Source organism: Xyrauchen texanus, chromosome 30 (assembly GCF_025860055.1).
Source record: "Xyrauchen texanus isolate HMW12.3.18 chromosome 30, RBS_HiC_50CHRs, whole genome shotgun sequence".
In the NCBI taxonomy this organism is placed as follows: Eukaryota; Metazoa; Chordata; class Actinopteri; order Cypriniformes; family Catostomidae; genus Xyrauchen; species Xyrauchen texanus.
In genome coordinates this window covers 11,501,326-11,645,504 of record NC_068305.1, presented here as the reverse complement: position 1 = coordinate 11,645,504, position 144,179 = coordinate 11,501,326, and the positions used below count along the sequence as shown (strand labels likewise).

The window sequence follows — 144,179 nt, the reverse complement described above, 5'->3', positions numbered from 1 at the left end:
AAAGTGGAAATTTATATTAAAAAGAATTTACATATTTATCTGTTTCTCATCCACACCTATAATGTCGCCTCTTAACCACTGGAGTTATGGATTAATTTTACGCTGCCTTTATGTGATTTTTGGAGATTATTATTAGCTACCATTCACTTGCATTGTATGGTGCTACTTCTAAAAATCATAATTTGTGTTTTGCAGATGAAAGAAAGTCATACACTTGTGGGATGGCATGAGGGCAGTATCGGATCTAGAATTTTTGTATGGGATGGCAAGGGGGTGACTTGTAGACAATGATGGGTGGCATGCATGGTTCTTATGGATTAAGGTACCAAACTTCAATGCAGCAAGTACTAGTCCATTAACTGGAGACACTATCACATTACAAAGACACATTAATTTGCAATAAAACTACATTTCCACAGGATTCTCATAGTAAACATTTAGCTACTGATTTGCCAACATAATTTTTTGCATAACAATAAAAAATAAGTAACAAAATGTCTATCTCCAGAGCACCAAGACATTGTCTATGACATTGTCTATTAAACAAGTCAACAAATTCTAAATATTCATTAGCTTGACATTTAGAGCTGGCAATCTGGACTGAACATCACCTTATGCAGGCCAATTTTTTTATTTTGTTAAGTGTTCCCATGGATGGAGAGTGCATGCATATCCCATGTTATTCTGCTTATAAAGTCCTGTAGACCTATCACTTTTGTAACAGCTGGAATAAGCCATTTGAAAGCAAACATTAACACAAATTTAGGCCTAATAAAATAAAAAACTATATGACAATTATACTGTGGGGGCAGTGCTGCGAATCTCATGAATATTAATTATGCTATGCACAGTTAAAGATTCTTTTAAATGACCTGTTTTGATCAAAAGTCATACTTAACGTCTAGGTTACTGTTGTAACCTCCATTCCCTGATGGAGGGAACAAGACTTCACGCATCTCTGAAATTGAGAAAAGGCCAATGAGAAATTGGCAGACAGAATTTGCATGTCCCTCCCCCGGACATACGGGTATAAATGGAGGGAATCATGCATCTGTCCATTCAGGTTTTGCACTGAGGAGCCAAGAATGAGGTTCGGCCATAACAGTGGCTCGGTTCAGCATCGTGGCCGGGAGGACACAAAGTCTCATTCCCTCCACCAGGGAACAGAGGTTACAACAGTAACCTAGACGTTCCCCGTCTGTTGCTCATTTCAACGTTAGGTCGAAGAAGCAGCACTGGGGTCCCTATTCAATCATGGCAAGCGCTGAACCGTGTATGTGTGCTGCTGATGCAGGTGTAGACAGGAAGTTGCCTGCCAAAACGTCAGGCTGCGTCAGACTGCACGTACCCTTCCTCAACGCCCCATAAAATTGTCATAAACGTTTCAGTTTCCCGCCACCCTGAAGGGGGGAACAAATCGGAGTGCCAAGCAAGGGAGCAGGCCGCGCCAGCCACGCCTTTTCTCTCTCTATGTTTCTGGCATTGAGTCAAAGCAGCTGGGGCCATCTTAACGCTATCACACGTATCAGGGAAGGCGTTCTTTTCCAACTCCTATTCTTTCAGGGGCAAAAGACCCTGTGGAGACCACCACCTGCCCAGGCTGGGGGGAGGTAAAGAGTGGCAGAATACATCACATGGGTTTTCAGGCCACATGCAGGAATGGCGTGGTGGTAGATCCTACCTACTGCAAGAGAGTTGCTACAAACACGGCGACCAGGGGGCAGCAGGGACTGCCCAAGGGAGACACGGATCCGCCCGTAGGGGGATCGTTCTGCAGAAAATACACACAGGGGGATTAATCCACAAAAGGGTCCGTCCTGTGTTGCACCTATTCCAGTACAGAGTAGTTTTAGTACCCATAGTGGGTCTAGTCGGGAAGTCCTCAGCTGAATAAGCGGACCAGAGGGCTAGGGAGGAGTCATCCAGGGAGCCTAGTTAGTGGGATCTCCTGGGATAAGAGTGAACATGATCACCTCAGTGGATGGTACAGGCGCTAGGTGCAAGCGGTACACCCGGTCATTTGTTCCGCGTTACCAAGCTCTACCGTCTCGGACCTGAGAAAACACGAGACAAGACCGACTCAACCCTGAGATTGTAAAATCTCATGAATGTATTGGGTGTTGCCCAGCCGGCTGCTCTGCATATGTCTGTTAGGTAGGTGCTGTTGGCCAGTGCCCACGAGGATGCCCCACTTCTTGTCGAGTGTGCTCAAACCCGCAAGGGGGCCTGGGTGTGATAGGCCAATGCGATGGCATCAATAACCCAGTGGGAGACAGCGTTCCCTTTCCGCTGTCCACCAAAGCAGACAAAGAGCTGCTCAGAACATCTAAAGCTCTGCGTGTGGTCCACATAGGTATGCAAAGCACGCACCGGACACAGGAACAAAAAGGCTGGGTCTCCCTCCTCCCGGGGCAGTGCTTGTAGGTTCACTACTTGGTCCCTGAAGGGGGTCATAGGGACCTGTGGCTCATATCCCTGTGTTAGGATGACATGAGTGTCTGCCGGACCGAACAGAAAGGTGTCGCTGACAGAGAATGCTAGCAGTGCCGATCGCAAGTTGGAATGTGTCTTTTGCGTGAGCATTTTGAATGGGAGTTTATGCAAGACCCAGTTGAAAACTTCGCAAGTCCAAGATCGGTCGTAAGTCGCCGCCTTTCTTGGGTACGATGAAGAAAGGGCTGTAGAAACCCTTCTTCATCTCGGCTGGAGGGACAGGCTCTATCGTGTCTTTAAGTAAAAGGGTGTTGGTGTCTTCGCAGGGTGTTGGTGTCTTCGGCGTGCACCGAGGTAAAGCGGATGCCGGCGAAAGGGGCTTCCTGTGGGCCGCTCGATGGTTGGGCAGGTTGGGGCGGAGCTGCCTGTTGTCTGGAAGCCGCAGGAGGATGTCCTCGGTGAGCAGATGGATCACGGCCCGTGCTGGTGCAGCTGCGGGGCATGATATGGGAAATGGCCTCCGTCTGTTTCATCACCGCTGAGAGCTGCTGGGTGAAGTCCTCCACGGTGTCGACGAATAGACCGAACTGGGAGACTGGGGCATTGAGGATACATGCTTTTTCCACGTCCCCCATTTCCAAGTGCCTTGGCCTTCGAGTGCCATGTATTTCTCCATGTTGTCACTGGTTGTTGAGAAAATATTTTTTTTAAATAAATAAAAAACTTTACAATGTACATTGGTTGCAATAGCAAGTACGTGATTGGTATGATGCTGTGATTGGCTGCTGCTGTAATCACAATGCCAACATCAACTATAATATACTTACATTTATATTTAATACATTTGGATACTTATGCTGTGGTGACAGATGGGGTGGTAATGCTTTTTCATGGGGTGGCATTTGCCACCTTATCCCACCCCGGTAGATCCGCCCCTGCATGAGAGTGAGTAAATGATGAGATAATTGTAATTTTTGGGGGAACTATCCCTTTAATGCCCATAAACTGGATGGTCTTTGTTTACAGAGTGGGAAAGCAATTTACCAAATGTAACATTTTGAGTTGAGGAACAGGATTTTTGAATGTCCAGAGGGATTCAGAACAAATGTTAATGATAGCATTAGACAAGACATCAATTATATTATATCATTAGCGTTCGCATCACATCATAATGACAATCAGGAACTTTAAACATTTTTTTTTATTTAGCTTCTTTCTGAGCAGAAACAGTATTTTTTTGTTCTGGTTCGAGTGTTCTACAGTCTCCTTTCCAATTGGTAACCGTTTAGAATTAAATTAAAGAATGGTTAATAATGTTCTTTTTAATATGACAGTACTCGGTGTTAAAGGTGGGTGAAATACCAGTTGCGGTGTTGCTAGATCTTGCAAAAATAAACAAGGTCTAAATAAGGGACCTGACTTTTCAAAAGTAAGAAAAAAAATAAGCTTTTTTAATAAGTAAAAAGTAAATATTAATACCATTAACCACAATTTAGTCACTAATTTATAGTGTATAACATAAAGGAGGTTTTGACACATTTTTGTGATTTCATCTTAACTTTTAGAACATTTTACTGTTGAATACAATATCTGTACAGATTTAGATGAATAAAATACTAAGACCACTATGAGTAGATTATCTTTCCTGTTTGCCAAAGTTTTTTGTAATTGTTTTGGTACAATCTGCAAATAACATAATTGTAGTTGCATTATAATTAATATTTTCTGATCAATGTTATTGTATTCTCAAATGTAATTTACTGCGATTGTACTTGGTATAGTAATGGCCATAGTATGACATATTTAGAGCTTTGTTTAAGACACTTAAAACTAAAAACATGTCTAAAAATGTGACAATACTACGCCAGACGCAAAAAAATAAAAAAACGCAAGACATGGCTCAACGACCCATGCTCATATGCCAACACCAATAGATTTTCTACTAACCCTAAATTAACCATCTTCCTAAAAACATAAACATTAATCTACTGTAGTCCCTAAATTGCTTCTTTACTAACTCTAACCCTACTAACACTCTTGTACTAACTCTTGTCAACTCTTGTACTGGCCCTAACACTGACCAACTCCTTCACAAACAAATTGCCGTTCTCATTTTAATGGCACTCTTAATACCATACTGTAAAATTGTATTCATTTCTATTGTACACAATTTAAAACTAATGACAAAAATTAAAAGTACAACCCCAATTCCCAAAATTTTTGGGACAGTATGAAAAATGCTAAGAAAAACAAAAAGGAGTGATTTGTAAAGCACTACAACTACACATTATACGAGGCTTTACCTTGTGAATTATTTATTTAATTAATATGTTTTTTCAAAAGTACTGTAATTTCAAATCACTTGATTGCAACATGCTACAAAAAAGTTTAGACAGCGGCAATTTAAGACTAATAACAATTTGACAAGTTGAAATAACAAGGTGATGTGAAACAGGAGATATTAAACAGGTGAGACAATTGTGTCATAGTACTGTATGATGTATAAGGAGCCTCCAAAAACAGCCTAGTCCTTCAAGAGTAAGTATCACTCGAGACTTGTCAATATGCTTCAGCAAATAATCAAGCACTTGGACGGACAAATTGGACGGATTTTGTGCATTTCACCCTCTAAAGTGCACAATATAGTTAAAAGATTCAAGGAATCTGGTCAAATCTCATTGCGTAAAGGGCAAGATGGAAACCAGTTCTGAATGCACTTGATCTCTGATCCATCAGACGCCAATGTCTTTGTGGCAGAGCCTAATACGGGACTGGGTGTGTAGGATCACGACCCGGCCCCGCCCTCCGCCCTGCCACAGTCTTAAAAAATATCATTCATCTGTATCATGAACATAGGCTTGGGATGACTTAAGTAAATATTTGTAAGTCAACACCACTCGCCGCTGCATCCAGAGATGTAAGTTAAGACATTACTATGCAAAGCAGAAGCCATACATCAACACTGTCCAGAAGCGTTGCCAATTTCTCTGGTCTCGGTCTCATCTTAGATAGAAAGTAGAACAGTGGAACTTTTATGAATGTAGACAGATATGTACAAATTTTGGAGCAACATATAGGCTACTGCCATCCAGCACCATCTTTACCAGGGACGTCACTGTATTTTCCAGCAGGACAACTTCAAACCACATACTGCCCAGATTACAAGTGCATGGCTGTGAAGCAGAGAGTGTGGTTGCTAGATTGGCCTGCATGCAGTCCTGACCTGTCTCCAATGAGAATGTGTGCTGCATTATGAAGCACACCTTACGGCAACGAAGACCCTGTACAATTGTGCAGCTAAAGATCTATATAAATGGATGAATGAGGGAAATTTACACTTTCTAAATTTTAAAAACGTAGTGCCTAAATGCTTAATAAGTGTTAATTTCACAGTGGAAAACATTCTACTGTCCGAACCTTTTTAAAGCGTGTTGCAATCATCTAATTTGAAATTAGTGTATATTTAAAAATAAATAAATAAATAACATTCACTGGTAAAAACATAATTTAATGTTTAGTTGTAGTGCTTTCAATATAGCAAAGTGTGAATATAATTTACAAATCACTTTTTTTAGCATTTTTCATACTGTCCCAACTTTTTTGGTATTGGGGTTGTATTTTAAAAGTAATAATATCATGGCTTTGTTATCTGTTCCTTATCAAAAGACTTTTGTCAAAAATGTATCAATATTTGAGCTGGTTAAACTTTGATGAATCCAAAGGATTTTTATTACACTTGGTAGTAGGGTAACATCCAGTCCAGACCAAATACAGAGCAAGAAAAACAATATGAAGAACAATGAGGACTTGTCATATTTTCAGTTAACACAAAGGCACTAAACAAAATTTGGTGCCTGTTTTTCACAGACACATTGTGGAGCTTGTTTTCAGTATCACAATAATGTCCCCCATTGTTAAGGCTTAGCAAAAAATAGTGTTATTGTCAGTTTCACTTTGGGAGGTTCATAATGAGTACTGAAGAGACTTGGCAATTATAAAACAAAACAAAATTCATGCTGCAATTTTCTTGAAATTACCATCATATTCCTCTGGAATATTGAAGAGGGGCTGAAACACAACAACATGATTCATCTCAGTATGACTAGTTTATGGATCAACATCCTTTGTTGGTCCTGGAACAAATTTGCTAATAGCAATTCCAATTTTAGGGTTAGTTTTTATCAGTTTTCATCAGTTATTAAAATACATTTGATGCAATGTAGGTGTAGGTTAGGTTAGTGTTATGATTTTTTAATAGGAATGTTTTTTTTTGCGGTTCTTTAATGGTTCCCAAACTTTTATATACTGTATATATAATTTATTCTATGTATTAAACATTTACATATATACACACATATATAGTGCATTTACATATACAGTATGTCGGTATATAGATGTACATATCTTTCTGGTATTGCACAATTTATGTAAAGCATTTATGACATTCTGCGCCCTGCTTTTGAACTCTTGGCCCATTAATGAATCATGCTTTCTACAGTACAGCATAAGACATAAGCCATAAACCACACAACAGTAAACCATTCAAAAATTATTAATGTATTACTCAAAGTCAGATCTCTTTCTATCTGATAAATGGTGTGTTGTAGACCAGAGTAAGGGCACTAAACAACATATTTCTTCCTTTTACCCTAATGAATAAGATCACATAGACATGAGGGTAACTATATAAGATCTTGGATACATTTGTTGAATCTGATGAGTAAAAGTCTGATCACAGAGAGAAATTTTGTGATTTGTCTTAATGGCCTTCATGCCCTATTTAGGAGCTCCCAAACAAGACTGATGGCATCAGAAATTACAGTTTCAATGGCACTGCAGTAAAATGTACTTACAGAGACTCTTAATAAAGAACTTTATTCATTTGTACATTTTAAGTGTTGTCATTTTTATTAAATTTATTTATGAAAAAGAAAAAATGTTAAACTAGAAATGTGCCTCAAGTCAAAAACATGATATAACATCAATGAATCAACCTGTAGATTTGGTTACACCAACAAAACTAAATTTTGTGGGTTAGAATTACCTTCTTAAAGGGATAGTTCACACGAAAATGAAAATGCTCTCATATTTTACTCACCCTCATGCCATCCCTGATGTGTATGACTTTTTATCTTTAGCTGAATACAAACAAAGAATTTATAGAAGAATATCTCAGCTCTGTAGGTCCATACAATGCAAGTGAATGGTTGCCAGAACTTTGAATGTTCTCCAAAAACTCCAAAAAGCATATAAAGCATAAAAGTAATCCATAAGACTCCAGTGGATTAAGCCACATCTTCAGAAATGATAGGATAGGTGTGGGTGAGAAACAGATTAATATTGTACTATTAATAAAGTACTTTTTATACTATAAATTCTCCTCCCTGCAAGTAGGTGGCGATATACACAAAGAATGCAAATCGACAAAAATGAAAAATAATGGTGAAGTGAAAGCGGAGATTTATGGTAAAAAAGGACTTAAATATTTATCTGTTTTTCACCCACACATATCATACCACTTTTCCAGATGTGTATTTAATCACTGGAGTTGTATAGATTACTTTTATGCTACCTTTATGCACTTTTTGGCGCTTCAAAGTTTTGTCACCATTAACTTGCATTGTATAGACCTACAGAGCTGAAATATTCTTCTAAAACTCTTAATTTGTGTTCATCAGAAGAAAGAAAGTCATCCATATCTGGGATGGCATGAGGGTAAATGGTGAGATAATTTTTATTTTTGGGTGAACTATCCCTATAATGTAACAATTGCAGGTTACACCTTTTTACATGTACATTCCCAAGTCATGTTGCCACTCAACGTATGTAAAATATATACAGGATGGAATATACATTGAAATCTCTAAAGATTTAAAGATGGTAGAAAAATAATTAGAGGAGGATGCTTTACTTTGCATACACAGAGCACCTCAAGTCTGTTGTAACTTAAATACAAATTTAAGTTCCTAGCAAAAGAAAGCAATTTAGAAACAAATGAGTCTATATTGAGACTCAAGGACAAGACAGAGTAATTCTAAAGGTATAATAACAAAGACCAAGCTCATATTATGAAATGGATTTAGCTAATATTTACAGGAGGAAATGTGAGAAGTAGAACAGCAAAATATTATATAAACCTTTCACTATTCTCTATCATTCTTAAACATCTGGATTTGACTTTAATATGATAAGCTAGTTGGTTATCAGTAAAATTCCCCATACACACTGCCAGCAACACAAGGAGATAAGCATCAGGATCACATTCATATTCAATGACAGCAAATCGACTTCCAACAACACGAGCAACAGTGTCTGCTGATGAAAAGATATGGACGTGGCCAGTGATATGACAAAGTTGTGAAAAGTTTTACTTTATGCAATTGACATTTGATAGTGACTACCAATGGGAGAGAAGGCAGTGGAGCTCATGACAATCTCCTTTGTCTTTACTGGAGTCAAGACAGAGAAGTTATGTGAAGGATTTCACGGTTCAGTATCATTTGTCTGTAACCACATGCATGAATATATTAATACAATGTTTAATCCATATAATAATACATTATGATGCAATGAACACTGCTGCAAGTTATATAAAAACACTCACCTGCAGCCTGTTCATTTTAAGAGGCAAGAGAGCTGATTCCTTGTCAAATTAGAATGAAATCTTCATCCCCCAGATCTAGAGAACATGTGCAGATGGGGTGGAGGAGGGATGTCAGGAAAATTGTCACGGGAAACAGGCAAGCAGCGGCTTATATACTCTTAGTCCCGGGCTGTGAATTTTCAGATTACAATTAACATGCTCCTCCCGAACCTCTGTTAATAATTCCATTTATACCTGGAGAGGGCGGTCTAGTAGCATTCCCCTTTGTCTTAATGGCAGTTGTGCAGCTGGTGCATGACAAATCACTCTGGAGCTGCAGTAAAATAATTTCCTGACATACTGACAATGCTGATTGACTTATGGCACCACTAGAGTCAGGAGCAGTCTGGAGCTGTGACGTCAATGGCAGCAGATAGGGAGTCCATTTCACGGTTTAAAGAGCCCTCCTCAACCAGGGTTTCTGGCAAAACTTCTACTATAACACAATGACATTTTAGCGATTTGTCTCTTGATTTAGCTATTCTCACTCTCAAGGCGACAAATACTGTCGTTGTGCATGGGCCCCCCGTGTCAATATGCTGACGCCAAAAGCAGCCTTCTGCATTTGTTTCCTGACATGGCCGGCAAACTCTTTGCTTTCAATATAAAACCTTTGGCGTGAAAAGACTAGCATTTTATCAACCTGAAATGATATGTCGGGGTACAAGTTTGTCATCTTTACATGGCATGTTTGGGTATGATTTTCATTTAATTTGAACTCTGCAATATGTATTTACAGTGGTTGATGTTTAATCAGCAACAGTCTGTTTAATCAGTTCATAGTGGTTAGTGTTAAATCTGTTGTTTTCTGTACCCATTTTGAAGTGACCTTTTCATTTTGGTACCCAAATTGGAGTCTTTATTCAATGATCATTCAAAGGTCCCCTGGTGTCCGTACACCTGAAAAAAAATCCCACACTTGTTTTAACATTTAAAAATTGTTGCTTCATGAAGTGTTATGACACAAGTCTGATGTCAGAAATGTGAAATCCCATTGGCTCTCGCGTGAATGATTGCAACAAGCACAAGTTCCCCTTCTGTCGCTCTCTCCACGTTGTGTCAGAGAAGCGACACTAGGGGTCTCTCTTGAGCGCCGATATTCACCTCTGATCTATGAAAAAGGCCAATGAGAAGTTGGCAGCCGGTATTTGCATGTCCCGCCCCCGGACATACGGGTATTTAGGCGGCGCAAATACAGGAGTTCATTCAGAAAATGAACTGGATTCATTTTCCTACTGGATTGAGGCAGGTGCCGCGGGCGATGAAAGACGATCTGGGGAGAATAACGGGACGCTTTCGCTGGGTAAATCCCCTCGAAACCTCCCGCCTCCCCGGCACGCTTGCCTGCTTCCCCCGAGCTCGGGATTAGTGCGGTCCGCTTAACGGCCTACTGTCCGGTCCCTCGAGCTCCCCGGCATTGGATGATGACATTACCGCTGCATCAGAGAGCGTAACAGCGGCGTCGGATGCGGACGACTCCCCCCAGCAGTCCTCAGTGGTGAAGAAAAAGACGGAGGCTATTTCACACATCTTGCCCTGCCGAAACCTGCCGCCAGGGGCCATGCCCTGTCTGCTCGCCGAGGGCGTCCTCCTGCGGCTTTCAAGAAAGAAAGAAAGTGGTGCTCCGCCTCAACTAACGAAGAGAGTGGGCTCAGCCCCAGCGTCGAGCTCCCCGCAGAAGTTGGATGCCCCTCGTCTCACGGACCCCCTCGAGGACCCGGAAGGCTCCCAAGCACTCCTGAGATGACCGACCCAGAGACCGAGACGATAGCTCCGGAGCTGGAAAGACTGCTCCGTTCCCCGGTGGAGGGCCGGAAGGAGAATTTTTTTGTTAAATACTGTACACTATAGAGCTATTTCCTTTTTCACCTGGCCCGCAAATGCCGTTCTCACGGCACTCTGCTTTCAGGCCTCAACAGTCCCAGTTCCTGGACGCGGTGACCCCGCCTTCAGCCCACGACTGTTCCCCCGGCCGGCCGGTTCAGACGAGTCCAGAGGACGCCAACATCAGACTTCCTCCTCAGTCACGAACCCGCCCCCTGCCGGGTGCGCGGAGCAAGGTAAGTGCTTAGAGGCTATCCTCAGCACCGGAGCCTCGGGCCGCTTCAATGCCTCCCGACGCTGCATTACCTGTTCCGCACCGCTGCGAAGCCCCGCCGGGTACGTCCAAAATACTCGTCCCCTTGGTGCCCCTAGCACGGAGCTTAGTGGCGTGGCTTTCACTGCCCAGCCCGTCACACTGGCTGCATCAGACCATTCGACTCGGTTAGCAATTCAGTTTTCCAGGCCTCCGCCCCCCTTCGTGGGCGTTCATTTTCCCGCAGTACACGGCGAACATGCCCATTCCCTGCGCGAAGAAATCGCCTCCCTTATAATCAAGGACGCGATAGAGCCTGTCCCTCCAACCGAAACGAAGAAGGGTTTCTACAGCCCTTACTTCGTTGTACCCAAGAAAGGCGGCGGCTTACGACCGATCTTGGACCTACGAGTTTTCAATCGGACCCTGTCCAAACTCCCATTCAAAATGCTCACCCACAATCAAATTCTATCTGGCGTCTGGCATCTAGATTGGTTTGCAGCAGTAGACCTGAAGGACGCGTACTTTCACGTCTCGATTCGCCCTCGACACCGACCCTTCCTATGGTTCGCGTTCGACGGCCAGGCGTATCAGTACAAAGTCCTCCCCTTCGGCCTGTCTCTGTCACCTCGCGTCTTCACGAAAGTCGCAGAGGCAGCTTTTGCCCCGCTCCGAGAATCCGGCATACGCATACTCAATTACCTCGACGACTGGCTCATCCTGGCCCCCTCGCGAGAGTTACTATGCGCGCACAGAGACCAGGTGCTCAGGCACCTCAGCCGTTTGGGGCTTCAGGTCAACTGGGAAAAGAGCAAGCTCACCCTAGTCCGGAGCATCTCTTTTCTCGGTTTGGAGTTAGACTCAGTCTCAATGACAGCACGTCTCTCCAACGCGCGTGCTCAGTCGGTGCTGAAATGCCTCGCTTCCCTCAAGCCAGGTACTGCGGTCCCTCTAAAACAATTCCAACAGCTCCTGGAGCATATGGCATCCTCCGGCACGCACAATGTGAAAGTTACCACCGCCTGCCGCCAAACCCTCAAACCCTGAACAGACCTCTGCTTTCTACGGGCAGGGGTACCCTTGCAGCAGGTGTCCCGATGCGTTCTGGTCACAACCGACGCCTCCAAATTGGGTGTGCAACGGGCACGCAGCCGCAGGCCGTTGGAACCGGGCCCCGCTGCGTTGGCATATCAACTGCCAAGAGCTGCTGGCTGTTTTCTTTGCCCTGAGGAAGTTTCTCCTGTTAATTCGAGACAAACACGTCCTAGTCAGGGCAGACTGCACAACAGTGGTAGCCTACATAAATCGCCAAGGCGGAGTATGCTCCCTCCACATGTCACAGCTCGCCCGTCGTCTCCTCCTTTGGAGTCAGCAGTGACTCAAGTCACTGCGCGCCACTCACATCCCCGGCAACCTCATTGTGATAGCGGACACACTGTCAAGACAAAGCTTGCCCGGCGGAGAGTGGAGGCTCCACCCCCAGTCGGTCCAGCTGATCTGGGACCGGTTCGGCAAGGCCCAGGTAGACCTGTTTGCCTCCCAAGAAACCTCCCACTGCCCGCTCTGCTATGCCCGGACAGATGCTCCCCTCGGGGCAGATGCGTTGGCACTCAGCTGGCCCGCGGGGCTGCGCAAGTACGCATTTCCCCCAGTGAGCCTTCTTGCACAGGTGCTATGCAAGGTCAGGGAGGACGAAGAGCAAGTTATTCTGGTGGCCCCCTACTGGCCCCCTACTTGGTTCTCGGACCTCACGCTCCTCGCGACAGCCCCTCCCTGGCTGAATTCCCCTGAGGAAGGACCTTCTTTCTCAGGGACGGGGCACGCTCTGGCACCTGCACCCAGACCTCTGGAACCTCCACGTCTTGCCCCTGGACGGGATGCGGAAGATCTAGCCGGCCTACCACCAACCGTCATAGATACTATCAACCAAGCCAGAGCCCCCTCGACCAGGCATCTTTTCGCCCTAAAGTGGCGTCTGTTCGCGAACTGGTGTTCTTCCCGAGCTGAAGACCCGCAGATTGCGCGGTTAGGTCAGTGCTCGTGTTTCTTCAGGAGAGGCTGGAGAGGAGGCTGTCCCCCTCCACCCTCAAGGTGTATGTCGCCGCCGTCGCGGCTCACCATGACACGATAGACGGCAAGTCTCTTGGTAAGCACGACTTAATTGTCAGGTTCCCCAAAGGTGCCCGGAGGCTAACTCCCTCCCGGCCTAACCTATTCCCCTCCTGGGATCTCTCGATCGTCCTCACGGGCCTCCAGAGACCCCCCTTCGAGCCGCTAGATTCAGCTGGACTCAGGGCCCTCTCTCTCAAGACCGCCCTGCTGATCGCGCTGCGCCTCCATCAGGGTCGGGGACCTGCAAGCGTTCTCTGTTAGCGACACTTGCCTGGAGTTCGGTCCGGCAGACACATACGTGATCCTAAGACCGCGACCGGGCTATGTGCCCAAGGTTCCTACCACACCCTTCAGAGATCAGGTAGTGAACCGGGAGGAGGCAGACCCAACCCTTGCGTTGCTGTGTCCAGTACATGCTTTGCGTATCTATCTGGACCGCACGCATAGCACTAGACGCTCTGAGCAGCTCTTTGTCTGCTTCGGGGGACAGCGGAAAGGGAACGCTGTCTCCAAACAGAGGCTTGCCCACTGGGTTGTCGACGCCATTTCATTGGCTTATCACACCCAGGCCATGGCCCCCCTTGCGGGTCCGAGCTTACTCCACCAGGGGTGTTGCGTCCTCATGGGCACTGGCCAGGGGCACCTCCCTAGCAGACATCTGCAGAGCAGCAGGGTGGGCAACACCTAACACTTTCTCTAGGTTTTACAACCTCTGTGTTGAGTCAGTATTGTCCCGTGTTTTCTCAGGTCCGAGCCCGTAGAACTCGGTAACACGCTGACGTTCTGACCGGGTGAATCGCCCTTTCCCTCAGCCGAGGTAAAATAGTGTGCCTCCGTTCCCAGGAGACCCCATCTTCGGGTCGCTGGTTGACTCCTCCCTAGCCCTGTTGGGTCCGCAGTTCAGCAGAGGACCCAACAGGGCTAGGTTCTTGATGGAGGCGAGCGCGAACATCAACTTTTCCACATGGGTCCTAACAGGCCATGTGATGCATTTGCCACTCTTTGCCTCCCCTGCCGGGTAGGTGTGGCCTCCGCAGGGTCTTCTCCCCCTGAAAGAAGGGCTAAGACCCCCTTCCCTCAATGCGTGTAAGGGCCCCGGCCGTAGTTGCTCAATGCGAGAAACATAGAGAGAAAAGAGGCCCAGCCAGGCTGGCCCGTTCCCAGGTTGGCGGCCATCACCTTGTTCCCCCTTCCAGGGTAACGAAAAGGATTCTGATGGCTTGAATGGGGCATTGGGGAAGGGTACGTGCAGCCTGGTACAGTTGGTTGTCCTGCACGTAAGAATACCTGCTCGCTCCTGTATCAGCAGTTCACGTACACGGCTCAGCGCATGGCACTTTTATAAGTGGACCCCTAGTGTCGCTTCTCTGACACAACGTGGAGAGAGCGACAGAAGGGGAACGTCTAGGTTACGTACGAAGCCCGCCTTCCCTTTCCAATGACATCGTCACTTCATCTCAACTTCTGCCAACATCAAATCCCATGGGGAGTAAACATCCAGCAAACATATCTCATTCACTCAGGAGATCTCTCTCAATCCGATTGCACGACCCGTCGCGGAAGGAGCACGCACCCCGCGAATCCTGCAAAATCATTGGCTCAGGCAGCATCCGGCTTCCATCAGAAATAAGCTAAGTCATTTTTCATATCCATCAAATGCATTCAGATCTAGTCATGGGTCTAAACCTTCCGTTGTCATTCAACCTGCTCATCACAAAGTTGCAACACTGCCTGTTCAACATAACGCATTCGCATCAATATCAAAAGCCAGTATTTCACGTCACATTTTCACGTTCATTCATAGTACGGCAGGCAATCGCGTAATCTCATGAGGGCAACTCGGTTAAAGTTCATTCACTTGTCATTCACAGTCTGCATGCCCGAGCGTTCCCCATCGGGGAATTGAGAATTATTCATGCATATCATCATGTACAGTCAACGCTTATCATACGGGCTCTCATTACTTCATTCAGTAAGATTCTCCCAAATCACGTAGCGTGTTCCCAGGGCTGGCCCAAGCCTTTATGGGGCCCTAAGCAGAATTTGATTTGGGGGCCCCTCGGTGCCACCAATATGATTGAATATTGTCAAGGCTTGATTATTCGCACACTATAAAATCTAACACACCCCTCAGAACGGTAAGACTCAATTTTATTAGTTGTAGCTGTGTTGCTTACAACATACCAATGTCTGCCTGGCATGATTTTACCCTTCTACGGTTTAAATGTAACAGTAGCACACCTATATTTACCCAATCCTGTTGATCCTCTGTTACCAGTTTTGTGTACTTCCTAGAGAACAATTTGCAGCAGAAGCTGTAGATGGTATCATTTCTTTTCGAATAAGTGAGCAGCTCCACTTACATTTTTTCCCCATTAATTAACTTTCTGTAGGTGTAGTGGAACCTTCGGCCATCAGGTTTTTCAGGGAATGTGAAGTTTTCCTTTATAGGCAGTGGCCCTCTGCTTACCAGATCAGTCCTTTCTGAGTCGGACAGGATAGATGACAACATCAGTGGATGCACGTGCTGGGAAGTGCTCCTCGCATGCAGAGGATGGACCTGATGAAAGATGAAAATAATAATAAAAGCTAGCCATGTTAGATGTCATATTAGAAGGTAATGCAACTGTCTGTCAAAAACAAAGGCATGGTTTATCCATATAAATATATTGATCTGGGATTGTTGAAAAATCATCATTAGCTGTAGCACTGGAACTTGGGGCAGGTGGCGTTGGTTGTGCCCTACGTCCAAAATATTTCAACAGTGCTCCTAGGGAAGTTTCATAAGAGTACATATTTGACAGAATATTTGACAAAATATGTTATTTTCTCAACACAAATTATTATACACAGCAGCAAGCCATCTGTACTCCTAAAACAACAACTCTTAATCTATAACTAGCTAATTGTGGCATAATGATATTGGAATATAATAGCAAAGACCCCAAAATGGTAGACTAATGTAAATAATGTTAAGTTGTCAGTTATCAGTACAAAGTTTATGGAACAGAAGCTTATTTTTATTACAAAAATATACACCCATGAAAGTTATTTTTACACAGAAGACAAAACTTTTTTTCAAACTTTCCTAAAAAGAAGATATGCTACATAGGCTATGTTAACTAACTAGCCAGCTAATGTTAGCTCATAACTTAGCCTAGCTACTTAACATACCTTTATAGTGCTGTTTTTTCTCTTCCTCTGTTTTCTTCTTTTTCCTTTTCTTTGCACCAGAGGATATGTCCTTTTTTGTGACATTGCTGTTTTGCTGTCTGAATGTGCTTGCATCCTGCAGCCCGTTAACATAATATTGCATTTAATATTGCGTTTTTGTATAATTACCATTGTCCATTGACAGTATAATCACAAAAAAAAAAGCAGCCGCTTAGTTCGCTTATGTCTTGGGCCGGCTCTGCATACAGGTGTGAAAGGAGAAGTATGCCCACTCTCTTTAAGATTTTTTCTTCGGAGCTGAGTGGTTGTACTATCAGCGAGCTGAATGCTACTGCTGTTCCATTCACCTCTTAAGAAGCATATGCTGTTGGATATAAGGCGCATTACCAGCAGCTTTCTCTCCTTCTGCACGAAGAGTGCAGATTTCGCCCCTGGGCGCTTCGACAGCGAGTGTATATTCCTGCTAAAGAGTATATTTTCTCTATTAGAGCACACATTGATGTTGAAAGTCTTTTTAAAGACGTGTCTTTATAAAGATTCCTTTCCGTCTTTGTGTGATTCTCCTGGATGCTGTCCTTATCTCTCCACCTCCAATGGTCACGGGCGCTGCCGCACGTGTCTGGGCAGCGATCACACTGAGGCATTGTTTGTGGATGGTTCATGTTCTTATTGTGAAAATATGACCATGGCAACATTGCAGTCGCGGCTTTCCTTCTTCCGAAGCAGGAAGCCCCTCTAGTCACCTCCTGTGCTGTGCCTTCTACACAAGGGTATGAGGCCAGCACGGCTGGCGCTGGAGGCGATTTGGGGAGTTCAATGTGTGCGGTCTCGCCGGGTAAATCCCGTCGACCTCCCATTCCCCCGCACACTTGTTTACTCCCATCCGGTTCTGAAATGAGACCAGCCCGCCTCATGGCCAGCTTGATGTCTCTTTCAGGGCTTGAGAGCAGGATGAGTCTTCGATCGCATCGGAGAGCGCACTGGTGATGTCGGACACAGAGGACTCAACTGGGATGCCAACTTTGTGTCTGCCCACCCAGTCTGAGGCTGACGCAGAGCTGACCGCCATGCTTGCCCAGGCCGCTCATTGCCACATATTACTCATAGACCTTAAAATGATGATGCATGCTGTGGCAGGGCGGAGGGCAGGGCCGGGTCGTGATTCTACACACCCGGTCCCTTATCAGGCTAATCAAGCCTCCGAGAGGGATAAAGGCCGACTGCGGAGGATTGTGCAGGAGAGAGAGATTGTTTTACGGACATGTCCGTCAGGTGTGTGTTTGTGTCTTTTTAAGTTTATCATTAAAATATTATTTATAGTGCCAAGCCGGTTCTCGCCTCCTCCTTTCCATTGAACAATGTTACACTGGTGCCGAATCCGGGAAGGAGGAGGGATACGCCGTAGTAGAGTTCTTGCCACTACCGTCCACCCCAACGGAGAAGCCACGGCTATCTGCCGGGGGACGAGGAGCCCGGCCGCCTGGAAGCGGAGGAATGGCCGCCGACCGCGAGGGGAGAAGGGGCTCCTAACCGACCGCCTGGAGCGGTCAGGGCCACTGCCAGGGGCGGAGTAGTCCCCTACCGGCCGCTGAAACGTGGCGGGTCTGAGACCGCTAACCGCGAGCAGGGAGGGGCTCACTGCCGACCGTCTGGAGCAGGAGAACCACTGCCAGGAGCGGGGGAGACCCCTTCAGTTCCCCAAGAACGCGGCGGGGCGCTTCGTCCGCCAGGGGCTGGAGGACTTCCACCAATCCGCCCGGAGAGGCGCGGCTGTCGTCCGTTAGAGGGTGGAGGTGTGGCCAAGGAACAAGCTACGGCGTATCGGAGAACTGGCGAGTAAGTGTTTTTTTTCTCCTCCTCGTTTAAATTTTACAGTGTTTTTTGGGGGGTACTACACTGTTACAGGAAGTACCCCCCATTTTTATTATTTCTGTTTCCCTCCCCTTGTCCCCTCCCTCATCCAGGTGGACGGGGATGACCTGCCGGCAGACGGGGCTTCGGGCGCGCCCTCCCCCAGGGAAAGATAATTTTACTTTGACTCATCATTGTATCTGTACATTTACTCAACTCGTGTTCGGGCAGCATCGGATTAGTGTAGTTTGTCCACCACTGGATAGCAATCAGATGGGATTGAAAATTAAATACCCTCAAATTATTATATACTCACATCGAAATTAAATGAGTGTAAAAATGTATCACTTGTAAAGTCCAAGACCAGTGGGCAGTCTTAATTTGAATTTAGGTCTAAATCCCAAAATGTACTTTGGTCAGATGCAAATTTTGTCATCGGCAGAGTGCTCAAGCACTGAACATGTGCAGCCCAGTTTTTCTAACTGTGCATACTCTAAACATGCATTTCATTATTTGCACTAATTTGATGGTTCACAAGGTGAAAACACTCACAGTTGAGCTGTTGCTGTCACGACCAAGTGCTAGAAGATGTAATCGCCGCTAAACAGACAAAGGCAGAAAAAACATCCGTGCATCTGCACCTCAAGAGCATGTGTGTGAGGAAGTCTTTGTATAATTCGAGTCTGAAGGAATATAAAGACATCTTATGCATCTAAACTCCTGAAGAGAATTAGTCCTGAATCTCATAGCAGTTGTATTCGCACAGTCAAATCAAGAACACTTTGATAGGCTAGCGTTCGACACTACGCAGACGCTAAGCAAAATATCCTTTGGGCTTCATGTAAAGTGGTTTCTCTGACACTAATGATTCAAATCCTCTACAAAGGATGAGCATGCTCAATTTTCTGCCTTACAAAGTTTTTATCTCTTATCTTCATCTTTTTTCAATTAGGACAAGCATCCCCAGTGCCTACGGAGGCCCTGTGTCTGAATAGTGTCCATTATCTTCCATTGCTTCCACTCAGACGATCATTTTCAAGTGAGGAATGCACAGTTCATTTTTTATGATGCAGAATAAATTAACATCTAAAGTGGAATGCCTCCCAAAATTTGCATTCAAATTAGATCACGCCCCCTCATGCACCATGTGAGCAATGGCTCTGCTCTCTCCCTGTCCTGTCCTACTTCTCTGGTACTGTCATCATTATAGACTCCATCTGTTCATCTACAAGGGAGAGAGATTTGGCATTATGATTCATCTGTAGCCCAAGTTATGAATCACATCTTGACTGGATGAAAGCAGGCAGTTAGCAGAAAGCAATGAGTATACAGTTTGTGCATGTCTGTGCACAGTAATGAAAGTAAAATAAAATAGGGTATGAAAGGCTGGTTTCTCTTGTACAGTGGCTTAAACACCCAAGATTTTGATTCAGCAAAGTCCTATGACTATGAATGTAATGTGCTATGAATCTGCAGTTAATTTTTAATTGTTATATTTTAATTATTATGATCATGTTCATGTTATAATTTTCAGAGATCCAAATGCTTAAGGTTGTAACCTTAAAATCATATAATAATTTTTTTAATGTGTGAAGGGAGATTTTTTATTTAATCCAGAGAAAATCTTGTCTTTGGGAGAGAAAAAAACAACAATCAATACATAAGAGTTATTTAATTATTAATTCAAGTATTTGCATACCTGGAAAATATAATATGATCTGTGGTGACTAATTATGGTGACTAAAAAATCACATGAGACATATTTCACATGACTAAGTAAACTAGGAAAGTTCATTTGCATTAGGAAAAAACTAAAAACTACATCTGAAAAGGTTCAAAATTTTCTGGCCAACAGGTCTGGAAGTCGTATTCAATATTTATTAGTAATTTTTTGTTTCAATCACCATTTTAATCCTACACAATATTTATTGTCATCAGACTGTCTTTTCACTTTGAATGTGGAATGCACATGATTTGTTTCAGGGCCTTAAGCACCGCGTTGAACTTCACATGAAACGCGCGTCTTGTCCTGTTTGAGTGCTGGCACTACCGATGGAAATACAATTATTCTGAATTGTCTGATAATCATGATGCTTCAGTAGCTCGGCTAGGCAACGTATACAAAGTTGAAATTATTTTAAATTTGAGCTGAGCGTCAACAAACTGCGCAGCAGACTTATAAGAATTGACATGCTTATGTGGTAAAATGCTGACTTACAGAACACAAAAAGAACTTAACTTTTGTCACAAGTACCATCAGCATTTGTTTTATAAGAGGTCCTTTCTCTGGCACGGACTCACTGTTGTGTGCTTGTTTGTAGTGTGTTTACGAGTGTAATGTCCACGCTGGACACATCGCAAGGGTTCCGCCATCTAACCAGAGTTCAGAACTCACACAGAGCTGAATAAAATGTCAGAATCTAATGTCAAACTGGTACATGCCTTAATACTATAATAACCCTAGTGAGCAAGCCGAAGTTCACTGTGGCAAGTAACACAAAACTCCTTAAAATGTAGGTTAATAGAGAAAAATAACCTTGGGAGAAACCAGGCTCAGCGTGGGGGCCAGTCCCCTCTGGCTAACATCATGAATATAATAGCAATATTAGTTTTGTATAGTGTAAGTCATGGTTTAAAATTATTAAGTAATTGTTAAGGGTCAGTGTTTTAACAAAGATTTTGTATGACCTTATGGTGGAGTAGTGACTCGCCTCAATCCAGGTGGCAGAGGACGAATCTCAGCTGCCTCCGTGTCTGATACTGTAAATCCACGCATTTTATCACGCACAACTCACCACGTGCCCCACCGAGAGTGTTACTCTACCCTCCCTAGCAACCGGGCCAATTTGGTTGCTTAGGAGACCTGGCTGGAGTCACTCAGCATGCCCTGGGATTCAAACTCACGAATTCCAGGGGTGGTAGCCAGCGTCTTTAAACACATAGTTATCCAGGGCCCCCAGTGGTATGTTTAATTAAGCCTTGGGTATACAATTTTTATTTGCATGTCAACATATCATATTTTAATATAGGTAAAATGTTTCTCTCCACATGGAATGTTAATGGGCTGAGACACCCTATAAAAAGACCCCTTCCTTTCACAATATTCCTGCGCCCCAGAAAAGGGGAATTACCCCTCCAAAGCTGGCAGCCCTGCTCTGGGGGTCTGCCCAACTATGGCTCATTATAATCTGATGGCAGGACACTTGGGACAGAGAAAAACACAGAATCATATAATGGCCTGTTTCTGTTGGCAGGGCATTTGTGGGGATGTGTGCAGGTGGTGTGCTGTATGCCGTGAATGTCAGCTGGTGAATCCACCAGCGACCCCAAAAGCGCCATTGCGCCCTCTACCGCTAATCGAAGACCCTTTTGAAAGAATTGGCATGGACTTTGTTGAGCCATTACAATGGACAGCACATGGGCATCACTTTGTATTAGTTCTGGTGGACTATGCAACGTGATTTCCGGAAGCAGTGCCTCTCAACATCTCAGCACATAGTGTTGCGGAGGCACTCTTTAGAATATTCTCCCGAGTGGGGATTACGAAAGAAATCCTCACTGGTCAAGCACTACATTTATGTCACGTACACTACGCAAACTGTTTCAAAATTATTGGGTATTAAATTGATTCACACCAGTGTTTATCACCCACAAACAGTATATATATATATATATATATATATATATATATATATATATATATATATCACAGTTAGTTCCTCGAATCTGACGAGAGATGTTCCATGAGCACTGATGGTGTGACACCATCAGCATTCGGACGCTTCACTGTGTGTGTATCACTCCACCTTCATGCTGTTCTAAACTAAAGTGTATCTGTTAGGAGTTTACATTTACATTTACATTTATGCATTTGGCAGATGCTTTTTCCAAATCGGCTTACAATGCACTTATTATGGGGGCAATCCCCCTGGAACATCCTGGAGTTAAGTGCCTTGCTGGCTGTGGGGCACAAACCAGTGACCTTCTGATTAACAGTTATGTGCTTTAGCCCACTACGCTACCACCATTCCTATTTAGTTAGTTTTGTGCGTAATATGAGCCAGTTGGTGACATAAAGTGAATCCATTAGTCATTATTTACATAGAACTGCGCTCCATGATCGCTGTATTACTAATACATTACCTAAGCTAGGAAATAGCTTTAAATGGCTTTAAACGGACAACTTCAGGATTAAGGCTCTTGCTGAGAGGCACAACAGACTAATTTATTACAGAACTCAAGTGCTTACCTTTTATCTGAGTTTCCACATTGGATACTGTAAAGGGATATAGACGGGCAAGGAGGAGGCGAGAACCGGCTTGTCAATTCAAATAATAGTTTAATGATAAACTTAAACAAACGACACAAACACACACATGATGGTCAGCTGACCGTAAATGATCTCTCTCTCATCGCACAACCTTCCACAGTCTGCCTTTATCCCTCTCTGAGGCTTAATTAGCCTGATAAGGGACCGGTTGTGTATAATCCTGACCCGGACCAGCCCTCCGCACTGTCAAAGATACATACTGATTAAAATGGCGGAGGACATCGCTGTTTCTATAGTGAAGACACTTGCGCACCAGCGCACTCTCTCTCACACACACACACACACACACACACACACACACACACACACACACACACACACAGACACATCCAGCCTTCTCTCCTTGTTTATCCAATAACTTGTTAGAAACAGCACATGCTGTGATACTATTTCTAAAGTGACATTTTTAATTACTAATGGAGGCTTGGACGCATCATTTGTTTTGAACCAGCAACGGCAGATTCTGATCCGTCACGTAAGAAAGTAGCACCATGAACAAATGTGTTTTTATGACCGTATTCGTTTTTTCCAACTTTTTTTAAATCGACCTGTTCATTGAACTGTTGTATATAAGCAATATCACACTCGCAATCATGCGATATGGCCCTACATCAGCACTGCTGTAATTACCTACGGCACTCAGCCTGAGGCCGAATCACAGCAGTGCTGATGTAGGGCCATATCACACTCTTGCTCTTGCTTATATATATATATATATATATATATATATATATATATATATATATATATATATATATACTGTATATATAAAATTGTACAATATCTAAAAGTTTAAATGGTCATTAAAGATATGTAATACTGTCTTTTTTTGTGTTTCCATAAATCATATTTTTATGATTATTTCATATATATCAAGTTTACAATCACATGATGTATAATGTATTTCTTATTTCTTTCTTTATTTCAAGACAAATGAGTTCTACATTCATAAATATGACTTCTACATGTTGTTGTTGTGTGACAATGGTGTATTATCAGTATTCCATATGCATGTACAGATACATATTACACAAGGTATTTCTTCCTCATGGTGGCGTTAATGTGTCATTGTTTGACATTATTTAAATTTGACATTGCAATTTGATGAAGAAGCAACATGGAAATAAACTATAGCAAGAGTAACACATGAACAGTATGAAATGGTTGTTGTCATTCGGGTGTACTGAAATTATGTAATTTGTGCATCTATTTAGGCTCAAAAAGTGCCTGAGAAAGCTTATGTGTTATAATAATAATAATAATAATAATAATAAATTTTATTTAACAGCGCCTTTCTAAACACTCAAGGTCGCTTTACAGATAATAAAACAGGAACAAGGAACATGAAAGTATAAACAAACAATGATTAAATTATTAAAAAAGGACAAGAACAGTGCATTTACAAATAAGCAAGCTGGAACAGGTGGGTTTTGAGTCTGGTTTTAAACAGGGGAGAGAGTCGATACTGCGGAGTTCAGGTGGGAGTGAGTTCCAGAGCTGGGGAGCAGAGCGGCTAAAGGCTCTGCTCCCCATAGTGACAAGTCGAGCAGGGGGTACAGAGAGGTGAATAGAGGAGGAGGATCTGAGGGAGCGGGAGGAGGTGGCGATGTGAAGGAGAGCAGATAGATATGGAGGAGCAAGGTTATGGATAGCTTTGAAAGTATGCAGAAGGATTTTAAATTGTATTCTGAATTGAACCGGGAGCCAATGGAGCTGCTGAAGGACAGGGGTTATATGATGAAAAGAGGGGTTCTGGTGATGACACGAGCTGCTGAGTTCTGGAGAAGTTGAAGTTTATGAAGAGATTTCTGGGGAGACCAAAAAGAAGGGAGTTGCAGTAATCAAGGCGGGAGGTGATGAGGCTGTGGATAAGGATGGAGGCAGTGTGAGTGGTAAGTGAGGGTCGGAGGCGGTTAATGTTGCGTAGGTGGAAGTATGCAGACCGGCTAACATTATTTATGTGTGACTGAAATGATAGGGATGAATCGAGGATTACGCCCAGACTCTTGACCTGAGGGGAGGGGTAGACCAAGGAATTATCAATGGGTAGTGTGAAACTATTGATTTTGGAAATGGTGGATTTGGTGGCTACGAGGAGGAGTTCAGATTTATCACTGTTAAGTTTAAGGAAGTTTGAAGTGAACCAGTCTTTAATTTCCAATAAGCAGTTGGTAAGGGACAGGGGGGGGAGCGAGGAAGTGGGTTTGCTGGATACATAGAGCTGTGTGTCATCAGCGTAACAATGAAAATGAATGTTGAATTTTCGGAAAATGTTGCCAAGGGGCAGTAGGTAGGTGATGAAAAGGAGGGGGCCAAGAACTGAACCTTGAGGGACACCAGTAGTGACAGGGGAAGGGTGAGATGTGAAAGATTTTAGTTGAATAAACTGAGTGCGGTCGGAGAGATATGAGCAGAACCAATCAAGAGGGGTGTGCGAGATGCCAAGAGAGGATAGTCTATTCAGGAGAATAGAGTGAGAAATGGTATCAAAGGCCGCACTAAGATCAAGTAGGATCAGGATGGAGATGAGTCCGGAATCAGCAGCTATGAGTAGATCATTGGTGATTTTTATTAGGGCAGTTTCGGTACTATGGGAGGGCGAAAACCAGACTGGAAAGGTTCAGTAAAGACTGTTGAGGGTAAGGAAGGCGTGGAGTTGTGCAGACACTATTTTTTCAAGTATTTTAGAAATAAATGGAAGATTTGAGATGGGACGAAGATTATTGTAGTTAGTGGGATCTAATCCAGGTTTTTTAGAATCGGTGAGACAGATGCAGTTTTGAAAAGTGAGGGGACAATACCAGAGGAAAGAGATGAATGAATAATGGAAGTTATGAAGGGGAGGAGAGAAGTGAGGCAGGTTTTGACCAGGGCTGTGGGGAGGGGTCAAGAGAACAGGTTGTAGACTTTGATTTACTGGATAAGATCAGAAATTTCAGAGGAGGAGGGCAGTAGAAAGCAGCAAAATGAGTCAGCTATTGGGGAGGGGCAAAGGGGAGGGGTAGGCAAGGGGTTGAATGTAATTGCTGGTGAATAGAGGCGATTTTTTATTAAAAAGATAATTAATGAATTACAAGTCTCACTTGAGTACATGTGAGAAGGTAAGGAATCAGGGGGTTAAAAATGTTATGCATGATTGAGAAGAGAGACCTGGAGTTACCTTCATTGGAGCAGATGAGATCAGAGTAGCAGTTTGACTTAGTTACAGCTATTGAGTTTGAGTATTGAAGAAGATGAGTTTTGTGCATTTCTTTATGAATGGAAAGACCGGTTTTTTTATGTAGGCGTTCAAGTTGGCGACCTTTGGCTTTCATGAGGCGAAGCTCTGATGAGAACCATGGGGCAGAACGTGAAAAAGAAACAGATCGAGTTTTGAGAGGGGCAAGGGAGTTGAGAATATTGCAAAGTCCAGAGTTATAATAAGTGGCAAGGTGGTCCGTAGAAGAAAAGTCAGGGATGGGCAAATTGTCAATATAGGAAGATAAGATGTCTGTATTTATGTTGTTAATATTACGAAAGAAAATCTGGTGGACTGGCTTGATTACAGCCAGACACAGGGAGATATTAAAGGACAAAAGAAAATGATCAGAAATGTGAACATCATCAGCAGAACAGTTGAAGGGGATTAAGCCAGAGCAGCAAATCAAATCAAGTGAGTGACCTTTTATGTGATTGGGAAATTCAACATACTGATAGAATCCAAAACTGTTTAAGCAGGAGGTAAAGTCTCTGGTGAGTGGGAGGTTTATATTGTCCATATGAATATTAAAATCACCAAGGAGAATGACATTAGGAGAGAGAGTAGAGAGATGGGTGAGTAGTGTAGAGAATTCGTTTAAAAAGTCACTGTGTGGTTTGGGAGGACGGTAGACTGTGGCAATAACTGTTGGAATGCGACCAGGCAATTGAAATACAAAGCATTCCAAAGTGCGGAAAACTGGAGTGGAAACTGGCAACATCTTCCACCTCTTGCCAGAGCCACGAGGAAGAGAGTGGTAAACAAACCCAGATGGAGTGGAGGCGTTGAGCTGGGAGAAGTCACTAGGTTGTTGCCAGGTCTCCGTGAGACAGAGAAAGTCCATCTTATGGTCAATGAGGAGATCCTGGATGAGCTGACCCTTGTTAGTGAGAGAGCGGACATTCAGGAGACCAAAGTTGACAGTAGAGTTGTTGTAGCCAGGAGCGGAGCTTGCTGCCCTAGCCAGGTTAGCAAGCGAACCGCAATCAGCAACCCGACTTGAGTATCGGCGGGAACGGCGAGAAGTGGACCAAAATGAAGTTATTGGATTGGATTCATCGAGGTGGAAATTCGGCGAGATCCGCGGTGGATGTATCTCCGGCGATGAAGGAGCGCAATCTCGGGTGAAGCTGTAAAACTGGCGGGGTAGACACAGACAGAAGCCCGCGGAGCAGGAGGAGATCAGCAGCTGTATACTGGGTCAGACCAGCCCCAGGACGATGCAGAATTGAAAGGACAGTCCAGAGGAGGATAAACCACATGTAGAGCTTGCAAGCCCACATTATGAACGGCAGCGGGCAGCTAGCCAGCAGCAGCAGCCGCGTGGAGTCGAGAAGACAAGCGGAGAATGAGGTGGAGAATGAGGTTAGTTTACCACACTCAGACACCAAAACATCAGAATAACTCAAATAAAAACGTTCCGGCGAGGCAAGCTTTGCTCACGCTTGAGTGTAAATACACGGCCCAGTAATCCGTAAGAACGTTAAAATAACTTAAAATAGTTATCAGAGAGCAGCGGCTGCAAAACGCGCCAGCATCCACTCTCTCCACTCTCTAATACGCGGAGAACCTTTGAACAAACACTACAAAGTACAAACACTATGTGTAACTCAATGTGTTTGACAGCCAGTTTTCAGCCAGTCTCGTGAAATTTCAGTGTGGAAGTAATGAAACCTGTTCTATATTTGTTGCATCATCTCTTTGAAATATGAAAAATAAAACATAAAATATATCAGAATATATTCTATTCTATTCTATGTTTAATTGTTTTGAAAATGTCTTGAAAATTTGACACATTTAGGGCATTTTGTAGATCCATTTATGGTAGATATACATGCTGGGTAACTAATGACTTGAGGTATGTAATAAAGTTTGGTGAAACACCCATTCATTTAAGGGTTAATATCACATTTAATTATATTAATTTTGTTACAGATAATATCCAATATTTTCAGCAATGACTTTTTATTCACTTCTAACATGCAGTAAATGTGACAGTCACACATGGCTGGAGTTCAGCTGTCTCTAATGAGAGGAAACATTAAAGGTCAAGTCACTGAATAATGAGCCATTACACCCCCATAAACTTTACACATTGAGGGGGGATTTACCTACTAAAGCTGCCTGTTATTATGGTGCACTGAACCTGAGACAAAATTTAAAATGTAGATTTTGTTAAATGGGTATTTTTTTTCTTTACTCAAACTGATTATAACAGGTGTTGACTTGGAATGATATATAATTCAGATCTTGAGCTTTTCTTAGAACTCTCTATTGGCCTCTTACGAAGATGAGAGCAGTTCTTGGCTCCAATACATTTGGTCACCTCTGGCAACATCGAGGTTTACGGTAATTTGGTGCTGTCTTGAGATAGTGGTTTTGTAGGTAAAGGGCAGCAGCTGTGGAGTGGAAATTCCTGGATATTATTTCATTATGGCTGCCAGTGCTAAAGGTAACCTGGCAGAATAATCGGCAAATACCCATTATTTCTTCTTCACAGTAAGACATGAGACACATCTTTAACTTCTTCAAAGTTGTATTAGTTATTTTTGTAACAGAGAGCTTGTTTAATGCAATCATTTTGTCAAAGAAGGGTTGTTATTTTTGGACAAAATCTAAATTATGCATAAAATGATTAAAACTTTAAAAGCTTAAAGTGCTTCGCCAAGTACAAAAAAATGTTACTTGATGTGGTTGTCGACATAAAGTAACGTCAGTAAAAGACAAAGTAATAAAGAATGCAATAAAAAATTTAAAAATGACATAAATGCATATACATTTGCATACGTACATGCATACATGTACACTTCAGTATCCACCTACAGTAAAATGACAAGAGCAAAGTGACAAATACAGAACAGAAACAAAGTTGAAGTTGGGAAGTTTGTTCTGCGGATGTTAAAGGTAAGTTGGCAACACTTTAATGTTCCCCTATTTAAGGGTTTATAAAAGTATTCATTAGTGACTAATAAGTTATTTGAAAATGCATTATAAATCATTAATATGTGATTAAACAACATGAATAAAAAGGGCAACTTTCATGCAGTACTTGCCAAATAGTGAGCAAATTTATTTTAATGTTATAAATGCTTAATAAATATACTTATTCATACATACACTGCCTGGCCAAAACAAAGTCACTGTTTGGATTTAAGGCAGTGTTATGATCTTCTTCAATTGGTCAGGTCTAGGCTTAGCAATGTTATGCAGTAATACAATTAAGTCAGCTGACTACTTGAATGTACTGAATAACCAGGTTATCCAATGAATTGATTTTTTTCTTCCCTGACACTACAGACATATTCCAGGACATCAATGCCAATATTCATCAGGCTAAAATTGTGAAAGAGTGGTTCAGGGAGCATGAGGAATAATTTTCACACATGAATTGACCACCACAAGAGGTGCTGGGGAAGATTTTACTGAGTGTTTCAACTCAGTACCATCAATACTGCCTATAGCTTTTATTACGGTGCACATTTGTCGTGGCATTGTTTTTGGCCGAGATCTTATACTTACGACGGGAGAGTCAGAGCACTTTGTAAAGTATTCTCCAGACATCCCAAAGACTTTCAATGGGGTTAAGGTCAGGACTCTGTGGTGGCCAATTCATGTGTGAATAATATTCCTCATGCTCCCTGAACCACTCTTTCACAATTTGAGCTCAAATAATCTTGGCATTGTCATCCTGGAAAATGCCCATGATGTCAGGGAATAAAAAAATCCATTGATGGGATAACCTGGTCATTCAGTACATTCAGGTACTCTGCTAAATTCATTTTATTGCTGCATAACATTGTTGAGCCTAGATCTGACCAATTGAAGCAACCCCAGATCACAACCATTATTTAAATCCAAACGGTGACTCTTTTTTTTGTCCAGGCAGTTTATATTAATAAAAACATACAATGCCTTGTCCTATTACCTAAAGTCCTTTGCAAAACACTCCCAGTCTTTATAGTCTTTCACAGCATATACCATACAAATAGGGCCTGATGACCAATAACCATATAGACCTTCATGTACATTAATTACAAATGTTGAATACGTCTTATTAAACATTTATAAAAATTATTTAAAATAAATTGTATAGCACCTCCTGTTTTAGACTGTGGGGTTTCCTCTGCAGTATTTCCATATCATTAGACAGTGATCAAACAAACAGCACTTCTATTGGCAGCATGTGTCCAAAGTGCTTCGTTGGAGTTTTTCTGGAAGACAAATGGTTTGGTTAAATGTTTCTGAAGACAAAGGAAGTCAGTTGCTGATACACAGGCTTTGCACTACATCTGTAACTATATAGATACTGTGTGCCAACCAAACATAATGGAGAATCAAAGTGGCAGGACTTGCAGACAACCCTTTTAATAGCCTGCTTCAAAACTAGACAAGAGGAGAACAAAACCAAGATGGTGTATGTGTGCTTCTATTTTGGAAACAATATGAAAAAAAAATAGAAGGAAAAAAACCTTTTGCTGAGCGCCCTCAGAATTGGTTTTCCAGATGTTGACTGCACCATTTTCAGCTAAGCAGCTCAGATTACATTGAATAAATAATTCTGACCTTTACCGCCCACAAAATTAATTTTGACTCAGACTGTCAAACTGTTCTGTTTAGCTCCTGCCATTTGTTTATTATTGTCAGCCTCTTGAGTGTGTTATGTAAAGGGAGAGTCTACATACAATGAAGTACTGACCTTCATTACATTAAAAGGGTGAAGAGATGCCCATAAAAATGATTAAAACTCTAAGGAAATGTGGTCTTCATTCAACTTGGTGATGAGGTTGACCAAAAGTAAATAACATTTCCTGAATGTCCTTGAGAAACCAGATTTAATTTCACCGTTCCTATAATAAATACTCATTAATGTTTAAAGGTGAAAACTTGAGAAAAAATGGCACCAGGTGAAATGTGTGTTTTTAAAGTTTTTCAAACAGGTTTCTCAAATGCCTGTCAGCTATTAGTGGAACAGAAACTCCTATCCCAAACAGCCTGATCTAATAAACAAATATTTGCAAAATGAAATTACGTGCTTCATTACATTACCATTTCCCAGTAAAATGTCCAGCAGGGGGTGCTAAAAGCAGGTGAAATGGTGAGGTATTTAAGGTGAATATTAGATGGAGATTTTAATGGGTAAAACTTACCTACCTAACCTAAAACTTGAACCTAAACCTAACCAATTGTGTCATAAAAGTAAATGCGACATGAAAAGCAAATTTTTGGAAGCAAGTATTTTGTGTCGCTTGAATGACACTTATGTTTTATGTGTCAGCTTAGGTGCTTATATGGGCTCGGACCATGTAGTGATGTTTCATTCTTTTGATGAGAATGAGCTCTATTTTGAAGCATGAGAGTGTTTTGGTGGCTTTTCATGCCTGTAAAGATTGACTATAGCATGAGCCAACAGTATTCATCTGCAGGCTGTGAAAGAGCAAGTCTTTGGTTGCACCTGCTGCACCTGCTGAATACGCCCCTTCACTGAACTAGTCGAGTCGGTCATTTGAGTCTAAATGGAACCACTTGTTCATGAATGAACTGAATGTACGGGTATACTCGTTTGCTAATTAAATAAATTAATCATCTCATTCATGAACAAAGATCTGCTGACCAGTTTGGCGAGTCAATCCCGTTCAACAAGTGGTGAAATGCCCAAAGACAAGTTCATAGGTATGCACAAAACATAATCCCTAATTTATGAATGTGTAAAAATGACTGCACAAATCATAATCCCTAATTTATGAATGTGTAAAAATTACTGAAGACCAAATGGTAGAAATTACATGAATTACGAATGGAAATTTTGTGATGTGGTGCACATTGTAAGAAATTAAGCTATTCTTTTCTTTTCTATGTCTTGGTAAAAATCATGCCCAGAATTTGACAAAATATATGAAAAATAAGACCTGCCACTTGTCATGAAAATGGCTAGGGTTTTGTAACTCTGCTTACTGTCTCTGTACATTTGTAGACTTGCAAATTCCATTTGTCTTCCTTTGTCCAGATTTTGAAAACTGACTGTACCACCAGTCAATACTATTTGAGTGCAGGCTTTTAAGAAGTATATCATTGGTTTGACCCACTGAATGGATATACCTCTTCACTGATCTAGCTGGACATCTCATTCATATATGAATGAATGTTGCATTTTATATAGCATTTTTCTGATAATACACTCATAGCACTTTACACAGTGAACAAGGGATTCTCCTTAACCACCACCAGTGTGCAGCATCCACCTGGATGATGCGACGGCAGCCATGATGTGCCAGTACACTCACTATACACCAGCTGTTGGTGGAGAGGAGAAAGTGGACTGATACAGACAATTAATGAATGTGGATTATTAGGTGGCCATGATGGATAAAGGCCAATGGGCCCATGATCGAATTTGGCCAGGACACCAGGGTTACACCCCTACTCTTTACGAAAAGTGCCCTGGGATTTATAATCACCACTGAGAGTCAGGACCTCTGTTTAACATCTCATCTGAAATGAACTGAAAGTACTAATACTCATTTACGAATTAATTGAATAAATCAGTCATCTCGTTGAATGAACGAAGATCTGCAGACTGGCTGAACGAGGGGAGACAAATCAGTTCCCCAATCTCATTCAACAAGAAAAGGTACTGGATGAATTATGAATAAAAGTGACTGAGGTGTATAGCTTGATAAAAAGTTGTCCTTAGCAGTTGCACAAGAGCACAAGATGTTATACAATATATGCATTGTTTTCATTTGTGGGGAAAGGCTTATGATGCTTTAACACTCTGAAATGCTGAAGTCTCTCATTGAAATTGTAGACACGCACATTTTAATAAAGGATAGTGACTTCTGGTTGTGAATTACAATTGTGTTTTTGATTTTATGCAATTAACTTAAATTTAAATTTAAAAGACGGTCACTGCCTCTACTGCCGCAAAAGCGTAATTTGCAGATATGGTCAATGAACAAATCAATGAACGAATCTGAACAAATCCATTTGGTGAACAGATTCAAAGGACTTGAGTCACTGACTTGAAACAAAATCACCACCACTAAACGCCAGTGAACGTCCTACACCATGATGCCTCTCACTCTCAGCACCCCATCCTCATACTGTTCTCCTGATGAGTGTTTGACCTCAGAACAGTCACCTCTCTCCGACCCACTGAGATCTGCTCCTCTATTTCACTTCAAAATGGGCCATTTGTCAAGCTGAAACAACAGGTCTAGTTAATTTTTTGTTTTTGCGTCATTGCTAAAACATGTTGTTGATATTTGAAAGACCTGAGAGGACAGGGACTGCAAATCATAGGATAAGAGGAAAATGAACATTCCAAACCCCTTCTGGAGAGGGATTCAAAGTCTAATTCTTCTAAAACATAAATGCATCCATTTCTGTACATAAAATGTGAGTAGCGATAGCCTGTGCAAAGCCTGTGCAAAATTGGGTTTAATGGGTGCAGTTTCACCGGATAAATCCCTGTGGACCACCTCTACCCCCGTCCGGTTCCGGGATGAGACCGGCTCACCTTACGGCCAGTCTGATGTCTCTTTTGGGGCCCCTGAGCTGGATGAGAGTTTCACCATTGCATCGGAGAGGCCGTTGCGGATTACCTGTGCCCACAAAACACCAGGATCAACCATCACTCCCCTCAGGCCTGTAGGTTGACGTCGTCTCAGGCGACCAAGGCCTACAGCGCCACTGTACAGGCCACCTCCCCCCTGCACGCCATGGCCCCCCTGCAAGTCCACCAGGCCAAGGTGTTAAAAGATCTGCAACTGGGTATTCCTGATTCTGATGTGCAGCAGGAATTGCACTCGGCGATCGACATTGACCTCCGGGCCACGAAGGTCACAGCGTGCGCACTCGGACAGGTGATGGCCACCGTCGTGGTCCAGGAATGGCACCTCTGGCTGAATCTGGTCAAGATGTGGGACTTCGACAAGGCTCCCTTTCTCAACGCACCCATCTCCCAGATCGGCCTATTTGGCGACACCATTGAGGTGTGCATTGAGGTCTCAGCAGTGAAGAAACAGACAGAGGCCATCCAACACATCTGCCCCGCCGCAGATCAAGATCCCGCACAAAAAAAAAGCAGTTTCCTCACTCCCTGTTTCACATATTTGGGGCCCACAACCGCCGTTAACATGAATGTGGACCTTCCACCTTCACGTGCTCAACTGCTCCACACTTGTACCTCAGGCCGGCAGGTGATGATGAATCTAGAGGTAGTCTCTACAGAACCTCCTCCTCAGTCGCCTACCCGCCTCAGGCCAGGTACGTGGAGCAAGGTAAGTGCTTCGTGCTCCTCAGCACAACCACCTCAGGACGAACCAATGCTCCCTGATGTGATGTCGCCTGCTCCCGCCCGCTGCGAGGCCTCACCTGCAGGTACGTCACACGTGATCATGCTTAAGCTTTCCACCCTATCACGGTGGCTGGCCAGGACCATCCACTCGGCTATGCGATTCAGTTCGCCAGATGCCCGCCCCGCTTCAGTGACATCCGCATCACCTCGGTGCAAGGCAAAATGCATCCACCCTGTGAGCAGAAATCGCAACCCTTCTGCGCAAGGGCATGATAGAGCCTGTCCCTCCAGCTGAGATGGAGAAGGGGTTCTACAGCCCCTACTTCATCGTACCCAAGAAAGGTGGTGGGTTGCGGCCAATCTTGGACCTGCGAGTTCTGAACCGGGCCTTACACAGACTCACGTTCAAGATGCTGAGTCGGAAACGTATTATGCCATGTGTCCGGCATCAAGATTGGTTCGCGGCAATAGACCTGTAGGACGCATTTTTGCATGTTTCATATTTACCCCATCACAGACCCTTTCTATGATTCTCTTTCGACGGCCAGACTTATCAGTACAAGCTCCTCCCATTCGGTCTGTCCCTGCCGCCTCGCATCTTCACGAAAATCGCAGAGGCAGCTCTTGCCCCGTTAATGGATGAGGGCATTTACATACTCAACTACCTCGATGACTGGCTTAGTCCTAGCACACTCTCGACAGTTGCTCTGTACACACAGGGACCTTCTGCTCAGGCACCTCAGCCGTTTAGGGCTTCGGGTCAACTGGGAAAAGAGCAAGCTCTCAACGACAGCGTGCCTCACAAGCGAGCACGCACAGTAAATGCTGAACTGCCTGAGTACATTCAGACTGGACAGAGTGGTTCCACTGAAAAAGTTTCAGAGGCTCCTGGGGCATATGGCATCCTCAGTGGCAGTTGTGCCGCTCGGTTGATGCATATGAGACCGCTTCAGCACTGGCTTCAGACTCGAGTACCGAGATGGGCATAGCGCCGCGGTACATACCGTGTGACCCTCACCCCTTCCTGCCATCACTTATTCTTGGTGATTTAAATTCGCTGCTGTCGCAACTCGCTACCATCTACTCCTTTGGAGTCAGCAGCGGCTGAGGTCGCTGCGTGCCACTCATGTCCCAGGCAAACTCAACGCCACAGCAGACATGCTGTCACAGCAGATAACGCTCAGCAGAGAGTGGAGACTCGACTTGGGGTCGATTTGGCAGAGCACAGGTAGATCTGTTTGCCTCCCAAGAATCCACCCACTGCCCGCTCTGGTACTTTCTGACGGAAGCCCCACTAGGCACAGATGCGCTGGCACACAGCTGGCCCCAGGGGCTGCACAAGTATGGTAATGCTGTCTCCAAACAGAGGCTTGCCCACTGGATCGTGCACTCCATTGCGTTGGCCTACCAGACCCAGGCTGTGCCTGCCCCCTCGCGGGTTCGAGCACACTCTACGAGGAGTGTGGCATCCTCGTGGGCACTGGCCAATGGCACCTCTCTAGCAGACAACTGTTACTCCGGTAAATATTTCACTTTAAAAAAAGAAGGCAAAGTGCCCTTAAGGCTGTGAAGGGCTCAAGGGAATCAGTGAATCGTTTATATAAACTAATTAATTTACATGAACGGTCCGAAAGAACCGACTCACTAAAATGATTCAGAGTTCCCAACTCTAGTACCATGGTCATTCGAGTCCAATACCAAGCTCTGCGGAAGCTAATCCTATTGGAATAAGTGTGTAAATGTAGGTTGGTCTGTAATACAGGCATTTTAATGTGTAGTTTCTCAAATGTTACATCAGAGTAAAAGTGTTTTGATATGACAACATATCAGTGTGTGAGTAATAGAGCCAAAAATAAATGTGTATAAAGTCATAATCAGCTGTTATAGTCATGATTTGTTTAAAAGTAAATAAAACAAAGTTGTTGTAGCACCTCTTGTTTAAATTTAATTAGGAAAATAATGAAATTGTTTTTGAAAATCTGGCCTATTAATAGTTCCTAGAATATCAAAATCCACTAAAGGAGGAAGATCCTTTTCATATTTGGCTCCTAAACTATGGAATAGTCTCCCAAACACTGTTCGAGATGCAGACACACTCTATCAGTTTAAGTCTAGACTAAAGACTCATCTATTTAGCCAGGCATACACCTAATTTATCCTCCAACCCACAATTAGGCTGCTTTAGTTGGGTCTGCCGGAACCAGAAACCAGAAACATTGAGCATGATCGCTTACTCTGCAATAAATTAAATGGCATCTACACTTACATCTTTTTATTTGTTTCCCTGTCTCAACCTCGGGACTCCTATCCTGAGGTCACCAGAACCGGCTTGATCCAGCACCATTCCTGCTTCATGTTGGACTCCACTGCTACATGTCGCAGAATGATGATGACTAAATGCAGCCGGTGTCAGCCAAACATCACTTCAGTCTATTATGATGGACTTCAGAGGATGAAATGATGCCAACTCCAACCTGCATCACCTCGGTCTATAGATGGACTACGATCTTGAAATTGAATTCATAGACTAACTATTGCCAACAAAAGCCTTCATCAGCCAATTAACAAGGACAATTGCATCTATGTGAACTTCTGCAATTAATAAAGATGGACTTCAAAGACTTTGGTCATTAATCTTACAGTTCAAACACAATCGATGTTTAATCACTGACCCTTAACACTTAGTTTAATAATTTTAAACCATGATTTTAACTATACATAATTAATATTTACATTACATTCAAAATGTTAGCCAGAGGGAACTGGCCCCCACAGTGAGTCTGGTTTCTCCCAAGGTTATTTTTCTCCATTAATCAACATCTTATGGAGTTTTGTGTTCCTTGCCACAGTCGCCTACAGCTTGCTCACTGGGGTTATTAATACAATTATCATTTAATTATTTTTAAACACTATTAAAAATCGTATTTTATCGAAATTACACAATGATGATTAATCGACTTTATAGACATTATAGTTTTATCGTCTGTTAATGCTGATATTCTGTAAAGCTGCTTTGAAACGATGTGTGTTGTGAAAGGCGCTATACAAATAAAATTGACTTGACTTGACTTGAAACGTAAAACGCGGCACATAAAAGGCAGTCAGCAAAAAAAATTGTTATAGTGACATTCATTCTATGAGACTAGGTTGATCCCAAACTCACACCACTAGTTTAGCCGATGTTGCTATGTTTGCTGGTCCAGTCGGGAAGCTCAAACAAGCAGAACAATATTTTATAGGGCCATAGAGCCACAGTGTTAACACTTTTTGGGGAAGTCAGCCATAGGCCTACTTATAGTTAATAGAGATAATACAGTAAAAAATTTAAGCATCACCACAACACACAACAAACAAAATATTTCTTCTTATTTTTTTTTCCTCTTCAGGGACTCTTCCTGTTCTAAGAGGTAAGTTTCTTCCACTCTGTTCCCATCTAGAATGGAAGTAAATCATTGAAGCAGACGAAGGGGGGAGGGATTTCTCTTGACCCTTTTATATATATTGCTTCATGTAAAATGTTTTAGGTAATACATTTTGAAAAGGCAACAGCTAAGCTTGCCTCAGATAATCACACATACCAATCAACATTCTCTTCTCTACTTCCATTATGAATGGATTCCCCCAGCATGCATTGGTACAGACACACTTCTGAATTAGGTCGACTGAGTAGCATTAAGATACTTTTCTGGCAGCAGCTGTTATCAGACTGTTGAGAGAAAAATAATTCTGTTATTTTTCGAGGAGCCAACCGGAGCAGAAAATCAGCTCCATGGAGGACTAACAGATTTGTGACATTAGACAGTTAACTGCAGTCTACGTTTGTTTGTTTTTGTTTTTGGTAGGTTCAATGGAAGAGTCTGTCTCTCTCATAGAGCCCCAGACACAATATGCAGTGTACTGTAATATTTAATAAAATAGGGGCTGCATTTTCCTATGCAAATACCAAAACTGCAATCTTACTGCATATTAAATCAAATCAATTTCACATGACAAATACACATGCCACTTGTTTCACCAAACAGAGCTGCAAAACAATTACTGTCTTCCATTGGTCACAACAAATGGCTTACTTATAGTTGTCTCTGCATAATAAGCTGGGAAAGGCGAAGTATTTTAACATTCAAAAAATTATACACTTCACCTTTTGTTTATGAGTGTACCATTTTAGAGCTTTCTTAGCATTAAAGGCACTGTGTACAATTCAACCATATTTACACAGGAGAATGTCTTAATCTTTATGAACTGAAAGGTTTTTCATTGTTTGCTGAGCAAAATCTTTTTTTTTTACTTTAAAAGCATACCTCATCCTAAGCTCCCAGGACCTGAGCATGACTTATGTGTGCATTTTCCATTTTCCTTTGTGATTTAAACTAGTAGCATCTAATAAACAATCAATACATAAATAAATACAATTCTAGAGCAAATAGTTTTCCTAAAAATGTATGTCCACATGAGATCAGAACTGCCCTTCACTTGATGTTTTTTTTTTTATTTTGGCACCATTCTGAGTAAATTCTAGAGACTGTTGTGTGTGAAAATCCCAGAAGATCAGCAGTTACAGAAATACTCAAACCAGCCCATCTGGCTCCTACAATCATCCATACGTTTATCTAATCAGCTAATAGTGTGGCAGCAGTACAGTGCATACAATCATGCAGATATGGTTCAGGAGCTTCAGTTAATGTTCACATCAACCATCATAATGGGGAAAATGTGTTCTCAGTGATTAGGACTGTGGCATTATTGTTGGTCCCAGATGGGCTGGTTTGAGTATTTCTGTAACTGCTGAACTCCTGGAATTTTCATGCACAACAGTCTCTTTTTTTTTTTTTTTTTTTGAACGTCTGCATGTCTTATTGTTGTTGGGGACTGTTGGTGTACTTTTGATGTCTGTCTTTAGGTCATATTTGTCTGAGAGTTGTACCAAGACAAATTCCTATCAACTTGTTGACATGGCAATAAATTATTATTATTATTATTATTATTATTATTTACTCCGAGTGATGCCAAAAACAAAAAACATCAAGTGAGCAGCAGTTTTGTGGATGGAAATGCCTTGTTGATGAGAGAGGTCAACAGAGAATGGCCAGACTGGTTAAAATAGACAAAGTCTATGGTAACTCAGATAACCGCTCTGTACAATTATGGCAAGAAGGATAGGATGCGGGTTGGCGCTGTTTTGGTGGCACGATGGGGACCTACACAATATTAGGTTTAAGTGGAAATTTAATCGCTTAAATTAAAAAAATGGCATATCGGATGAAACTAGAAACTCTAATGTTTCGACTCAAACAGGTTTCAATGTAAAAACTGAATTAGGTTTCTTACCAAACAATGTTTTGTTGACATTTCTCCCATAAACAAACTCGCATGTTTTGTCACATGACTCTGTGCTTCAAAAGTTTAACTCTTAACAGACAGCTCAGTCTTCTGAACTGAGATCAGTAAGTTTAAATTGTATTTAAATTATGCGTTGCGTATAGCGAGGCCATAATACAACATCCAAGTCAAGTCAAGTCAAGTGGTTTTTACTGTCGTTTCAACCATATACAGTTAGTACAGTACACAGCAAAACGAGACAACGTTCCTCCAGGACCATGGTGCTACATAAAAACAACAAAGGACCAACATAGGACCACATGAGACTACACAACGAAATAAAATACCTATATAAACTACCTATATATACCTATATAAAGTGCACGTGCAAACATGTGCAAAAAGTACAGGACAGTACAACAAATTACTGACAATGAACAGGACAATAGACAGTGCAGCGCCGACCAGTACTCAGTAGTGCAAAAAGATGACAGTTTCTAAAATGTAAACATAACATACTATGAGATAATGTTCTATGCACATAGCAGTTATTGAGGTAGCAGACAGTTATAAAGTGACAGTTATTAAAGTGCAACTCAGGACACGTGTGTGTCAAACCAGTCTCTGAGTATTGAGAAGTCTGATGGCTTGGGGAAGAAGCTGTTACACAGTCTGGCCGTGAGGGCCCGAATGCTTCGGTACCTCTTGCCAGACGGGAGGAGGGTAAAGAGTTTGTGTGAGGGGTGTGTGGGGTCGTCCACAATGCTGGTTGCTTTGCGGATACAGTGTTTTTTGTAAATGTCTTTGATGGAGGGAAGAGAGACCCCAATGATCTTCTCAGCTGTCCTCACTATCCTCTGCAGGGCTTTGCGGTCCGAAACGGTGCAAGTCCCAAACCAGGCAGTGATGCAGCTGCTCAGGATGCTCTCAATAGTCCCTCTATAGAATGTAGTGAGGATGGGGGTTGGGAGATGTGCTTTCCTCAGCCTTCGAAGAAAGTAGAGACGCTGCTGGGCTTTCTTGGTGATAGAGCTGGTGTTGAGGGACCAGGTGAGGTTCTCCGCCAGGTGAACACCAAGGAATTTGGTGCTCTTGACGATCTCCACAGAGGAGCCGTCGATGTTCAGCGGAGTGTGTTCACCTTGTGCTCTCCTAAAGTCAACAACCATCTCTTTTGTTTTGTCGACATTCAGGGACAGGTTGTTGGCTCTACACCAGTTCGTCAGCCGCTGCACCTCCTCTCTGTATGCTGACTCGTTGTTCTTGCTGATGAGACCCACCACGGTCGTGTCATCGGCGAACTTGATGATGTGATTCGAGCTGTGCATTGCTGCACAGTCGTGAGTCAGCAGAGTGAACAGCAGTGGGCTGAGCACACAGCCCTGGGGGGCCCCAGTGCTCAGTGTGGTGGTGGTGGAGATGCTGTTCCCGATCCGGAGTGACTGAGGTCTCCCAGTCAGGAAGTCCAGGATCCAGTTGCAGAGGGAGGTGTCCAGGCCCAGCAGGTTCAGCTTTCCAATCAGGTGCTGGGGAATGATTGTGTTGAATGCTGAGCTGAAATCTATGAACAGCATTCGAACGTATGAGTCCTTATTGTCTAGGTGGGTGAGGGCCAGATGGAGGGTTGTGGTGATGGCATCGTCCGTTGAACGGTTTGAACGATACGCAAACTGCAGTGGGTCTAGTGAGGGGGCAGCTGGGTCTTAATCTGCCTCATGACGAGCCTCTCGAAGCACTTCATGATGATGGGTGTAAGTGCGACGGGACGGTAGTCGTTGAGGCAGGACACTGAAGACTTCTTTGGCATGGGGATGATGGTGGTGGCCTTGAAGCACGTTGGAACGACGGCGCTGCTCAGAGAGATGTTGAAGATGTCGGTAAGAACATCTGCTAGCTGGTCTGCACATCCTCTGAGCACTCTGCCAGGAATGTTGTCTGGTCCAGCAGCCTTCCGTGGGTTGACTCTACGTAGAGTTTTCCTCACATCTGCCGTGGTAAGACAGAGCACCTGGTCGTTGGGAGGAGGGTGGACTTCCTCGCCATCACGTCGTTCTGCACTTCAAACCGAGCGTAGAAGTCGTTCAGCGCATCTGGAAGGGAGGCATCTTTGTCACAGGCAACTGATGTTGTCCTGTAGTTGGTGATGGCCTGGATGCCCTGCCACATGCGCCGCGTGTCACCGCTGTCCTGGAAGTGACTGTGGATTCTCTGGGCGTGTGCGCGCTTTGCCTCTCTGATTGCCCGTGACAGTTTGGCCCTAGCTGTTCTTAGGGCTGCCTTATCGCCTGCTCTGAAGGCGGAGTCTCGGGACCTCAGCAGCGTGTGCACCTCCGCAGTCATCCACGGCTTCTGGTTGGAGCGTGTGGTGATGGTCTTGGAGAAAGTGACATCATCAATGCACTTGCTGATGTAGCTGGTCACTGATGCTGTGTATTCCTCCAAGTTGGTAGAATCGCCATATGTTGCAGCCTCCCTGAACATGTGCCAGTCAGTACACTCAAAACAGTCCTGAAGAGCAGAGATGGCTCCTGCTGGCCAGGTTTTCACCTGCTTCTGAAGCGGTTTTGTGCGTCTGACGAGCGGTCTGTATGCTGGAATTAACATAACAGAGATGTGGTCTGAGTAGCCGAGGTGGGGCGGGGCTCCACCCGGTACACGCCTGGGATGTTTGTGTAAACAAGATCAAGCGCGTTCGCCCTCTCGTTGCAAAGTCCACATACTGATGGAATTTAGGGAGCACTGTCTTGAGATTTGCATGGTTGAAATCTCCGGCGACAATAAACAGTCCGTCGGGGTGAGCGTTCTGCAGTTCAGCTCATAGCCCCATACAGTTCACAGAGCGTTAGCGCTGGGGAATGTAAACTCGGTTATGCAAACAGTGGTGAATTCCCGTGGTAGATAAAAAGGTCTGCATCTAACAGTCACAAGCTCCAACAGCGATGAACAGTAACTAGAGACTAGCATAGAGTTCTTGCACCATTCCGTGTTGATGTAAACACACAAGCCACCACCGCGAGTCTTACCGCAGAGAGCTGTATTTCTGTCGGCACGAAACGAGGTGAGCCCGTCTAGCTGAATGGCGGCATCCGGAACTCTGTCGCTGAGCCACGTCTCCGTGAAAACAAAGACGCAGCAGTCTCTAAACTCACGCTGCGTAGCCTGCTGGAGTCGGATATAGTCCAGTTTATTGTCCAGGGAGCAAACATTTGAGAGCAGGATAGACGGGAGAGCCGGCCGGCTAGGGTTTGTTTTTAGCCTAGCATGGACCCCCGCCCTCTTTCGCGCTTCGCTTTCTCGCACACCGCTTACGACGTCCTCTCCCCGGCCACCGGCATCAGGCGACGCCGAGGGCTGGAGGCCTGGTCTCCGCAGCAAGCCGAGTACGCGTAGCGCCTCCTGCAGGTCATCATGCAGCTTGGTTTTTGCATGAGTCTTATATTTGAGTAGTGTCTGGCGATGGTAGACACGAACACTGGTTGCTCCGATGTCCATGTGTTGCAAAAGTCGGGCTTTTTTAACAAAAATAGCACCATTGTGGATCCGGAGTGGCCGCTGCGTGCTACCGCGCCGCCATCTTGGATGAGATGTACAGATAATGCATACAGTAATTAGAGCAGTGCAGATGAGCTCTTGCCCTCTCTAAACTGCTGAATATATATCATCCAACAGCTGCTTCTAAATGCTGTCTCCTTGACCCAATTTGAATCTACCTGCACCTTGTTTATCAGGCATTACTTTACACATGCATACACATGCATTATCCATGCATGTGTATGCAGGATCGCACAAGGCTAATGCACACACGATCCAATGTCCCAACATGTAATGCATGAAAATGCACAGAAGATTATAACAAATGAGCCATCATACATCAAAATGGAACCATCTTAATTGATTAGTGTATCTGCAGTGGTCTTGTGGCAATCACTAAGAGCTCTTAAAAAACCCCACTGGATTTAGAACATAGAAAACACCCTAAAATTATATTATGCATTGGTATTTTCAGTCCTAAGACAACTGAGGGCATATAACCTGTTGGGTGCCAGGGCTTTTTAAGACATTAATTTCTTTAAAAGTTCCATAGTTTTATTTAAGATCATATTAACATTCAGCTCTTTTACCTATAAAGTAATGCCTGATAAACAAGGTGCAGGTAGATTCAAAATGGGTCAAGGAGACAGCATTTAGAAGCAGTTGTTGGATGATATATATTCAGCAGTTTAGAGAGGGCAAGAGCTCATCTGCACTGCTCTAATTACTGTATGCATTATCTGTACAGCATGGTGATGTCTCTTGGTGTTTACTGTGTTAAATATTCTGTGAATTGGTTTTATCAGAAGTATCACCTATAACTGGGCAAGAGATTACAGTCTACAGTATGGTGACCAGACATCCACGTTTTCCAGGGACAGTCACGTTTTTGACTGTCTGTCCCTGACTGGAGCTGTCCCAGGAAATGTCCCAGTTTTTACTGCGCATGCAAAATGGTCTGCAAAGTGAAAATACATGACAAGGAAGCTGCTATTGAAGCCAACTGGCAACAGGGTTTACCGTGCTGTTTATTTTGACCAACAGAGGGTGCTGCTCGCTGTAGCAGCTTTAAGTAATTCATCTTCCTTTACTGATTACTTGTTATATAAAGTTATATTGTTATGTATTATATCATTAATGGATTTAAAATAAGAATATGTCATTAATAGCATGGAAAAACAAATGAAATTTATAATAAAGTATCTGCAAAGAACAACAATAAATGTAAGTCAGCACATTACAGCATAGATTACGTTGCCCTTTGCTGGAAAAGAAGTGACTGAAAAGAAGCATTATAATGCATAAAAGATCAAAATAAAATATATAATTAAGAAAAACAGGTCCATAGGATATACCATTTGAGATAACTGACAGTTAGGTGAAATAGTGTAATAATAATAATTATTGTTATTATTATTATTATTATTATTATTATTATACAATACTGAATATCTTTTTGTCATGACTACAAAGTGGAAATATCCCTTACAATATGAGGCATCTAAGGGGGGCAATCAGCCCTTCAGAAATGAATTTCAGGCCCTGATATAATACATAGCGTGTTTCATATGATTTCAGTTGTAATACTGAGGGAAATGGCAGTCAAGTGAGATAATTTCTTTTGAAATTCCTATGCAAGTTTTCCAGCAAGCAAGTTAGTAGTCTACCATCTACCTTTTAGGAAAGATCCAGGTATAGGTGAGGGAAAAATGAGAAGAGACGGAATTTTAGAAGAGAGTACGAAGAGTAATGCAAAGAGTGTGACCAAGGTGCTGTGGAGTCAGCTGCAATAGTTCCTAGATTCAAACATTGCTAATATATGTTTAGTTAAATTTTATGCCACAATGTCATCTACTGTATACAGTGTAGAAAATAATAAAGTAATATGCAACAGAAGACAATTAAAAATGATAAACTTTACCACTGTATCAGAATTTAATTGAGACATATTCAGTAAAGTATGATACACTATAGTTCATGACATTAATACCACGGTCAAAATACACAAAATTGAATTGTCCCACTTTTTTAAATAATAGATAAGTAACTTGTGCAATTTAAATTGCATATTTACCATTTCAGATACATGGTCACCTTAGTATACAGATAGAGCTGTGAGTAATTTCAGAGTAAAGCTTAAAGATACGCTCAGTAATTCTTTTGTTTGTGTTGTCTTAGACTTATACTGACACCTAGTGATGTGGATGCAGCAAAAATAGTATTCAGTAACCAATACCATTGTAGAAATTCACTATTCACAGTTAGCCAGGTTTAGTTTAATCCATGCGTGAAAGGGTCCAATAACAGGGAGTTTACTTAGATTAAACAAGTAGTATTTGGCTGGTCATGTGATCCTAACATGGCAGTCCCCAGATTGGACCCTCTCTATTTAGAATAAAACAACTTTTATGAGTTTACTGATGTGACTGGAGTTTTCTGACTCTATTTTAAGAGTGCTAGTGCTAAGTGCAGCACTATGCTTTAAGTCATGGGGTATGGCCACAATGTTTTGGTATTTTCGTGTAAGCAAGTGTATTTGGTGAAAATGCACTTGCATTGTGCTAATGGGCTGGGCAGCTATATAAACAAAGACAGCACAATCATAAACAAATGGTAGTGTAAATGCACTGTATGCAAACAATTATAAAAATTTAAATTTTGACTTACATTCTTAATATGTACTCCTTTTGTACAGAAATTTGGATTTAGGCTCCGTTAAATTGAATGGAAGTATTACTAATCATATTGACAAGTGACACACTGTGACGTGGCGGAGGGCTGGTCTGGGTCGTGATTATACACACCCGGTCCCTTATTAGGCTAAGTAAGCCTCCGAGAGGGATAAATGGCGACTGCGGAAGGTGGTGCGAAGAGATTGAGATCGTTTACGGTCAGCTGACCGTCATGTGTGTGTTTGTGTCGTTTGTTTAAAATTTTCATTAAATTATTATTTATATTGTCAAGCCGGTTCTCGCCTCCTACTTGCCCGTTTATATCCCTTTACACACACAAATCATGGCTAGTATTAGCAGTGAATGTATTGGCCTTCCTATTCTTTTACACGCACTTCACTTCTACTGGTCGATTTGCTTTAAAAAATGTATTTATTTATTTAAACACAAAACATTTTATCAAAAAAATATAAAAATAAACAATTTACCCTCTCCAACTTCTTTCACCTGCCCCTTTTGAGTTAAAATCACTCTACGGCAACAAGTGGAGCATTAATACAAATCAGATCATAAATACAATTGTAAATATTAACGTAATAAAATTAGTAATAATAATAATAATAATGTAACACTTTCCAATAATGTTACATTCGTCAACATTAATTATTGCATTAGCTATTGTGAACTGAAAATTAACAATTTATTTTTTACAGTATTTATTCATATTTGTTAATGTTAGTTAATAAAAATACAATTGTTCATTGATAGTTCACGTTAGTTAATAGTGCTTGAATATTCACAAATAAAACTTTTATTTTTAAGTCAAGTCAAGTCAAGTGGTTTTTATTGTCGTTTCAACCATATATAGTTAATACAGTACACAGCGAAACAAGACAACGTTCCTCCAGGACAATGGTGCTACATAAAACAACATATGACAAACACAGAACCACATGAGACTACACAGACTAAATAACATACCTATATAAAGTGCACGTGCAAACGTGTGCAAAAAGTACTGGACAGTACAATAAATTACTAACAATGAACGGGACAATAGACACAGTAAGAGACAGTGCAGCACCGACCAGTACACAGTAGTGCAAAAGATGACAGTTTCTAAAAATGCCAAATGTAAACATAACATACTATGAGATAGTGTTCTATGCACATAGCAGTTACTGAGGTAGCAGCCAGTTATAAATTGACAATAATAAAAGTGCAACTCAGGACACGTGTGTGTGTGTGTGTGTGTGTGTGTGTGTGTGTGTGTGTGTGTGTGTGTGTGTGAGCGTGTATTTATCACTTTGTGGGGACCAAATGTCCCCATAAGGATAGTAAAACCCGAAATGTTTGACCTTGTGGGGACATTTTGTCGGTCCCCATGAGGAAAACAGCTTATAAATCATACTAAATGATGTTTTTTGAAAAGGTAAAAATGCAGAATGTTTTCTGTGAGGGTTAGGTTTAGGGGTTGGGTTAGGTTTAGGGGATATAATATAACGTTAGTACAGTATAAAAACCATTATGTCTATGGAAAGTCCCCATAAAACATGGAAACACAACGTGTGTGTGTGTGTGTGTGTGTGTGTGTGTGTGTGTGTGTGTGTGTGTGTGTGTGTGTGTGTGTGTGTGTCAAACCAGTCTCTGAGTATTGAGGAGTCTGATGGCTTGGGGGAAGAAGCTGTTACACAGTCTGGCCGTGAGGGCCCGAATGCTTCGCTACCTCTTGCCAGACGGGAGGAGGGTAAAGAGTTTGTGTGAGGGGTGAGTGGTGTCTTCCACAATGCTGGTTGCTTTGCGGATACAGTGTTTTTTGTAAATGTCTTTGATGGAGGGAAGAGAGACCCCGATGATTTTCTCAGCTGTCTTCACTATCCTCTGCAGGGCTTTACGGTCCGAAACGGTGCAAGTCCCAAACCAGGCAGTGATGCAGCTGCTCAGGATGCTCTCGATAGTCCCTCTATAGAATGTAGTGAGGATGGGGGTTGGGAGATGTGCTTTCCTCAGCCTTCGAAGAAAGTAGAGACGCTGCTGGGCTTTCTTGGTGATAGAGCTGGTGTTGAGGGACCAGGTGAGGTTCTCCGCCAGGTGAACACCAAGGAATTTGGTGCTCTTGACGATCTCCACAGAGGAGCCGTCGATGTTCAGAGGAGAGTGTTCACCTTGTGCTCTCCTAAAGTCAACAACCATCTCTTTTGTTTTGTTGAAACATGTATTAGTATATGTTGAAATAATAATAATAATAATAATAATAATAATTGAAAAAGAAATCATGACCTCTAGAAAGTTCATGAAACGGCTACAACTGTGTTTGTCATGGACATAGTTTGATGTTCCACTATATTTTTAACTTTATTACCACCTGCTGATGAAATCCCCAAATTGAAAATGCAGGAACAGAGTTTAAACTTTGTGCTGAAAACAGATGTGCTTCTGAAAGGTCAGTGCAATTACCTATTTCTCAGGAAAATAGCAAATTGCGCTTTGCGCCACTTCATCAGCACACAATACACTTGTGCTTTGTGCTGGCATGAAAATTGCTCTAAGAATTAGCTCTCTCATAAAAAGGCAGCACACGGTCTTAACACTGCGCTTAGAACGGCCACAAAAATAAAGCCCTTCATCTCATGTGAGTGCTCATGATTTTAAATATATGTTTCAAAAATACAATTATTTTCTTTAAGAGTAAAACTTGGTTTATAATGTTGAAAAGTACTGAGTGCACTTTTAAAGTGGATACAATGAGAAATTTGAATGAATCAAGCATCCAGTCAGTGCTTGAAGAAATGTAATTATTTTGATATATCTGTGTACAAAGCACAAGACTTTGTTGGAAAAACAGGTGGCATAGTAGCTGGTACTATGGCCTCAGGCATATAGCATACTTGCAGGACATATATGTAACCATGAAGCAATAAATAATAATGTAAAGAATTTACACAGTAAAAAATAAATATAAATGTTAACCCAACAAATGTGCTTCACATGGTAACATATAAATGATCTTGATTCATTCAAGTCAAAAAATCATTTAACACTTCTGCATCAACCAGACTACATTAGGTTACACCAAGAAAATTGATTTTAAGGGACATGATGATGTAGAAATATCTCTTTAACTTAATAATTTCAGCTTACCACTTTTGACAGTGTACACACCAACATATTCTTCAAGGGTGAATGGACCAGATATTTACAGTGCAGCACTGTATAACATAACTCAGCATTAAGGATGCAATCAAAATCACATTCTTCCATCAGATTAATTACCAAAAAGATTTGTTCCATTTCTTACTTGTTTCCAACAATTTGTCTCTATTTAAATTATGTTAATAAGTAGAGTGTCGGTTCACTCTCAAGGCCTGTAATGGCCTTTTGATCCACCCACCCACTCAACTAACACTAATGAGCAGAAATCTCTAGTCCCCAAAGGATTCAGTCATGGAGGCCTGTTGCTATGAGACAAACATTTAACCAGAAAGTGTGCCCTAACCGTTATCGATGGCTGAAGGAATGTTCTGTTTATATACATAAAAAATGGATGCATCTGTAACAGCAGCCAGCTGGCACATGCTGTGCAGTGTGTATAAAACCTCACTCCCCTGGCCTCTAGAGGCTCACTAGCGACGCTGATGTTGGGGGCTGTAGACTTTAGCCTCCTCATTAATGCACCCACCACCCATGCCGGAGACGCCGGTTCGAATCCCCCTCAGAGCGGGTCAAGCAGGACTGTTACATATATGTGCTGTGGCCATAACAGAAACAGAATTCCTCTGAGAAGATAAGTTTGCCTATTCTCTCCTGTAGCTGCACTGGCACATTATGTTGCAACTCTCTCACAACTGGATCCGTCATTGTCATTTTTTTGGCCATTCTTCTCATCTTTTGCAAGAGTTTGAGTGTTTGTCTGGCAACAACTCTTTGCGTTTAACTCTTTGTTTATCATACATTATGCAATGTTGAAAGGTTTTGTCTCCTCAGCTGTCTTTAGAATTATTTAGTGAAATACAGGAGTGTTTACCACCAGTACAGCGATTCTGTCTTTCAAGCCCCATTAAGCTGCTAAGAGGGTGGCATAGTTTTGGTCACAGGCTAAGAATGACAATTAGCATTAACATTTGCAATTCAGATAGTTGTAATGCATGAAAGAGAGAGCGTGGCGGTTCAATACACTTCCATTAACAGTTGCTGGATTCATGTGTCCAGTAGCCTAATGACTATTTCATTCCGACACCTAACTGACTAAACTTGAAGCAGCAAGAGAGAAAATAGATTTTTGGATTTTTCAACCTCACATAATATGTAAAGATTAAGATTATTAAATTTGAATCCAAATCAATGTTATTTAAAATTAGTAGCGATGTAACATTTAAAACAAAAGCTGAATATGAAGACAAATGATCTCTTTACAGATATTAGCAACATGTTTTACAATTGCATTGCCCCCCTTGATTTTCCTTGTATCATCCCTGCAACTTCTGACACCCAAAGACCAATGCTGAAACATGAACAAGGGGAACATCAGTGTTGGGTAAGTTACTTTCAAAAAGTAACCCAATACTGATTACTAATTATTTTAGATCAATTGTAATTAGATTACATTGCCAATTACTTTATCTGGAATAGATTACTGGATTAGATTACTAATTACTTTACTTTTGAATTTACTTTCTAAAACCAATCAAATCTGCAGGAAAAAAACAAAACAAATGAGACAATAATAGCTCTTTTAGTACTTTAATATTGACTGAAATATTAGCCAAATTACAGCAATATGACAAAAACAGCAACTTGGCAAAAGAGATCCAGTGCATTTCTAAAATGCAACTTAACTTACTTATCTCAAATATGCTGTAGTAGTATCTTCAGGTATGTATGTGTGTGTGTGTGTGTGTGTGTGTGTGTGTGTGTGTGTGTGTGTCCTTGCTATCTACAACATCCGTAGCTGTGTTTACCTGTGTTTGTATTGGTGTGAAAGAAAGAAAAAGAATCATAATGAACTAAACATTTCTGAAAACCCATTTGGATACAGCTTTGATAGTAAAATCATTGTGTATTTGAATGCTTGTATATGCACACTGACAAGAAACAACAGGTTTGCTTGTGTGTTGCATCATGCATTTATGTCTGTTGTGTGTACATGTGCAGCAAGATATTTGATGAAACAATGGGGGTGGTGCACAAAATGAAAATTAGACTGAATGTTTATGGACGAGCACCTCTGTGAGGGCTAAAATGAATTACCATCATTTCAGGTCTGCATATTGTGATGAAAGTTGATAGAGGAAAAAAAATAATTTTGTACTTATTTTTTTCAGCCATAGTGGAATGAAATAAGACTTTTGGAGGGAAATAGAGAAAAAATATATAAATAAATAACAATAATATTATTAATTATAATAATAAATTACAATTACATTATATATATATATATATATGTAAATTAAGAGACCACTACAAAATTATCAGTTTCTCTGGATTTACTATTTATAGGTATGTGTTTGAGTGATTTTTAGTTTTATTCTATATATTACTGACAACATTGCTTCCAAATTCCAAACAACAATATTGTCATTTAGAGCATTTATTTGCAGAAAATTACAACTGGTCAAAATAACAAAAAATGCTGTGTTTTCAGACCTCGAGTAATGCAAAGAAAACAAGTTCATATTCATTTTTAAACAACACAATACTAATGTTTTAACTTGGAGGTGGAATACATTTGTGTGAAAAACTACAACCTAAAAATGCCACAGAGTTGAAGGTTAATGCCACACTGTAAAAAAAACAATCTTGCAGCTGTGGTTAACAGAATAATTATGTAGAAAATACAGTTAAATATAAACCACTTTACAGTTTAATATGGTTGTAAATTACATGCTGGCACTGTAAAAAAATAATAATAATAATAAAAAAAAATAAACTTATGTTAAATTTACAGTAAAAGAAATTCATAAACATGCCTTCTGACACTGTATAAATCTGTTGTTTACTTTATAAAGTATTTGTTAATCATGATGACATGAAGTTTACCAATAGTGGCTCTTCCAAGAACAATGACCAATAAGAATATGGAGACAGTGCTCAGTGTGACTCACACAAACACTAAACATCATCAGGTTAACACATGTGAGATTTAAATAATGCAGTAAACATGAACTAAATTACATCTAATATAACACGGAACACCCCAGTGTACATAACTGATATTAAAAATATGATGAAACAACTATTCCCATAAAATATACTGAAATATAATGGGTCACGCCGGGAATTGTGGGAATGCCCGATTACTGTTTTTTACTGTAATTGTAACAATAATTTACTGTAAAAAAAGTACATGTACTCTCTTGTTCTTTTTACCATTAATTTTATAGGAAAATCTTACTTTTTACATTTAAATAATGTAATTTTACATCATTATATTGTAAAAACTCTATTGTCTTTCAAAATATATATAAAAAAATTACAGTATATTTTACAGTTAATATTTGTTAATCAATTAACATTTTATTTCTGTAGCATTTTTACAGTATTTTACTCTTAAAATGACTGACATTTTTTACAGTGCACAAATTGGTAACTCATAACAGCCACACAGTAGCTCGCCCTTGCTGATTATTTAAGACCCTTCTGCATGCATTGAGAAGAAAGAAAATGTTTTATTCTTTTTGTAGTGTAGTGTAAATATTTGACACGTTCCACCATCCTCATTAATCATAAAGTATTTAGTTGCATTTGGCTTCATATTGCATTCTCTTTTTTTATACACTGCATATCAGGACCACTAACCTCATATTCTCACGTGCAGCCTTGACAAAGCTTTTTCGAAAAGTACATCTCTCTTAGACGGTTCTGTCATGATTATTCAAAAAAAAAAAAAAAAAAAATTATATAAGAAATGTCTCACTTGCCCACCCCTCTCTCTCTCTCCCGCCCCCTTTCTTCTTGTTTCCTCTCCTCCGGTCTGTCTCATACTCCCGTCTCGCTGTTGATCCGTCTGTAAAATGACCGCGCGCGCACATCCGATCGTCAGGATGCATGTGGAGGATGGAGCTGAACTCGACGATGTCATTCGGATGTAAATAGGTTAACCTCGTGGACAGATCAGACACAGAAATTTTGCCTCCTGACCTTTCTGACGCTTTACTTATTGTTATTCTAAAAAGCAAACCATCATGGATCTGTCATTTATGGCTGCGCAGGTAGGATATTTCACTCTTTTGTCTTACAAAAAAAAAAATAAAATAATTATAATATATATATATATATATATATATATATATATATATATATATATATATATATATATATATATATATATAGTCGTAGGCAACATTAAACTTGGAACTTCAAGTGGAACTCATAGTTGAACTCAAACTTGATGTTACATTATCAGGATCTTGTATGGTTGCAGCAAACATAATTTCTTGGCAAAAATAATGTACTGTAGCCTATGCATATTAAATGTATAGACTGAGAGCAGATTGCAAATATGAGATTTAAATTGACATTATTACCTAGAAATCATTTAAAAACAAGACAAGTTATGATGTAAAATGAAGAAGAAGCATGCAAGACTCTGTTCTACTCTATCTACTAATTAAACTCTATTTCTAGGTCACTGTGTGGTAACTCTACAAAAAGTCAGATTCTTTATTTATTATTGTTTTTTTTTTTTGTTGCTTCCATTAAAACACTTATGATGCATTTTATGTCATTAACAAATCGTGCTGGATAATATGATCATCAGGTTTCTTGTGGAGTCCATGCCAGCCTTAGTGCATACGCATGTCATTAATGCAATATAGAGACATACGCAGTACTAAGATATTCATCGTTTCATTTTTCAACTCAACTTTTCAATCACACACTATGCTGATAATAACATATGAAAAGGATTTGCTAAAAAAAAAAATAAAAAAAAAATTACTGTAGATTAGAAACAATAGCGAATACAATACATTTTCACTAGTGGCCTTATGTAGGCAAACAGACCATACATAAAAAGTAAAGCATTAAACCTCTTGCTCATTTGGTAATTTTTCTGATGCCATTAAATAAAAAACTGTTACTTTAATAGTCATATGCCAACTTCTACAATATTTTAGCCTACTACTTTAAGAACCACAGTGTCAGGCTATTGTCAATGTAGTTGTCAATCAGCAAGCAAACTTTTTGTGTTCCCATTATTGTTAGGATTTTTATTCCAAAAAATGTTATTTTTCTAATAAAGTACTATTGGGATTAGAAGGCAACAGGTTGGACTACAAGGCCAAGCAATACACTAAACTTGACCTGCAGTCATTGTTGTCTTACTGTTCCACAGAGACCTGCCAGAAGAAAAAAGTTAAATAGAGAGAAAAGACAAACAGACAGATAAGACAGACGGATGGACAGACCGACTGACCGACCGACCGACAGATAGATTTCCTCATGTTTCATTAACTTCTCAAGTCAATAGAATGAAGGGTTTTCACACTACAGTAGTATAATTAATAGTATAATAAAACATAATTTTCCTTCTTCAAGATGCCATCTATTTTGTGAAGTGCATCAGTCCCTCCTTCAGCAAAGCACCCAAAAAACATGATGCTGCCACCCACATGCTTCATGGTTGGGATGTTCTTCGGCTAGTTTCCAAGCTGCTTAAAGGCACAGTTAACTTAGTGTATGTAAACTTCTGACCCACTGGAATTGTGATATAGTAAATTAAACAATCTGTGAACAATTGTTGGAAAAATTACTTTTGTCATGCACAATGTAGATGTCCTAGATGACTTGCAGAGCAGTTTTGCTTAAAATTACATCTGAAAATTGCACTGACACCATCATTTAAATGTAGGCAGCTAAGTGAAGTGAACAGCATCATTGAAACATCAGTAAATGATAGGTTTCCCCCTCAGTTGTAAAGCTGAATGAGCTATTGAAATTATTTATAGGCGTGTATCACAGACTAGACCATGCTGCATCTTTGGGTTTTATCCGGGGCCAGACAGAAAGAGGTTAAAAGGCATCAGGGAGAGATCTCACCATTTCTTTGTGTCTTCTCTTATTGTCATTTCCCTTGACAGCCAAGAGGCAGTCACTGTATTATTAATGCCCGAGATCAACTTCAAGCCCTGCCAGTGCCCAAATTAGCCTGGCAGTGTTATTCCCTAAGAATAGACACTACCCTCATAAAGTCACTTCTGATAGGTAAGATGTTGGTTTGAATGATTTCTGATGCCAAATATGATCTGTTTCAGCAAGGACCTCTCTGGTAACTGCACGTGGATGAGTGGATTTAGGTCTCAGTTTCAATGGACTTGTGGCTCTAAATTGAGAGTTTTTAGATTGGGAAAATCATAATATGCATCAATCTAAGGCTAAATAATTTTACAGTTAATTTTCATCCCTCATTTGTGCCTTTGAAGCAAATTAATCTTTGGCTTTATGTGTTTTGTCAGGTGTTGAAAATTGCCACTGTTTGTGTGGTCTTTCACAATGGCCCTGATTGCTGGCTAAATTTCCATTATTGCTCCAACTTCCCTTATGTATCTCATGGCTCAGATAGTGTTGTGTCCTTTCGCTACCTTTAATTGAATTGCTCCAGTTTGTTAAAATGGTGCAGAAAGGTGAACTTAATTTTTTTGTCAACAAGCTAACTTATGTTAATAGGAAGGCGGGAATTATTTTTTTTCTCTGCATTATTTGTATAGTATTGGAATTAAATAGGTGCACATTTATAATAATGAGTTATGCACCTTTTTAATTCCAATTCTGTACAAATAATGAAGAGAAAAAAACATTCTTGGCTTCCTATAATGTAAACCTTCATTAAGATTCTCACAAATGATTTACATTCATCTTTTGGGTCATTCTGTGTCAACGCAAGTAGAGGTTTGTTTTTATGTGAATAAATAAAGGTATATTTCTAGTTTCAATGGTATCATTTTACAATAAGGTTCCATTTGTGAACTAACAAAGAACAATACTTTACAGCATTTACTAATCTTAGTTATTGTTAATTTCAACATGTAATCATTTTTTAAATCAAAAGTATTTTTTTTAACATTAGTTAATATACTATGAACTAACAATGAAAAAAATGTTTTGTCTAGCATCAACAAAGACTAATAAATGCTGTAATATATACATATATATATATATATATATATATATATATATATATATATAGGTAATTGTTTGTTCATGATATCTAATGCATTAACTAATGTTAACAAATGGAACCTTATTGTAAAGAGTTATGGTTTTAACATTATTTGCACTTCAGACCTTTTTTGTTGGACAAGAAAAGTTAGCTTCATACCATCTGACCCTTATTTGGTTTTTGACCACTGAAAATGGCTTAAATGAAACAATTTATAGATGCAGCTACATTGAGATCCCAGTATCATTAGGATGTTCCCATGTAGAGCCTTATAATCCTTATAATGGAGACTAAAATTACATTAATATTCCTTCAATTCCTCTGGAGTTAAAAGGTTAGTTCACCCCAAAATCTAAATTCTCTCATGGTTTACTTACATTTAAGCCATCCCAGATGTGTATGACTTTCCTTCTTCAGCAGAAACAAATCAAATATTTTAATAAGCCCATTTCAGCTCTGTAGGTCCTTATAATGCAAGTAAACAGGTGCCATCTAGGGCTGGGCGATATGTCTTAAAAATAATATTTATACATTTTTCAGCCCATTGACAATATTCAATATGTATCTCGATAATGATGTATTTGCTCTTATATAAGAGGAACCATTATTTCATCCAAACAGCCATTGTAGCCAAGTAGATTAAATATTTTAAAGGCATTAAATAAAAATCTAATTATTAGTTTTTCATTAAATAAACACAAGGGAGAATGAAATTCAATCATTTTCATTGATGTGCACTTTATATTTATATTTCATACACAATGATACATAGCAGCTTAATAAAAAGCATTTTGTACCTTCAAATGTTTTTCCTAATACAATTTTGGTGAATGAACAAGGTGTGCAAAGCTACTGACTTTTTTGAAACCCCAGTTAAACATTGCATAATACTAAATTATTACTGGACACATCAGGTTGATTATTATAATAAAATGCTGAATTATCATTATTATTCTGATTATTAGATTTGCGTTATACAAAAGTACAATATTTCTTTCCTGTTTACTTCACCTGGGGCTTTAATTTTTACACTGAATTTGCTGTCTTATTTACTTCAACTTCACAAGGAGCTTTAATTATGACACAGAAATGGCAACGTGTATTTGACCGTTTACAATGTTCCGCAAATCCTGAAATGCTGTAACCTCCTCCTTTTCTGTTTTTATGTTATTATTTGCATAAAAAAACTTGGGCTGGGAATCAATATTTTTTTTAACTAATTGTAAACTGGTTGGTTTGAGCAATGGAGGAGTCAGGAGACAGCGAAGCAGGTTTTGAGGTCAGTACCTTTAATTTAAGGGTGTCTATACATATGATGGTAACCGCCGTCAACATAAAACATGCATAACAAAAATAGCACACTCGGGCTGTCATGCTTTCTGGACACTCCTCTCTCTCCCTCTCGACACTTGGCGTTCCTTAAATGTCTCTTTCCGTATCACTATAACAAGACACAGGTGTTAGAGATAATTACAAACCAGGTAACAAGCCTTACCGCTCTCTCTCTCCCGCAGACCGACACACGACCACGCCCCCATGCCACACTAATTATGTATTTTCTGTAATTAATTGTGATTAAACACAATTAAATTATGGTACATGATACATTACAACAAACATAAAAAATCTACATAAATAGATTTAATTTATACTTTAGAATTTGGCTAGTCATCATTTATTTTAAATACAAATTTGTATGTTCAAATATTCAGGTTTTTTTCTTTTCTGTGGTTAGTGTTAGAGGGAATGATACATTGTTTCATGGAGTTGACAATAGCCCAGACATCTCTGATCTTTGAGAAAAGTCCAATGAGAATTGGCATGTGGGATTTGGATGCCACTCCCCCAGACATACGGGTATAAAGGAGTGTCGCCTGCAAACACACTTTCAGGTTTCGCACTGAGGAGCCGAACCAAAGAACTGGCCATTTCAGCGGTTGGTTCAGTGTTGTGGTAAGAGAGACACAACGTCTCGTTCCTTCCATCAGGGAACAGAGGTTACATTAGTAACCGAGATGTTCCCTATCTGTCACTCACTTGACATTGTGTCGATGATTTGACACTAGGGGTCCCAATGGAAAACTACACAAGAGCTGAACCGGGTTATGCAGACTGGCGATGCGAGACAGGTGAATTAACACAAAGGCAGAAACCTGTGTGCCTCATAGCCAGCTCAGCAAGCCGGCGTGTAACTAGCCCCAACACACTGGCAGGCATGAAGTGGTCCCCTACACCTTGGGGAGTGGCTAACTGCTCAGAAGTATAAGGACTGGCTGGCCCAGCCATAACCTTCTCTCTATTGTTCTCCCCAAAAAAGGAACAAATCGTTCAGCTGGGGGCCATATAAGGTCCACATTGGGGGGTGTCCCTCCAAAGAGGAGGACACCGCGGAAACCACACCCGGCCATTTTGTGGAATATACATAACATGGGGTTACCTAAGGAGACAAGCAGTACATGTAGAGCAATTACCTCAGTACGGGGGCCTAAGTGATGCACATACTGGGGTGGCGGCGAGCCTCTCTGAAGAATCGTTGGCCTCTGGGCTTAGGAGGAAGAACGTCTAGGGTTCACTTTTCTGCGAACGCAGCTGGGAAATGAGTGCACACCTCAAGGGAGGGGAAATGCACTATGTGCAAGCGGTACTCCTGGCCAGCTGGCCCGAACATACCTTTTTGTGTTACCTGATAACACATGGCATCACTTGCAAGTTCACCACCTGATCTCACACGCTACACACATTGAAGGTGGAGGGGGACAGCCGTCCCTCCAACCTCTCCTGCAGAAAGGAAAGCATTGATATGACTGCGCATCTCTGGGAGTCTTTGCATCGGGAAGAACACCACTTAGTGAACAGACGCCACTTCAGGTTAACAGGCACCTCATTAGGGGGCCCTGGACTGAGTGACCATGTCTATCACCGTGGGTGGTAGGCCACTTAAGTCTTCCACGTCCCATCCAAGGGCCAGACATGGAGATTCCAGAGGTCAAGTCGCGGGTGACGGATGGTAGGAGGACCAAGTCGGAGAGCCGCTGGAGTGGCTTTCCCTCTTACGAGAGAAAGCTACGACCTCAACGTTGCTAAAATCATGCCCTCGCTGTGGGAGCATGACCCATCCACAAGCGCTGTCCCCGCGTGACTCCCCACGCCCAACACATGAGGCAGTGATAGTGGTCATGGGAAGCGGAGATGTAATGATTGCAACCAGGAAAACTTGGGACTTGGGCAGGTCCCCTACTCTCTTGGTGGAGGTGAGCATCGTCAGGAGGGCGGTCTTTAAGGAGAGCGCCTTTAACTCAACTGACTCAAGGGGCTCAAAGGGAGATCCCTGAAGGACCACGGAGAGGTCCCACGAGGGAATGACCTGCAAGTCTTGAAAAAGATGCTTTCATTTGCACCACTCTTTTACAGGAAAATCTACTCTTCTATTTGTGTATATATATATATATATATATATATATATATATATATATATATATATAAGAAGCTCTGCTCAGCTGTGGAAGCGCCCAGGGGTGTTTTCTCAGCACAACCGTTGTGTGTGAGGGGGAGAACCGCTGTAATGCGCTGTAGATCCAACAGCCTTTCAGAGAGAAAGATGAATGGAACAGCAGGAGTAATTCAGCTCTGTGAATACGTCCGCTCGACTCCGAAAAATAAATCTTAATGTGTGTTCTTTATACCCGTATGTCTGGGGGAATGGCATGCAAATCCCACACACCAATTCTCATTGTCCTTTCCTCAAATATCAGAGATGTCTGGGCTCCCAAGGGTGACCCCTAGTGTCAACTCATCGACACAACTTCGAGTGAGTGACAGATAGGGAACAAGGTAACAAGACTAATAACCTTAAACCAATGACAAACTAGAACTGATAAGACAATAAACCAATGAAAACAAGACACATGAATATGTGAAAATCATGAAACATGGGAAACATGAAATCACATGACAAAGGAACCACATGACATGAAACAGGAACTAGAATTCCAAAATAAATGACATGAAAACAAAACACGAACAAAAACACATCTAGACATGACAGATATAAAACATATTGAATGCTAAAGTTTAATTTTCTGAAGTTTAAAATCTCAAATTATTATTTTCTCTGGCTGCTGTTCAGTCTCTACAAGTATGCAGTCCCTGTTTGCAGCTCATTGAACGAACAGATCCTTCAGTCTCTGTCACGCGCACATGCAGGGTCTCTCTTTCGCGGTTCAGTTTTTTGAAAATCAGAAGACAGTATTTGCACATTTCTTGCCCGTATCTCTTGCGCGCCTGCTTCATGTGAAGTCTTCATTCTCTTGGATAAAGAGCTGAAATGGGCTTTTACAATTATTAATTTCGGTTCTGCTGAAAAAGGAAAGTCATACACATCTGGGATGGCTTAAAGGTAAGTAAATCATGAGAGAATTTTCATTTTTGTGTAAAATAACCATTTATTTGTAAAAACTATAACTTTGGAAAAACAACACACACACACAAAAAAGTGCCCCCCCTCTCATTTTTATACTCACTCAATTGGCATATAATGCAACAAGTGGTGCTGAAGTCAATTGAATTTAGTAATAGACCTACCTATTAATTCCACCTTTCTAAGGTTATTTTTTAACTGTAGATTTGCTCCAAAATCATATGCACAAATAGTAATTTTGTATGTAACAACATACAGGAGCTGCATTGGCAACAACACTAAGACCATGACTTAGTGGTACACATTCTAATACCATATTCATGATGGGAAATATATTCTGTATTCTGTATCATTGGAACAAAACGACATTCCTTTATCCAAGTTGTGCTCAACACTCTTTTTGTGTACAATCAGGAAACTATACACATTTTCAGATTTATTTTCAGATTTCCAGGTATAGCCAGCTCTGGTTTAAATGTGTTACTGTGGTCCACTTTATGTTTGAGGGATGACTGATATATGTCTCCTGATGCTGCAATTTGGCACTTTTATGTTGTAGGATTAGCATAAGACAATACTTTTCCAAACCTTCTGTCTAGTCTCAAGTCAAGAACATTGGTTGTCCCACATGGTCAGTTTGTCTTTGAGATGTCAAAGTCATGGGGGTTTGAGGGTGGATGGACAGGAAGAAATGGGGTGGTGGTGGTGTGGGGGGGATGGGGGGGGGGTATAAGAGGAGATTGGTTATCAGGCAGGCTTGAGCCTTGAAGATTGATGGTTGATTGAACTTGAAGGTTCATGAAGGTTTTTTTTTTCTGGCTCAGCGATTAATCAAAATATAATTGAAACTGTGATATGAACTAGTGCGATATCCAACTGCAAGGGCTGCAATTTAATCACACAAATAAACAACCTGCACAATCTGCTTACTGCGCTTACTGTATGTGCACAGCTCAGTTCTCTGTAATGTATTAAACACACTCAACGCATGTGTGAGGCTCAACACAAAATGTTTTCAGTGGTTTCAGATGCCAAAATATAACAGTTTTTCTCTTCAGTGGTTTCAGAATGGTCTGAGCAGCTCTTGATACTGTTTTCAGAGAAGTTCTGTGCGTGATAAAAAAAGTCCCTTTTGTGTGCTGAATTTTGTTTGGTGTACTGTTGTGCATTTATTAACTTATTATTGGGTTCCAAATATTTAATGATTAAAAGTGGGTGAATCACAAAGTGGACAAAAAAAACGTACACTTTGGATAGGTGCACTAAAAGGCTGGGCAATATATCAAATATTCAAGATATAATAGTAATGATTTTGCTGACTGATAATAAATTAAGCAATATTATGAATATCACAATGACTTTAACGTGCTTTTTATTAAGTTTGATTAAGAGTGCATCAGTAGACTAATTTCATGATCCTTCAGGGCTGCTCAATTAATAAAAATAACAAAAATGGCAATGTGGTCATATTCTATGATAAAACTGCAAAAGGCAGCGACAAGATAAAAACTTGGTCTGTGGGCATCTGAATAAACCGTTGACGCGCTGTTCTATGCACATTCGGTGCTCGTGGGCTCGTATTTTTAGTGGGTTTAGGAAGGTACAGCATGTTCTATCTGCACAATTCCAAAAATTAGTAACCACTTCAAGTTATTATAGAAACTTACAAAGCGGCACATATAACAGAAAAGGAGAAGATGACAGTGCTTCACCAGATACGGAACAACGTAAATAACACGCTGCACTTTCAGTGTCAAAATAAAAACTCCAGGTGAAGGTGAAGTAAACATGTCAGAAATATATTACTTTTAGATCACATACATGCCTTTATAATTTTTAAATAGATTTTTAATCAGTGCCTTTAAAATATTGATTCTAATTGTCCACAATGGACAATTTGGACAGTTTGTATGAAATGATTGTTGCTTCGATAATTTTTTTTACCATGCCCAAGAATCACTTGACATTCACCAACTATATCGTTAAGTAATGCCATGCATTATTTATAAATATTTATTGCTTGTGGCAGGGTGGAGGGCGGGGCCAGGTCGTGATCCTACACACCATAAAAGCAAGTTCCTGCAAAGTGTGCACTTCTGTGGTATTGTCTATCCTCAGCATTGAGCGAGTGTGCTTGTTGCTTTGCCCACCATCAGCATTCTATGTTTCCAGCATTGTGAGTTGGGAAAATACATTGTTCACCCTTCATATGCTTTTGAACCTCACCACATCCATACTGGCCTATTTTGTTTCCCCGCTGGCTTGTCTTAACATAGATGGTTGCTTTTTTATTCTTCTGCACTCTTTTTTTGTGTGTGATGGCTTTGCCGAGAGTTAGTGTTGGGTCTAACTGTGGTCTCTCTGACAGTAGTGATGCCTAATGCATGCTTATAGTTGTGGGTAGTTTTTCTTTGGGACAACCTCAAGCAATACTCCATTAGTGGCAGTAATAAATGTGTTGGCTTTCTCACCTGGCTCCCAACACCTTTTGTTCAATTTAGCCATCTCATGAATCATATAATTATACACCATTTGCATATTAAGTGTTTCTTAAAAGCTTTGTCTCAGATTATTTGTATTATTACTTTTCTTTTTTTTTTGTCTTAGTGAGTAAGGGCTAATTTGTTCAATATATAATTAGCCAAATCACCCATTGAAGTAAATGGGTTCTCTTGATATCCCACTGAGACTCGTGGCTATGTGAGATCTCTCAAAACTGCAAATCCAGTTGGGCTAAGAACCATATTGTGAATTTGGTACTAAATAAGAAAGAAATTATATATATATATATATATATATATATATATATATATATATATATATATATATATATAAAACTTATAAAGCCATTGTAACAAGATAAAATACATTTACATTTAAGAAACTTTCTCTGAAAGCAAGTCCTAATATCTTTTGTCTTAAGTCTTCAAATATTTAACCTGAAATCAAGAAAAAGATATGTATTATAATATACAGTACAAGTATGCAATATTGTATACTGTCTTTAAGATATATACAAGATATTAGTATAAATAGGAAAATCTTTCATTGAAGTGAATCACTAAAATTAACAAACATTTTCTAGTTAAAATACCAAATATTTTAACTAGAATATATGACTGGGCGATATGTCTTCAAAAATAATATCTTGATATTTTTCAACCTATTGTCGATGTTCAGTATATATCCTGATAATTATGTATTTGATTTGAAATGGCTAAAAAAGTGTTTTTTAAATCATAGGAACCATAATTTCAACCAAACAGCCAAGTAGATTCAATTTATTTAAGTTGCATAACTGCATAACAATAATGAAGGCATGTTTCCCATAGTTTCTTATTAAATAAATTATAATAACTAGCATTATTATTGATTTTAATAATTTCCAATGCTCTGAACTTTTATCTTTATATTTCATATACAACATAGTAGCTTAATAAAAAACATTTACCTTCATATATTTGTACTAAAACATTATTAATTTTTATTTGTATTTCTTTTGTGTGTGAATGAACAAGGTGTCCAAAAGCTATTTCACTCACTTATTTTTTTGGAACCCAGTTAAATATTGCATAATAATATATTATTACTGTGGGACACAGTAAAGCTTATAATTATAATACTGAAGTACATCTTGGGTTACTTAACTGTAACCCCTGTTCCCTGATACAACCGTAATGAGATGCTGCGCTGATTTAGCGCTTTGGGAATATTTTTAGGTGTGACCAGCTGTGAATATGTGTGAAACACTTCAATGAAATTGACAAAATGTATAGCCTCCGCCGGTGACATCATCAGGATGTGCCGGTAAAGGGGCTATAAATAGATGCGCCACAGGTGCATCATCAGGTATTTTGTCTGAAGAGTAGTCCTGGGGCATCTTCTTTGTGGCAATGAAGCGCAGCATCTCGTTCTGCTTTTATCAGGGAATAAAAACTGATTTAGTGCTTTGGGAACGAGAATACCCACACCGCCGCACTGTGGATGTCCGGACCCCTTATGGTTGTGTAGTTGTGCTCACAAGAATGCGAGGGGTCTCAGACATGAGCTTGTGATGTAGACTCAAGGACATAAGAGCCTGGAGTAGCATGAACATCCAAACTATAGAATCTTATGAATGTATGCGGAGAGGACCAGCTCGCCGCATTACAAACATGTTGCAGAGGGACACCTCTGACCAAAGCTTTAGAGGAGTAAACTCAACCTCTGGTAGAGTGAGCCATGATACCTACTGGTGAAGCTTGACCACGCCTCGTAGGCCAGGGCAATAACATCCCTCACCCAATGTGACATGGTTTTCTTGGTGGCCACCAAAGGGCCGCCCCTTTATTATGACCCCCATGACAAACTAATAGTTGCCCTGACTTACTCCAGTGGCTAGTGCGGAGGACATAAGTCTGAAGGGCGCGGACTGGACACAGTCCATGAAGTTTTTCCTGCGTTATAAACGGCGGGGAGCAGAATGCTTTGAGAGTGACCGGATGTACTGTCGAGAAAGGAACCTTAGGCAGGTAGTCAGGGTGAGGGTGCAATATTGCTTTAGCCATTCCTGGGGCAAAATCTAAGTAGGATGGCAAGACAGACAGAGCCTGTAGATCCCCAATTCTTTTTAGAGAAGTAATTGCCAAAAGATAAAACATCTTGAGAGTCAGAAATTTATCAGACACTGACTCTAGAGGTTCAAAGGGTGTCTGAACCAGACCCTCAAGGACTATTTCTAAGTCCCATGAATGGATCCTAGTCCTAGCAGGAGGTTTCAAATGCATGGCCCCGTGAATGAAGAGAGCGAGCAGGGGATGTCTTCCCAAAGGCATCCTGTCAATCAAGGCGTGGCAAGCCGATAGAGCGGCCACATAAACCCTGAGAGTGGCGGGGCATGTGCCTGCTGACAATTTTTCCTGAAAGTCCAGAACTGAAGCAATCTAGCAGTTAACTGGATCTTTCAAAGACACTTCTTCTTGTAGAGGGAGCCCTTGCACATATAATGGTCTTGATAACTTCAGGTGAAAACCCAGTGTCCCTCAGTTGGTACCTTTCAGGGGCAAAACATGAAGGTTCCACAGTTCGGGCTGGGGATGAAATATTGTCCCCTGCACTTGGGACAGAAGGTTCCTCCTGTCCGGAATCGCCCAAGGCAAGCCTTCGAGGAGAGACATTATCTCAGAGAACCATACCCTGTTCGGCCAACGCAGCGCTATCAGTAAGAGGCAAGACCCTTGCTGGCGAACTCTGGTCAAGACTCCCGGGAGCAGAGAATCCGGAGGAAACGCATACAGGCGCATTCTGGGCCATGTATGTGCCATCGCTTCCAGACCCAGGGGGGCTGGTTTGACTCAGAGAGAAGTAGATGGGACATTGCGCCGTCTGTTGGGAGGCGAAGAGGTCCACTCTGTAAAATCTCAACCAGATTTGTTCCACTACCTCGGGGTGGAGATTCCACTCCCCCATCGGTATTCTCTGTCTGAACAGTAAATCTGCTCACACATTCAGGCATCCAGGGATATAAACTACTCTGATTGACAGGAGCTTGTCCTGGGCCCAAAGGAGAATCTGCCTTGCCAGTCTGTTGAGCTGGCATGAACGTTGATGGTTTATGTAAGAGACTACTGCTGTGTTGTCCACCTGCACCAGGACATGGCAGCCTCTCAAATACTGGAAGAAATATTTCAGAGCCAGAAATACAGCCATCAACTTGAGGCAGTTGATGTGCCAATCGAGCTGATGACCCTCCCATTCCCCTTGAGCTGGACAATCACTTAAGACCGCACCCCAGCCCGTCAGGGAGGCATCTGTCATTAGCCGTTTGCGACGGCAAGACGCACCTAGAGTGGGACCCAAAGTGAGGAACCAGGGTCTGAACCACAAAGAAAGGGTACGAAACGTAACCCTTATATATCTTAGGGGACTGGCTCTTGGATGAAATCCCCTGGCTTTGAGCCACAACTGAAGAGGAGAGAGAACACTCTTTTTGACGTTGAGTCTCAGACCCAGAGAAACCAGATGAGCTAAGACGATATCTCTGTGCTGAAATGCCAGTTCTTGTGACTGTGCTAGTATCAGCCAGTCGTCCCCTGTGTGGGATCGAGACACTGTGTGATGATGCAATGGGGAGCATGTAAGTGGTCACATGGTCTGAAACCTTATACAATCAAAGCAATTCATTGGCTGATGGATCTTAAGCGACGTCCCTAAGGAGCTACATCATGGACTCCTTATAAGCATCAGCCCATAGCACCATCCCTCAAACTTTCTGCAAGAGGTTTGAGCCTGTGCAGCTAATAGAGAGTATGGCCAGCTATGCAGCATCTCATTCCCTCATAACCACTCAAAATTGCATCAATCTGAGACTGAAACACCTCTGCATCCAAAGAGCTGGTCTGACTTACGCCACTGGCTAGAGCGGAAGACCTGCAGAGACCTAACAGGGCACAGCATATGTAACCTTCCACTCTCATCAAACTTAAATGGAGGAGAAAGGTAAGACTGCAAATCAATAGTCTTCGAGCAAAAACATGTTGAATTAACTTTAGTCAAATACCCCAAACGAGGTGTCAACACAACCTTTGAAAACCCTGGTGCAAAATCCATATAAAAATGGTTGATAAACAGGGGATGGAAATCACCAACCCTATTAAATAAAGCCATAGCCAAAATCTGGGCAGATTTAAGAGTCAAAACCATATCAGAGACTGATGCTAAGGATACAAACGGTACACCTGAGAGCACGTCTAACACCACAGATAATCCCATAAGAGAACACAGGCAGGGCAAAAGGGTCTAAGCCTTTGCATTTCATGCATAAAATGAGAGACAATAGAATGTCTACCAATAGAAACACTATTCACAAGTGTGTGTTCAGCTGCTATAGAGGCATTACAGACTTTAAGCATTGCCGGGGCAACTCCTTTAAAAACTCCAGCACTGATTCAATAGGGCAGTGAACTGGATCCTCATTTCTCGTTGAACACCAGAAGGCAAAAAAACAACACTTAAACATATATAGCCTTCTCATTAATGGGGATCTAGCATTCCGAATGATATCAACCACAGTGGGGGATAAACAATCATTCATCAGAATGCCACATTGAGAGGCCAAACCCATAACTTACATAAGCCTGGATGTGGTGTCAATGCTGTTTCACGTCTGGGTCAACAATTCCATTCTGACTGGTATCATCCAAGGCATCCCTTCCAGGAGAAAGACCAGAGTCAAAAACCATACGTAAGATGGCCAATATGGCACCACTAATAGGATCCAAACTTAATGCTCCAGAACCATCTGCAGAACAGTGTGCAGCAGGTTGATCGGCCAAAACGCATAGACATGCGCTGTCAGCCACTGAGGCGCTAGCGCAACAATGCCCAGCAGTGCTGGGGTTGAGAGAGAGAACCACAGGGGACAGTGTGACGTCTCACTCAAGGCGATCAGGTCCACTTTCACGCTGGCAAACCTCTTTCCAATCGGTTCCACAATCTGCGGATGTATTGGCCATAGCCGGGTATCAAACCCTGTCTGAACAGGAGATCCGCCCCTAAATTCAAATGGCCTGGGTCATGTACAGCTCGTAGAGACAGCACAATGTTCTGTGCCCACAGTAGAGTGTGATGTGACAACATCAGCATGGCATGACTGCGCAACAGGACACTCTTGTCTAGGTTAACCAGCATTCCTACATTTTTTAAATGTCTGATAACGATATCTTGATGCTGGGCAACCAGACTTGATGAGTGAGCTAACACCAACCAATCATCAAGATAATTCAAAATCTAGATGCATCCATGCATTTTGTAAACGTGCATGGTGCCAAAGCAAGCCCCAACTGGTATGCTTTACCTCCAAGGAAGTGCATGTCCTTTGGCACAATCTGAATGGGAAAATAAGCATCTTTCAAAGCTGTTGTCACAAACCAGTCCACCGGCTGCACATGTGACATTATTTATTTTTGCATCAGGATTTTGAATCAACATTTAAATAAGTGAAATTTAAACATCTCAATTCCAAAATGGGATATAAGCTGATGTCCTTCTTTGGGACTAGGATATAATGGCTGTAAAAACTGCATTCTCCCTGAGAAGGGGCAATCTCTTCTAAAGACCTTTTCTGCAAGAGACAGTGACTTTCCTGAATCAAGAATGGGGCTTCCTGAACAGAACCACTGTAGTAATGTAACTTTAATGTAATGCCTTGTCAATTTGATACAGTCTGTAACTGCTGCCAAGCCGCTAGATGGGCAGACTGTGAAATTATTGCATGAATGTTTGTGTTGCAACATGTAACCACTAGATGGCGCTCTTGGCTTACGTACACCATGCACTTACTGTAACAGCGAAAAGGAACTCTTGTGCAGCTGATTGAATGAGAGTTAATAATATTTTTGCCTTTATTATACCCAGACATGTATGAAAGTCACCTTGAAGTGTATTTACAGCAGGGACGATCTCTAAATCCTTTTCCATGGTGAACAGTGCTGACTGTGACACAGGGGCATTCAACAAAAAGGCCTTATCCTTGTCACGAATGTCCATGAGCATTATCCAAAAATGGCGCTCCCCCACCATGAGGCCCTCCATGATCTGACCAACTATCCCAGCGAAATGTTTGGTAGCTCTTAGCATCAAATCAGAAGCTCTGTGTAACTCCATTACAGCCTTTGTGTTTAGTCCAGCTCCCTCATTCAAATATCTCATAAAATGTTCTTGGTAGGCTTGCAAAACTGCTAGCATTTTCAAAGCCAAAACATCTTGGCCCAAACAAGATAGGCCTTGTTCAATATAGTTGAGGGAAGGGTAGGCATCGATCTCCACATGAAGGATAGAGATGGGCTGCTAGCATCTTTTCCATCATGGGAACTGAAGTGTAACCATGATATGCAGCACAACACATTATAGAAAATTCAAAGGCCAACTGATTTGTAATCCTAGCCGAATACAGCTGATCCCAAGACTTTCTAAATCTCTCGATAGAGGTCCGGAGAGAAAGGGAGCAGCCTACAAGTTGTAGGTGCGTATTGGCCACTAGAAAGCAGTCATCCAGGATGGATCTACATTCCTGAGAGCGACAGAGAGAATCAAAAGTCAGCCTATTGTTCACCTCCCTTCTCCTTGGCCTCTTTGCTGACTTCCCACATGTCAAGTGGCCACGTAGCATTAGCAGACACGTGATCGGAGGAAACACATGGCTTAATCGACGAAGTAAGCGAGCCTCATGCAAAGTGTCCAGATGTTCCTCTATTTACATTGCAGGCAATCTGATCCCTCCAATGTGGTGAAATTCCGTGTGGTGAAAACCCAGACTGCTCACACACATGCCATGAGTATCTCTGCCGAGTATGAACCACGTATACGATGGTAAGTACTTTCTGAAAGACATCCCTCGCTTTGACACTCAAAAAGGGAGAAATAATCTTCCTTTCTTCAGTGTGAGTTGCTAGACACAACACAGGCTTAGACAAATTTGTGCACTGAATTGAGAAAAATCGTACTTTTGGCACTATGGGATGATACTTATAAGGAGCCCATGACATAGCTCCTTAGGTGCCATCGCTTCAGTGCCATCAGCCAATGAATTGGTGTGATTGTATAAGGGCTTCGGACCTCGTGACCACTGACTGATGCAGTGTAGTGTTCCTACGAAAGGGAACCTTATGCACATAGCTAATAAGGGTCAAGGTTAGGCTGGATGGCTCTGACAGTCAGTGTCTGCTGATAAATGTCATAACGACAGCATTGTCATTACAAATGTAAAAGTATTTATCTCCATTGACTCCAATTCAAAAGTACTTGGGTATTAATCCGATGTTTTTGCAATACAGTATAATTTTCATTATATTATAGAAGATGTTTCTCTGATGACACTTTTATTTTTGAGGGAATGTAACAGAATGAAACAGGCTTGTGTTATTCTCTGTCTGCTGCAAGGAGTTCAGAGTGATCAGTCACATGGAATTTTTGATTTTCGAAAACAAATAGTTCCCATTAGGGATGTGCCTGAAGCTGAATACCTTATTCGGATAATAATTTCAAAACAATAAATAACGAATTCATCTGAATAAAACATTTGTTTGACTGATTATCCAAGAAGCACAAGGATAAAGTGACATTTTAAATAATTCTGTCCAAAATTACAACAAATCTATGAGTGTGTTAAGCCAATATTACTAAGGTGTAAACCTTATGAAAGAAAATGTGCATAGTGTGATTTTAAATTGAATTGTCACAGTCTCAACTTCACTTGTGATCTCTGTATAATGTGTGCGTCTGGAGCTTGTCAAGAGTAACATCAACTTAAGATACTACACAATTAAAATGTTCCACTTCTTGAAATGTCTATGTTAATATATGACACGATTCATACATAATGATTGTCATGTATTCATTTATAAACCAACCACATGTTAAATTCCTGACCGAAGTGATGATTTCACATTGGAGCTCGTCTGCACTTCTCTTATAGTTCATCACATCTATATCCACATCGGTGATTAAGATAACTGGTCAAGCCTTTATTTTATTTTTTTAAGTCAAATTGCTCCATAAAGGTTTTAATGCTAAGGGTCTCTAATAACAGCATGTAAATCTATTCAGATCCCCGCTCAAGTGATACAAAGAAATTGAAACATGCTTGTTTTTGTACTAAACTGTACTAAATTGGAGATTGCTAAGTGTCCTTGAGCTCTGGAAAGACCATATATAAATTGTTGGCTATAGTAATATATTAAAATTATTTTTTTTGTTTGTATTTGTATTAAATAATCACAAAATGTGTGCTTGACATTTAACAATTAGAATTATGTTGTTATACATGCACATACATAAACTAAATTCTGTTTCAGCAGATATTAATATCAGAAATACAAGGAGAAACCACATTTAACAACATATGCCACAGTTAATGAAGCCTACATATTCAGCTTCATCTGTTAAGAAACAAAATAATAATAGAATAAAAAAGAACATATTATTATTGTTATTATTAATAATTATTATTATTATTATATGGCAACATTAAAAGAGCAACATCAGAAGCATTAGGTTAACATTTCTTTTGCTAAAATCTGTCTGCACTTAAAGGGAATGTAAATTGAAGCCAATGCAAACATGTCTGATAGTAGATAGCGCTTTTCAGTGAGTCTGCATAATGTGGCCAATTCTAGGGAAACGAAGTATCAGAAACAACATGCGACCTCCTGTGTGATCATGCTGCACATACATCTGGGGCTGCATGTGCCAGCCAAGCACCTGTCATTGAGATGAATGGGATTTCTAACAGCTTTCTCCAGATATATTATATCTCCTTGGTAGCTGCCATAGAAATAGTAATCAGTGTTGTGTTGGGTTAATATAATTGGGTTGATTAACAATTATTGATTAATAAAAACATTTTTTTATCACAGAAATCACATTTCTGATTACTTTTAAGTTACATTCTAAAACACATTTCATCAAAAATCTTGTGTTTTTCTGCTCAATGGATTCAGAATAATGTCTATATTTCTCCTTGTTCATTGACTTGTTAGGGGGCATACACTTTTCAGTTGTCCCAGAAACGCAAACAGATGTACATATTAGTGTAATTCATGTTTAAAATGTATTCTACATAAATAATATTATTTTGGAAATATGTATACCCAAGAAATTTACTTAAAATTAATTAACTTAACAAAAAGTCAGAAACTGTAATCTGATTACAAGAATTAGAAGTGTAGTGTCCCACACTAGATTAAATTACATTACAATAGACTACATTAGATTATAGTAATTAATTTCTTTGGAATTAGATTACACCCAACACTCGTAGTAATCCCTTAATTAAGGTTAATTCAGGTTATTACACAAATTCAGCAGTGACACTAAAAAAACATATATTGTGAGAACAAACAGATTGCTGACAGGGGAGTTCACGTCCCATTTTAGACAGCTGAACAAATGCCACTTCACCGATCTCGAACCTCCTCCGAGACCCCTGTGTCATTCCATGCTTCTGTCTGCTAGCTGAGGACAGTAATGCCTGGATGGGTAAATGTGTGCCCATAAGGACAGTGCTTGCTGTGAGGAGGGGGGACTTGAAGCTTATTCAGCACTGCTGTGAATGTAAATGGCACTTCAGTGTGGATAATGTTGTGGAGTTCACTGCACACTGATTCACTGGCTGTAGCCAGAGGATTCCTTCTCTCAGGGGCACAAGTTGATGGCTCACATAAGGTACTTTTCTCTCAGCTGCCTCTCTTGTGAGCATGAGCAGTTCTCTGCCATGGGATGATACTCTTATGTAAGCCTTCACAGTTATGAATGCATTTCATATAAGCTCAGATGGAGAAATCAGATGTATGTAACAGGATGTCTGCTGGATGCACAATAATGTATGGAGGTCAAAAAGTTATAAAAGGAGCTGGCTAACAACCACTCATTCAGAGTTTTTCTTAGGAAACAAGTGGTGTCGAGCAGCGAGTTCCACCACCGTTCCATTCACCTCATTGAGAAGCATATGCTGTTGGATATATGTGCATTTCAGTGGCTTTCTCCCCCTTTGTGTGACTGATGCAGAGTATGCCCCTGGGTGTTTCGACAGCTAGAAGAGTATATATTCCAACCCTCTACAATGTGAGTAAATCACTCACATATGCGACCAAATTGCATGCTAGGTGACTAAAAAATTTCTTTAATTAGCTAATGGCGAGTAAATTGTCCAATTTCACTTGTCTGTGATTGAGTTAGAGGCAAAGAATACGTTTAGCACAGTGTGGCAGCGGGGGCGTGGTCAAGCGCCCGTCCGGGAGAGAAAAGCGGTAAGGGCGCTCACACCTGAGCTAAATTATGTCTAACACCTGTCTCTAATTGCAGTAGCGTGAGGAGAGCGGATAAAAGCCAGCAGCCACAGAGCATCCGGAGGCTGACAACACGGCAGAGATTACGTGTGTGTGTGTGTGTGTGTGAAAATTAAATTAATTTGACCACTTTGGCGCTTGACCACGCCCCCGCTGCCACACACAGATATAATTTCAATTTCAACGCACCGTCGCTTGGCTGAGCACGCCCTCTGTCGCGTTCTCTCACATATGTGCACTCAAAATGAGAGAAAGAGAGAGGCTTATACATGCCATGTAAAGAGAATTGACGCGCTAGATCTAAACAGTTTTCTTAAACCATAAAACTTGCTGGACATCGTGCATTTTAAGGCACTCGTCATGCATGCAAACACCCGTGCATTTGTCTGCTTTTACAAAGATGGATGCAAAAAAGCAATTCCAGTCTGAGCAGATAACACTTAATATTTTTTCAAATGCAACGAAAATTAAAAAGTTCAGATCCGTGCAGACAGAAGACGGTGAATGCACTGGCGAACCCCAGCCAAACATGTCAAATTTGGCAGAAAAGATTCTGCATTCTGAATCAAAAAGTGTCATGGAAAAGCAAAAGTTCCAGACTCATTGGCTGTCGGACTTTGATCGTTTTTTATTATGAGGAGGAAGATGTGATGATATGCAGGTACTGCAGTAGAAAATCTAGCTTAGCCAGTAAAACGGACTTTGTATCAGGGTTGCAGAGTTTCAAACGTGAAAATCTCACAGTGCACTCAAACATCAAATGATATGCAGCGTGATGTGATAGTGTGATGCTTCAAGCAAACATCCTGAGGAATCGCCGATTGCAAACGATCACAGATGTCATGATTGATGGTGCAACAGATTCTTCTGTGACAGAAAATGAAACTGTCTATGGCAGGTATTTACATGATGGGTTGCCAGTAAATCATCTCGTCTCTGTCACAGAGCTGTCACTCGCTCATGCTGATGGTGTGACTGACTGCATTCAAACCTCAATGTCAAAATTTGGATTAGATGACTGGAGGCAAAAGCTTGTTGGATTTTGTGCTGATGGTGCAAATGTGAATATGTGCCAAACAGCTGGTGTTGTTGCAAAACTGAGAGTGGACAATCCAAAACTGATACACATTCACTGTATGGCTCACAGGTTGGAGCTGGCACTTCTTGGGATTTTGAAAGAGGTGAGCTTAGTGAGTCGTGTAAATGACACCTTGCACTTGATTTGGAAAACCTACCATTTCAGCCCAAAGAGCCACAGAGAATTTAAGGCAGTTTGTGAAGAACTTGAATCTAGGTAATACAAACCAAAGCCAGTGAAAGGAACGCGTTGGGTGCCTCATTTAGACAGGACACTGGAGGTCTTCCTGAGAGGAAAAGATGATCTTGTGAGCCAAGCTGTGCTGTATGCAGCTGTTGTCATTCACATGGAGAATTTGGCCCAAACCAGTCACAATGCTGACATTGCTGGTAGAGGGGAAAATGTTTTCAAAACCTGAAGGATGTTCAGTTTGTTACATTTTGTCATTTCCTGGCTGATGTGCTGCAGGAGATAGCAAAATTACGTCAGACTCAACAGTAGGCAGACCTCATCCAACCAAGCTCTCTTGCTGCAATTGAGAGCTGTTTGACCAGTTTGACTTCATGAAAACCAACCCTCTCCCAGATGGCATGCTGGAACTTTAATCACAAAATGTCTGGAAAAGCAAACTCCTGGTGCTCATACCACAACTTTCCAGAGCATTGACTTGAGAGTGGAAAGAGACAGTCTGTTAGACAATCTGAGACAACAGACGGAGCATGCATGTTCAGCCTGTGACAAACACCTTCATGCTAATTTGAATAACCTGCTTGGAGATAACAAAGATCACAATGCACAAGCTGTAATGTCAGCATTTGCAATATTCAATGACAACAAGTTGCCAGATGACAGAAAACAACTTTTGTATGGCAACAAGAAGCTGAAGGTCTTCACTGAATGGTTCAGAGAGAAGCTTGTTCAATCTGGATGTCAAGTTGAATAAATCCCAGGGGAATGGAGATGCTTGAAAAGGAGAGTGTCTAATTATCTTAATGACACTGCTGCTGAAGCAACCCTACAGAGATGAGATGCAAAACATTCTTCATCTTGTTCAGATTCTTCTTATGCCAATCAGCTCTGCCAACTGCGAAAGAGCCATCAGAGCTCAAAAGATAATAAAATCTTAAAATAACATACTGACTGCAGCAGTCTCATATCATCTCGCATATCAGACCTGATCCTCATTTCAACAGAAGGCACAGACCTTCAACAGTATGACCCATCATCAGCTGTGGAGAGGTGGCTGAAGTCAAGTGGCAAGAGAAAGCCATTTGCTAATAAATGGTAGATCTAGAGCGGAGGAGGGTGGGGCCGGGATGGAACAATACATACCTGGTCTCCAATCATCCTGATGAGGGCGCGAGGGATAAAGGCGGCCTGTGAGCGATGGTTCGAGAGATAGAGAGAATGACAGGCATCTGCTCTGTGTGTTTATGTTTGTGTGTTTTTCGTTTATTTCTTAATTAAACTATTATTTATATTGTCAAGCCGGTTCTCGCCTCCTCCTCATCATTGAACTGCTTTACAGTAGATTAAATGCATATGCAACCATAAAGAATAATCCAGACAGATAAAGTATGTTTTGTTTAGAACCAAGAACATGACTATGGCAATATTGCGGTCGGGGCTTTAATTATTCCGGGGTAAAGCCACTCCAGCCACTCCCCACCCTGGGCCTTTTACCTACAGGTACGAGGCCGGGTCGGTTTGCGCTGGGGCGATTAGGGGACCCCAATGGGATTTGTTCTGCAGGGCAATCCCCCACAGATCTTCCATTCCCCAGCACACTTTTTTGCCCCGGTCGAGTTCCTGGGATGAAACAGGCAGCTCGCCTCAGGGCGAGTTTAATGTCTCTTTCGGAGCTCGTGAGCAGGTTGAGCTCTCGATTGCAGCATCGGAGAGCGGGTTGGCACAGTCAGATGCAGAGGATTCGACTGGGCTTTCAGTCTGAGGCTGATTCGAGCTGACCTCCCCTGAGCCCTCGCAGCTTGATGATTGGTTCCAGGGTTCGGAGCGTCGGAGGGCACCTTTTACTGCCCAGACCAGACTTCTGGGTTAATCACTCTCACTACCCTTGACGGCATGGCGGCCAGGGGGTACAGAATATTCCTCGGGTGGATAAGGCGGTTGCGGTGCACTTGTGTCTTTTATATGAAAAGAAACACAAACTTCTAACTACACAACATTTCAGTATAAAATGTGAATCCTATTAAGATAATTAATTGTTAATTGTTAACTACTCTATTGGACAATGCAGCAGCTAAATTAAGTAATTTATGTGAAAGTCTTCAGTAGAAATGAAGCCAGTGTTCTTTGCACTCTTTCCAACATGTATCTGGGCTTAAAAGGATTCAAATGTCTTTTTTTCTTCACTTTAGTTGTAATACGAAATAAGTCATATTTTTTTTCAAAACCCAGGAAACTTAAATATTGTTGTATGTCAAATAATATTATGAATAAATAAATGTAATAAAATCTAGTTAAAGATAATTAATGCTTTTTTCCACAGTTGTTACACTAAATTAACACAAGGACATTTTTTTTTACTTATAATAAATATAATTCATGCACACAATGCACTAATAAAAAAGCTATATTTACCTGCATATACTGTATATGTATATATATATATGTATATGCACTTGTACTTTGGGGGAATCCTGGAGTTTTATGTAATTTTATGTAAACCCCACTACTGAAGCGCATTTCTGAAGCTGGTTGCAATAGAAAGTGAAGAAAACAAACAGCAACAATTCTGGAATGTCTGGAAAGCAAAGACACAATATCTGGAAAGCAAAGACACAAAGAATGTAATAGCGAAGTCTTCCTCGGATGCCATGTTTGTTATTTACGCAAGCGTCACGGGGAAATTATATTGAAAGCTGCTTACAAACCGAGCCACATGTGCACAGGAGTAAAGAGAAAGCTGCATTACTTATTGCAAGTCTGGTGAAATGTTGGTGCCTCCTACATTTTTATGATACTGTGTCACGTTTCAGATTTGTACAATGACTTTAAGAGGCATCAAATGTTTGGAATTGTGCAATTGGGTGCTCCTGCAAGCATATCTTTGTGTGAACACAGAAAAACACATCACCCGTCACCCCTTAACCATTTTGCTCAGCTTTCCGACCTGCCCCCCACACACAGGCAATTGCATGGTGGTTAACACCACTACTGATGTCTTTCTATAAAGTAGCATTCCAAAGCTTTAGCTAGTGCTGCCCTAAACCTTTTTGTCTACCCAGCTTATGTCACTTCTTATCTTCTTGTAGTGTGTAACAGAAAGTTGTGGCAACTGCCTTCATCTCTTTGCAGCATATGAGCTATCAGACTCCTGTGTAGGCACCAAACTGAAAAGCTTTAATTTCATCGCAGAAACTCATTAGCCAGAATCAGTGCTTGGTGTTTGCGGCAGAATTAAATGACTAGTGTTATTTGGCCTTTGACTCTTGATCTAATTTAAATGTAATTAAATACAAAAAATGCATTTAGTTCAGTCCTCAAATATTATAGGGGATTCTTATTTCCCCCATTTAGAGTGCCAAGTGCTTCCATGGATCTTCTGTCTAGGTTGAATAATGTTATTTTGTCCCCTTTTAAAACACTATTGAGTCAAAAATGTCTCCCTTTCTCTATACACCGCTAAGCTGTCCTCTCAATGGTCCTTTCTTCCAAGTGCTTCCCTAAAGATGCAGAGCATTCAAATATTCATTTGCATAATTTCAGAGCTTTCTTTTGTCTTCTGTATACGGAAGTCCTTCTGCGGCCCGGTCCAACTCTTTCCCATTTTGGCTGTCTTCTCTCTGGAGAATGAGGAGTAATTGTTATTCAGTGGAAAAGACTTTTGGTTTGAGAAAGTGGCTTTTGGCTTGGATAGACGAGGACTGTGTCTAGTCTGTACTCTGCCTGACCACTTTAATGTAAAACAGCTTTTAGCATATGCCAATACAGTAACATAAGGCTGAATTAAAGTCTGTCCCATATGATTTATAGTGTAGACAAGGAAGTAATGGGAAAGGCAACAAGCTCATTCCTGAGACAGAATAGAAATGTTAAATCGATACACACAATTTCCTTTCCTGTGTTGCCATAACTCCAACATCTCAAAAGTTGATTTTATGTGAAATAACAAAGCTAATCATGCCAGACTAGCTATGATGAATATCACACACTGCATGCACTGTAAAGCCAAACTCATAAAATGAATAAAATTCACCCTCCATCAGAGCACATGCAGCATATTTACTAATGTTGGTCAGGAGAGCTGATTTATCATAAATCTCACAAAGTACATTACCAGTCAAACAAATGGACACACATGACTGAATTTATACCTTTTATCTAAAGGCTAATGCCTAAATGCTTATAATTAATTTGGTAGAAAAATATAAATTGTGGTTAAGGTTACACTAATTTAAAAGGACAGCATAGTTTCATGACTTACAATCTCACTATCTCATACAAAATATTATGAGTTATAAGATGTCCTACAACTTGGCTTGTACGAAAAAGGTATGACTTTTATTCCAATACAGACCAACCAATGCAAACAGAATTCAAAAGCATTGGACATCTCTTTTGGATAACTAAGATTCAATGCTCAGTCCAAAGTAAAAATAAGTGCATCTGAAAGTCTGGGCAAGTGGGCGATGACTTCATTTTCAAGAACAACAGAAACTCTGCCCATATTTTTGTGCTTTTCAGCATCTGGGAGTTCTCGGACTGCTGTCAACAGGGCAAATGGTGAATCACAAACATCAGGCTCTTCAGAACATTCAGCCTGAAATGCAAAAATTGGAAAATGGCCCCACCTAGTAAAAATTGTTGTGCCAGTAATCATGGATTTGCAATCCGCATAGTCTTTTTTTATTGATGTCAGTTTGTAAAATTGATTCTATTATGAAATAGCCGACATAATAAAGGCAGTTTTAATCAACCACTGATGAGTGCTTTTGGGAAAAATCCTGAGGTATCTTCTCTCAGCAATACAGGAAGTTCATGCAGCACAGTGGTTCGCTTTGTTTGGACATCATGTTGATCCTATACATATTCAATCTAATGTTAAATACTGAAAAATGAAAAATGAAAATATGAATTAACACAGTTTCCCAAATTCATAATTTTATATAACCTTCATAATGGTCTGAAAATAAGAGTGCTTGCTTATAACAATCTATAGCACTTTATTTGTTGGTGTCACCATGTTAAGTAGGGCTAAGACATGACATGTTGTGTCACATGTAATAAGAACACGTCCATAAAAAAGATTAGCAGAATGCAGAAATCTTAAAACAACACTGGAAAAGCTAGTTTCTATGCAGAGGACAGATAGATAGTGAGATTTATTTCTACAATGAGACATTAGATTATGCACCAATCAGAATGGAAAATTATTAAATTATTCTGTACTTTATGACCTTTATGTCATGAATCCGGAGAATCTCAGTAAGTGCATCTGACTTTTTTCCCGTCTTTTTATGCCTTCTGATGAAATAAAGTCATCAGATGAAGACTGTGGTGGTCAAGTTCTGCATAAAAGGTGTTTAGTATATTCTGGAAATAAATGGAAATTCAGCATAAAACTGACATAGAGACAAAAACTACTTATATTCACAATGGATTAAAAATACAATATTCAAAATGTAAAGACTACAGTTTTATACATATATTAAAATATATCTGTGAATCCATATGAAAAGCTGGCACAAGGATCTCTTTCACGGGTACCTCAGTGGTAATGATTGCTTGCCTCCTTAATGCAATTGTAATGCAATATTCTTGTCAATAAGTGGTAGATTTTTTTCTGTTTTCTGAACTTCTTCAATGATTTCAAGCCTCTGCTGTTCAAGACTTACTGCATCATGTCCTCGGGGAAAGTCTGGTAAAAAATGTACCTCGCACGTCTTGGTCTTTTTATTTTTAAGTGTGATGGTGCATTTTCAGGATTGTTTTTGCTTCGTTTTCCAGCATTGACAGCAACTTCCATGCGACCTGCCCTTCTCAATTTGTTTCAGTAGTTTTGATTCTTAAATTTGATTCTTATTTTCCATCCATATCATCCATTGTCTGAGCCAAGCTCTCTCAGACATGGGTGTTTGGTGACAAGAGCTTCTGCTGCTTTGGACATGTCTTGATCGCATTGAAATTGTAAATCACAGCCGCAAGTTTTGCAAGGATATCATGTTTTTGATCTCTGGTTAGCTGCAGCACTTTCCCATTTTTTTCAAATGCAGAATTTCCTTCTTTAAGCTTATGCTCTACCTCATAGGCAAATATGAGCACTGGAAAGTTACTTTGAGGGCAACTTAAAAGGCATTCAGGAGAGGAAATGTCTGATAATAACTCTGTGTCTGTGGTTGAAGTTGAACTTGTTCTTGGGTATGGGGTGTGGTTTGACAGTTTTGTCTGTGTGTTCGTATGTAAATTATTCAATCTTGCGGTTTAAGAACTGTAAAGTGAAATACTTCAGGCAAACCAGCTCTTGAAGGCAAATGCACAACTCAACTGGTACAATACCTTCCCAAAGGTTGTGGAGGATATCTGGAGGGAAGCCTGTGATGGGGTGGAAATTTTGTAGTGTTTCACGCAGAACAAAGTTGCCTTTCACATCAAACTCACTGCTTGTTGAACTCTGCAAAACATCATGCACATGAATGTCATGACTGTCCTTTGTCCTCATGGGAAAATCCCCCTCCATTAAACTTTTAAGCTGCATATCATTTCTAGTGGCTAAACAGAACCTGCAAACATACTCAACTCTGAAAAACTCTGTGAATCCAGCTAAACCATGGGCTGCAAGTTTGTCAGCAGACACACAAAATCCAGTGCCTCTGAATTTCTGTCCTAATGACTCAATGAAAACACCATCTTCCTCAATACGTCTTTTAACAGTAGTGAAAAGATGGCCTTAAATCTATGCTTCTTTAGGTCCACCACTTTGCACAACAGAGCTAACTGAATTGTGTTCAAGGCTGAGCGATACTTACTGGGAAGGTTGGCAAGGACCCAGTAAATGGCGCAAAGTTCGTGATTTTGTTTGGATGTTCCAAGTAGGTTTGCTATTTCTAGATCATCAATATATAGTTGGAGTGGCAGTCTAAACTCTCCTGATGAAAACAATGTATTGTTTTGAAAATATGAACCATCAGTGCAGGAGCTGTATTGAGCAGGCACACTAACAGTCTCCTGAAATTGGCTAAGAATGTCTGTATTTTTGAAAAGCTCTTGAATCATTTTAAGAACAAGCACAAACACCATTGTTTTTCCTGAGAGTCCCAAGTCATACTGAATAGGCATTAGCAAAGGGTAATTTTCTCAATGAAGGTCTTTCTGTGCTTAGCAGTGGACAAATCAGAGCCTGCGGATGTGGCATTAAATAGAACATTGCAGCCCATTTATTTATGTCCCCTCTGGTGTCTGAAGACAGCAGTGTCTGAGAATGGCTGCTTCAAAGAACAAATGGGACAGGTGAACACATTATGCTCCTGAGCCTGAACCTGGTGTGTAGAATTACTAGTGTCTTCTGTATGGTAATGGGACAAATGGGTTTTCAGGCCATTAAATGAATTAAATGAACTCACACAATCTTTGTATAAACATGGCAATGGACTAACTATTGAATAATGACTATGTTGCAAACGACAGTGCATTAGTAACTGTGTTCCTGATGGAAATGAAGCTATACACAGTTTACAGTCCCTAGCCATCACTTCAAATTATCAAGCTTGTCATGCACATGCCAGTTTAAATAGTTACCATGCACTTGTGAAATTTTGATATCTCGTCAACATGCTATGGAAGCTCAAAGTGGCCTTGCGTTATTATTATTTTTCTGTCTCGTATTCACGTGATCTCAACATAACAAAAGTTGTTTTGTCGTGATAATGACTTAATTTTCTCGTGATCTTGGCATAACAAAAAGTTGTTTTCAATAAGTCTATCTGGAGGCAATAGCTAAATGCACTGTTGCATAACGGATGACTGAATATGTCATTACTTTGATCAAGGACTCATTTAAGCGGAAATAGCTGTATGTCTCTCAGTCATTGACAACTTTCAGATTAGTGTCAGACACCTTAGAAGTAGACTATCACGTCTACAACTTTGTCGTAGACAATACAGTGACCATGAACATTGCCAGCCAACTTGAGGGACCAGGACGTCTGCATGACTGCGTTCAAGCCAGCCGCAGTTTAGATCCGAGTGCGCACATATTGCAATAATAACGGTACTTTGCGGAAAGCACAGAAAGACGTGCTTCTTGACTCCTGTTGAGTTCAGAAGAAAGCAAGTCTTACTCTATTGATGAAAAAGCGTTTATTAAGTGTTTGTGACGTGCTGCCTGGTGTTTATTAATATGTTTGATTTAGCTTATGTGAAAGGTGACTGGTTTAGAATACTCTTGGATAGGGCAGGTGAATATTTTATAACCAAAGAGTAATGAATTAACATAACTTTACATATTACATATAATACATTTAACTTTTCTGCCAAGGATCTCTCATTGTCCTTCATAACTTGTAATAAACTTTGAATTGTAAATCATGTAGGTCAATTAAAATTGTATAGTTTTTTGAGAAAATTAAAGGCAAAAACAACCTTTATTATGTCGAGATCACAAGAAAATTAAGTCATGATAACGAGAAAACAACCTTTGTTATGTCGAGATCACAAGAAAACGAGACAGAAAAATAATAATAACGCAAGGCCTCTTTGAGCTTCCATAACATGCTCTACAGTCAGACAAAGTTTAAGTCCTAAAAACAAAAAGGGTAAACAAATTAATTCTAATGCTGACCATATTTTAACATGTAAACAATAAATGGCTTTATTACATCCAAATTAGTTACATTTTTAATTGTTTCTTACCTCAATAACTGTTGAAACAACAAACGACATCCACCTCGCATGAAACAAGCCTCCAAACAAGTCCTATAAGCATTCAATGAGTAATAAAAGCACAAGGTCAGCAGCTCAATAACACAACTGCTTAAAATTATATAATTTAAAAACTCACATGCTTACTACACTAAAAAAGTGATAATAATAAAAAAATATGATAAAACGAAATGTAGAAATTGTACCTTGTGACCGTCAATCCACCAACGACCTGCTTAATTAAGCCTGCACTGCGTAATTTGAAATATCCTGACAAGACACAAAAATGCTCTTATGAAATTTGTTGCTATACATTTGGTACTATCAACATGCTAATGACAGTTTCATTTATAATCGTTTCTTAACTCAGTATCTGTGCAAACAACGTCCTGGTTAATTTTGTAACCTCCGTTCCCTGATGGAGGGAACAAGACTTTGTGTCGATGTAGTGACACTAGGGGTCGCCCTTGGGAATGAGTGGTTGCAAGCCAGCTCCTTTTATACCCGAATGTCTGGGGGAGTGGCATACAAATTCCACTCGCCAATTCCCATTGGCCTTTTCTCAAATATCAATCGATGCAACATTGAGTGAGTGACAGATAGAGAACAAATGGCATCCACCTCATTCAAATCTGAGTGGGAAACAAGTCCAGACACATATATAGATGACATATAAGCATTCAATGTACTGGGAGTAAAGAGAGACAAAGAAAGAAAAAAATCTAGCATAAGTTCAGCACCTCAATAACACTACTATTGCTGAAAATGATGACCATCAATCCACCAATGACCTGCTTAATTAAATCCACCCTGCATAATTTGAAATATCCTGATGAGATAATTTTGGATATTCGTTTCATGCTATAAATGTTCATAAATGTAGTTTCATAATTGTTTCTTACTTCAGTAACTGTGCAAACAACAAACGACATCCATCTTGTTCAAATCTGAGCGGGAAACAGGTCCAGACATATAAGCAATAGCATTCAATGTACTATGAGAACTCCCCGAATATAGCATAAGATCAGTAGCTCAATAACACAGCAACTGCTTAAAAATATGTATTCTAAAGATTCACATGATTATTACATTAAACAAGCATTCATGATAAAACAAAATGTAGAAATTATACCTTGTGACCGTCAATCCACCAAAGACCTGTTTAATTAAGCCTGTGCTTCATTTAAAATATCATGGAGAGACACAAAAATGCTCTTAAGATATTTTTGTGTTTAAATACAATGATTATCAAATTTAATACAAAGATTATTGTGATAACCTAAACTAGGAATGTGTGTAGACTTTTAAGGACATGAAAGTACTTATATGGTTATTCATGTGGCATTAACAGTAATATACGTGGATATTTTCTGAAATAGTTTAAATTCTGATAGAATTGAAAAAACTTCCATTTTAATCCAGTCGGTCTGAAGTGAAGCGGACATCTTGATCTCAAGAACATTTGGTGACGATGTCACAAATAGGCAAAAACCACCACAAGGGGGCATTCATTCTAATTAAAATGTAGCTTATTAGTGAATCAATTATCTAAAGTTAACTCAACTCGAAAACTGTCTTTAAGTTGAAATAATTTAGAAATACAATTTGTGCTAACTTAAATATTTGATAAATAAAAATTTGTAGAACTTTTTAACACATTTTTGAGTAACATGTACTTTTTTTATTAATACATGGTATTGTTGGGGTTCACAGTGTATGACATGAACTACCGTGCAAGCTAATCAGATTGGAATAAGTGTATATATTTAGGTGGGTCTGTAATACTAGTGTTAAAATTTATTTTTCAAATGATGCAAAATTCTGTCAAAATCATTACATAGCAGGGTCTGAGAAATCGAGCTGTGTTTATAAAGTCATAATCAGTCCTGATTTGAGTAATTAAATCACTCGTGACACAGTAGCCGACCCTACTTTTCTGAGCATATGGACATGACATCAACTAGCAAGGACAAATGATTTAAACTTATGAAAAACTGTAATAATATTGTTTGTTGGTTTCTTATTAAATGTATTAAATGTCAACTCATGATTTCTTATGATTTTGCCATCATGTAGTATTATTACGACTTGTCATTAGAAAGGTTGTAAAGTTAAAATGATATATTTTTTTTAAATAGTAGTCAAGGAAAAGCAGCTAGCAAGTGTCCAGCATAAACAGGGAATCTTATGATAATGTTTTAAAAGCAACCCTGGTGGTTATCTGATCAATTTGGTTGAGAGAATGGTCATAGTGCATGGGAAGTGGCTTTAAAATTCCCACACTTCCATTTATGTTATTTATAGTTTTTTTGATGACTTTACTATTATTCTAAAATGTATAAAATAGTGATATTAAAGAATGAGTAAGTGTTTCCAAACTTTTGAAAAGTAGTTTCACAAACACCTGTTACTAGTGTTGGATTATAAATGCAGAAGAATTGAAACGACATGATTTGAATCTAGGATTTTCAATCTTAATCCTGGAATTCCACAATGTCATAAATGTAAAAATGCAGGTGCCAGTAAGTCTCACATCTGGCCAATAAAACTAACAAACAGACTTGTCTTGATCCCATATGACTTGAAAACTTCTCTGCAAAGAGGCCCTATATTCAAAGGTTGAAGCAATAAAAGACAGAACACACACTCTTGGAGTTCCCGAGAGACTCGGAACACACAAGATTCTGTCCTCCGATATAAACCAGTTTGCTACAGTTAGGCTCATCAGATTACGTGACATCATGATAATTTTTCATCAAACATTTTTCATCCTTAAAAGGACATTCCTTAATCCAGAAACATCTCACAATCAATCAATCCTATCAAATATACAAGAAAGCATGGACCCACACACAATGCCTAGTCTTGCTAGGTAATTCTTAATATTTCTTTGAACTGTGGTAACTTGTATAACTGACAAATTAATGATTATAGCCTGATGTACCTCTTTAAAATGTGTGTAATGTTTTATCCATGTGGTATAACCAAGGAATTAACCAGTATGATTTGTAACCAGGGATTTTCATGTTTTGTTACCTACACGTATAATATCCATGAAAAAAATTTCATGTTTAGTATGTAAGCGTTCGCTGGCGTATGCAGAGAAAGCTGATGACAAAAATTATCTCTTGTACCGTTCTCAAGATATAAAAGTTAATGATTAAATATGCACTATTTTTGAGCGAGAGATTTTTAAGAATCTGAAACAAAGTACCATAAATCAGCTGTCGGAAAAGACATCCCAGTTGACTATATGACTCTGAAAAGTCACTTCTGATTGGCGCAGGACACCTTTGGGGATGAGGCCAATTTAAGTTAAAATGTTTCCAAACAGGAAAAACACGCTCTCTTCCTTCTCTTTCTCTCTCGCTCCCCTGACTGCTCAGACTTCGCTCTGACTCTTCCCTCATGGTCTTCTCGGGATGTCGTCGGAACCAGGTTCATGCCATGTGAGGTCCAAGGAAGCTCGGGACTCGATGTCCCGAGAAAGCTTGTCACTCTCTATGGTTCACACACCCATGAGAAGGCCTCACTTCAAAGCCAACCTCATCATTCATACAGACAATAACTATATGATCTTACAGAGGTCCAAAACATCGATGGAACTAACTTTCGACCAAGCAACACAAAGAACACAAGGAAACACCACTACATGCAAGTACATCTCCAATATTGTGCTCAAAGTGCTGGTGTATTAATTAAATAGTTTGGGTAATCCGATAGCAAATCGATGTAGACTCAAAGATGGATAAATGGTTCTTAACCCCTTTGGGTCGACAGACGCGCCAGCGCGTCCTGCTGGATTTATTTGTCATTACAGCGGAAACAACATAAAATACTGTGTCATTTATGGGCATACAGATAAGTGTAAGACATCATTAGAGACTATAAAGGGTCTACTTTATTTTATTTATTTATTTAATTTAGTTCATAGCTCACATATTTCGAGATCCTAAATTTCCTACTAAATTTAGCATATCCTTAAATATAATGGTGTGAGAATGAGGACACTTTAAAGTTCCCTTCTAAATGTTGCATACCAAATATCCTACACTAGTAACTTTAAGTCAGGGATTGTGTATGTGATATTTTAAGTTTAATTGAAAGGAGATGAGCCTGCACTGCAAAAGACTTTGGTGATTGACTTGCATTGCAATGATATTGGTGGAAAATATTCCGCCCTTCTGATCAAGAGCTAAATTGACGATCGCAGTCTGTTTCTTTGATCAAAGAGTTGCGTACTCTTTCAAAACATGCGGAGGGGTCTTCCTTACCGTATAACACCTAAAACACGGAAACCCGGAAAATTCCGTGTTTGGCGGGGAAGCGTTTTTTCATAAAACACGGAAAATTCCGTGTTTGGCGGGGAAAGAGTTAATCAAATGTTAAACTGCCAGAGGTTGAACAGGTGCCATTTGGAATTGAACTAGATGGAGTCTGGCAGCCAAAAGCACTGCAGAATATATATTACCTCAGTGAGTGCATGTAAAACCAGGACACACAGAAATACAATATCTGACCATGTCTTTTCCTTGTCCTTTGTCTCCTTAGATTTATAAGGTCAATTTTTTTCTCAAACCCTGCAAGTGAGCTTGCACTATTCTCTTTCACTTTCTTATGATTTTTGTTGGTGCTCTTAAGGCCAATATGCCAGGACACCCCTGACTTCACCTTAACCAATCATTAACCATTCATAAAAAAGTTGCTAGAAGTTTCTAAATTTTCTAAGACTTGAAACAAGAACAAAGGGCTGTGATTGTGAACAAAAAAGAGTAGTTTGCCTCAGAATTGTGAGGTTTGAATGGAGAGAAGGCAAACAATAGCTTTGAGCTGTGCTGAACAGGGAGCGCTTTGTCTTAAGCACAGAGATAACACATGTCTGGATGGTGGAGAGAAATGAGGCTTCATCATACTGCCAACAATCCATTCTCAGTAATAAAGCTCAGTCAGTAGAGAGGTGTATATGGGTTGGTTGTCGTATCCAAAATTCCTCAAAATCTGAGAATAGTGCAGGAAATTGAAGTGGTTATGCTGTCCAGTTATAAATAACAAATATTCTTCTCCTCCTACAAAAATGATGTTCTATAATGAACCATATCTGATGAAAATGTTCATGGTACAGGAAACTTAATAGAGATTCATAATATCAGAGCAGGAGTATTGGGAAGTAACTAACGCCACCAAACTTTTCACAGACCTTCAGACTGTTCTGACTTGGGTTGCTATGACTTTTCTAACTGATTGGAAATACAGTTTTTGCACAGTGGATGATCAAATCACCAATAGACTTACATTGACTGAATGTCTAAATTAGCTTATCCATCTGTCACTATTATCCATCCAACACTGCATCAGTTAAACTCTTTTATTTTTAAACTCACGTTACAGCCCAATCTCATGAAAAGTTATATGAATTAGTACGATATGTAGACATGCAAATGTGTAATGCGGAAGTGAAAGTTCTGCATTTCAGAGATTGTGTACATGCTTCTTAATGTTATGTCCTTACCCAAACCCCATACCTACAGTCCTAAAACATGATTTGATATGGAAAGTGTATGTCATGTATGACGGAAGAGAGTTGTGTTTTTGAAGGAGATGAGGGAGACTCACCCGATTGGCTGTAGTAAATCTCAACTCAATGATTTCACACAATTTAGCCAACTTGTATGAATCCATACGATTTCTCCATGAGAGTGTGTTTCACATTCCCTAGCATGCTAGCGACCAGATGGAACACCCTAGCAACCGTAAAGCAATACTCATATCACAGTCTGTTTGCTAGCTGGCTGTTTGTAGTACTGTAATGTTTGTATAACCATCAGACCTCAAACTTTTATAGCAATCAAGCCAACATTACAGTTTACTTATCTAGTCAAATGCTGCTGTTTATCAATATGTTTTTGACTTGGTTATATAAATTATGTAAACATTTTTTTTATTAATTTATCTCTTTAAATTTTATGCTTTCACCCTAATGGAGATTCAGATAAATACGGCTCCGATTCCAGTGTTATGTGTGCATCCACATGCCTGCATGGCCGGACCATATTTATGCACGTCGGTGGAGTAATAGCTTAAAATGACCGTAGAATCATTATAGATGGGTTATTCACGTTTGCCTTGTCATGAGTGTGTTTATTATTTACTGGGAGCTTTTTTGACACTTGAAGCACTCAGAAAATCATGTTCACTATTTTTATTAAACATAAATGGCAATAGAAAATATAAACCTATCTAACAGTACATACATGTCACAACATGTCTCCAGACTAACAGATGGTGGCACCAGCACCTGATTTGGTTGCAACAGTGGAAAACTAAGTATTTTTTGTCCTTAAATAAAAATAAATAAAAAATAGTCACATTATTATATATTTTATATTATTTTGTGCTGAAATGCACATTAGAAAATATAGCATTGATTTCGACTTGATGCAACAGTAAAATCTGTAAAATTTTATATACATATAAATATATATACAGGCCTACTTAATTTATATAGGGCTAAATTGATATATTCTGCATGCGATCCTACCGATTAAGTACAGTACGCCAGCGAACATACATTTCTGAAGGCATAGAGTTCAAATCCATGGTGTGCTGAAAATTGGCCCAGTTGCAAGGGAGGGTAGAGTCACATGGGGTATACCTCCTTGTGGTTGCAATTAGTGGTTCTAGCTCTCAATGGGGCGCATGGTAAGCTGTGCGTGGATTGCGGAGAGTGGCATGAGCCTCCACTCACGCACAACGATCCACGTGATAAGATGCGCGAATTGACGGTCTCAGAAGCGGAGGCAACTGAGACTTGTCCTCCACCACCCGGATTGAGGTGACTAACCACACCACCACGGAGACCTAATAAGAACTGGGAATTGGGCATTCCAAATTGGGGAGAAAATGGGATAAAAAAAGAAGAGGTATTTGGTGTGGTCTCCTGCTTCTCTTTTATGTATGTGTACACACTCGTGAATAACCTTTGATGGGCCACTATATGATGATGTCACTGTGAATATGTGCATGTATATGGTGGGGTCCCTTTCACTTCATACAGGTGACTGACTGGTGCTGACAAGTGACAAGTTGCATCATGTATATTAATGAACCATGTGAAATGTCAATAGAAAATAGTGGCACTCATAATTCAGCATATAGGATATAAGAATGCATATAGGGGAAACATTGGATTCACTTATTATGATAAATTTTATATATATATATTCAGTGTAGGTAGCTACATATAGAGTAGCTTGTTGTCTACTAGCTTGTAGCTAACTACTTATTCATAATGGTAGCTTGACTGTAGTTTACCTTCTGTGAATTATGTGTAGCTTGTAGCTTGGAAAACTACAGTTCATAAATAGTTTCCCAACAGAGGAATGTTTTGTGATTGCCATCTGGTATGATTGTGTTTGTGCTGTGCAAGTAGGTAGATTGCATGCAAAATCGATCTATAAATAAACTGTGTAAATGTGTAAGCATGTCTAGTGTTCATTATCTCTTTGTGCTTGCATTTTGCTCTGACAGTCTATAGTCCCTGTTTTGTAGCGAGAGTCTTTGGGCTCTTAGCAGTTGTCCATTGAATTCTTCATTTTTGAGCTCAAAGCATAGGCAGTAGAAAGCATGGAAATCATTAAGAGTTAATGCAGCTCTCTAAATGTTATTAGGCTCCAGGCAACTCATTTCAACCGCTGTCCCTGCAATGAAAATATCCTGAATTCATGTGACAGTTTCATTTTATGACAGCATTCGTCTCTACAAATTAGAGACTGGTGTTCATTCCGTATCTTTCTCAGCACATTCGGTCAGATTTTTTCAAGATGTAAAATCCATCAGCAACTGTCATTAAAAGATGAAATAGGTTAGAGAAGAAAGAGGTTATAATAATATTTTGAACTTTTGAATGTGAATGATTTCACAGAGGAAAAATACAATAATTGGAATGATTCATGTGACAGTAAAGTGCTATATTTTATTAAGAAATTGTGATAATCAGTGCTTATAAGTATTACAGAATGTGAATATGAACATTTAGCTCTTAATCACGTGTTGATATGTTCAATGTTCATATTGCAAAGAAACATTTTATTGGAGGTTTCTCTCCAAAAGCTCACTGTTATGATGCAGGAGGAGGCAGACAAGGGGTTGGATCTCTGCGCGGTCTTTATTATTTAAATAAACAAGAAGACAATGAGTAAAACAAAACACTGGGAACAAATAAAACATCCACGAGGGGATAAACAAAAATGTAAACATTAGAAACAAGAAAACCTCGAAGGAACACGAACTGGGGAAACAAGGCATAAACAGGAACAGCAAAACACGGGAGAAACATACATAACAAACATTCATCAATGTAAAACGAACAACAAGGAGTGGAGAACAAACAGGGTTTATATACACAGACAGGGACAGGGACAGGTTCAGGAGGTGGCCATAGGACAGGGACAGGTTCAGGAGGTGGCCATAGGACAGGGACAGGTTCAGGAGGCCTGGGAGGCGGCCATAGGACAGGTTCAGGAGGCGGCCATAGGACAGGGACAGGTTCAGGAGGTCTGGGAGGCGGCCACAGGGCAGGGACAGGTTCAGGAGGCCTGGGAGGTGGCCATAGGACAGCCATGGGGAACTCTGAGGGTGGAGACAAGGTAGGCGGAGCCGTGTACTGCTCAGCAGACGACGTCGTAGAAGGCTCAGGAGGCGGAGCTGAGGGAGGTTCTGGAGGCTCAGGAGGCGGAGCTGAGGGAGGCCCTGGAGGCTCAGGAGGCGGAGCTGAGGGAGGTTCTGGAGGCTGAGCCGAGGGAGGTGGAGCCCTGGGAGGCTCGAGAGACTCGGGGCAGAGCCCTGGGAGGCTTGAGAGGCGGAGCCCTGGGAGGCTCGAGAGACTCGGGGGGCGGAGCCCTGGGAGGCTCGAGAGACTCGGGGGCGGAGCCCTGGGAGGCTCGAGAGACGGAGTCCTGGAAGACTCGGGAGGCGGAGCCCTGGAAGGCTGGAGAGGCGGAGCCCTGGGAGGCTCGAAAGACGGAGCCCTGGGAGGCTGGAGAGGCTCGAGAGGCGGAGCCCTGGGAGGCTCGAGAGACTTGAGAGGCGGAGCACTGGGAGGCTCAAGAGACTTGAGAGGCGGAGCCCTGGGAGGCTCGAGAGGCGGAGCCCTGGGAGGCTGGAGAGGCTCGAGAGGAGGAGCCCTGGGAGGCTCGAGAGACTAGAGAGGCGGAGCCCTGGGAGGCTCAAGAGGAGGAGTCCTAGGAGGCTCGAGAGGAGGAGCCCTGGAAGACTCGAGAGGCGGAGCCCTGGGAGGCTCGAGAGACTTGAGAGGCGGAGCCCTGGTAGGCTCGGGAGGCGGAGCCCTAGAAGGCTCGAGGGGCGCTGGCTCTTGGACGATCGAGGCTACTGGCGCTGGCTCATGGACGGCCAAGGCTACAGGCGCTGGCTCAGGGACGGTCGAGGCTACAAGCGCTGGCTCAGGGACGGTCGAGGCTACAGGCGCAGGCTCAGGGACGGTCGAGGCTACAGGCGCTGGCTCAGGGACGGTCGAGGCTGTAGGCACTGGCTCGCAGACCGGGGCAGGCATTGGCTCTGGCTCGCAGACCTGGGCAAGCGTTGGCTCAGGCTCGCAGACCGGGGCAGGCGTTGGCTCTGGCTCACACACCGAGGCAGGCGTTGGCTCAGGCTCGCAGACCGGGGCAGGCGTGGGCTCAGGCTCGCAGACCGGGGCAGGCGTGGGCTCAGGCTCGCTGACCGTGGCTGGCGTGGGCTCAGGCTCGCTGACCGGAACAGAAGTTGGCTCTGGCTCGCAGACCAGGGCAGACGTAGGCTGGGAGGTGGAAGCCCTTCTTCTCCTCCTCCTCCGGGCGGACAAGTGGGCCGTGATGGCTCGTTGACGGTGACAGGCGTGGGGGTTGGCTCGCTGACAGGTGAGGCGGGCGCGACAGGAAGAGCCATGGGCGACTGGAGAGTCTCCGCGGTGGGAGGAGAGGTAGGGCCCTCCTCAGCAACGCCCACAGTGAACGGCGAGCCACTCACCCGTAAGGTCGTCTCCAGGAAGTCACGGAGAGTCCAACCGCGCGTCGCCTGCGGCAACCACTCCTTCAGTGTGCCGTTCAGATTGCCCCTGAAGAAAGCCACAAGGGAGGAGTCTGGGAAGTCCGCGATATTCGCCAGCTCGAGGAAGTCGCGGATGTGGTCTTCCACAGGTCGGTTCTCTTGCTTCAGGCAAAGCAGCTGGTAGTTGGCCTGTTGGACCGCTAGATCCATCGTTTGGTCGTTCGTTCTTTTATGATGCAGGAGGAGGCAGACAAGGGGTTGGATCTATGCGCGGTCTTTATTATTTAAATAAACAAGAAGACAACGAGTAAAACAAAACACTGGGAACAAATAAAACATCCACGAGGGGATAAACAAAAATGTAAACATTAGAAACAAGAAAACCTCGAAGGAACACGAACTGGGGAAACAAGGCATAAACAGGAACAGCAAAACACGGGAGAAACATACATAACAAACATTCATCAATGTAAAACGAACAACAAGGAGTGGAGAACAAACAGGGTTTATATACACAGACACAGGAGGAACACAAACGACAAACAGGTGCAAAAAATGACACAATGATGGCAGTGATGAGAACCGGGAATTGTGGGAAGTGTAGTTTTTTTAGACAAAGACAAGTGAAACATGGGGCAGACAACAAGGGAATTGTGACATAACCCCCTCCCTAAGGAGTGGCTTTCAGACGCTCCTGAAAAAGGAAAAATGAAAAAAGGAATACCCAAAAAAAATAAAAGGGAACCGAGATCGTCCAAGGAGTGAGAGGGGGCAGGCAGACCAAAGAGGGCACCAGGGGCAGACAAACAGACCAAGGGGGCACAAGGGGCAGACAGACAGACCAAGGGGGCACAAGGGGCAGGCAGGAAGTCCAAGGGGGCACAGAGGGCAGGCAGGAAGTCCAAGGGGCAGGGACAGGTTCAGGAGGCCTGGGAGGTGGCCGCAGAACAGGGACAGGTTCAGGAGGCCTGGGAGGCGGCCATAGGACAGGTTCAGGAGGCGGCCATAGGACAGGGACAGGTTCAGGAGGTCTGGGAGGCGGCCACAGGGCAGGGACAGGTTCAGGAGGCCTGGGAGGCGGCCATAGGACAGGTTCAGGAGGTGGCCATAGGACAGGGACAGGTTCAGGAGGTCTGGGAGGTGGCCACAGGGCAGGGACAGGTTCAGGAGGCCTGGGAGGTGGCCATAGGACAGCCATGGGGAACTCTGAGGGTGGAGACGAGGTAGGCAGAGCCGTGGACTGCTCAGCAGACCACGTCGTAGAAGGCTCAGGAGGCAGAGCTGAGGGAGGTTCTGGAGGGTCAGGAGGCAGAGCTGAGGGAGGCCCTGGAGGCTCAGGAGGTGGAGCTGAGGGAGGTTCTGGAGGCTGAGCCAAGGGAGGTGGAGCCCTGGGAGGCTCGAGAGAATCGGGGGGCGGAGCCCTGGGAGGCTCGAGAGACTCGGGGGCGGAGCCCTGGGAGGCTCGAGAGGCGGAGCTCTGGGAGGCTCGAGAGGCGGAGCCCTGGGAGGCTCGAGAGGCGGAGCCCTGGGAGGCTGGAGAGGAGCAGCCCTGGGAGGCTCGAGAGACTCGGGGGCGGAGCCCTGGAAGGCTCGAGAGGCTCGAGAGGTGGAGCCCTGGAAGTCTCGAGAGACTTGAGAGGCACAGCCCTGGGAGGCTCGAGAGGAGGAGCCCTGGGAGGCTCGAGAGACGGAGTCCTGGAAGACTCGGGAGGCGGAGCCCTGGAAGGCTGGAGAGGCGGAGCCCTGGGAGGCTCGAGAGGCGGAGCCCTGGGAGGCTGGAGAGGCTCGAGAGGCTCGAGAGGCGGAGCCCTGGGAGGCTCGAGAGACTTGAGAGGCGGAGCCCTGGGAGGCTCGAGAGGAGGAGTCCTAGGAGGCTCGAGAGGAGGAGCCCTGGAAGACTCGAAAGGTGGAGCCCTGGGAGGCTCGAGAGACTTGAGAGGTGGAGCCCTGGTAGGCTCGGGAGGCGGAGCCCTAGAAGGCTCGAGGGGTGCTGGCTCTGGGACGGTCATGGCTACTGGCGCTGGCTCATGGACGATCGAGGCTACTGGCGCTGGCTCTTGGACGATCGAGGCTACTGGCGCTGGCTCTTGGACGGCCGAGGCTGCTGGCTCAGGGACGGTCGAGGCTACAGGCGCAGGCTCAGGGACGGTCGAGGCTACAGGCGCTGGCTCAGGGACGGTCGAGGCTGTAGGCACTGGCTCGCAGACCGGGGCAGGCGTTGGCTCTGGCTCGCAGACCTGGGCAGGCATTGGCTCAGGCTCACAGACCGGGGCAGGTGTGGGCTCAGGCTCGCTGACCGTGGCTGGCGTGGGCTCAGGCTCGCTGACCGTGGCTGGCGTGGGCTCAGGCTCGCTGACCGGAACAGACGTTGGCTCTGGCTCGCAGACCGGGGCAGACGTAGGCTGGGAGGCGGAAGCCCTTCTTCTCCTCCTCCTCCGGGCGGACAAAGTGGGCCGTGCTGGCTCGTTGACGGCGATAGGCGTGGGGGTTGGCTCACTGACAGGTGTGGTGGGCACGACAGGAAGAGCCATGGATGACTGGAGAGTCTCCACGGTTGGAGGAGTGGTAGGGCCCTCCTCAGCAATGCCCACAGTGAACGGCGAGCCACTCACCTGTAAGGTCGTCTGCAGGAAGTCGCGGAGAGTCCAACCGCGCGTCGCCTGCGGCAACCACTCCTTCAGTGCGGCGTTCAGATTGCCCCTGAAGAAAGCCACAAGGGAGGAATCTGGGTAGTCCGCGATATTCGCCAGCTCGAGGAAGTCGCAGATGTGGTCTTCCACAGGTCGGTCCTCTTGCTTCAGGCAAAGCAGCTGTAGTTGGCCTGTTGGACCGCTAGATCCATCGTTTGGTCGTTCGTTCTTTTATGATGCAGGAGGAGGCAGACAAAGGGTTGGATCTATGCGCGGTCTTTATTATTTAAATAAACAAGAAGACAACGAGTAAAACAAAACACTGGGAACAAATAAAACATCCACGAGGGGATAAACAAAAATGTAAACATTAGAAACAAGAAAACCTCGAAGGAACACGAACTGGGGAAACAAGGCATAAACAGGAACAGCAAAACACGGGAGAAACATCCATAACAAACATTCATCAATGTAAAACAAACAACAAGGAGTGGAGAACAAACAGGGTTTATATACACAGACACAGGAGGAACACAAAAGACAAACAGGTGCAAACAATGACACAATGATGGCAGTGATGAGAACCGGGAATTGTGGGAAGTGTAGTTTTTTAGACAAAGACAAGTGAAACATGGGGCAGACAACAAGGGAATCGTGACACTCACGAGACCTAATGAAGTTGAGGGCTGGAATGTCGCACGCCAGGGCTGGAATGTCGCACGCCCGGTCCCCAATCGGCCTGATGGGGCGCGCGAGGGATAAAGGCGGCCGGTTACAACGGTTTGAGAGAGAGAATTACGGTCATGTCCGTCATGTTTGTTTTTTGGTTTAAATTATGTCATTAAATGACTATTTATATTGACAAGCCGGTTCTCGCCTCCTCCTTGCCCATCTTAACCCCCTTACAGTGGTGCCGAAACACAGGAAGGAGGGGGATGCCCGTCGCAGAGTCCTCGACACTGCCATCCACCCATGGGAGCGCCGCTGCCATCTGCCGGGTGACGGAGTATCCCGACCGCCGGACGTGGGGAACGGCCGCCGTCCGCGGGGCGAGTGGGGACTGGATTCCCCGACCGCCTGGAGCGAGGGAGCCACTGCCAGGGGACTGCAGAAGACCGCCGTCCATGAGGGGAGGATGGAAGCAACTCCCCGACCGCCTGGAGCGGTAGCAAAGCACGCCAATCCCCAGGGAAAGAGGGAGGAGTGTGGAGCGGAGGGGGGCGGGGCCGGGCTGGAATGTCGCACGCCCGATCCCCAATCGGCCTGATGGTTCTCGCCGGTTTGCGCCGGTTCTCGCCTCCTCCTTGCCCATCTTAACCCCCTTACATTGACTAATATAATAATAAAATGCATTAGGAGAAATAAAAAATAGACATAAATTAGATGTTTTTTTGGTATAAATGAGAGTATCGAACTATAAAATAAATATGTAAAGCATACCTCAGATAATTTTATTAGAAATGTTTGAGTTCATATTGAAATATCTGACTTTTATTATTTTGATGGCAGAATTTGGTATTTTGGCAAAACTAAGCAAACTGTAAGACATTGTTGAAATCACTTCTGAGACTCTTTCTGACAGAGGAGAATTTTAGGAGAAACATCTGATAAGCAGGTGACTTATGCAATAGTCTCAATTTGGTCTCTATTTAATCGCATTAGTGCCAAGGAGAAACAATTGAAAAATAAAATCCTTTTCTTCTGGATGTTACTTTTTGATGTCAACTTTCTTACAGCAGGAATAGTAAAAATTCATAAGAAAAAAATATATTTTAAATTCTCTGACATCCAGTCCAATCTCATCAATAGTGTTTATGTGTATGATTGTGTTTTTAATAAAAAATTAATGAATAATAATAAAAAGTCGTTTTTTCTGCTTATCGATTGATGGAGTTGTTCTGCCAGTGATATGCAGCTGGTATAATTCAGTATCGATTACTACCCAGTTGGCTCTGTCTTACACAGAATACAATAATAAGCCAATCGCACATTAGATTCGTATGTACAAAACATCTGAAATTAGCTCTAAAAATGTTCTGTTGTTGTTGTATTTAGTGGAAATTGATCTACGTAAGTTTAATGCTGTCACCCTAATTGAGGTCATTTATTTAAAAGCCCAGTCATTTATTTATTTTTTGTGAAAGATACATTATTAATTTATATATCATATCATAAATAGTTATATATTTATGTTATTGCCCCTTAATTTGTTTTAATGCAACTTATACAGTATCTTGTAGTGTAGATAACTACTTTATCAAAAGAGTAGCTTGACCGCCTGCTTTATATTGCTTTTAGCTTGGCAAACTAAAGTTTTTTTTTATTATTGTTCATTATCTCTTTATGTTCTTATTTGTGCACTCCATTCTGGAGTGCCTATTTGGTAGCGTGAGTAGCATTTGGTTGGGTCAAATAAGTTCTGAATCTAAAATGAAAAAATGCCTTTCATTCTTCCACTTCACTCTGGTCCTCCGATCTTAATGTAAGTCTGGTTGTTGAACCACAATTTAACCATTCTATAGTGTTGTTGCCTTTAGCAATGTGTTTTCAAAACTGACAAAGTGCACAGCAGCCTGAAATACTTAAAGTATTTGGACCATTAAGCCACACTGCATTATGTACAAAATATCAAACCAAGTTTCATATATAAAAAAACAAAAACAAAAAAAAACTTTAAACAAGTCTTCAAATTATAAAACAATATAATAGATTGGGGAGACTGAATCCATTGCTGTACAGCGAAGTTGTTACAATGCCTATATCTTAGTACATTTATTTCAGAACCCTCTATCTTTCCTATAAACGAATATTTCAACGTCATAATACTTGTGCTATAGATCTTGGGTAAACAAGTGAACAGAATCTAACCACAGGTAAGGGTCAACTATACAGTATTATAATAAATGAAAATTTGAACTATGTTATAAAGGCAAGGGTTGTATTCTTTAATGTCAGGATGGGGCATGTTTTGACATTTTAGTGGGGCAGGTTGTCACAGGTGTTTTAAATGTCATAAATGTATATATTCTTTGTGTAATTTTGGAATGTTACCTTTTTTTTCTCCATTTTTGTTGTTTGATGTGATGGGGGAATGCCCCGTTGTTGGGGCACATTGTCACAAAATTCAACATGTGTTCATTTCTTAAAAACATTTTATTTTGCAAATGCAGTTTTTGCCTTCAGAAAATGCTTTGAATATGTGTTAGAAGCATATTAGGGATTTATATGGATTCAGTCATGAATGAAATGACACATTATTAAAAAATGATGGATGATTCTGAGTGCTGCGTTCTGATTTGCTGTCTTTGATATTGTTTATAAACTCATGATGGTTCACTGGTAGCCACTCATGCAGTTAAATTTGTCATCTTTCTTAATTCACAGCACCCCTTACCCCATCACAACTTGTTCATTTTTGTCACCAGTTGACATAGTGAAGCAGAACAAGGATTCGTCTGTGTATATGTGCATATCTGTAAGTGTGTGCACTTGTTTGAAAGGTTTTCCACCCCAAACCATAGCACAGGTGTGTATGTCAGGCTGAATAGAGAGCGGAGAGAAAAGAGGCTGTCTCTGGGTTCTTTGTGATATTTTTACTCTGGTGCTGAGGTTCTTTTTGTCAAAGCACAGTGGAGGCTGTCAGATGCTTTACTGCCTCATGCTGGTTTTGATCAGCTCTGAAACAGCACAGACACATCTCTGGGAATAGTCAACAGTGTTGTTCACATTCACTCTTTAATCCTGAACACGAAACATGTCTTCTGATACTTTCTTGTGAAGGTTGTGTAAATTACAGCTTTGTAATTTGTCAATCCCTGAAAAGGGCCAATTTTGGGACTGAGGGCAATTAGAAAGTTTTCTACTGTGAAGTGTGAAGTGAAGTACTTTCAGTGAATTGTCAAATTTGGCTTGTTGACAGACTATAATATAAACGTTTTTAAGTGCTATTGTTTTGTAAGAATTAAAATTTCTTCACAAAAATGTAGAAACCCATTTCTTGTCATTACCATTGTTTTAGAGAACAACATCTTCAGATTCTAAGCGGGGACTTTATTTGGTTCAATTGTATGCACAGGAATAAAAGCATGTAATGGAGGTTTATTTCCATTTCCTTGATAATCTTGATATACATCAGTATTTATTTAGGAGAGTAATGATTTATAAAGCATTAGTATTGTGTAGACATAGCAAGATCTTAAATGAGTTTTAGTTACTTTGAATTTTTGCCTAAATAGATAACTAGAAAGCTATAAATGTCATAATCAAAACTCTCCCTTTTAATCAATTGAAAAGCATTCACCCTGCTTCTTTAACAGAGTATTGGCACATGGGTTTTTATAAAGTGACTTACTGTACAGTGCATTTAAGGTACATATTTTACCAGTATGTATATTTGCTGGTAATCGAACCCACAATCTTTGTGTTGGTATTGCTATGCTCTATAAATTAAGCTACAGGAACTAAGCAAGACTGTAAACCATTGTTGGGGAAGCTATTTTGAAACTGTAGCCTCCTAAGCTACAAGTTACTCATAAGATACTCACTTACATAGTTAAACTACATTCAAGCATTTCTAATTAAAGAATTCAATAATATCACCTGTGATAGACTATACTTAATTAAGATGACAATCCCTTACTAAATTTAACCATAGATTTACAACATTAACTAGAGTTTAACCATGGTGTTTGTAAAAAAAAAAACATAGTAACCACAAAAAGAGCTATGGCTACTGCAGTTTTGGTTACTACAAAATTAACAGGTTTTGAAATTAAATTTTCAACTCACCGGCTACTGTGGCTAGGAATTTCTAAGGTCACTAGCAATTCAGCATTTTCACAAAAAGCAATAAAGTTAACAGGATACTGTAACTGCATGCATTTGCTTGGACTTTTTATTTGAACAAGAATGATAGTTTAGCAGGACACAGGCCTAATGATTTAAGTCATATTTAGGATATCTGAAAGCAAAAGTGGCCATTTAGAACAGGAGTAGGATAGAACAGGTCAATCATTTTTTCATCATTCGTGGAAGTTTTAACCCCTTCATTAAATTGACCATTGTTCTACCATTGTTAAACAAAGGCATTTGTAACGATAAGGCCATTAACACAGGTAAGACAATGATGGCTGCTCTTTACTGTGGTTAGGTTAGAACTGATAGTCTTTTTTTTTAAATAAACTATAGTATTCGTTAAAAAAATATAATTAAAATAAAATAATAGTCTTTTAGGATTTTTAGGAACCTAAGGGATCCTTTAAGAACCTTTAACTACAATTTTCACAGTTGTAATAAAAATAAAGTCTAAACGGGCACTTTTACATCATCTTACATCATCAGTAAGAATTATGATGTGTATTTGTCTCATCTTTACCCCATCAGTGCTGTTGATAATGTAGGGGCTGCCTATACATTTGAGAGTTTTTACTTTCTCCAGAGATTTATATTACAATGTTCTCAGTAGAATTCAAATGGGTCACATAAGTTTTGTGCTCTCCGCTGGCCACCGCGATATTGAATAAAGTCTGACTGAATCAATCAAGTTTTTGTTCTGCTCTGTCTGAGCTCTGGCGATCTTATCTCTGGAGCACACAGATGTGCTTTGCACATGGTCATGCAAAAGCATTCTTCATATGCCCAGCACTGATGCTGGAAAAACCCTGAAAATGTCCTCTGCTAAAGTGACTAGTAAGACTGATGGAGTTACCTGCCACTGCCTATTTTTACCTGCATTTGGTGGGTTGGTTGTTGATAATTTCAAACCCTGAATATTAACCCTCATGGACATGTCAGTCTACCACAACACATACACAGTGTGGACAACCACTTCCCTATGGAAAGCGGCCCAGGCCCACACTGGCCCACTTGTGGCTACACTCCATTCTTTCTGGAAGTTCATAAAGAACTCACAAAAACCTGGTGTGAGCCCTACTCTTCACGCACCCAGCTCAGAGGGATGGCCGTTCTCACCTCTGTGGATCACGCAGAGGAGAAGCGTTACTTGAGCTTCCCCCTGTGGAACAGGCGGTGGCAGCGAACTCTGAAATGGGATGGAAATCTCACCCCGCACATCCCTACAAACCATGTTAACTGAAGTCTGCACTGTCTGGAAGGGCGTACATAGCAGTGGATCAGCATGGTGGTGCTCCAGGTTTTCCAAGCCAAACTCCTCAAAAATATGGATGAGCAAGGCCCCGATACAGAAGCATTTAAGGAGCTTCGAACTGCAACAGTCTTGACGCTACATGCTACAGAACATAGGCTACCGTGCAAGCCACCGGGAATGCGATGGGCAATTTGGTAGTCCTGGATAACCATATATGGCTCACAGAAATGAGTGTCGCAGAAAAGGTTACCCTCCTCAACACTCCAGTGCCACCTGAAAGCCTCTTCGGCAATGCCACAGAGGGCTTCTTTGAACAATTCATGGCTGCTCTGAAGCATGGCTGCTCTCGGCCCACTCACACTCTACCTCCGGTCAGCGGCCATCAAAGAATATTTTTTTTTACACTTTTGCTGCCCAAGAGCTGCCTAAAGCTGCCACTGAGCCAGCAGTAAAGTCGCATAAGCCATGGCCCAAGAAAAGGCACCAGCCATTCCAGCACAAGCCACGTGGCAAAACAAAAAAAACCCAGGACAGCAGAAGCATTGAGGATCCCAGAGCCTGCCATTCTTCACGGCCCGAACCCAAAGAAGGCTTGAGTCAAGACACATAGTGTTTCTTCCCTCCTCCCCACCACAGTTTGTCGGGAATGGGTTTTTGTTCTAAATGCTGCTTATGTGCATACTTTTCAAACAAATTATGTTCTTGCAAAAATGAAAAAAATCACCCGTTGTAAAACACAGGATGTTCACATATTCTCAATAAAGTGCATTTTCCTCTTCATATTACTCACACACACTATGATCACACTATGATGGCAAGCTCTCACGGGCATATCAAATTGGGTGTTGAACACTATAGAGCACGGTTACACGATTCTGTTTGTACACGACCACCTTGCTTCAACGCGTTCTGCAATCTGTGGACCCACCTCAAAATGTACCGATATTGCGCACAGAAATTCACAATCTCCTCGAAAAAATACACGATAGAGACTGTTCCGAGCAGCGACCCACACCCTGGTGTTTACAGCCACTATTTTCTTGATCCAAAGAAGGGTGGCTGGCTTCGACCAATTCTAGATCTAATATGCTTGAATTGTATGTTTGCAAAGCACCCATTCAAGATGTTAACTCAGAAACAGATCTTATCGCACATCCGTCCAGTAGACTGGTTTATGTCAGTAGACCTGAAGGATGTGTTCTTTCATGTAACAATTGCGCCACGTCACAGGTGGTTTTTGTGATTCTCCTTCGAGGGAACTGTGTATCAATTTAAAGTCCGTCCTTACGGTCTGTCTCTGGCTCCCCGCATGTTCTCGAAATGTATTGATGTGGCACTCACCCCACTGAAGATGAGCAGTGTGCGTGTTTTGAATTACCTTGAAGATTGGCTTTTACTAGCCCAATCAGAGACTATGCTGAGCGAAAACAGAGACGTGTTGCTTTGCCATATGAAAAGCCTGGGTCTGAATTTTAACTGGGCGAAAAGAACACTTCCCCCAGCCCACAAATGTCCTTTTTAGGGGTTCAGCCAAACTCTGTGAGTATGTGTGTGCACCTCATGAGCAACTGTATTCAGGCCTTTCCTCAGTGTTTGTCTCAGTTCAATCTGGGGAAAACATGTCCACTGAAGACTTCTCAGAAAATACTGGGTTTTGTGGCAGCAGAATCCACCATCATACCGTTAGGTCTGTTACACATACCTCTCCAGGATTGGCTCAGACGACATGTACCACAACAAACATGTACCACAACATACCTGGCACCACGGGTGCATGCACATTCAAGGAACTTGCCACTGTCTGGCTGCTTTTACTCCTTGGACAGTTCCGGCTTTCTATCAACAAGAGGTCATGCTGGGACAAGTATTCAGATGAAAAGTGGTGACCACAGACGTCTAACACGGGATATGGTGTGTGATGGCCAGCCAGCTTTTTGCATCTGGACAGGTCAGAGATGAGCATGGCACATCAATTGCCTAGAACTACTGGCTGTATTTCTAGCCCTCTAGATGTTCCATTCCGACATTGCTAATCACCACGTCCTAATTAATTCAGACAACATGATGGTGGTGGCGTACATAAATCGCCAGGACAGAGTCAACTCACCACAATTGATGAGCATGACAAAACGCCTCTTCCAATGGAGCGGGCGTCATCTCCTTTATCTACGCGCAACATAAGTCCCAGGCCACCTGAATCACGAAGCAGACCTGTTATCACTCCATAGAGTGCTATCAAGGGAGTGGAGGTTTCACCCTCAGAGTGTTCTGAGGATTTGGGAAATAATCTGCAAAGCAGAAGTCAACCTACTTGCCTCTGCAGAGAACACCCATTTCCCTCTTTGGTATTCCATGTCCCAAGCCCCGCTGGGAGTGTACGTGATGGCCCACAAATGGCCCATGAAACGTAAATATGTGATCAACTCAGTGCACCTTTTTCACTCTGTCATCAGCAAAATCATCAAAGACGAGGAAACAGTTCTGTTAGTTGTGTCAAAATGGCCCAACCTGTTCTGGTCTCCAGAGATGATAGAATTATTGAACAGCCCCCCATGGGAAATACCACTGAGGAGGTCCCTTGCTCTTCACGTAGCGAAGACCCAGTCAATTACTCCATAGCTGAAATTCTTATATTCCTTCAAGAGTGGTTAGACGCTGGTCTTACCCCATCAACATTTAAGTTCTAAGTAGTGACTATCTCTGCATTTCATGCCCCAGAGGCGGATTCGTCTATAGGCAGACATGATCTGATCATAAAATTCCTCAGTGGAGCAAGGCAGTTGAACCTCTCTCGTCCCACTATGGTGTCTACTTGGGACCTAAATTTAGTGCTCAATGTACTCACAAGCTCCGTGTTTGAACCACCGGAAACTGTCGAGTTGCGTATCATATAATGAAAGATCGCACTTCTGTTAGACCTGGCCTCATTTAAATGGGTGGGTGACTTGCAGGCACTGCTAACTGACAGCTCATGTCTTGAGTTTGGACCTGATCCTCAAAAGCCAGGATTAAACCTAGAAAAGGCTACATGCCTAAGATTTTATCAACACCCCTCAGGTGGTCCGTTTGCAAGCCTTCTATCCCCCACCATTTAATTCAGTCTAGAAACAGTCTATGCATTTGTTATGCCCTGTGCATGCATTATACACATAGGTTGAATGTTTTTGGCTGTTGGATTAGCTCTTTATTTGCTATGGAGGCATGTCCATCTCCAAACAAAGGTTCTCAGACTGGATTGTAGATGCTTTCGCCCTCGCATATGAATCACAAGGCATAAAATGCTGTATCGGGGTCAAAGCCCATTCAGCTAGAGGCATGTCATCCTCATGGGCATGGACAAATGGCATGTCCCTACAGGACATTTGGCAGCAGGATGGTCCTCACATAATACGATTGTGAGGTTTTACAACCTGAATGTGACTTCCATTTCTTCCTCTCTGTTTAGAGCATTTTTTTTATATCCAGTAAATTAAGCCAGGAACACTCTGTTATGGTTAGGCTGTCACTTGTAATTATCACAGTCTCTAATATGTAAGCTGTGGTTATAAGACCCCTCTAAAAAGTCACAAGCCACTCCTTATAAGCATAAAATCTACTTTCCAAACGTGGTTAAAAAGGGTTAAAATGACACTAAATTTATCTTTATAAAATCCCCAAATTATATTTATTCCCAACAGGTATTCCCACTTGGGTTAGTCATTTATATATACACATATAATTTATCCACGTATCCAAATGTGTGCCTAGGGGGTGGAGCTCTAATGCCATTGTGAATCAGAAAGATTGGTGGTATTGTACAAGGGTTCAACTAGGTCGTTGAGGACAGTATTTCCCCCATAGCAATGTCTCGTTCCCTTCATTTCAGGTAACCGAGTGTATTGAAAGCGAGTTTGTGATATTTTCCCAATTTTAACCCCTAGCCCAAACACCATACCTAAACCTAACCATAAAGTTGAACCATGATTCTAATTGAAACATACATTGTGTGAACCATGGAAGAAAGGAAATATTAGGGTTTAGAAGGAGACAAGGATGTGATTGGTTTGTCTAAAAGTCAATATGATGTCATACGATTTCACCATTTCATACTAATTAGTAAGAATTGTCATAAAACTATGTCACATATAACATGCTTCATGTCTACAGAACCATATCATGATAGAGATCCCAGTGTTGCCAATACAGTAGCATTGAATAATTTGGTTCTGTGGCCATCTGTGCTCTTAACTGACCTTTTTCCTCCTCTTCTTCATCATCAGATCCCTGTGATGACAGGAGCTTTCATGGACTCGTCGCCTCATGATGACTACAGCGCAGATCACTCTCTCTTCAACTCCTCTGCTAGTGTCCACGCCGCTGCTCTGGCAGCTCACAACCAACAGGAGGAGCAGCAGCCCATGTCCCGGGATGCCATCTGGCTGTGGATCGCCATCACCGCCACCATCGGAAATATCATAGTGGTGGGCGTGGTCTATGCCTTCACGTTCTGAACTCTTGAACAGACTACCTGAGCTTTAGAGTCATTCTGCTTTGAGTCCCCAAAGTATAGGGCCCCCTGGGCCCACATAAGATTAACAATGTGTGCTGTCTTTCAAGAAAACAAATGTAAAAGGTGTTAGTTGTTTATTCATTTTTTTTTTTTACGCAGAATGGTATCTAGAAACTCCTGAAATTATTTTTGATTCATTGCAATTTTCACGTTAAAAAACTTTGAATTAGATCGTTTAATGATAGACAGTGTAATGAGAGAATAAGTCAGAACTACTGATTTATTTTTTGCTGAGTGACCAATACTGCCAGTCTTTTGCCAAATATTTTGTAAATGGTTTTGCTTTTAGTATGTAATGACAGATGCTGTAATTAAGCTTAAACCCTCCTATTGTCTTTGGGGTCAATTTGACCCCATTCAATGTTTAGCATCTCTAAATACATGATTGACATAATTTTTTTTCATCATCATTTATCTTATTTAATGACTTTTCCTAATTTAATTGGGACAACTGGGTAAAAATAAAATTAACATAATATGTTTTCAATGTCCTGTACACATTTTTTAGCATCAGTGTTCAATGTTCTAGGCTGTTTTAGCTGTATACAACATAAGAAATATAAAAATTTTACATACATTTGTTTTGGTTGTTTTGGATGATATTGAAGTCACTATAACATGCAATTTTATAATCTTCAAAAAACTTCCCTCTGCTTTAGGGCCCTGACCTAACGTAACTGTAGAACCACTATTTCACATGACATGGGCGAGAGGAAAACATAATTCCCATGAGAACTTTGTTATTTCCCGCACTGTGGTGGAGGGGAAAACATAATTTTCGTGAGGACATTGATAATTCGCCCAACATAGGGGAGGATAAAACATACAAAGGCTTGCACAGCAGCCTTCTAAACCATTTTTCTTGGTGCTCTGTGAGCTCTCTCTTTATGCTCTCTCTCAACTGAAAATTACCTCTAATTCAATGAGGTTTTGTCACAGTTCTTAGACAGTGAAAGTGACATTGAGGAGAATATGTCTGAGACAGAGGATAAAGTTTAGGAGGACCCTGACTATGAGGCATCCTTCTCTGATAAGAATGAGACTCTTAGTGTTGACCCTCCTGTTGTCTCTCAACCACCAGCAAACACATTACCTTCCAAAAATTGAAGTTAGTATGGTCCCTCTCCCCACTTGAACGACAGGGTAGACTTAGTGCTGCAAATGTCGTCAGAATGGTTCCAGGCCCCACCAGATACACTGTAAGCCATGTCCAAGACATAAAATCAGCATTTGAGCTTTTCGTAATACCATCATTCGAAAAGCATATACTTGAGATGGCAAACTTAGAGGGGAGGCGCGGGTATGGGGACACTTGCGAGCCTACTTTGGGTTGCTCATTTTGGCAGGAGTGTACAGGTCAAATGGAGGGGTTGATAATCTGGACATGGTCACAGTCACGTACAGCTGCCAGCGGATTGCCTGTTGGCCTCTTGTCATTTTTTTCAACATCATTGATGTGAGAGCCTACAATGCCTTTGTATTATGGAGCGAAATAAATAAGGATTGGAACAGCGGAAAACTGAGTTGAAGGAGGATTTTCCTGGAGCAGCTGGGATACGTGCTAGTGAAAACTCATATCAAAAGAAGACGGGGTCTTCCAAGAGTATAAACAGCTGCTGCAACTGTTATGAAGGATATCCAAATGGAGACACACACCCAAGTGGTTCAAAATCCAGGCAGGAAACATGGCAGGTGCCAGGTCTGTCCCAACAGAAATGGCTCCAAGACCAGCAACACCTGTGTGAAATGCAAGAAATGCATCTGCAAGGAGCGCACACACACTCTCTGCACATCATGTGCACAGAAGTGCAGACAAAAGGCTGGACTGTACCTTCTGGTGGGCTGTAGGAAAAATAATATGCTGTTCATATTCTGTCTATGCTGTTCTTATTCTTTAAAACTAATTTTAGTGACTACGTAACTTAGTTTTTTTTACTATCTCACACATTCATAGCACTTACAGTAGCATAGAACAATCCCTGACACAAAGCTCAGATTTACTTTTTATTGATTTATTTGTCAATAAAGAACTGTTATGTGTTCCTTACAGATGTTCTGAGGATGATGATGATGTTCTGTTTTGCAAATAAAATCCTTCTAAATGTTTGAAATTGTGTTTTTTTTCCTGGGGTCAAATTTACTTCAAACATATGCCATATCCTTGATAACAGCAATTGTTTGTAAAAATGTTTGGATAAAGATTGTTTAGTAAATTTGAGGATAACAGGAGGGTTAAAAGATTAGAGAGCAAACACTACTCTCAAAATCATCCAACTACCTATTTTAGAGTCATGATCAAAAAGGTTGAAATGAATCCCATATTCCAATTTAACTAATTACTGTATATTAAATGATGTTGGGAACATATGCTAAAAGTATTTTAAACTTGTGTAGTAACCTCCTAATGGTCAACAGGAATTTATATTTTTAGGTGAACAGTTTCAATCTTTTAAACTGTTTTTTATTGTCATACCATCATATTATAATAGCACTTATAATTTAAGTATTTAAAACAGTTTTTATTTATTCGTTGTTTTTTGTAGACATTGGTGAATTTTATTGGATTATTATAATTATTTTTATTTTATTTTGACCCCAGGACAGTTCAATTCAGAGACAATCTCTCACCTTAAACCTTCACATTCTAAAAATGGAAATTTCAGCTTATGAAATGTTCACTTTAACATATAAGAAATACAACCCAGCATGATTTTAATTAGAAGTCTGCATACCAATAAATTATTTGAAACTGGTAAATCATACCATCCCCATAGTTGTGGATGACAAGTGCAGCTTGTATTTGGTAGAGGTCAAAGCTTTGTTTTTAATGAGCTCAACATAAAATGTGGAGGGTTGCTATGGCAACTGTTTCATTCCGTCTGGTAGAAAGAGGTCATAGCTTCTTATCCCACCATCACACACCTGCTTCATCTCTCTACTGCCCGCTGGCACAAAGCAGTTCCACTCCAGCCCGACACTCACAGCCACCCTTCAAGCATGGCCGTCAACTGCGCATGGCGTCAGACTGAACCAGCCGGTCTCATCGCAGAACTCGCTGGGGAAAACAAGTGTGCTGGAGAATGGGAGGTCTGCAGGGGGTTTCCGGCAGAACGGCTCCAATTGAAATCCCCAAATCGCTCCCAGTGTTAACCAACGAGGCCTAAAACCCATAGGTATGTGGACTGTGGCGGGGAGCCGCTGGGGTGGAAACTATACTCTTTAGAGAAAGAATATACTCTTTTAGGCTGCTGAAGCCCCAAGGGGCTCTGCACTAAACCGGTGCAAGAGGGAGAGAAGCCGCTGTGATGTGCTGTAAATCCAACAGCTTTTGTAGAGGTGAATAGATCGGTGGAGGAATTCAGCTCGCTGAACACAACCGCTCGGCTCCGAAGAAAAAATCTGAATGAGTGTTTTTTTTTCAGCTCCTTTTATACCCGTATGTCCGGGGGAGTGGCATGCAAACTCCACTCGCCAATTCCCATTGGCCTTTTCTCAAAGATCAGAGGTGTTTGGGGCTCCCAAGTGCGACCCCTAGTGGCACTACATCGACACAACTTCGAGTGAGTGACAGATAGGGAACACTCTAAATTTACATTTAGAAGTATACTGCAAAGCAAACAATGTAGATATGAATATTCTTGTGTTTGTTGATGTTGAGAGGTCTTACATAGAGGCCTGATATCTAGTCTAGCAAATGAACACCTGTGTGTTTGCCTAAAATATTTTTAACCTGCACTGCAACATGTTTCTTATTGTATAGACTGTATATTGTTGAATTAAACAACTCATTGAGCACCAGATGTCATATAATAATGATAACAAATCTGTACATCTGTTGTTGTACAGTGGTATCTTTTATCAAAGATTCTCAGTTACATGTTCACCTCAATCTTGTCTTGTTGTCTTCCAGTTCTAAAAAGAAGAAATAGGGGGTTGTTAATAAATTGTTAATTAAGTTTTGCAATGCATTTCACATGAGAGGTTAGTCAATCACAACTGAGGCTGTTTATGTATTTTGTTAAAAACACAATGTTTTTAGTTTTGTTTGTGTCCTTGATTTTAGAATCTCTTGAAAAACTTGAATTTCAACAAATTTAAAAATATTACGTTTTGAGCAGCACTGTATTTTAATGCAATGCAATGATTTTTGCTGCTGGCACTGATTCCCTAGGAAAGGTAAATGAGAAATGATTGCATATAATTTTAATTCCCTCATCTTAAACTGTGATAATGAGGCTTTTTTGTGTCGTAAGTCCCGATAAACACCCATCAACCAGTCAGGAATTAGAGCTAAATTCATAAGCAAAAGCATTGAGTCATATTCACAGAATACTTTAACACTTAGCTCGAGATATCTAATACTTTGTAGAGCTAAAAATATAAAATTATTCTAGACAATAAACATATGGGGCTGCTCTCTCTCTTTCTCTCTCTCTCTCTCTCTCTTCTGTTTCTCTAGAGAAAGCCACTGTGAGGCAAAATCCCGGCATCCAACCTGTTCCATTTGATTTGCTACATATTCAAAGAGTCTCTCAGCCTGGTCACACAAACCTTCAGCTTTGTTGACTTGGACTGAGACAGGCTCCCCAGAGTGATTCAGAGCTTGTGAATTGCAGACAGCTCAAAGTTGCCCTGAGTGACACTTAACACAACTCTCACGTCTCCCTCAATAGCTTCCCTTCAGTTCTGAATTTCAGCCAAACAAAATATGCCTACCTATGAGCTTTCACCCACTGTCTGTCTTTTTAACATTCTGTTTATGTCTCTACCTCTTTGTCTCGCCATCTCTTTATTTCAAATCCTCAGTCATTTGAAATGCGAGCGTATATACTGTATATATTTATTTATTTATAAAGATTTCATAATATAATATCCTAAGATGATCTTTCATTATTTACAGCTTTTGTATATGATGTTGATTAGATTTTGTTTAGATTGAGAATTTATTTCAATCAACGGATTAAATTGTAGGATTTGACATAAATATAAAAAATGCTGTTTGTGCATTTTGAAAACAAATGCTTGAACTGACACTAAGTGGTGCAGCATCATGCAAAAACAGTTCTTGATTGTAAAAATGTGCCATTTACAGTCACCCATGATTAATTTATTCTGTGAGTGAAAGCACCATCTTACAGGGATTTGTCAAGATAAAATGAGTAATATTTGGCTGGTCTTATGAGCTTAGCATATAGCGGCACTCAAGAATGTGTGTCCAGCACCATATGTAGAGTAAAGTAGCATTTTCACAAAGACTGATATGACTAGTGACATGAGGGTAGTTAATGGCGTAGATTTCAGGGGGGATGGGAGGGAGGTAACCCCCCTAATAATCAAAACAAATAAGTACAACCACTACACTACCCATGATCCTGAAGCGAAACGATCCAATCAGAGAACTGCGGCTAACAAAGGGCACCAAACAAGCTGCGGTGACTGCCCAATCACATCAGGTACTGTGAATGATGCAACTGTGTCGGTCTCCCAACACTCTTGTAACATTTTAACATTTTGCAATGAATAAATATTGTTTGTATTTTTATAATCAACTAATTTAAATCAATAGTTTTATATTTTCCTGTTGTTTTAATTTGATTATGTCATTCACAATGCTTCATGGGATTGTTGTTCATACCCTCACGAAGGACGGTAAGTACACAATCCTTTTAAAATCATTCAATTTTTAATACATTTTTCCTTCAATCAAAGTTTGCAATGGTGTGATTAATCTTAGAGCAGATCAATTTTGTTCATGGCTTAGAACTGTTTTATGAAGGATTTAATAACAATTTTTCAGGAAGAATGGATGAATGGATAAAATACTTCTGATGGCTGAAAAAGTGGGCACTTTCACGTCATTATGTTGGTGGACAAAGCCAACATACTGTTCTATCTTATTCTAAAGATGTGAGTTAGGGTTTTATTTGTTTGTTTGTTTGTTTATTTTTTATTCTTAAAGGAATATTCAGGGTTAAAGGAATAGTTCACCCAAAAATGAAAATTCTGTCATTATTCACTTAACCTAATGCCATCCCAGATGTGTATTTTTAGAAAAATGTTTAAGCATGAAAGTAATCCACACATCTCTAGTTGATTGTCTTCTGAAGCCAATCGATAGGTTGGTGTAGCAAACAAATCGATAATTAAAACTTTTAAAAGTTTACATGCACTAAAGAAAATGGCTTGTTCCAGGGTTTTAGCAGTAAGCGGCATTCTGAAACATCATGTAAACAAGCATGCTGATTTCCTTGTGCCATTTAAGGGATTAAGAGAAAGTGGTTTAACACACCTAGGGTTTTCTCTGAGAATGTGGTGTAATGTGCTAATGTAAACACATAAGTGGCGTTCTGATGGGGTTTTGAAGAGTACTCGTGAGTGGGTCAGACCGGGAGAACAAACGTCATAGTATGGAGCTCAACAACATGTCAACACAGCAGAAAGAATTAAACATTTCTGGGAGTACAGTGGGAAAATCACATATAGTATAAACTGTACACATTTATACACATGAATGTCAAATATCGACAGGCCCTGATGTCCGAATATATGCACTCATAAATTGGGGGAATCCGGAGTTTTATGTCAGAGGGAAACCCCCAATACCTCCTGTCATTTCAGCTGCAGGTTGTGATAGTAAGTTAAGGAAACAAATACAGCGACAAATCTGTAATATCTGGAAATAAAGCAAATCAACAAAATAAAATAGTGAAGTCTTCCTCGGATGCCATGTGTGTTATTTACACAAGCGTTACAGGAAAATGATGTTGCTGTGAAGAAAGCAGCATAATAACTGAGCCAGATGTATACGGGGGGTTTAACAGTGCTTGTAAATGGAAACGCTGTATATTTCTTGTAATAACCTGTTTTCTTTCTGGTGTCCAGGTAATTGTAATCAGTGATGTAAGCGCTAAGCGCATTCACACAAGAAGTTGTTTTGTTTTGTTTTTTCACATGAAGGACTGGTAAAAGAAGACCCTAGGAATTAGTTTAGACATGGTAGACTCCCAGAGTGTGAATATGGTGTGTGTGTGTGTGTGTGTGTGTGTGTGTGTGTAACTCAGCTTACCCTTCTTTCCCCAGCCTGTAAGATAGATTGAATGCACCTACTCCAAAATAACAACACAAGCTTAGTATGAACTATTATTTTAGTTTATTAATATTTTTTTTACTTTCATGAAATGTAATAAAAAAATGAAATTACATTTTAAATAAAACATACAATAATTATCAGAAAGACAGCAATTGTATAAAACACTTAGTTATTTTGAGAATGGCCCAGAAGTGAAGATTAATAAAGCATGGATCTATTATCTCACAGTTTCCAAGGACAATTCAATTTCAGTGCCAATTAATGAACAATGAATTATTAATCCGCAATGTTCAAAAAGTATCACAAACCCAACTGAGAAAATCTTTTGACACATGACAGCATACATGGGTTTGGCACACAAAGAAAAACTTGACTTTGTCGCCTCTGTCGAACTAGATTGGCAATGGAAGGATCCGGTATGGCAAGGTTATCTATTCTCATGGACAGTGACCTGTATAAAGTCTTTTTAACCAAAGTTTTTAATAAAAAAAACACAAAGATGTCCATATTAAAACAAACATAAAACTTTCAATAGGAGACTTCCAGATGAGAAAGAAAGTTCTTATCATAACCATAGCACTGTGAAAAGAGTCAATAACCTAAAAAGTAAATACTCAACACTTTAATGCCAGTGAAACACTTCCTTTGTGTGAAAACAAGTCCCGATCACAGATGAAGAAAGCATGCAATGTTTTTAATCTGGAATCACTTATAGGTGAGTGTGAAAAAAGTATCATGAACACACACACACACAGGAAAACAAACAAACAAACAAACAAACAAAAAAAACCACTGTGGTATGTCCACACACTGCTATTCGTTCCCACAAGCACAGTCCCATAACAGTTTGAGAAAAAAAATGTAAGATCACTTGTTTGGAATAAACCAGGAACAGTGACAATATTGGTCCAGAAAAATCCCTTACAAAGTCATTGGTGCTCGTCCAAATCACTCTCTTGTATTGCTGCTGAATGGGTCTTACAATGACCCAGCAACACGACGCACACACCTAGATTTGGCTGTATTCATGTAGCGAAGCAGATTGTGATCAGTAATGACTGTGAACTTCGCAAACATCAAGTTCTCCTTAAGTTTGTCTGTTACAGCACACTTAAGTGCTAGTAACTCCAACTTGAATGCACTATAGTTCCTGTCATTCTTCTTAGGATTCCCCTCAGTCATCTGCTTGCATAGGCGATGATTCGTTCTACACCCCCTGGATTTTGCTAAGTACAGCCCTGAGTCCACCGAGATTACTGTCCATCATGAGAATGAAAGGACAATGGAAATCGGGTAGATGAGAATCTGAGGCAACGTCAAGCACCACTTCAGCTCATTAAATGCTACCTGGCACTACTCAATCCAGATGAGTGGTTCCAATGACTTGTCTTTATTACCTTTTCCAATCAGAGCATGTAGAGGTTTTGCCAACTGTGTGAATCTTGGCACAGAGCGGTGGCAATAACTCATAAACCCCAACAGCTGTCTGACTTCTCTGACACTTTTCAGGGAAGGACATGTGTCCAAGCACCAAACCTTCTAGTCATCCACTTGAACACCTTGTGAGGAAATAATGTGCCTTAGAAAGTTTACTTCTGATTTCAGCAGAAAGCATTTACTGAGCTTCAGCTTGCATTTTTCTATTATCAAAGATAGGTTATACTGAGTGATGCAGGACACTGAAACGAAAGACAATACAACCAAATTGTTAGTACTGAAGAGCTGTCGGGAAACCCTCTTCCAGGTGGCTCACCATAATCCTATGGCTGGCCATTTAGGGCATGAGAAAACACTCAACTGAATAATGGCCTGACGTTCGCAAGTGGTGTGCCATGAATGTAAGTTGGTGAATCCACCGGCCACCCCAAAAGTGTTTGCCAGCCAAAAACAGATGGATTGGTGGAACAATTTAATACAACCTTAAAAAATATGATTCATAAATTCATACACGAATGTGACAGGTTGAGTGTTTCTAAGTTGTTTTTGACTCTGAGCTCAGAAGTAGTTTCTTAATGGGAAGATACACCTACTGGCATTGAGCCACGGCGCGACATTGAGCACACCTGTGTGGCTCAATTAAGGAGGTTCGTTGGGTCCCGGTGGCTTTATAAAAAGTTGGTCTAAATGCATCGTTGTCATTCTTCTCCGTGCTGCGTGTAACAGAGGGCTATATGGTGATATTTCCTGTGGCTATTCTCTGAGAGGTGTGTGTGCGTGAAGTGGCGAGCGCAGGTTGCATAAAGCGCACTGTAATCTATCTTTCACTTATGAGGTGTGGTCCAGAGCGCTAGCTGCTGTTTTCTTCATAAGCTTTATACTCATTGGTGTTGCGTTTTGTCCTGTTTGCACGGCTGGCTGCAGTGAGTGGACATTTGCGGTTTCGAACTGTTGCAGTGATCGAGCTCTTTCACGGCTTCTGCTCTAATCGGTCTGTATGAAGGTTGTTGAATTATTGGACCTGCGTGTTTTATATGGACTATTAAAGTACACTAAACACGCGAGTAGTTTGGTCCGTAAATGCAGCCTGAAAGATCTTAAATATTATTAATTGTGATGTTAAATATCATGTCCGTTCTGATGTTTATGTAATCTTTTCTTTTCTTTTATTTGGTATTAAAATTGTGTTTGCCATGGTATGTCCGCATGTGATTTATCTGACCTGTGATATTGAGGCTTAGCCGAAGAGGAGTGTTTGTTTTCTTTTGATCGTGCTTTATTTTTCACTGGCTTCAATAACTTTTTGTTCACTGATTGTTGTGTGGTTTGTCTATTCGGCTAAAGTGGATTAATTACGGTCTTTTATCAACTGTGGGTATTTAATTGGTAAACTGTGTATGAGATCTATTTTTAGGATGTTTTAAAATGAATGTTTCCTGTGCAAAATAAACTTTGTATACTTTTGGAAGTCACGTCTCTGTCTTTGACGCCCTCCGAACCAGCAGGGTCCTTCCTATTTTTGTAATCCTTTTGGGTTTGATTCTTTTTGGGGTGTTTTGTTTTATACTTTCCTGGGTGGAGAAGTAACCCAGGTGGCGTAGTTGGTTTTGTTTTATATTTAGCCCAAGGTTACAATCTTGGCACAGTCGGCAGGATTACGATTGCCGTGTAAAGCAGAGACGTGACTTTATTATTTTTTATTTTTTTTGTGATATTAATATTTTTTTTTAAAAAACAGCAGCTAGCGCATTAGAATTCTTGTACTTTCCTCTCTTGTGTTTTTTTCTGTCATTTAGACTGTCACTATGGAGGATGAGATGCAGCAATTGCGAGACTTGGTGGCCGAACTTAAGGCTGATAATGAACGCCTGCGGCAAGAACGTTCTGAGGTCCAGGCAAGTCCTAGTGTTGCGCCCTCTGAGTTTAATCATAGGGGGGCGGCGTCTGATATGGGCCCAAGGTCTTTCTCCAATGGTAATTCAGTGGTGACCGAAAGGTTAATTTATGTCCCTAGGGAGAGGAAATGTCCTGTTTTTAGAGGCCGCACCGGAATTTCTTTGGCTGATTGGCTAGAGGAAGTGAAGGCCAGTATGCGTGTTCGCCATTTATCCACTTTTGACAAAGCACACTTCCTGTATGACCATTTAGAGGGAGAAGCTAGGGAGGAAATAAAATTTAGGCCCAGTGAAGACCGGGAAGATCCAGATAAAGTTATTCAAATACTTACTGAGTTGTACGGCTGCCCGGATTCATATATTGTTTTGCAGGAGAGTTTCTTCTCTCGACGACAGCTAGAGGGGGAGACACTTCAGGAATTTTCACACGCTCTTTTTGGCTTGATGTCCAAAGTAATTAAAAATGCTCCAAATGGTATGCCCAATTCTGATGTCCTTTTGCGTGACCAATTTGTTGAGTATGTGTTGGATTCTGCCCTTCGAAGGGAATTGAAACTGTTAGTACGCCAAAACCCTAGGGCTACCTTACTTGATGTTAGGGGGGAAGCCATTAGATGGGAACGGGAGGGCATGTTGAGGTGTACCAGGGATCGTAGTTTTTCAACCTCTTCTACTTCTGGGCTGCAGTATGGGGTTTATGGGTCAGCGCCAACTTCAAGCTCTGAATTATCGGAGCTAAAAGAGATGCTCAAAAAGCAGCAAGAGCAGCTTGATCAGTTAACCCGTAATGTGACTTCACTTCAAAATGCCCCAAGAGTGCCTTCAAGTACCTTTAATAGGAATGCAGTTATCTGTAGGAAGTGCCAACAGCCTGGCCATTTTGCCCGTGAATGTACTTCTCAAAATTGGTCATCGAGGGTTAATCCCTCACCCTTATGTCATCCTCAGCCCGAAGTGTTAAGGCTCCAGCCCTCTGTTACCTTTCGGGAAAACTAGAACCTTCTGTGCTCCCGAGCCACAGTTCAGAAGGGTATGTGTTGGGCTCCGATGCTGTTTTTCCCGATGTAGAGCACACGGCCCCTTTATTGTCACCATGCCCCCATGTAACGGTTAATGTTGGTGGGGTGCTAGTCCCCTGTTTGTTAGACACTGGTTCAGTGGTGTCGACGGTGACTGAAAGTTTTTATCTGCAGAACTTTGAGCCGTGGGGTTTGGAAAAACTTCACTCATGCCATTGGTTGCAGCTTAAGGCTGCTAATGGCTTAGATATTCCATACATAGGCTATTTAGAACTGGATGTGGAAGTCTTTGGTAAAGTGATTCCTAAACGTGGCGTGCTGATAGTTAAAGATTCCCCAGGTACTTCTACTCAGGTCTCCGGTATTTTGGGCATGAATGTTATTCGAGAATGGTATCACGAATTGTTTGGGCAATATGGGCCGACTCTCTTTGAAACCGCTTTAGTGCAGCATGCCCCTAATCCTTGGCAACAAGCCCTACAGAAGTGCCATCAAGTTCAAGTTCATGCCCCTTCAGATTCTTCTGCCCGAGTTCGGGTTCGAGGAGGCAGGTGTATTCGTGTGCCCGGTGGGACCATGAAGTTTATTGCAGCTACTTGTTCTCAGCAACACACTGGATTGACTGTAGTATTTGAGCCTTCTAGTGGTGGGTTAGCAGCTGGTCTTCTGGCTTCCCCTGCCATTGTTAAAGTAGTTCGTGGACAGGCTTATATTCCAGTAATTAACGTAGGAGTAGTGGATGTTAACCTCTATGCACGAACCGTTCTTGGTACCATTAGTCCAGTAACTGTGGTGAGTTTACCCCAAGGTGTAGAGGATGTCCCCTTGAGTTTGCAGGCCACAGTTTCTTCCCAGGTGACTCTAGGTCCCATACAAGACAAGATTGATTCTGTTGATCTGTCTGCAATGACCGCTGAAGAACAGTGTGAGGTCAGGGCTTTACTGTCCCAGTACACTTCTGTGTTTTCAGCACATGACAGCGATTTGGGCTGTACTACTTTGATCACACACGATATTCCCTTGATTGATGAGGTTCCAGTTAGACAGAGGTATAGACGTATTCCGCCCTCAGAATATGAAGCCGTTAAGGCTCATATTAATCAGTTGCTGGAAACTCAAATTATAAGAGAAAATAGTAGCCCCTATGCCTCTCCCATTGTCCTGGTGAAGAAAAAGGATGGTAGCCTGCGAATGTGTGTTGACTATCGTCAACTTAACAGTAAGACCAGAAAAGATTAGTTTCCTTTACCTAGAATTGAGGAATCCTTAGATGCTCTCGCAGGTGCCAAGTGGTTCACTACAATGGATCTTGCTAGTGGCTACAATCAGGTCCCTGTGGCTGAGAAGGACAGGATGAAGACTGCCTTCTGCACCCCTTTTGGGTTATACGAGTGGAATAGGATGGCCTTCGGCCTGTGCAATGCACCTAGTACATTTCAGAGACTGATGGAGCGCATGTTTGGCTCGCAACATTTTCAGTCCTTGTTGCTTTATCTGGATGACGTTATAGTGTTCTCTTCCACAGTGTCTGAGCACTTGCAGCGGCTGGAGGTGGTCCTGAAGCGTCTACAACAAGAAGGCTTAAAGGCCAAATTGGAGAAATGTTCGTTCTTTCAGTCTGAGGTGAACTACTTGGGGCATTTGATTACTGCCCAGGGGGTGGCTACCGATCCGAAGAAAATTGAGGCAGTTGCTAATTGGCAGCCTCCACAACAGGTTTCAGAACTTCGGTCGTTTCTTGGCTTTGCAAGCTATTACAGACAGTTTGTGGAGGGTTTTGCTAAAGTGGCCGCCCCGCTTCATCGCCTAGTAGCTGACCTGACTGGAGCTAAGAGGAAGGGCCCAGCCCGGTCTTGCCGGGAGGTCTGGACAGAGGAGTGTCAGCAGAGTTTTGATACCCTGAAGCAACAGTTGGTGAGTGCTCCCCTGTTTGCTTATGCTGACTTCTCTTTACCATTTATCTTAGAAGTGGATGCCAGTTATAGCAGATTGGGAGCAGTTCTGTCACAGGAACAAGGGGGCAGAGTTCGACCAGTAGCCTATGCGAGTCGTGGTTTAAGGCCGTCGGAGAGGAACATGTCCAATTATAGTTCCATGAAACTGGAATTTCTTGCCCTTAAATGGGCAATGACTGAGAAATTTCGCGAGTATCTACTTGGACACAAGTGTGTGGTCTACACGGATAATAATCCTCTGAGTTACCTCAATACCGCTAAACTTGGTGCTTTAGAACAGAGGTGGGCTGCCCAACTCGCCGCTTTTGACTTCAGCATTAGGTATCGTTCTGGCCGGAGTAATCGGAATGCTGACGCACTCTCCCGACAGCACCCTGCTGGACTTGGGCTGGAATATATGATTCCAGGAAGTTCCCTGCCAGAGCCCCTCCAACAAGTCGCTTCTATCAGACCTCAAAGAGGTGTACAAGCATCCATTACTGCTTTCCCTGGCTATTCTGCTGCCGATTTACATGGGCTACAGGAGGCAGATGCAGCATTGGGAGAATTCCTGAAGCTGTGGAGAAGAGGGAAATACCCGTCGCGTGAAGAGCAGCAGGGATTGTGTGCAGATGTAGGTAAACAACTGAAGCAGTGGAAACGATTACGGGTGAAGGATGGTGTGTTGTACCGTCAGTGTCACCATCCCCAGGGCGGTGAGGCCTTTCTTCAGCTTTTGCTCCCGACATCGTTAAAGACTATGGTGATGCAGCAGCTTCATGATGAACATGGCCATCAGGGCGTGGAACGTACAACAGAGCTAGTGAGACAAAGGTGTTTCTGGCCAGGTATGGGTGAGGATGTGAAGCGTTGGTGCCACTAATGTGAACGTTGTACTGTTGCTAAGGATGTCTTCCCTCGAGTGCAGACCTATATGGGTCATTTATTGGCTTCAAAGCCTAATCAAGTTCTGGCCATTGACTTCACCTTGATTGAGCCATCACAGAATGGAATGGAGAATGTTCTTGTCCTGACGGATGTGTTTTCTAAATACACCCAGGCTGTGCCTACTCGTGACCAGAGAGCCTCTACGGTGGCAAAGGTGTTGGTTAATGAGTGGTTTTACAAGTTTGGTGTTCCCAGTCGTATCCACTCGGATCAGGGGAGGAACTTTGAAAGCACCCTTATTCATCAGTTGTGTGCATTGTATGGTATCGAACGGAGTCGGACCACCCCAGCCCATCCTACTGGAAATGGTCAATGTGAGCGATTTAATCGCACGTTGCATAATCTGCTGCGTACTCTACCTGCCTTCAAGAAGAAGAACTGGGCAGCATATCTCCCTCAAGTGGTTTTCTCCTATAACACTACTCCACACCAGTCTACCGGTGAATCTCCATATTTTTTAATGTTTGGGCAAGATCCACAATTGCCTGTTGACTTTCTCTTGGGTAGAATTGAGACTCCTACTCAGGGCAGTGTCCATGACTGGATTTATGACCATCAAGCTAGACTTCAAGTGGCCTTTGATGGAGCTGGAAGTCGCATGAAGATTGCAGCGGAACGCAGAAAAGAGCGGCATGAGTACGGGGATGATTCGGGGAGTACGGGATGATTCTTTGAGCCAAGGCCAGCTGGTGTATCTGCGGGACCTTTGTGTGCGAGGACGGGCAAAGATCCAAGATCGCTGGGGTTCTGTTCTTTATAAAGTGCTGCGAGCCCCGGCATTAGGCGGGTCGGTGTACACTATTGCTCCTGTTGAATATTTGGAGAAAGTTAGACATGTGCATCATACTTTGTTAAGAGCTCAACCGGCTGGCCAGAATCGGGCAGAACCTCTTAACCCTCTCCTTTCAGAGTCGGATCAAGCATCGGTGGACTCTGGAGAGGACGATATATTGGATGAAACGTGGTTAGTGGTGTCGGCAGAGCGGGAAGTTCCTCCTCCGGTGATGGTACCCATTGCTGTTCAGGCACCTCCAAGTTGTGCCCCACTCCTGCCCCACAGCCCTGATGGTGTCCCCATGTCATCTAGTAGAGTTCCTGAGCCGCCTCTGGTCCATGATTCTTTGCTTCAGTAATCCCTCAGTGGCATCCGAGGGTACCACCACTACTGCAGAAGCATCGCTACGTCGGACCACCCGAAAAACTGCAGGCTACCATTCCAATGCCCATCATTTGCCAGAGACAATGGGAGGTAGAGGGGGTAGTGTGAATTCGCAAGTAATTGTTGCTCAGGGGGTTTCTACTCTTTTTAGACCTTGGAGTTAATTTCGTCGGGTCGACGAATTTAAAAACTAGGGGGTAGAATGTGACAGGTTGAGTGTTTCTAAGTTGTTTTTGACACTGAGCTCAGAAGTAGTTTCTTAATGGGAAGATACACCTACTGGCATTGAGCCACGGCGCGACATTGAGCACACCTGTGTGGCTCAATTAAGGAGGTTCGTTGGGTCCCGGTGGCTTTATAAAAAGTTGGTCTAAATGCATCGTTGTCATTCTTCTCCGTGCTGCGTGTAACAGAGGGCTATATGGTGATATTTCCTGTGGCTATTCCCTGAGAGGTGTGTGTGCATGAAGTGGCGAGCGCAGGTTGCATAAAGCGCACTGTAATCTATCTTTCACTTATGAGGTGTGGTCCAGAGCGCTAGCTGCTGTTTTCTTCATAAGCTTTATACTCATTGGTGTTGCGTTTTGTCCTGTTTGCACGGCTGGCTGCAGTGAGTGGACGTTTGCAGTTTCGAACTGTTGCAGTGATCGAGCTCTTTCACGGCTTCTGCTCTAATCGGTCTGTATGAAGGTTGTTGAATTATTGGACCTGCGTGTTTTATATGGACTATTAAAGTACACTAAACACGCGAGTAGTTTGGTCCGTAAAAGCAGCCTGAAAGATCTTAAATATTATTAATTGTGATGTTAAATATCATGTCCGTTCTGATGTTTATGTAATCTTTTCTTTTCTTTTATTTGGTATTAAAATTGTGTTTGCCATGGTATGTCCGCATGTGATTTATCTGACCTGTGATATTGAGGCTTAGCCGAAGAGGAGTGTTTGTTTTCTTTTGATCGTGCTTTATTTTTCACTGGCTTTAATAACTTTTTGTTCACTGATTGTTGTGTGGTTTGTCTATTCGGCTAAAGTGGATTAATTACGGTCTTTTATCAACTGTGGGTATTTAATTGGTAAACTGTGTATGAGATCTATTTTTAGGATGTTTTAAAATGAATGTTTCCTGTGCAAAATAAACTTTGTATACTTTTGGAAGTCACGTCTCTGTCTTTGACGCCCTCCGAACCAGCAGGGTCCTTCCTATTTTTGTAATCCTTTTGGGTTTGATTCTTTTTGGGGTGTTTTGTTTTATACTTTCCTGGGTGGAGAAGTAACCCAGGTGGCGTAGTTGGTTTTGTTTTATATTTAGCCCAAGGTTACACAAGGATGTTAGAAATAGGGATAAGTGGCTCGATCCACTGTTATTTGCAGTGCGAGAGATCCTGCATGCCTCCACAGGGTTTTCCACGTTCAAGCTTCTTTATGAGCATCTGCTGTGCGGCCTGCTCAACGTCATAGGGGAAGCATGTGAGGAGGGACCTTCAGCAGTAAAAATAAAATCCAGTGTGTCCTTGTTCTTAGAGGAAAACTCCACACATTGGGGCGATTAACACAGGAGAATTTGTGTCATCCTCACTCTCCACTACTACCTGCTGGGTCAGGCCTTCACACTCTGTTCAGATCAAACCCCACTCCAATGGCTCCACTGCATGAATGATACCAACATGCGGATCACCTGTTGATACCTGGCACTTCAGTCAAAGCTGGCTGCATGACAAAGGCAAAAGACTATGGGAATTTGCACCGGGAGATAAAGTGCTTGTATTACTGCACACCTCAAGCTCTAAATTACTCACAAAGTGGCAAGGACCCTTTGAGGTCACATGGCGACTCTGAGATCTCAATTATGAGGTTAATCAAATGGATCATGGAGGGAGGCGGTCCCTGTGGCTCTAGCGATGGCAGTCCCCAAGATGGCAGAGTTCTCAACTTCCCGGTCGCACAAACCTCATAGAACACCAAATTGAGTCCACCCCGGGGATGGTGATTCGTAGCCGGCCCTATCACATTCAGGAACACAGAAAAGGTTGTTAAGGAAGAATTAGAGGCTATTCTTGATATGGTAATAGAAGAGCCGCACAGTGATTGGGCCAGCCCGGTAGTGAAGGGTCTGTCCGGTTCTATGTTGACTATCACAAAGTGAATGTGATGTGTTTGACTCGGCTCAGTTTTATTTGACACTGGACTTAACAAATGGTTATTGGCAGATCCCTTTAAGAAAAAAAAAAAATTCCACACTGTCCGGCTTACACCAATTGTTCCGGCCCCAGCCATGTTCTAGCGTCTCCTGAACAAAACCCTCAGACCCTATAGAACATTTGCCGCTGCTTATTTAGATTATATTTGTATCTATAGTAATGACTGCCAGCGGCATATGCAACATCTGAGGGCTATCCTGAGATCGCTGCGAAGAAGTGTGCAATTGGGCAGGTGTACATTCAGTATATGGGGTTCCACTTGGGCCACGGGCATATGCGTCCCCAGGTTGTCAAAACTGCAGCAATCATGACCTGTCTGAGGCCCAAGTCCAAAAAGGAGGTGAGACAGTTTCTGGGGCTGGCTGGTTTGTGCCTAGTTACTCTGACGTCACTGGCCTGCTGACTGATCTTACCAGAAGGGGGCCCCAATACGGTCCAGTGGAGGCATGCCAACAGACTTTTCTAAAAATATACTGCTTTTATATGCTCCTAATTTCTCTCTCCCCTTTATTTTGTTGACATATGCATAGGACAGGGGGCTGGGGGCAGTGCTTTCACAGGAGTTGGAGGCACAACCGGAGGTGTACAATAGTCATAATCTCTCGCTGAGAGAGACTAAGTACAGCACCATTGAGAAGGAGTGTCTGGTGATCAAGAGGGCCATCCTCACTCTCCACTACTACCTGCTGGGTCGGGCCTTCACCCTCTGTTCAGATCAAACCCCACTCCAATGGCTCCACCGCATGAACGATACCTGTTGATTCCTGGCACTTCAGCCATTCATGTTTGAAGTGATCCACAGACCAGGAGCGCATATGACTGTGACAGACTTCTTCTCAAATGTGGGGGAGTTGGCAGGCGAGATGTTGCCTTGGCCTGAGTCAGGAGGTGGGGATATGTGGTGATGGAGGCATGGTGGTGTGTCTGTCTGCGGGAGAGAGAGCGGCAAGGCTCATCACCTGGGTCGTAATTATTTCTAACACCTGTCTTTTGTTATAGTGATGGTGGAGGGAGACAGAAAGACCACCAGCTCACCAGGAGAGAGAGAGAGAGAGAAAGATCTCGACAATGCCTGAATGTTGTGATTCTGACTGAGTGTTCCAAGAAAATATTATTTTGTTTTCTGTTGAGCCTGAGGCAGAAAGAAAAAAATCTTGCCTGCACTCCTGACTCCACCATTGCCTAAAAAAACTTGTTACATAGAGCTTTCAAGATAAATCCACCAAACTCAGGTGTAACGTTTGAATAACGAGGCTGACGAGGAGATGCGGATCCAAACGCAGTTTGAGTTTATTTAATCAGAAAATACCAAACGAACAAAAGAACAACCCACGATGGGGAAAAGAAACATAAACTAGTTAAGGTAACCACGGTAGAGACAAACAGGGAACAAGGGAGAAAAGCACACATCAGGCTAACATCAAACAACGATCGACGAAGACTGAACAAAGACACGGGGTATAAATACACAAACATGGGAAAAGGGGCCAATGAAAGAACAGAACTCAAACAAGATAACAAGGTGATTAACAGAAACCAAAGGCAAATTAACAAGGGCAGGTGCAAACAATGAACAGTGAACACAAGACGCTAACAGAGGACTATGGAGTTAAATAAGGGACTAAAGTGAAAACTAAGGGATACCAAAAGTGACAGAATACAAACAAAGGGCAACAGAGGGACAAGACAGGGTAACCGTTACATAGCCCCCCCCCTTAAGGATCGGATACCAGACGATCCTTAATAACACACCACAAAAGACAAAAATCCATAAAAACAACATGAGGGCAACAGGGGCAAACAGACAGTACAAGTGGGCACATGGGCAGACAGGCAGACCAGGGGGGAACACTGGGCAGGCAGGAAGTCCGGGGGGCACAGAGGGCAAGACAGGCAGGTCCGGGAGGTACCAGGGGCAGATAGGAAGTCCGGGGGGGAAATGAGACAGTCCAAGAGGGCACGAATGGAGATGAGGGTTAGGGAGCCAGGGAGGGATCGACCGGGCAGGGACAGGTTTTGATGGTCTGGGGGCTGGCCACCGGGCAGGGACAGGTTTGGGGAACCTGGGAGGAGGCCACTGGACGGGGACTGGGTCAGGAGGCCAGGAGGGAGGACTCAGGACGGGAACAGGGTCAGGAGGCCTGGGTGGAGGCCACAGGACAGGGACTGGATCAGGGGGCCTGGGAAGAGGCCTCGGGACTGGGGCTGGGTCAGGAGGTCTGGGAAGAGGCCACAGGACGGGAACAGGGTCAGAAGCCCTGGGAGGAGGCCACAAGACAGGGACCGGGTCAGGAGGCCTGGGAGGAGGCCACAGGATAGGGACTGGGTCGGGAGGCCTGGGAAGAGGCCACGGGACTGGGACTGGGTCGGGAGGTCTGGGAAGAGGCCACAGGACAGAGGCTGGCAGAGCCGTGTGAGGCGGAGCCAAGGAAGACTTCGGAGGCGGAGCCATAGAAGACTTAGGAGGCGGCGCCATAGGAGACTTAGGCAGGGCCATGGCAGACTCAGGTGGTAAGGCCTTGGGCAGGTCAGGAGGCGGAACAGTGTTGGGCGGAGCCAAGGGAGGCGATGGTGTAGAAGGCTCAGAAGGCGGAGCCACTGGAGGTGGAGCCGAAGGTGGCGAGGGCGAAGAAGGCTCTGAAGACGGAGCCAATGGAGACTTCGGGGGCGGAGCCGGGAGAGGCCCGGGAGGCTCCGGAGGAGGAATTGAAGGAGGTTCAGGAGGCGGAGCCGAAGGAGGCGAGGGCGATGAAGGCTCTGAAGACGGAGCCAATGGGGGCTTCGGAGGCGGAGCCGGGAGAGGCTCGGGAGGCTCAGGAGGTGGAGCTGAAAGAGGCTCAGGAGGCGGAGCCGAGGTAGGCGGCACCGTGGGAGGCTCTAGGAGCGGAGACCAGGAAGACTCTGGAGTCTCTGGGGGTAGAGACGTAGGAGGCTCTGAGGGTGGAGCCGCCAAAGGCTTGAGTGGCTTGAGAGGCGGTGCCAGAGGAGGCTCGGGAGGTGGAGCCATAGGAGGCTCTGAGGGCAGAGCCGTCGAAGGCTTGAGTGGCTTGAGCGGCGGAGCCGTAGGAGGCTCGGGTGGTGGAGCCATAGGAGGCTCGGGAGGCTCTGAGGGCGGGGCCGTCGAAGGCTTGAGTGGCTCGAGAGGAGGAGCCGTAGGAGGCTCAAGAGGCTCTGGGGGCGGAGCCGTCAAAGGCTTGAGTGGATCGAGAGGCGGAGCAATCGGAGGCTCTGGAGGTGGAGCCGTAGAAGGCTCTGGGGGTGGAACCGCAGGAGGCCCCGTAGGCGGAGCTGCAGGAGGCTCGGGAGGCTCTGGGGGCGGAGCCGTAGGAGGCTCAAGAGGCTCTGGGGGCGGAGCCGTAGGAGACTTGGGGGGCGGAGCCCTGGAAGGCTCGAGAGGCTTGAGGGGCGGAGCCCTGGCAGGCTCGAGAGGCTTGAGGGGCGGAGCCCTGGCAGGCTCGAGTGGTTCGAGAGGCGGAGCCCTGGGAGGCTCGAGAGGCTTGAGGGGCGGAGCCCTGGCAGGCTCGAGAGGCTTGAGGGGCGGAGCCCAGGCAGGCTCGAGAGGCTTGAGAGACGGAGTCCTGGAAGACTCGAGAGACTTGAGGGGCAGAGCCCTGGAAGGCTTGAGAGGCGGAGTTCTGGAAGACTCGAGAGACTTGAGAGGCGGAGCCCTAGGAGGCTCGAGAGGCTTGAGGGGTGGACCCCTGGTAGGCTCGAGAGGCTTGAGAGGCGCAGCCCTGGAAGGCTCGAGAGGCGGAGCTCTGGAAAGCTCGGGAAACTCGGATGGCGGAGCTCTGGAAAGCTCGGGAAACTCGGATGGCGGAGCTCTGGAAAGCTCGGGAAACTCGGATGGCGGAGCTCTAGAAAGCTCGGGAAACTCGGATGGCGGAGCTCTAGAAAGCTCGGGAAACTTGGATGGCGGAGCTCTAGAAAGCTCGGGAAACTCGGATGGCGGAGCTCTGGAAAGCTCGGGAAACTCGGATGGCTGAGCTCTGGAAAGCTCGGGAGGAGGAGCCCTGGAAGACCTGAGAGGTGCTGGCTCTAGGATGGGCACGACCACTGGCGCTGGCTCTTGGGCGGTCACGGTTACTGGCACTGGCTCTTTGACGGTCATGGCTACTGGCACTGGCTCTTGGACGATCGAGGCTACTGGCACTGGCTCTTGGACGGTCACGGGTACTGGCGCTGGCTCTTGGACGGTCGAGGCCGCAGGCGCTGGCTCAGGGATGGTCGAGGCCACAGGCGCTGGCTCAGGGACGGTCGAGGCTACAGGCGCTGGCTCAGGGACGTTTGAGGCTACAGGCGCTGGCTCAGGGATGGTCGAGGCTACAGGCGCTGGCTCAGGGACGGTCGAGGCTACAGGCGCTGGCTCACTGACGTTTGAGGCTACAGGCGCTGGCTCACTGACGTTTGAGGCTACAGGCGCTGGCTCACTGACGTCCGAGGCTACAAGCACTGGCTCACTGACGTTTGAGGCTACAGGCGCTGGCTCACTGACGTCCAAGGCTACAAGCACTGGCTCACTGACGTTTGAGGCTATTGGCTCTGGCTGGGTTGCCGTGGTAAGCGCCGGCTTGGGTTCGCTGGGCGCTGAGGGCAGAGCCAAGGGGGGTTCAGAGCATGGGGCTGTGGCAGGCGGTGGCTGGAGTGCAGAGACCTCTCCCTTTCTCCTCTTCCTCCGGGCTGATGTGACTGTCGAAGCTGGGATGTTGTTCCTGGTCAGCGTGGCTTCAGGTTCGCTGACCGTGGCTGGCAAGGGCTCAGGCTCGCTGACCGCTGGTTGACGAGGGCTCAGGCTTGCTGACGGTAGAGGCCGTGGCGCTGGTTCAGCTCACTGTGAAATGCGTGGCCGCAGGCTCGCTCACTGTGACATCGCGTGGCAGCTGGCTCGCTCACCAGGGCAGGCGTGGGCTCTGGCTCGCAGACCGGGGCAGGCGTGGGCCGGAGGCGGAAGCCTGTCTTCTCCTCCTCCTCGGGCAGACGAAGAGGACCACGCTGGCTCGTTGACTGGCGTGAAAGGGCGAACCACGGGTGAATGGAGGGTCAATACTGCGGGAGGCGCTACGGGGTTCTCCTCGAGGATGTCCACTGTTAAGGGAGAACCGCAGATCTGTAGGGTCTCCTCAACGAGCGCGGAGCGTCCAGTCGTGCGTTGGCGGTGGCAGCCGCTCCTTCAGCCCGTCACTCAGGTTGCCTCGGAAGAAGACCACCAGGGAGAAATTAGGGAAGTCTGAAACGTTTGCCAGAACCAGAAAGTCGTGGATGTGATCTTCTATAGGTCGGTCCCCTTGCTTCAGGCTAAGCAGTTCATAGTTCGCCCGAAAAACTGCTGGATCCATTGTGCGTTCGATCGTTCTGTAACGTTTGAATAACGAGGCTGACGAGGAGATGCGGATCCAAACGCAGTTTGAGTTTATTTAATCAGAAAATACCAAACGAACAAAAGAACAACCCACGATGGGGAAAAGAAACATAAACTAGTTAAGGTAACCACGGTAGAGACAAACAGGGAACAAGGGAGAGAAGACACGGGGTATAAATACACAAACATGGGAAAAGGGGCCAATGAAAGAACAGAACTCAAACAAGATAACAAGGTGATTAACAGAAACCAAAGGCAAATTAACAAGGGCAGGTGCAAACAATGAACAGTGAACACAAGACGCTAACAGAGGACTATGGAGTTAAATAAGGGACTAAAGTGAAAACTAAGGGATACCAAAAGTGACAGAATACAAACAAAGGGCAACAGAGGGACAAGACAGGGTAACCGTTACATCAGGAAAAACCTTCAGCATGTTCTGACCCGAGTTTTTAACTTTTATAACTGTTCATGATAACAGTTTTCTCGGTTACCCGGTTGCTAGGGAGGGTATAGTCACATGGGTTAACCTCCTCGTGGTCGGTGTAATGTGGTTCGCTCTCGGTGGGGTATGTGGTGAGTTGTGCGTGGATGCTGCAGAGAATAGCGTAAAGCCTCCACATGCACTATGTCTCCGTGGTAACACGTTCAATAAGCCACATGATAAAATGCGCGGATTGATGGTCTCGGAGGCAACTGAAATTCGTCCTCCGCCACCCAGATTGAGGCGAGTCACTACGCCACCATGAGTACTTTAAGCGCATTGGGAATTCGGCATTCCAAATTGAGAAGAAAAAGGGGAGGACAAAAAATTAAGATGTTTACACTGAAAGCGTCCGTTGCGGCATGTCGTGTCTACAGTAAACGTTCCATTTTCTGGCTCTGCCGCCATTGGTGAGTGAATGTGAGTGTGATTGGGTGACTGAGACACAGTGTAAAGCGCTATGGTAACTTCTAAGGTTAAAAAAAATGCTATATAAGTGCAGACCATTTACCATTTTGGAATGCATTTCCACACGATGGTGCAATTCCTGCCAACAAGAAAAATAGAATGGTTTAGAATGTAGAAGTGTAGACAACCTCAAGCCGTTGTGTGGCATCAACGTCTCTCTCTCTCACCTTTGTCTTTCTTTCCTGTGGAGAATATTAGACTTCCATCCACCCACATCTCGAAAAAGATTAATCTGCAAGCTTTCAAAGAAATTGACTAGGAGGAGATTGAAAAGAACACAGCACCGTAGCAGTTTTACAGATCAGTCCCTTTGACATGACTGATTGATTACTTAATACTCCACTAATGTGAGTGTGAATGCTGCTGTAGATGTCCTGTGCACCACGCACAGAGGTGAAATATGGCTGTTTTCAGCCTCCACATCTGTGCGTGATTTGTGCACTGTTATTGATGGTGTGTTCTAATCAGAGATTTGTAACACATGCCATTTTTAACCACCAGCAAGCCCTATTTTTCTCTGTCTCCATATGATGTCACACACATGAAGGGCACTTACGTGAAGGCTGAATGCACAAACTGCTACAAACACGCGATTAATAAGGGTCACTAATGTTTGCCATCAATCTGTCCATGTCTATCTCATCAATGGCTCCGTTCTGATTTTCCAGTTTTGTAGTAAAGCTCTTAACTACTTGTGTATGTTCTTAAACCAGTCAGATATGATGATCCTCACTATGAGATATGAAATTAGATATCTCGGTGGCCCCCAGGTTCAGACAAAGTTAACAACTTATTACGGCTTTCCATCTTACACATGTGTAATTTGTGCTAAATCAGAATCATGATTCATTCTTTCCACAAAGAGGAATAATTTTGTTTGGGGTTTGTCTGTTTGCTGAGATTACTTAAGCTGGTTTTTGTGGAAAACACCATGCAACTCTCCTGCAAATGCATTCAGACTGGTTGCAAAATCATTACCAAGGGGAACTCTGTTGCTATGGCAGCATTGCCATGGTGATAGTTATTTAACAGTTTTCAAGGATTAAGCTGGCATTGACCCTGCAGCTGATGTTCGGGTGTTATGGCAGATGTTACAGGTGTCTGTGCCCACAAAGCTGTCTACAACAACTTTACAACTAACAAAAAAAGAAAAGAAAAGCAATTTCACACCCATCTCCTCTGGATTTATGTATTAAAGATGCAGAGACAATATCCCTGAACTGTGTCAGATCCATCAATCTCCCACATACTGTGTGCGTAGGAAACTGATGGCTCCCTGCCAATGTGTAACAGAGAGAACTGGAGGAGTCTGGCTCCAATTATCCCACACATTTCAAATCAGCTGCATGTTGATGAATTGGTCCCACCTGTAACCTCCTGTCTGATATCACCTGGTAGGTAAACTCATTTAGTCAGAGTGCAAACAGCTGAAGTGACGTGCCTAAGTGGATCTCTGTTCATGCATCAAATTCTGTTAGACTTGATGCCTAATCTCCTCGGTATTTGAATCCAATTACGTTAACCAAGTAACATTAATGATACTAGGCCACAGATGGGGCCCATTTCTTGACTAAATTATATTTAAAGCTGATTCTCAGATGACAATCCTGTCATAATTTACACTTAATTTACACACTTATATTTGTGTAATTGATGCATTTACACAGAGTGACTCATTATTATGTGTTCATCACTAAAGCTTAGCTGAGCATCATAACTGAGCGCTCTTCTTGCCTTTTCCATAAAACATTCCCATATTCAAACTTATCGGAACTTATCGGAAAAGAAGAAATAAATATGGCGTGGTGGTGGCGTAGTGGGCTAAAGCACATAACTGTTAATCAGAAATTCGCTGGTTTGATCCCCACAGCCACCACCATTGTGTCCTTGAGCAAGGCACTTAACTCCAGGTTGCTCTGGGGGGATTGTCCCTGTAATAGTGCACTGTAAGTCGCTTTGGATAAAAGCATCTGCCAAATGCAAAAATGTAAATGTGAATGAAATACAATATATATATATATATATATATATATATATATATATACTGTATATATATTAATAATATGCATAATTGTGTTAGTTATGTATAAATGCTATTATTATATTATGGTCAACACAAAAAAAAAAAAAAAAAATTTATACCACTTTCTATAAAATGGGAAATGCATTGGTGCATTCCAATTCCATTGTAGTACAGAGTTGCCATATTGCAATATCAATTTTATCCATTGTGTTACAGCATTGCCATTTGGTAACATTCATATTTTCTACATTTGCTGTAAAACTATGTTCAATAAAGTTGGTCAGTTATCAACAACAACATCTAATTTACTTATAAAAGATGCATTTTAGGGGGAAATTTTGTGTATTAGAGACACAATCAAATGTTCTGTGGCTTATAAACAGCACATTATTGGTTAATTTAAATACTGCACTTTCGTTTCCAATAATGCATTATGTTTTTATGAAAGATGATAAAGTGAAAGAAAATATTTTTGGCAAGAGTATAAAAATAAAGAATTGCAGACTATATTTTTAATATAATTTCATTGGATAGAGCATAATATTAACGCTTAAAAAAGGACCAACAAGCATAATAAAAGTAGTAGCCTACATTTAACAATTTAACAATTCAAAGTTTAATTAATTTTCCTGTTTAAATCTTGACATCTGTTGCGTGTTTATGAGTGCATGAAAGAAGCTTGTTCACAGTGGCGTGTGTGTTTATTCTAGAACTTAGTCTGTTTAATGCTAAAAACAATGCAAGTCCTCATGTGTACACATACTAAATACACTCATGAATGTGCAAATTATGTAAAGATTGTTCCTTAAAAATGAATTCACCAAAACCTATTATGTACATAAAAACAACTTGGAATATGATGCACAAATTGCATGTACTACATGATAATTTGGTTCCTTCTTAATGTAATACAAAAAATAATAATTATTCAAAGAAAACAAAACAATAGAGAAAAACACAACACATACACACCGAATCAACATTAAACTTTTAACCCACACTAATATCCACCCCCACCCTAACCCCCAACAAACACCCCTGTAGTCACATAAAATAGTACACACAAACAAACAAGAAAATAAAAAAATATATAATAACCCCCCCCCCCCCATCTCTTCCTCGTGAGTCCCCCAAAACTGTCAAATACCTACCCCACTTTCTGAAAAATATGTCCCCAAACCCCAGCCTTCTACCTGCCACTTCATCAAAAGCTGCCACCCTCCTCATCTCCGCACACCACTCCAGAAATGATGGCGCTCAGTCCGACTTCCAACCCCTTAAAAGAATTTGTCTGCCAATCATAAACTAGTCTGAACCCAATTTTTTAATATATGTGTCCCCCAAATGTATGACTGCCCCAATGCCCAAAATACAAAGTCTGGGGCAAAGTCAAATTTGAGTGCCCACAACGTCACACAAATTACTCTGAACCTTCAACCAAAAATCTTGGATCTGAACAGACCCCCAAAAGACATGCGCTGTGTCTTCAACTTCTTATTGGTATCACCAGCAGGTGGGTGTGTCTTTAAGACCAAGCCTATTTAATCTAGTGGAGGTTCAATAAAATATATGTAAAATCTTACATTGCATAAGGCGAACTTTTGCATCTCTAGTTGCAGTCTTGACATTTATTAGAATCCTAGCCCACAAACATTCCTTCAATACCAAATCTTTCTCCCATAATCTCTTTATAGAAGTTAAAGCTCCATCCCCCAAACTCTGAATTAGCAGGGAATAATACACTGATGCCTCATGAAATATTTCCAAAAGCAATCACCTATCCCAAAGTATCTGCCACTTTAGGGGTGTGTGTGCTACTCCCAAAAACAATACAGAGCAGGTGGCACAGCTATAAATACCTATAAAACTGAGATCTGGGAATCCCAAAATGATGAACCAAATTCTAAAAATATCTCAACACTCTCATTCAGGTCACAGAGTGTAGTAACCCCCCTCACAATCCACTCTGAACAACAGAAAAGGGACTTATTAATACGTAATTTAGGGTTCAGCCATGTGCTTGTGGCAACATTTAAATAAATGTCCGAATTAAACACTGGACACTTGTTACGAATTGCAGATACAGTGGAGGGAGACGAAGGTTGAGGATCCAAATGCAGCAACTTTATTAACATAAACGAACACAAAGAAAACCCACAATGGGGAAATAAACATGAACAGAGAACTCGGGAAGGGAACACACAGCAGGCTTAACAACTTTCATAAACATTCACTAACATTCAACGACCAACAAGGGAATGAAGGAACAAACAGGGTTTAAATACACAAGGACAAGGGTAACAAGGCCAATCAACAAACAGAACTCTGAAACAGGATAACAAGATAATTAACTAAAACCAATGACAAACAAGAACTGAATCAAGATAATCAAACAATGAACCAATAAAACCCAGATACAAAACATGGAGGGAAAACAGGATGTGACAAAACTAGGAACTGAACAGGAATTTTCAAAATAAAAGTACACAAAAGAACAAAGGACAACAATGAACATGACAACACTTTTGTCAAAACCACGTGCAAATGCGAGATAACGGGGTGTGACTTAACTTCTCTGGTTAGTTTGATAGAAAGACTTTGCAATGGCGAAATAGGGGCAAGGACTTCCTGTTCAATATGAAACCAGGGAGGGGATCTCTCAGGTGAAAGCGACCAATGAGCCAAATGTATAAGACAGAATGCATAATAATAAAACAAAATCTTGGGTAGGCCTAGCCCACCTTTAACAATCGGCCTATGTAACTTGTTGAAATATAATCTGGGACATTTACCATTCCAAATAAAGGACTTTGCTATGCTATTAAATTGCTTTAAATAAGAGAGGGGGAAATCTGCAGGGAGAGATTTCAGCAGGTAGTTGAATTTGGAATACAATTCATTTTAATAACATTAACCTTCATAATCATATATAAATGTAATGAAGCCCACCTACTCACATCACTTGAAAAGGGTTGAAATTAACAAAATTCCCAGAACTAAATGACCAGAACAGGGCATAACTAAATCACACAAATTAGCTGGGAATAAAATGCCCAAATACTTAATGCCCTGTTTGGGCTACTGGAAGATGCCCGGCTGAAAAGCCAATAATGGACATTATGCTGTCAGAGACAAAGCTTTGGATTTAGACCAATTGAATCGTCACGTAATGTCATACGCTGTAACTCGACTTTCTTGTGAACGCTTTGCTTCAGAAGGCCTTTATTAACCCCCTGGAGCCATACGGATGACTTTTATGATGGATCGATGCTCTTTTTTGGGTTTCAAAATCTAAGGTACCATTCACTCCCATTATAAAGCTTGGAAGAGCCAGGATATTTTTTTATATAATTCAGATTGTGTTTGGCTGAATGAAGAAAGTCATATACAACTAGGATGGCTTGAGGGTGAGTAAATTATGGTATATTTAAAAAAACATTTACAGTGCTCTTGCAACCAGTCTGAATGCATTTGCAGGAGAGCTGCATGATGTTTTCCACAAAAACCAGTTTAAGCAATCTTAGCAAACAGACAAACCCCAAACAAAATTATTCCCCTTTGTGGAAATAATGAATCATGATTCTGATTTAGCACTTTAAGTGCCTCCCAAGCCACGCACACAGAGGATACTGAGGACCAGTTGTTCTCCATTAAAACATTGATTTCAACCTTTAACATCTGTTGGAAATCAGGATTTTGCAAAAGGGATACTTTAAAGTGCCAACTATATGATTTATTTTTCTCCATATATGGCAACACCTCTAAACTCACCAGGCCGTGATCTGAGACTAAGATGTTTCCAATTGAGCAATCAATGACAGAAGAAATGAGGGACTTAGATATAAAAAAAAGAAAAAAATATATTCTAGATAAATCTTATGAAAAAAAAAAATTATAGTCCTTACCAGATGGGATTAAAAGTCTCCAAATATCTGTAAGACCAGGACTTTTACACATCCTGTGAAGTGTCACTGTTGCTCTTTGGGCTTGCACACTTTTGCTTCACTATGATCAAGGACTGATTCCATCAATAGATTACAGTCTCCTCCCAAATTTATATCATGAGGGGTGCCAGCGGCTTGCCTTTCAAGATCTATAAAAAAGCCCTGATCATCAACGTTAGGAGTGTAAATATTAGCCAAAATCAACCTTTGCCCCAGAATTCTTGCTAAAACAATAATGACTCTCCCTAATTGATCTTTAATCTGTTTGAGACATTTGAATTGTAGATGTTTACTTATCAATGCAATGACTCCTCTGCTCTTACTTGAGCCAGCACTAAAGAAGTCAAGTCAAGTGGTTTTTATTGTCGTTTCAACCATATAGAGTTAGTACAGTACACAGCGAAATGAGACAAAGTTCCTCCAGGACCATTGTGCTACATAAAAACAACATTGGACAAACACAGAACCAAATGAGACTACACAACTAAATAAAATATCTATATACCTATATAAAGTGCACGTGCAAACATGTGCAAAAAGTACGGGACAGTACAAGAAATTTCTAACAATGAACAGGACAATAGGCACAGTGAGAGACAGTGCAGCGCCGACCAGTACACAGTAGTGCAAAAAGATGACAGTTTCTAAAAACGTAAACATAACATACTATGAGATAGTGTTCTATGCACATAGCAGTTACTGAGGTAGCAGACAGTTATAAAGTGACAGTAATTAAAGTACAACTCAGGACACGTGTGTGTGTCAAACCAGTCTCTGAGTATTGAGGAGTCTGATGGCTTGGGGGAAGAAGCTGTTACACAGTCTGGCTGTGAGGGCCCGAATGCTTCGCTACCTCTTGCAAGACGGCAGGAGGGTAAAGAGTTTGTGTGAGGGGTGTGTGGGGTCGTCCACAATGCTGGTTGCTTTGCGGATACAGTGTTTTTTTGTAAATGTCTTTGATGGCGGGAAGAGAGACCCCGATGATCTTCTCAGCTGTTCTCACTATCCTCTGCAGGGCTTTGCAGTCCGAAATGGTGAAAGTCCCAAACCAGGCAGTGATGCAGTTGCTAAGGATGCTCTCAATAGTCCCTCTATAGAATGTAGTGAGGATGGGGGGGTGGGAGATGTGCTTTCCTCAGCCTTCGAAGAAAGTAGAGATGCTGCTGGGCTTTCTTGGTGATAGAGCTGGGGTTGAGGGACCAGGTGAGGTTCTCCGCCAGGTGAACACCAAGGAATTTGGTGCTCTTGACGATCTCCACAGAGGAGCCATCGATGTTCAGCGGAGAGTGTTCACCTTGTGCTCTCCTAAAGTCAACAACCATCTCTTTTGATTTGTCGACATTCAGGGACAGGTTGTTGGCTCTACACCAGTCCGTTAGCCGCTGCACCTCCTCTCTGTATGCTGACTCATCGTTCTTGCTGATGAGACTCACCACGGTCGTGTCACCTTCGAACTTGACGATGTGGTTCGAGCTGTGCATTGCTGCACAGTCGTGAGTCAGCAGAGTGAACAGCAGTGGACTAAGCACACAGCCCTGGGGGGGGGCCCAGTGCTCAGTGTGGTGGTGGTGGAGATGCTGTTCCCGATCCGGACTGACTGAGGTCTCCCAGTCAGGAAGTCCAGGATCCAGTTGCAGAGGGAGGTGTCCAGGCCAGCAGGTACAGCTTTCCAATCAGGTGCTGAGGAATTATTGTGTTGAATGCTGAGTTGAAATCAGCATTCGAACGTATGAGTCCTTTTTGTCTAGGTGGGTGAGGGCCAGATGGAGGGTTGTGGCGATGGCGTCATCCGTTGAACGGTTTGGACGATACGCAAACTGCAGTCGTGCCTCATGATGAACCTCTCGAAGCACTTCATAATGATTGGTGTGAGTGCGACGGGACGGTAGTCGTTGAGGCAGGACACTGAAGACTTCTTTAGCATGGGGATGATGGTGGTGGCCTTGAAGCACGTTGGAACGACGGCGCTTCTCAGAGAGATGTTGAAGATGTCGGTAAGAACATCTGCTAGCTGGTCTGCACATCCTCTGAGCACTCTGCCAGGAATGTTGTCTGGTCCAGTAGCCTTCCGTGGGTTGACTCTGCGTAGAGTTTTCCTCACATCCGCCGTGGTAAGACAGAGCACCTGGTCATTGGGAGGAGGGGTGGTCTTCCTTGCCACCACGTCGTTCTGCACTTCAAACCGAGCATAGAATTAACATAACAGAGATGTGGTCTGAGTAGCCAAGGTGGGGTGGGGCTCCGCCCGGTACGCGCCTGGGATGTTTGTTTAAACAAGATAGGGCGTTCGTCCCTCTCGTTGCAAAGTCCACATACTGATGGAATTTAGGGAGCACTGTCTTGAGATTCGCATGGTTGAAATCATCAGGCGACAATAAACAGTCCGTTGGGGTGAGCGTTCTGCAGTTCGCTCATTGCCCCATACAGTTCACAGAGCGCTTCCTTAGCGTTAGCGCTGGGGGGAATGTAAACTCCGGTTATAATAACAGTGGTGAATTCCTGTGGTAAATAAAAAGGTCTGCATCTAACAGTCACAAGCTCCACCAGCGATGAGCAGTAACTAGAGACTAGCATAGAGTTCTTGCACCATTCCGTGTTGATGTAAACACACAAGCCACCACTGCAAGTCTTGCCGCAGAGAGCTGTATATCTGTCGGCATGAAACGAGGCGAGCCCGTCTAGCTGAATGGCGGCGTCCGGAACTCTGTCGCTGAGCCACGTCTCCATGAAAACAAAGACGCTGCTGTCTCTAAACTCATGCTGCGTAGCCTGCTGGAGTCGGATATAGTCCAGTTTATTGTCCAGGGAGCAAACATTTGAGAGCAGGATAGACGGGAGAGCCGGCTGGCTAGGGTTTGTTTTTAGCCTAGCATGGACCCCCGCCCGCTTGCCGCGCATCCGCTTTCTCGCACACCACTTACGACGTCCTCTCCCCCGGCCACCGGCATCAGGTGACGCTGAGGACTGGAGGCTTGGTCTCTGCAGCAAGCCGAGTATGCATAGCGCCTCCTGCAGGTCATCATGCAGCTTGGTTTTTGCATGAGTCTTATATTTCAGTAGTGCCTGGTGATGGTAGACATGAGCACCGGTTGCTCTGATGTCCATGTGCCGCAAAAGTCTGGCTTTTTTTAACAAAAATAGCACCATTTTTGGATCCGGAGTGGCCGCTGCGTACTACCGCGCCGCTATCTTGGATCACAGAAAACATGCCCACCCCATTTATTCCCAAATTTTTCAGCTTCCTGCAGGGAACATTGTGTTTCTTGAAGAAATACTATATAATTATTCTTATGTTTAAGAAAATAAATAACCTTCTTTCTTTTCATGCCATTCACATTCCACATGGAGAGATACAATCCACTCATATTAACATTTGACATTTTGACATATTAGAAAGAACAGATTGTGTGTCAATAATACAATTATAAAGACCACATTCGAACATTAGTGCCGCAGTTAGACCCTGAACTCCCCCCAGAACCAAACAAACATGCACATTAACCCCACACACAACAGTGTCAACAGGTGTCCATCCCTCTAAATTTAAACAGTCCGCCCAGGAGAGCCCCTGCAACAACTTTGCCATTGGATTTTTGGTGCTTCTGTAAAAATTTTGTGAGACAAAATTACATAACAGAAAATAATCTATAAAACAAACTCCAGCCAATAAGTAGAATAAACACAAAGAATGTCTCGATGGTTTGTTCCTCAACAAAATAAACTCTAGTGGCTAGGCAGAACAGCACAAAAAGAAACAAAAAATGCACCTAGCTTCCTCTGGCGGTCAAGTGTATGTTCAGTGAGACAAGCCCACTTGGAGTCACGTGAGAAACACACTGTGACTTTCTCAGTCCATTGATTTTATGAAAGAAATCACTTGTTGTGGGCATGTAAATATTTTGCACCCATCCTTAGTATCTATTCTCAATTGGGCTGGGAACTTCAGAGTAAAGGCAACCCTTCGTTGATGCAAAAGTTTCTTGAAGGAGTGCTGTAAAACAGTTAAAGGATGGGCAAGGAGGAGGCGAGAACCGGCTAGTCAACATAAATCATATTTAATAAAACTCAAAGCACAAACATAAACACACATGACGGACATGTCCGTAATTCTCCTCTCTCTCTCCCTGTCGCACCGTGTTGGCCTTTTCCCTCGCCTATTTTGTTTTTTTTTGTTGTTGTTGTTGTTGTTGTCTTCCCCTCCTGTCTCCTCCCAGGGCGAGGAAGGCGGGATGACCACGCGGACGTAAGATACACCCCGCCCCAGGGATGGGGGTGTACGTCATGCCGGTGGCACCCGGCCTGAGATAACGCCGGGAGGAGTGTGGAGCGGAGGGGGCGGGCCGGTCGGAATATCAGCGCCCGGTCCCCAATCAGCCTGATGAGGCGCGCGAGGGATAAAGGCGGCCGGTGACGATTGTTCGAGAGAGAGAGAATTACGGACATGTCCGTCATGTGTGTTTATGTTTGTGCTTTGAGTTTTATTAAATATGATTTATGTTGACTAGCCGGTTCTCGCCTCCTCCTTGCCCATCCTTTAACTGTTTTACAAGTGCTATTCCACAAAACATACTCCAACACAAAAAGACACAAAATGGCACCCAACTTCCACAGACAATCAAGTGTATGCTCAGCGAGTCAGCTCTCTTGGGGGCCATATGAAAATCACCAAAAAGGTTTACTCACCACATTGTCTTTATATAAGACAATGCTTGATGTGGGCATGTAAATATCTTTAGTATCTATTCTGAGTTTGGCAGGAAACGGAGTGGTGGTGGTGTAGTGGTCTAAACCACATAACTGGTAAACTGGTAATCAGAAGGATGCTGGTTTGATCCCCACAGCCACCACCATTGTGTCCTTGAGCAAGGCACTTAACTCCAGGTTTCTCCGGGGGGATTGTCCCTGTAATAAGTGCACTGTAAGTCGCTTTGGATAAAAGCGTCTGCCAAATGCATAAATGTAAATGTAAATGTGAAACATCAGTGCAAAAGCGAACTTCTGCTGATATAAATGTTTCTTGCATTCCTTGAATTGATCATGTTTCTCTCTTGTCAAATTCGCAAAGTCTGGGAACAAGAAAATGCTATGATTCTAAAGCAAAAAATCAAAAACTGAGGTTACAGTAAAGGCACTTATAGAAGTGAATGGGGACAAAGAAAGTAAATGTGGCCAATTTTTGGAGAGTTTAAATACAGAAATGTGAAGCTTATAATTTTATAAAAGCACTTATACATATACATTTTTCTTTAAAACTAGTGTTTTATCTGAGACTTGAGATTATATGATAAAGTTGTTAATATTGCCATATTGCAGTCGTTTTAGGGTTTTAGGGTTTGTTGATATTATATCGTCATTTTTAATATGTTATCACACTAAAATCATGTTTACATGCATATCCTTTATGTCTTGTGGCTAAACTTTTGAAACAGTGAGTACTTTAACGGAGTGGCTTTATAATTTTAAGTAGCATCTACCACACAGTGCAGCTGTTTGCACCCCAATAGTCTGGTGTAACCACAGAAATATGTGAAAAACCAAACAATAGGTATCACTGCAGTGGCGTGATGAGTAAAAGTCCTAGCAAACGTGGTTTGAATATGCGTTGTCCCAAATTTTTTCCCTTCCAATGTCCTGATTCCACTCTTAATATTTTATTTATTACTACATATAATAATAAATAAAAATGTATATAAATGTTGTTGTGGTGATTTAGTCACCATGAATGTCGAGTATGGTAAAATTGTTGTTAATATAGTAACCTTAGTTAATTTTATGGTTACCGTAAATTTACAAAAAATACCATGGTGAAACCATGGTTGATGTAGTAAAACGTCTAGGTTACGTATGTAACCTCCGTTCCCTGATGGAGGGAACGAGATGTTGTGTCAGAGAAGCGACACTAGGGGTCTCTCTTGAGCGCCGATATTCACCTCTGGACTATGAAAAAAGGCCAATGAGAGTTGGCAACCAGTATTTGCATGTCCGCTCCGGACATACGGGTATTTAAGCAGCGCAAATACGGGAGTTCATTCAGGATTTTTCTGAGGAGCCGAAATGGTCCGGCCACAACAGTGGCTCGGCTCAGCGACATGGCAGGGGAGACACAACGTCTCGTTCCTCCATCAGGGAACGGAGATTACATACGTAACCTAGACGTTCTCCTTCTGTCGCTCTCTCCACGTTGTGTCAGAGAAGCGACACTAGGGGTCCACTTATAAAAGCGCCATGCGCTGAGCCGTGTACGTGAACTGCTGATACAGGAGCGAGCAGGTATTCTTACGTGCAGGACGACCAACTGTATCAGGCTGCACGCACTCTTCCCCAATGCCCCATTTAAGCCATCAGGATTCCTTATTGTTACCCTGGAGGGGAACAAGGTGCTGGCCGCCAACCTGGGAACGGGCCAAGCCTGGCCAGGCCTCTTTCTCTCTATGTTTCTCGCATAGAGCAACTTAGGCAGGGGCCCTTACACGATTGAGGGAAGGGGTCTTAGCCCTTATTCAGGAAGGAGAAGACCCTGCGGAGGCCATGCCTACCCGAGAGGGAGGCAAGTTTAAGTGGCAAAACCATCAGAGGCCTGCTTAGGGCCTATGTGGAAAAGTCGGTGCGGTGGTGGATCCAGCCTATAGAGGGGAAAATACAGCACGGCAGCTGAGGCAGCCATGACTGCCTAAGGGAAACATGGGAGTCAGCTCGCCAGAGGGACAGAACCGTGGTGTTACACACAGGGGAGTCCGAAGGAGGCCTTACCTGTGGAGCACCTATACCAGTACAGGGTAGCTTACGGTACCGCGAGTGGCTTGGGTCAGCGAGTTCCTCCGCTGAACTGCGACCCACGAGGGCTAGGGAGGAATCGACCAGTGTCCCAAACCTGAGATCTCCTGGGAATGAAGGTGCACTGTTTCCCTGGTTAGGGGAAGGGCTTAGGTGCAAGCGATTCACCTGGTCAGATCGTGGGCATGCCACCGAGTTCTACGGGCTCGGTATCTGAGAGAACACGGGACGATACTGACTCAACTCTGAGATTGTATAATCTCGCAAAAGTGTTAGGTGTTGCCCAGCCCGCTGCTCTACAAATGTCTGCTAGGGCAGTGCCCCTAGCCAGTGCCCATGAGGACGCAACACTCCTGGTGGAGTGAGCTCGGACCCGCAAGGGGGGGCACGGCCTGGGTGTGATAAGCCAGGGAAATGGCGTCGACAACCCAGTGGGCGAGTCTCTGCTTGGAGACAGCATTCCCTTTCTGCTGTCCCCCAAAGCAGACGAAGAGCTGCTCAGAGCATCTGGTGCTCTGTGTGCGGTCCAGATAAATACGTCAAGCACGTACTGGAAACAGCAGTGAAAGGGCTGGGTCTGCCTCCTCCCGGGGCAGCGCTTGCAGGTTCATTACCTGATCCCTGAAGGGCGTGGTAGGAACCTTGGGCACATAGCCCGGTCGCGGTCTTAGGATCACGAAAGTATCTGCCGGACCGAACTCCAGGCAAGCGTCGCTAACAGAGAACACATGCAGGTCCCCGACCCTCTTGATGGAAGCGAACGCGATCAGCAGGGAAGTCTTGAGAGAGAGGGCCCTGAGTCCAGCTGAGTCAAGCGGATCGAAGGGGGTCTCTGGAGGCCCGTAGGACGACCGAGAGATCCCAGGAGGGGAACAGGTTAGGCCGGGAGGGAGTTATCCTCCGGGCACCTTTTAGGAACCTGACGATTAAGTCGTGCTTACCAAGAGACTTGCCGTCTACCATGTCGTGGTGGGCCGAGATAGCGGCGACATACACCTTGAGGATGGAGGGGGACAGCCTCCTCTCCAGCCTCTCCTGAAGAAACACGAGCACTGACCTAACTGCGCACTTCTGCGGGTCTTCAGCTCGG

The 144,179-nt window shown here is 42.3% G+C and overlaps 1 protein-coding gene across 1 annotated transcript; it reads left to right on the top strand.

Moving 5' to 3' along the window:
* The first annotated feature begins 52,662 nt into the window (after positions 1–52,662).
* LOC127623797 (uncharacterized protein C14orf132-like) lies at positions 52,663–108,387 on the top strand. Its single transcript, XM_052098316.1, has 2 exons — positions 52,663–52,884; positions 106,068–108,387. The coding sequence occupies exons 1-2, from the start codon at positions 52,858–52,860 to the stop codon at positions 106,296–106,298; spliced, it is 258 nt and encodes an 85-aa protein (XP_051954276.1). The 5' UTR covers positions 52,663–52,857; the 3' UTR covers positions 106,299–108,387.
* Positions 108,388–144,179: the final 35,792 nt, after the last annotated feature.

Excerpts from the sequence above, each read along its gene's own strand:
- LOC127623797 (XM_052098316.1), top strand. The coding sequence starts at position 52,858 with ATGGATCTGTCATTTATGGCTGCGCAG. Across the intron at positions 52,885-106,067 it reads TGTCATTTATGGCTGCGCAG|ATCCCTGTGATGACAGGAGC; the intron begins GTAGGATATTTC and ends CTTCATCATCAG.